General features: G+C 43.9%; 2 protein-coding genes across 19 annotated transcripts in view; one reads left to right on the plus strand and one right to left on the minus strand.

Annotated features, from left to right (window-relative positions):
• The first annotated feature begins 12,204 nt into the window (after positions 1-12,204).
• ARHGAP23 (Rho GTPase activating protein 23) lies at positions 12,205-111,563 on the plus strand. 3 transcript variants are annotated; one of them, XM_077252297.1, is made up of 24 exons: positions 12,205-12,756; positions 66,966-67,142; positions 68,155-68,173; positions 71,167-71,265; positions 73,346-73,424; positions 73,532-73,586; positions 75,798-77,061; positions 77,320-77,475; positions 80,117-80,228; positions 82,237-82,294; positions 87,301-87,438; positions 87,612-87,905; positions 88,264-88,325; positions 89,056-89,180; positions 90,229-90,347; positions 90,584-90,739; positions 91,276-91,354; positions 91,807-91,880; positions 92,241-92,330; positions 92,809-92,934; positions 99,825-99,866; positions 100,182-100,275; positions 102,958-102,989; positions 103,946-111,563. In XM_077252297.1, the coding sequence occupies exons 1-24, from the start codon at positions 12,703-12,705 to the stop codon at positions 104,900-104,902; spliced, it is 4,461 nt and encodes a 1,486-aa protein (XP_077108412.1). In that variant the 5' UTR covers positions 12,205-12,702; the 3' UTR covers positions 104,903-111,563. The 3 variants fall into 3 exon arrangements, with proteins under 3 accessions (XP_077108412.1, XP_077108413.1, XP_077108410.1); XM_077252298.1 differs by having other exon boundaries at positions 71,167-71,222; positions 90,226-90,347; XM_077252295.1 differs by having other exon boundaries at positions 12,206-12,756; positions 90,226-90,347.
• Positions 111,564-141,019: 29,456 nt separating this feature from the next.
• Positions 141,020-144,179, minus strand: part of SRCIN1 (SRC kinase signaling inhibitor 1) — a 608,732-nt gene continuing 605,572 nt past the window's right edge. For all 16 annotated transcript variants that reach the window (XM_077252278.1, XM_077252285.1, XM_077252294.1 and 13 more), the window contains one exon: positions 141,020-144,179. This exon is cut by the window's right edge. The gene's annotated coding sequence lies outside the window, so the exon portion shown is untranslated.

Genomic DNA, 144,179 nt, shown 5'->3' on the forward strand with positions numbered 1-144,179 from the left:
AGGTGCCATTGGACCGGCCGGACTTGCGCAGCCTGGTGGACCGTATTCTGGACTGAGGACCCAGAGATCTTCAGTAAAGAGGTAAAGAGACTGCAAACTGGTGTCCTCGTTATTTACTGCACCGCACCACCATTACCATCATCCGTCATCCACACCTATCATTCACTGTGCGCCCCACGGCAGGGTCACGGAACCAGGGCCTAGCCGCTGTGACAACCCCAGAGCAGAGACTTGTAGGCCCGGTACCGGGTACCCCTCGGCCCTGCGGCGGTGGGGGCGCTACACTTAGCACTTGTTGGCCCTTTTGCCTTCACTCTGCGGACCAGCTCACCCCAAACCATCTTGATTGGGTTCAGGTCCAGGTCTGGTGACTGTGGAGGCCAGGTCATCTGGCGTAGCACCCCATCACTCTCCTTCTTGGTCAAATATCCCTTACACAGCCTGGAGGTGTGTTTGGGGTCATTGTCCTGTTGAAAAATAAATGATGGTCCAACTAAACGCAAACCGGATGGAATAGCATGCAAGATGCTGTAGTAGCCATGCTGGTTCAGTATGCCTTCAATTTTGAATAAATCCCCAACAGTGTCACCAGCAAAGCACCCCCACACCATCACACCTCCTCCACCATGCTTCATGGTAGGAACCAGGCATGTAGAGTCCATCCGTTCACCTTTTCTGCATCGCACAAAGACGCGGTGGTTGGAACCAAAGATCTCAAATTTGGACTCATCAGACCAAAGCACAGATTTCCACTGGTCTCATGTCCATTCCTTGTGTTCTTTAGCCCAAACAAGTCTCTTCTGCTTGTTGCCTGTCCTTAGCAGTGGTTTCCAAGCAGCTATTTTACCATGATGGCCTGCTGCACAAAATATCCTCTTTACATTTGTTGTAGAGATGTGTCTGCTGCTAGAAATTTGTGTGGCATTGACCTGGTCTCTAATCTGAGCTACTGTTAACCTGCGATTTCTTAGGCTGGTGACTCGGATAAACTTATCCTCAGAAGCAGAGGTGACTCTTGGTCTTCCTTTCCTGGGGCGGTCCTCATGTGAGCCAGTTTATTTGCAGTGCTTGATGGTTTTTGCCACTGCACTTGGGGACACTTTTAAAGTTTTCCCAATTTTTCGGACTGACTGACCTTCATTTCTTAAAGTAATGATGGCCATTTGTTTTTCTTTACTTAGCTGCTTTTTTCTTGCCATAATACAAATTCTAACAGTCTATTCAGTAGGACTATCAGCTGTGTATCCACCAGACTTCTGCACAACACAACTGATGGTCCCAACCCCATTTATAAGGTAAGAAATCCCACTTATTAAACCTGACAGGGCACACCTGTGAAGCGAAAACCATTCCTGGTGACTACCTCTTGAAGCTCATCAAGAGAATGCCAAGAGTGTGCAAAGCAGTCATCAACGCAAAAGGTGGCTACTTTGAAGAACCTAGAATATAAGACATAATTTCAGTTGTTTCACACTTTTTTGTTAAGTATATAATTCCACATGTGTTAATTCATAGTTTGGATGCTTTCAGTGTGAATGTACAATTTTCATGGTCATGAAAATACAGAAAAATCTTTAAATGAGAAGGTGTGTCCAAACTTTTGGTCTGTACTGTATGTGCAAACACGGAATACATGATATCTGAATTATATTATTGCTAAATTAGATGTACTGTCAAAAAATGAACTTACAAAAATGATGGTTCTTAGCGCATAAATTGGCCAATTCATGTGTGCCCATCAAACACGGCAAGGTGAAATTTCATTGATGCAGGGCCGTATTTAGAGTTTCTGCTGCCCTAGGCACTTTTAGTGCTGCCTCTCCCTTTGGTGAGTATGAAACTATCGGCAGAGATTTTGGCAAGAATCGCTGATGTGAAAGTCGCCTTTTGCAGCAGATCCGGCAGTTTTTCTGCATCTGCCGCGTAACGGATCACTTACAGCAACACTGCGTTCGGCCTCATTCATTCCCTACGGGATTTGCGGCACTTGCCATGATCTGGCAAATGTGGTACCATACCTCCCAACTTTTGAAGAAGGCAAGGAGGTATAAAGTTTGCGGCACACGTGCGCCGCGGCAAATTTTAGGCCATGCCTCTGACCACACCCATTTCACAACTAGTCACACCCATATCCACGTCCCAACCACAGCCATTTAGCACTGCTGATCACACTGTTTTATATACAATAATTATAAACAAAAAAAAATATGGCCACACAGTGCTCCATACTGTTTAATGGCCACACATGATGCTCCATACTGTATAATGGCCACACACAGTTCTCCATACTGTATAATGGCCACACATGATGCTCAATACTGTATAATGGCCACACATGATGCTCCATAGTGTATAATAGCCACACATGATGCTCCATAATGTATAATGGCCACACATGATGCTCCATACTGTATAATGGCCACACAGTGCTCCATACTGTATAATGGCCACACAGTGCTCCATACTGTATAATGGCCACATATAGTGCTCCATACTGTATAACGGCCACACACAGTTCTCCATACTGTATAATGATCCCACATGATGTTCAATACTGTATAATGGCCACACATGATGCTCCATACTGTATGATGACCACACATGATGCTCCATACTGTATAATGGCCATTGGCCACACATGATGCTCCATACTGTATAACGGCCACACATGATGCTCCATACTGTATAACGGCCACACATGATGCTCAATGCTGTATAATGGCACACAGTTCTCCATACTATATAATGATCCCACATGATGCTCAATACTGTATAATGACCCCCCCCCCTCCTGTATGCATGGCTCATCTCCCTCCCATCCCATATACATGGCTCATATCCCCCCTCCTGTATGCATGGCTCATATTCCCCCTCCTGTATGCATGGCTCATATTCCCCCCTGAATGCATGGCTCATATTCCCCCCCTGAATGCATGACTCATATCCCCCCCCCTGAATGCATGGCTCATATTCCCCCCCCCCTGAATGCATGGCTCATATTCCCCCCCCTGAATGCATGGCTCATGTTCCCCCCCCCCCCCGAATGAATGGCTCATATTCCCCCCCCCCTGAATGCATGGCTCATATTACCCCCCCGAATGCATGGCTCATATTCCCCCCCCCTGAATGCATAGCTTATCTCTCCATGCCCCCCCTGCTCCCGCTCCCATCTTGCATGGCGCGCCGGCTTATGTCCTCCTTCATCCCCCTGTCCCTCATACTTACCTGTTCCTCACCGCGCGGCCGTGCCGACATCCCTCTCGCTCTGTCCCGACTCCCGGCGCAGCACCTTCTTCCTGCGTGAGCGGTCAGGTGATACCGCTCATTAAGGTCATGAATATGCGCATATTCATGACCTTAATGAGCGGTACCACGTGACCGCTCATTCAGGATGAGCTGTGTACGCCGAGACCAGGCATCGCTGGAGCAGGGCGAGTATCGTCTTCAAGGAGGGTGGGGGGAGGGCGGGGGGGTTAGTCGGTCGGGAGGTGACCCAGGAAAAAACAAAAACAACAAACCTTGCTCAGGTGCTGCCCCCTGCATTGTCCCCGCCCTACGCCCGTGCCCTCAAGTGCCTAGTGGTAAATACGGCCCTGCATTGATGGGTACCTATGCTAATACTAATCAAGCATGGGCTTACAACTCAGAAGAGGCATGTGTCATTAGAGTAGGTACCCATCAGAGAAGTGTCACCTTGCCGTGGTTGATGGGCATACATGATTTTGCCAATTTATGCGCTAAGAACCTTCATTTTTGTAAGTTCATTTTCTGTAAGTATGTCTTTTTAGAAGTAATACAATTCAGATGTCATGTATCCCATGTTTGCACATACTTTGGCCCTTATAGATTGCTGCTGTGCTCTCTTTGTGTGTTCTCCCTTTAGTCATCAGAAAGCCCCGACAAGGCTGCAGTATCCGACCACATGAAAACTGCTTTTCCGTCTGCCCACTCTATTTCACAAAGAACCATCCATGGTTACATCCAGAACCAGGCCAGGCTCTGTCCGCCCCACCCATGCTAAGTATTTTGCCTCTTTTTTTTTTTTTTTTGCTGTGATGTTTTACTAACTATCTAACCTTGACCCTTGTTTTTCACACATATTTTGTGTGACACAGGAAGCCTTCTGTCCGGAGAAGGGAGATGGAGGTTCAGGAAGAGTTAATATGGAGAGTGACGCCCTTTTCCTGTTTTACAAATGATTTTTTTGGCTCAAGGAAACCAGAAATTCCTCAGCCTGTGACGTGTTCTTATGTGTGGTACTGAGAATTCTTCTCTAAGGATAAGGGGAAATTATTTCTACGTACTATTCACATGGAGATGGATATATTTATATAGTGCGTAGAACTCGCCTGGTGCCGTAGGTAAATGTTCTACTCATGATCACTCACTTCCAAGGGGAAATTTTATGGGTAGTCAAATCGCCTATCGGTTTTTCGGGAGGGTAAAAAGTCTATAGGAAGCCCACAATGACCTGGTGAGAGCATAAAGACTCCTTGCAGATGTTGCCCAGGTAGCATTTGATCTCGGTGGTGTAAAGTGTTCACGCCAAGATTAAAAAGTGTATCCCATTTGTTTCCATTCTTGCGTAATCTGGATAAATAGCTATTAAAGGTATACCTGATGAATGTTCTGGTACAATACCCCCACACGAAACCAGAAGATTCCAGGTTATTGATGGAGATGGAGAGCACTTGATGGTTCTCTGCTGCACTTATTACTCTGAAATCAGATAAGACTCACCTATTCAAGTCTATGGGTGTGAGAAAAATTTTTTTTATGGAAACATTGCACTTCTGTATTATGGGAAACTGTATATGGTCCTGTATAGCTCCTGTAAAGAAAAACACCATATGGGTGATAAGTAATAGAAAATTGTCCCACTTTTCTGGATGAAAAGCCAACAGATTTTTTATACTGTTGTGTGACCCTAGCCTTATACATATATTGACAACGGAAAGATGTCTTATTGCCAAGGGTTGAAGGCAACTTTTGTTCCTGGAATTATACGTCTGAATCAAAGAGGTTCCACATATGGAATATATATCTAACAGCGTTATCAAATAATTAAGACAAGGCTGTGTAGACCTCATGCGATACCTATTAGGTTTTGCAGGGAGATTGATTTTTGATACATTTGATCTCTAGATGACTACATAAGAGGCCTCTCACCAGAGTGGAGTTCCCGTCAATATGGAATCTAAGCTTCGTCCTCCCATCTCGTCCAAGTCCGTTTCTGTTTTGTTCTAAATGTTTGTTTCTAGCAGAACTGTATCTCATTAAGTGGAGTCATGAAGCACATGTCTGCTCTCACACTGTCTCATTAAGTTGTAGAAGTTTGTTGGCTTTGTGCAAATTGTCCGAATGTACAGGAGATAATCATGGAAGTATAAGGTATTGACATGGCAATGTTTATTCCTGATTATTATTGCAAATAATAATGATGGCATGCATGTCAATGTATTAATATTTTCGAAAAAACAAAATACAGTAAAAATAAAAGTATATCTTATGAATAAGCGAGCCGTGTTTCCATTCCTAGTGAAAACGTATCAACATCGGAGTGATTTTTTTTTATGCAGATGAGAGCAAGCCCTTAATGGATCAGCCCCAATGTCAGGGGCTGTTTTTACCATCAGTGTTTGGTCCGTGTGTCCTTTTTTACCATCGGTGTTTGGTCCGTGTGTCCTTTTTTACCATCGGTGTTTGGTCCGTGTGTCCTTTTTTACCATCAGTGTTTGGTCCGTGTGTCCTTTTTTACCATCAGTGTTTGGTCCGTGTGTCCGTTTTTACCATCAATCAGTGTTTTTCACGGATGGATAAATAAAAATAAATGACAAAGTTTCTCCTATACTTTGCAATGTTAAACACGGACGGCACATGGATGGCACTTGTATCCGTGTACCGTACGTGTTTTTCAAGGACCCATGGACATATTGGCCCTTGTCATCCTTTGTGCTTGAAAATCAGGGTCATATGAACAGCACAATAGATTATAATGGTTTTGTGCTGTATCCGTTTTTTTTAATGGATATAAAACGAACATCTGAATGAGGCTTACGGTAAGTTTGTGAAGCAAATCCAACAGCAGGTAGCCCACTAATCACACTTATATAACATGTGTAATTGTACAAATTAAAAAAAGTATTTTTAATGAGGGTTAATGCCCATGTGTTTACATATCTGTTTATGAAAATCATGGCTAGAACACGGATGCTATCCACTGTATTTGCGGTACATTTTTCAACATTGTAATAGATGAGAAAATAATAGTACCGTACATACTTTTTTTCTGCTGCTTTTTATCCACAACTTGTCTGCAGAGTCGGCACCATGTTACGCAATAACAATTTCCTCTGATTATTGAGCTTGTGCTGCATAGTTTTTTTATGCATTTCCCCCTTTATTTGATGTGATTTTTGGTGTCGATTAGAATTTTTTTTTCTCTTAATAGGGAAAAGCTTTGATTCTGTACATAAAAATGTAACTGTGTTTATTACAAGTGTTTTTACAGCCTCCCTAAAGAGGCCTTTAGAAAATAAAACTCACCCAAAACACACACAATCAGCATTATCTTTAGATACACAATGGCCATAAGTAAGTTTTCACTGAAAAAACAAAGCAAAAAAGGATTACGCTGCGTGGGAACGTGGTCTTACAGTAAGATTGTACACACTCAAGAAAATGAGTCCTTTTGGAAAAAAAACCCTTACATCTGAATGAAGCCTTACTTCTACATCAGTCATCTGTGGAAATGGTTTATGCGCAATTTTTACCTCATTTTGTTGCTTTTATGCTGTGAGAAAACAATGACCTTTTACTACAAGGACCTAACATAGATTTGTTGCAGACATTTCTGCTCCAGTGTAAACCACGGCAAACCAGATGGGATGATGCGCAGTAGGGGCCCAGCCCTTGTATACTGTAAATCCAAAGAACTAGGTAATCATACAACGATCAGATAGTAGGAAATGTATTTGCAATTTAAAAGTAAGTTTACTTTGCAGAGAGAGGTGGATCAAGCTGTGATAACGCGCTATAGGAGAAGATGCCTGTAGTGGTGAGCGTGCACTCACTACTGTGGTATTCCCACACTTCTCCCCTGGCGCATTATCACAGCTTTTGGGTTGCAACTAGAGATGAGTGAATTCGGGTCCCTCCTTATTTGGCAAGCTATATCACTTACCCAATAAGCTGCAGAGGGAACCCGGATATATGGAGCGCGCCAGCTGATCAGCGCCGCAGCTGCATGTGTCGCGGCTGTTTCACTGTCTCAACACATGCACGGAGAGCCCGTTTGTTGGTCTCTCCGTGCATGTGTCGTGCCTGTCATACAGCCGCGACAAATGCAGCTGCGGCGCTGAACAGCCGCTGCACTCCATGTATCCGGGTTCCCTCTGCAGCTTATTGGGTAAGTTGCAGCGCCCCCCCCCTGCCGCAGGGCCGAGGGGTACCCGGTACCGGGCCTCTGAGTCTCTGCTCTGGGGTTGTCACGGTGGCTAGGCCCGGTCCGTGACCCTGCTGAGGGGCGCCCAAATAATAGGGTGTGGATGGTGGTGGTAGTGCGGTGCTGTGCCGGTCGCGGTAAATAACGAGGACACCAGGTTGCAGTCTCTTTACCTCTTTACTGAAGGCTTCAGGATCCTCAGTCCGGAATACGGTTAACCAGGCTGCGCAAGTCCGGCCGGTCCGATGGCACCTCCAGAGTTCCCTTTGCAGGTGGAAATCTGTGCCTACCTTCTAGCGCTTGTGTGTTGCGGTCCTCCCCTGCTGTGCTTACGGGATAGTCCCCACAACTGTTGTGTCTGTTTCTCGTGTTCCCTCACAACTGGATTCTGATGTTCTTCTTCGTCCCCCAGATGATATGGCTAGGACGCACCCGTATGACGGGTAGGCTCGGAGCTCTTCCTGGACCCTAGTGTCGCCCTTCTCCTAGTGTGCCCCCCATGTCTTCATAGGTGATTGGTGTGAGACAGCCCGCCTATAGCTGACTGTCCTGCCGTAGGTTTGAAGTATTGCTTGGAGCCTGATACTTCCTCGGCGTTCCGGCCACCGGCTACGCGCCTCAGTAGGATGTTGCCTCGATCTTACAGCACGACTCCAACTGGTATTCTCCTTGTTGCGTTGATCTCGTTTCTCACTCAGCACAATATACCTCGCTTCTTGTCCTTTCTTAGGGTACCGCCGCGATCAGGTGCAGGCGCGGTCCCGTAACGTTCTCTCTGTTCGCTAGGCCTCTGTCAGGATCCCACCCCTGACAGGGACCCCTCTGAATCTTCCCCTACAACACCCTCTGCCACAAGGTGTTGCCTGGTTCCAACCCAGTCAGCTTTCTGATCTAACTTCCTATCCAACCCCCAGTTTTACCAGACTGTGAGGAGTGGCCTAATGCATAGTGCCCTTAGCTCCCCCTGGAGGCCAGACTGTGAAATGTATTGGTGTCTGTGATACCTGGTCAGATGAACTCCTTCAGTGCCATCAGACGTACCATAGCCCCCCTTAGTGGCGGAGCAACAGTACTGCAACGACCAGGACTCTGGGGCGCTGAAAAGTGGTATAGCTTGCCGAATAAGGAGGGACCCGAACATATTTGCTCATCTCTAGTTGCAACTAGTGATGAGCGAACGTGCTTGGATAAGGAATTATCCAGGTATGCTCTCGTGCTAACCGAGTGTCTTCAGCGTGCTCGAATAATATGTTAGAGTCCCCGTGGCTGCATGTCTCGCGGTTGGTAGACAGCCACAACACATGCAGGGATTGCCAGTTTTTAGGGGCTGCACAAGGTGACTACATACCATTTATCTGTACTCATCCTTTCAAAAGCGGTGCGAAAAAATCCACACATGAATCCGCAATGTGTGCGCACAGCGTAAGACACAACCATTACTAACCCCATAGTCAAATTGTGAAAAAGTAACATCCATAATAAAGTCCTGTATTTGAAATAATGACAAAGACTGCTTTAATTATTCTAAATTGACCAAAAACACATATACTCACCTCATCGCGCAATCCACTGAAGCCAATATCTCCTGTAAACCATTTAAAGTAATAAACAACCGTATTCCTCACCTGCCTGACGAGAAAATAATAATCCAATTGTCCCGCAACGCGCCTATCTCTGCTACATCTAGATGGCAGGCTGAATTGTTGCACAATGTGACTATACAGCCTGCCATCCAGCAGAAGACGTTGAGCTACGCATGCTTTCTCAGTGCCTCGCGGTGACGTGCTAAAGTTGAGTGAGGTTCACACCCAATGAACTCCTTTCACCTCGCTGATGTCACCACAACCATGAAAATGTTCTCACGCTCGCTGTGACTTCAGAAAGGACATCGAAGTTCAGAGCCAATGAACTCAGGTCAACTCAATTACGTCAGCGCGAGCGCCGTAGGAAAAGTTGTAACTATCAGTTCTATCTGATGTAATTGCCACACCAGATGGGCTTATAAAGTCCCTTTTTCACATACATGTTTTTGAACACTGCCTGCTTTTCTTATATAATATCTATCTATCTAATTTATATACACTGCTCAAAAAAATAAAGGAAACACTAAAATACCACATCCTAGATATCACTGCATGAAATATTCCAGTTCGAATCTTTATTTATTACATAGTGGAATGTGTTAAGAACAACAAAACATAAAAATGATCAATGTAACTCAAAATTAATATCCCATGGATTTGAAATGATTCTCAAAATCAAAGTTGGAAATCAAATTAGAGGCTGATCCAACTTCAGTGGAAATACCTCAAGACAAGGAAATGATGCTTAGTAGTGTGTGTGGCCTCCACGTGCCTGTATCTCTCTACAACACCTGGGCATGCTCCTGATGAGATGGTGGATGTTCTCCTGAGGGATCTCCTCCCAGACCTGGATTAAAGAATCAGCCAACTCCTGGACAATCTATGGTGCAACGTGGCATTGGTGGATGGAGCGAGACATGATGTCCCAGATGGGCTTGACTGGATTCAGGTCTGAGGAATGGGCTAGCACCAATGCCTTCAGCATGCAGGAATTGCTACCATACTTCAGCCACATGAGGCATAGCATTGTCATGAAACAGAAGGAACCCAGGGCCCAGTGCACCTGCATATGTTCTCACAATGGGTCTGAAGATCTCATCCCAGTACCTAATGGCAGTAAGGGTACGTCTCGCTAGCACATGGAGGGCTGTGCATCACTCCAAAGAAATGCCACCCCACACCATTACTGACCCACCGCCAAATCGCTCATGCTGGAGGATGTTGCAGGCAGCATAACGTTCTCCACGGCATCTCCAGACTCTGTCACATGTGTTCAGTGTGAACCTGGTCTCATCCGTGAAGAGTACAGGGCACCAATGTCGAATCTGCCAATCTTGGTGTTCTCTGGCAAATGCCAATCACCCTGTATGGTGTTGGGCTGTAAGCTCAACACCCACTTGTGGACGTGGGCCCTGATACGACCTTCATGGAGTCTGTTTCTGACAGTTTGAGCAGACACAAAAAAAAATACATCATTTTTTAAATTTAATTATTTATTTGGCTTAATAGAAAGCACTACACGTTATCTATCTATTATCTTTGCACATCTTTAACACTTACAAATCAGTAATTTCTTGAGTGCATTATATTCTGGTCCGTGTCATATTGATGGCACATGGATGACACACAAGTACACACGGATGTTGAAAATCAAGCACACCAATGCTTAAAATGAAACGTGTCACACGGACGTGTTTTATGTGCACGTGTGCATGGGGCCTTACTATCAGGCCTACATCAATTTTCCTCACGTGAGGGAAAAACTAGCCGATTATTTTGATCACAATTTGATCAGAGTAGGGTCCGAGTGTCATCAGTTTTCCTCTTATGCAACAAGAAAAAAGAAGTTTGCTGGACTCACCGCATGTGTGTAGCCTATTCTCTCCCCATGTATTATGTGGGAGCCACTTCACTTCTGGCCTAAAGTATTGACAGGAAAATTCAAGAGAAAGGAATCGGCACTGCCAGGAGAGAGAAAAAACAGGATTTTCTTCATTGATATCTTCTTAAAAACTCACATGTGCAGTTCCATGTAAACCCTCTGAGGTGTTTCCGGCGACTCGCCCTGGTCATAGACAGCTAATAAGGGAGTGTGATATGCTGGAAACGTGTCAGAGGGTTAACAGGGAACTGCGCATGGGAGTTTTTAAGAACATATCAATGAAGAAAATCCTGTTTTTAGGTCTCTCCTGTGAGTGCCATTTCCTTTCCCTTGAATTTTCCCATCACTTTCTCTCCTACGTGGAGAAACAAAAGTTTCTCCACCTTCTCCATTCTGTCAGTTCGTGAAGATGTTGGTCATCCGAATGCGGTCCAGTTTTTTTTCATGGACCCATAGACTTTTGTTGCCTATTTTGATCTGACCCCCAGATAAGAATTGGACATGCAATTTTCCGAAGACCATCTGGTCCATGAAACATCATGGACATTTGACTGCCCCATAGACTATCACAGGTACGAGAGCTCTCCAGGATGAGCACTAATCATACACAAGACTCACATGTCTGAGGGAGCCCCAAGAGCCTACGGCCTCATTCACATGTCCGCTTTTCGTGTACACTGGCCGTTAGCGCTCTCGGAGAGCTCTCGTCCCTGTGATAGTCTGTGGGGCAGTCACAGGTCCCTGACAAGTTGGCAGAAGATCCAGAGACATGCCTGACTATGATCCGAGGGTTGGATCGAAATCGTCAAGTCAGTGGGTCCGTGAAAAAAATCGGAGCGCACTTGGATGATATCAGAATGGAGTCTGATTTTCAAAGGAAAAGGTGGAGAAACTTTTTTCTTCAACTTCTCCAAATACGTGAGAAAAACTGACGTCTGAATAGGGTCCAATATTTTTACACGAAAGATTGCTTTTCCTCGTGCGCACACCGCGCTCATTTTTTAATCCCATGTTATTAAAAGCTAACGATTGACCCCCTTTTCTATTGGAGCTGGAGAAGATCCTGTTCGGACCTGATGTAGTTATTCGGACCTGGGAGCCGGACCACAGGCGGTCTGCCCCGGACACTGGAGTTTTGCGCTGCTGAACCAACCAGTTGTTTTACTTTCTTATTTAGAAAATAAAAGCTGCAGTCTTTCCTACATTGGTGTACTGCATAGCAACCAATCAGATAGCAGCTTTTTTTTTTTTTAATAGAGCGTTAGAAAACAGAAGCTGGATTCTTATTGGTTGCTACAAACAACTGCTCAACTTTTTTTTCCATCACTGATGTTATGTACCACATAGCAACCAATCAGATTGCTGCTTGTTAGTTTTCCAGTGCAGGTTCGAAAACAGAAGCTGGATTCTGATTGGTTGCTACAGAGAACAGCTCGGCTCCTATACACTGAGTGTCTGTGTCGGTGTGTGCACACGTCCGTGGATCGCTCCGCGCCTCCTTGTCTCCCGGCCGGGTCTGGTTATCAGCAGCCATTCTTGTAGTGTATCTCTCCGTCTCCTTCCTCTTCCCTATGTCCTCTCTCCGTCAGTGCCCCCAGTGTGACAGCTCGTCGCCCCCTCCCAGCAGCGGCTCTGCCCTGTATCTCCCCCTCGCCTCCAGCAGCAGGAGGAGGGGGAGGGGAGCTCCTCTGTCATCCTGTGAGGAGGGAGAGACTAATACACAGTGCGAGCCGGAGAGAGACACAGGAGGAAGGCTCCGGCCATTGCCAGGGATTCCCGGCCCCTCCACCTAAATGAATGGCGTGGCTTTCTGCCTGGTGGGATCCCCGTCTTCCCCCGCCGCGCAGGTAAGAGACGCCCGGTACCGAGTGACCCTTCAGTGCGCCCGGACGGGCTGGGTGGGGTGGGAGCGGATCCCACAAGTAGATGGAGCCCGTGCTGTGTGAGGGGCCTCCTCTGCTGGGTCTGTACAATATGTCCGCTATATAGGTCCATCTGTGCTGGCCCACCCCGTATCCCCCCATTGCCCTGTATATACAGCGGGCACCCATCTATATACACAGGGCAGTATGGACTTACAGGAGGTGTATACATTGGGTACCGCTCTCCGTACTCATCTATATACAGGACTTACAGGAGGTGTATACATTGGGTACCGCTCTCCGTACTCATCTATATACAGGACTTACAGGAGGTGTATACATTGGGTACCGCTCTCCTTACTCATCTATATACAGGACTTACAGGAGGTGTATACATTGGGTACCGCTCTCCTTACTCATCTATATACAGGACTTACAGGAGGTGTATACATTGGGTACCGCTCTCCTTACTCATCTATATACAGGACTTACAGGAGGTGTATACATTGGGTACCACTCTCCATACTCATCTATATACAGGACTTACAGGAGCCGTATACATTGGGTACCACTCTCCATACTCATCTATATACAGGACTTACAGGAGCCGTATACATTGGGTACCGCTCTCCGTACTTATCTATATACAGGCCCCGTATACATTGGGTACCGCTCTCCGTACTCATCTATATACAGGACTTACAGGAGGTGTATACATTGGCTACCGCTCTCCGTACTCATCTATATACAGGACTTACAGGAGGTGTATACATTGGGTACCGCTCTCCGTACTTATCTATATACAGGCCCCGTATACATTGGGTACCGCTCTGCGCTCTCTGTACTCATCTATATACAGGACTTACAGGAGCTGTATACATTGGGTACCACTCTCCTTACTCATCTATATACAGGACTTACAGGACCCGTATACATTGGGTACCACTCTCCGTACTCATCTATATACAGGACTTACAGGAGCCGTATACATTGGGTACCACTCTCCGTACTTATCTATATACAGGCCCCGTATACATTGGGTACCGCTCTCCGTACTCATCTATATACAGGACTTACAGGAGGTGTATACATTGGGTACCGCTCTCCGTACTTATCTATATACAGGACTTACAGGAGGTGTATACATTGGGTACCGCTCTCCTTACTCATCTATATACAGGACTTACAGGAGGTGTATACATTGGGTACCGCTCTCCTTACTCATCTATATACAGGACTTACAGGAGGTGTATACATTGGGTACCGCTCTCCTTACTCATCTATATACAGGACTTACAGGAGGTGTATACATTGGGTACCACTCTCCATACTCATCTATATACAGGACTTACAGGAGCCGTATACATTGGGTACCACTCTCCATACTCATCTATATACAGGACTTACAGGAGCCGTATACATTGGGTACCGCTCTCCGTACTTATCTATATACAGGCCCCGTATACATTGGGTACCGCTCTCCGTACTCATCTATATACAGGACTTACAGGAGGTGTATACATTGGCTACCGCTCTCCGTACTCATCTATATACAGGACTTACAGGAGGTGTATACATTGGGTACCGCTCTCCGTACTTATCTATATACAGGCCCCGTATACATTGGGTACCGCTCTCTGTACTCATCTATATACAGGACTTACAGGAGCTGTATACATTGGGTACCACTCTCCTTACTCATCTATATACAGGACTTACAGGACCCGTATACATTGGGTACCACTCTCCGTACTCATCTATATACAGGACTTACAGGAGCCGTATACATTGGGTACCACTCTCCGTACTTATCTATATACAGGCCCCGTATACATTGGGTACCGCTCTCCGTACTCATCTATATACAGGACTTACAGGAGCCGTATACATTGGGTACCGCTCTCCGTACTCATCTATATACAGGACTTACAGGAGCTGTATACATTGGGTACCACTCTCCGTACTCATCTATATACAGGACTTACAGGACCCGTATACATTGGGTACCACTCTCCGTACTCATCTATATACAGGACTTACAGGACCCGTATACATTTGGTACCGCTCTCCGTACTCATCTATATACAGAGGGCAGTATGGACTTACAGGAGCCGTATACATTGGGTACCGCTCTCCGTACTTATCTATATACAGGCCCCGTATACATTGGGTACCGCTCTCCGTACTCATCTATATACAGGACTTACAGGAGGTGTATACATTGGCTACCGCTCTCCGTACTCATCTATATACAGGACTTACAGGAGGTGTATACATTGGGTACCGCTCTCCGTACTTATCTATATACAGGCCCCGTATACATTGGGTACCGCTCTCTGTACTCATCTATATACAGGACTTACAGGAGCTGTATACATTGGGTACCACTCTCCTTACTCATCTATATACAGGACTTACAGGACCCGTATACATTGGGTACCACTCTCCGTACTCATCTATATACAGGACTTACAGGAGCCGTATACATTGGGTACCACTCTCCGTACTTATCTATATACAGGCCCCGTATACATTGGGTACCGCTCTCCGTACTCATCTATATACAGGACTTACAGGAGCCGTATACATTGGGTACCGCTCTCCGTACTCATCTATATACAGGACTTACAGGAGCTGTATACATTGGGTACCACTCTCCGTACTCATCTATATACAGGACTTACAGGACCCGTATACATTGGGTACCACTCTCCGTACTCATCTATATACAGGACTTACAGGACCCGTATACATTTGGTACCGCTCTCCGTACTCATCTATATACAGAGGGCAGTATGGACTTACAGGAGGTGTATACATTGGGTACCACTCTCCGTACTCATCTATATACAGGACTTACAGGAGCCGTATACATTGGGTACCACTCTCCGTACTCATCTATATACAGGACTTACAGGACCCGTATACATTGGGTACCATTCTCCGTACTCATCTATTTACAGGACTTACAGGAGCCGTATACATTGGGTACCGCTCTCCGTACTCATCTATATACAGAGGGCAGTATGGACTTACAGGAGGTGTATACATTGGGTACCACTCTCCGTACTCATCTATATACAGGACTTACAGGAGCCGTATACATTGGGTACCGCTCTCCGTACTCATCTATATACAGGACTTACAGGAGCCGTATACATTGGGTACCGCTCTCCGTACTCATCTATATACAGGACTTACAGGAGCCGTATACATTGGGTACCGCTCTCCGTACTCATCTATATACAGGACTTACAGGAGCCGTATACATTGGGTACCGCTCTCTGTACTCATCTATATACAGGACTTACAGGAGCCGTATACATTGGGTACCGCTCTCCGTACTCATCTATATACAGGACTTACAGGAGGTCTATACATTGGGTACTGCTCTCCGTACTCATCTATATGCAGGACTTACAGGAGCCGTATACATTGGGTACCGCTCTCCGTACTCATCTATATACAGAGGGCAGTATGGACTTACAGGAGGTGTATACATTGGGTACCGTTCTCCGTACTCATCTATTTACAGGACTTACAGGACCCGTATACATTGGGTACCGCTCTCCGTACTCATCTATATACAGAGGGCAGTATGGACTTACAGGAGGTGTATACATTGGGTACCACTCTCCGTACTCATCTATATACAGGACTTACAGGAGCCGTATACACTGGGTACCGCTCTCCGTACTCATCTATATACAGGACTTACAGGAGCCGTATACATTGGGTACCGCTCTCCGTACTCCTCTATATACAGGACTTACAGGAGCCGTATACATTGGGTACCGCTCTCCGTACTCCTCTATATACAGGACTTACAGGAGCCGTATACATTGGGTACCGCTCTCCGTACTCATCTATATACAGTACTTACAGGAGGTCTATACATTGGGTACCGCTCTCCGTACTCCTCTATATACAGGACTTACAGGAGGTGTATACATTGGCTACCGCTCTCCGTACTCATCTATATACAGGACTTACAGGAGGTGTATACATTGGGTACCACTCTCCGTACTCATCTATATACAGGACTTACAGGAGGTGTATACATTGGGTACCGCTCTCCTTACTCATCTATATACAGGACTTACAGGAGGTGTATACATTGGGTACCGCTCTCCTTACTCATCTATATACAGGACTTACAGGAGGTGTATACATTGAGTACCGCTGTCCGTACTCATCTATATACAGGACTTACAGGAGCCGTATACATTGGGTAGCACTTTCCGTACTCATCTATATACAGGACTTACAGGAGGTGTATACATTGGTACCGCTCTCCGTACTCATCTATATACAGGACTTACAGGAGCCGTATACATTGGGTACCGCTCTCGTATTCATCTATATACAAGACTTAAAGGAGGTGTATACATTGGGTACCGCTCTCCGTACTCATCTATATACAGGACTTACAGGAGGTGTATATATTGGGTACAGGAGGCGTATACATTGAGAACCGCTCTCTCTACTCACTCATCTAGCTGTATACATAGTACTGCCGCTGAGTTAACCTTAGCATCCCCCATCCGTGTTTAATTGATCCGTACAGAGGGCAATGGATATCTTCCGTTACAATACACTTCTCCATTGACGTCAATGGTAACATTACCAGCGACAGTTTGGGAAATCGATAGCAGAATATAATAATGGAAATATTTTCGCCGTTGTGATCCGAGCCTTGGTGATCCCATGGATGTTGCACGTTTTTACACCAGTGGTGCTTGTCAGACCCTATTTATTGACTTATAAGCGGGTCTTTTAGTACTGATGGATGTGATAGTGATGCTGGTTTTCCCTTCTAACAAGACAGAATCCGTGTTGAAGATTTGGTTCACAGATCAGGACTCATTTATTACATATGGAGACGCCACATAACAGATGGGTGGTTGCTTTATATTTCTTTATGGATGGATATAATATATATATTAGCCTTCTATGACCTCTGATGGGGCTAGCTAGTTCTCTATATAAAGGAGCCTTGTGTGTACACATGGAAATATCCCAGTCCTAGCCCACATTCTATGTGAACGGATGTCCCATAGACATCTCAACCCATCAGAAGACGACATATATGCCCCCCCACCCAGCTGCACAGACTTATTAAAATATGAACAAGTCTGCACAGTCAGAAAGAAATGACTGATGTTTGATTGGCTAAGGGACACTAAAGAGGATATACGGAATGTAAAATCATATTTGGATAACAGCTGGAAAACTGATAAAATGCAGTAATTAGCTTTTCAGTTTCTTCAGTTCCAATGCTAATGCTCGCAGTGTCTCGTCAGTTTTGTTTTTCTTCCCTGTAGCAATGACGTCACATGTATGAATCAGTGGACTTGTAGGGTATGTGCCCACGATCAGAAACTGCTGTGGGTTTGATGCTGTGTATTTATGCAGCGGCCAGATGTTACTGCATAGTGGATGGGATTTCAAGAAACCCCATGTCCACTATGCGTGCACAGACGCCCGCGGCTCACCTGCGGAGACGGACATGTGATGCGTCTCTCCATACCGCAGCATGTCAATTTCTCTTATGGAGACGCGAGTCTCTACAGAAATGCCACCAATAGAATGTATTGAATGTGAACACATGCGGATTCACCAGCGTTCAACAGAAGGCAGCGCTTTGGACTCAGCGAACATACACTGTGTCCAAAGAGCTGCTAGTACCGAATTGTGGGAATGTAGCCTTACTGTACATTTATTTTTTACCTTCTTATATAGCGGCATTAATTCCACAATGCTTTATAGACACCATCATTGCTGTCCCCATTGGGGCTCACAATTTAATTCCCGATCTGTCTTTGGAGTGTGGGAGGAAACTGGAGAAAACCCACGCAAATACGAGGGGAACATACAAAATCTTTGCAGATGTTGTCCTTGGTGGGATTAGAATTCAGGATCCCAGCTCTGCAAAGTACTAACCACTGAGCCACCATGCTGTCATGTAGACATCACCTCTGAGACTAGTGATTGACTGCAGCGGTTACATGCATCACTGCAAGCGAGTAAACAAAGAGCTTCCGGCACCATCAGTACTGAAGATGCCTATTAGAAATCCAGGACAGCCTTGTTAAAAGTTGTTTTTCAGCCTCATATATAGCTATGAAGGCGATCCAGCATCACATCACCAGTCCTCCTTGCCAGTCTACAGTTATAATGTAGCATATACTCCACACGAACGCTGCAGACAATCACTGGCATCAGCAGAATAACCTGGAACACCCTTTTAACTTATGTGGAGGACAAGAAATGCTTTGCCCGATCAGCAAGCCCCTCTGTGGGGGGAAGGATGGGGGCAAATGTACCCACTACATTCTCGTCATTAAAATACCAGTCCTCATGCCCCTTATTTACTGTACACACAGGTGGCCACTATCTTTACAGTGGATGGTAGTGCTAGTGTAGCATTTATTGTGATCTGCTGTAGACGTGTGTCCTGTTCACACCATCATTAGAGTACGCGATTCTACAGCTGGAACAAGGAACCACTGTGTCCCGCAGTTATGCTAGCCATAAGTCTAGATTTACTGGCCATTATAAGAGTACTTTAACAATTGTTATTATTCAGAGAACAGTAACACTGGCCATCTTTCTGCTGTCATTACTTGTCCATAGACCGGGCAGTTTGGTTGAATTCTGTGTTCCCAGACTCCCACGTAAACATCTGCTTGGTATGTAATTTACATAGAGGGAGGGGGATCAGCAGCTGCCAGATACATCTGGCACCACTTATCTAAATTGGATTGGACAGGATGAAACTCAAGAGGCATAAATCCAATACACAATGAATTTTCTGCCAGTCTTACTCAACTCGGCATGTGATTTTTATATATATAAATAAATATATATATTTATCCTTTTTTTTTTGCACTGGTTCAGTATTTTCCCAGGACGTGTCTGTGAGTAAGTGGCTCCATTCATAGTGAGTGATGAGTAGGCCTGTTACACTTCCCTGTAGTGGCAGCAACGCTGACAAATAAAGATCATGTTTTGATCTGCTTGCTGTAACATGCATGTTCCCGGCCTCTATCATTCTTATGGTTTCTTGTGCATTTTTGTGGTTTGCATTAAAGATGTCATCTTTGGCTTGCACGGTCTGTGGTTGCCATGGTAACAGCTCCCTCCTTTCCAGGTATAGGCAGTTGTAGTAGGGCATAAGTGGAGTAGTAGTGTGCACCGCCCTCCCCCCAATAATGTGGCCTGATTCCTGCCAGACCATTGGGGCCCAGTGCAGACCGGCTTCCTGCACGCTGCCGTTCCCTGCCCTGTCTTACAATGGGAGCTCAGATAATCACCAGCCAGGAGCATTATGATGCCTCATGACAATGTGCAATTTGCACAAGATATATGTCAGTCCCACTGAATAGGGTATTAATGAGAACAATTATTTTTCTTCATACAATCTAGTCTTTGTGAGTCCCATGTGCTGCATCTGGCTTTTATTCAAAGGTCGCTGGTCTTGTGTTCTGAGCATTCTGAGCAATGTGTTCTGAGCATTCTTCAATATTTCATGATAATGTGGCCTGTGGGTGGCGCTGTTTGACAGTATGGGTAATTCCATTCACATATTTGCAGGGTACAGGGATGGATGCTGCTTTTTGGCCAGAAGTGTTTGAGCAGGCATGTCACGTCCATGAGAAAGAGATGAAGACTTGACAGGTGTCCTAAAGATTGAAGATATGATCTGCCCCCACATGTAGTCATTGGGACTCTCCAGAGTCTGGGGCTTCCTCCAGAGCAAGCTGAGAGTTGTGGTTCTACAGCAGCTCAAGTCACTTGTCCTGAGTGTTTCATGTTCAGTCTTAGCTGATACTTTTGGGGCAACAAGCTGCAATCTCGTACATGAATGAGATAAAAGTAAACCACGAATACCTGGCTCCAATCTCACTTATTCCAGTGCCGTGCCGGAGCAGCCTGAGGGATACCCAGTCGCCATTACTACCACGGGGATTATGCCGGTGACTCTTATTTATCCTATAGGAAAAAGTTGTATTCACCCCTAACAAGGCAACTACCTTCTACCTTTATACCTTACGAATCAATCAGATAGTTCTGTTGGAGAATCCCTCCAAAATATGGCTTCTGAACAGACAAGCAATGTTTTTTTTTCTGTACATCTCCATGAGAAGCAGTTGTCTTGGCCTATAAACGTCTTTGGTGGCTGCTTTGTACTATCTTTGTGCGCTTGTTGTGTACGTGAACTCGTTGCCATGCTACGCTGCTCATTGGTGTATTGGATGGAAAAAATAAAGAATGGGGCATGTGGGATTTCAACATTCGTTCTCAAGGGGATATACGCTGTCGCAGAGGAATTGGCTTATCCCCCTCTTCCTGGTGAGAACACAGCCAAGCCGAGCGTATATGTGTGAGGGGGTTAGGATCTAAATCTGTGATGTTCGGCCACCCTTTCATGTTATGTGACCCCCAGCCGTAAGGATATATGTATAAACATATGGGTTGGAGGTCAGCTCACAGGGGGTAGCGGGAGAATCCGGAGAATCTTACTGTATCAGTTAAAATTCCTTGTTGCCCATAGCAACCTGCAGTGCGTTGTATTAATTGAACATATGGTTTCTATTAGCAACAAGCCCAAATTTTGTCATTGAACGGCCTTATTCGGATGATACAATAGGCCAATGTGACTAGTGTTCTAATTGCTTCGGCTCATGTTATCACTCCAATTGGGGCGAATGAGATAAACAACCTCCCTGTGCGCAAATCCTAAAATGTAAGAGATGGGTGTTGCAGCGCTGTGCATGTGGCAGAGCTTCATACTGTGGCCACTGCGGAGAGTACAGCACCATTCTGCTGGTGTGGACAAACATCCATGTTCTAACATCCCCATGTCATGCACTCTGTAACTGGCAGCGCCCGTGTGGCACTGAATTCTCATGTGTCCTGTAATACTAGACAGGGCTGATAAATCAATCCTTATGGAGCTGGGAAGAATGGTGGAAGCGTGACTTCTAATAGACCCTGAAATTCGGATCTTCTATTGACCAGTGATGCTGGACGAGGTCATGTAGAGCTCATAGATGGGACCCCCTGCTTCAGCCCCTCAACGTCTCCCTGATTTAATGTGAGTCACAGTTGATCCTTGATGGGCTGCTTCCCAAATGTCATCTTCTGTGTTCTGATCATGTGGAGCTACACTGACAGCTCAGCTCTGCTGCATGTGTCTATCTTTCTATACCCTGTGCATTTTCCAGGGCATTTGTGCGGCTTGTGTGTGTGTGGTATTACATATTTATTTCATAGAAATTACTTCCGTTCTGCAACAGATTTACATATATTAATTTGATTTTGATGACGTCACAGGACATGGGTCTGCGTGCTTAGTTATGATATAGTTGGGTACATAATCTTTCCACCATCATACATCTCCTTGTGAGTGTTTCTGAGGCTTTGCATCACACCTGTACTGGCCACGTTGGCAGCATAGTTCTGATTTGATGTGTTTTTGTTTGTTTTTGTTTTTTTTCATAAAGATGGGAATAGATTTCTAGGAGGTAAAACTATAAAAATCAAATCCAATCTGTATTTTTGCTTTGTTAGGAAGACCATAATCTTTTTAGATCTTATTAGAGAACATGAATGGTGTGTAAATTGGAGTAGCCATTTCAGGACCCTAGTCGATTTGGCAGGGCTACTTATAGAGTGGCTCTTGCTCCGGTGGGCTGGCCTGGGCTCCTGTTGTATGGTGAGACGATCAATTGAAAAGATTTCTATTCTGTGTGTTAATTTTGGAAAAGTCCAATTAATCAGGACAAGTACTCATGAAATAATGTCAGGGGCCTTGGGCCACCATCTAGTTTTAGAATAATGAGCTAGTGAGAATTCACCCATATAATAATCTTATGTCTGTTCGTGTCCAGCACTGTATGGCGCTGTGCGAAGAATGTGCCCCAGCCGGCTTTCGAAGGGTTATAGTGTCAAACTTGCATTTTTGTGGAGTCCTTTTCAAAAATGACATGTGTGTCTCAGAAATGACATGCCTCCCTTGAAAACCAGTGTTTATTGGGTGCGAGGCCTCGCTGGAGGGGGAGAGTTGACATTCTTTCAGCGAGTGTGAATTTGACATCTATGTGCAGGTAGACAGCTGTACGAGGAAAACTCGCACACATCGAAATTCCAAATTGGTGCTACTGGGTGTCATCATTATCATCATTATTCCTAATATGCAGCAAGCTGTGCAGTTAACACCTGATTTATACAATAATATATTTATTTTAATTTCTAGATTTTCTTTCTGATTTTGTACCTTATGCTGATAACACTTTTTATATGTCTTGTATTATCAGTTGGTCCATTTTTTCCCCGTAATATAGACATTTTGACGTTTCTGTCACCAGCTTTTTTGCTACCCCATCTGAGAGCAGCATGGTGCGGGGACAGAGACCCTGATTCCTGTGATGTCTCACTTACTTGGTTGCTTCTTGCAGTTTTGCAAAAATTCCTGGTTTTTCTGCTGCAGATCTATCAGTACTCTGAATGCTGAGCTCTGTATAACCATGCCCACACCACTGATTGGCAGCTTTCTGTGTACACATCTCTGGCATCAGGATCTTTGTCGCATTTTGCTGCTCTCAGATTAGGTGGCAAATTTGTAGTCGTGCAGTAATTTATGCTGTTTGTGGTTTGGTCAACATGAATAAGGTGACAGGTTCCCTTTAAAATGTAACTGCACTTACACCAAACTTTTAACATGTGGTAGAGACACGTCAGTCGCTAAAACGAAGCTCTGAGCTTGTCTCTGCTTTCCTTGAAGACTGAAAGGCCGTGTACAGACTTTCTACCGAGTGCATCTTAGTCTCAGTGGAGAGCAGCACTTGCCTCTGGCTTCTGCCTGTTATTTCAGTGATTGTGAGGGTCTCGTTACCTGGAACCCCACCATCTCTATGACATGCCAGAAGTTTTGTGAAGGTGTTTTTCCACTTTATGGCTTGCTATATCTGTAGAAAGCATTAGACCAGGGGTCACAAACTCGGCTAAGTATATAGGCCGCACATAGAAAAAAAATTGAATTTTGGGGGCCACATTCTTTGCAGGACAAGGTGACATTTTTAGTGATACCATTTTTAAAAAAAACTTTTTTGCCGTCTTTATTTTATTTTTTTAAATGGCATTCATGGTATGGGTTACGGTACAGTTTTATAACTTGGGTCGTTATGGATGTAGCGATAACAAACATGCACTTTTTTGGTTTGCTTTAGTTTATATATAAACCAGCATTTTTAGTGGCAAAATATTTTTTTAATGCTTTATTTTTTTTTTAATTTTACAATTGTTTCCCCTACTTGGCTACATACAGTAATATTGTCTTACAATTAGCCCCATATACAGTAGTACCGTAATTCTGGCAAACATCTTGTAGTAATGTGCCCATCCTAGTCCTCATCTTGTACTAATGTCCCACCCTGGTCCCCATATTATAGTAAAGTTCAGGTCCCCATCTTCTCACCTGTCCTCTGTTCCCTTGGTGCCATCTTTTCTGCACACGCGGCAGCAGGCACTGTAGACTCCTTGACGATCATGGCCCAGTCCAGGGGTCCGCAGACTTCAGCGTTTTATTTCAGTTAAATGTGCGTCTTCGGGGCCTGCGGCCGCATGATGCAGCCCCCGGACCGCTTGTTTGAGACCCATGCGTTAGACAGACCTTACTACTTAATACAGTTATGATGTAACCACAGAATATGAATCCCCTGTCTGGCAAATGACGGTGTCCGCTGTGAGGCAGTGAGGGGGATCATATGCGAAGGTCGATATGTGTCCCACAAGATGCGGACGGAGTCTTATTAAACCTGCTGGAGCGCCTTGTGTTTACAACAGAACGCCTGTGAGTCACAAGGTAAAAGGAACTGTGGATTGGGTCCAAGTAGTCAGATTTTTAGGAAATCTCAGCGAGGTCTTTTATTTTTAGAGGGATTTGCAGGTTTAGTAGTGGGGCAAATCTCTCTCTCCACTTGGGGTTTTGGAAGTGGCTCTATGGCCACGATTCCATTTAAATCTCTGTTTGGCCTTAGGTGTGTCAGTTTTGGATTTTGCAAGCTGCAGAGCAGGAGGCTCTGTGCAACCCAGGACTGTGTGGTGCTAACACAAAGTCAGGGACTTCAAGACCGCTGATACACCCAAGAGACTCCACGAAAACAGGTTTTAAACACGGATTGTATTTGTGGAGACCCAGCTGCGATCCGGATGATATCACTCCTGTTATGTATTTCTGAGAGTAAAGACCCTGTTTATGTTGAACTTTCTGTGGTCCCTGCCTGTCTGTCGCACTGCACTACACCACATATAGGAGATGAAGTGGAGGTGGCCTTGAGTTGGAGTGTACGGGGGTTCACAGTGTAGGTTAGTATTGACATCAGCATTGTAGCTTTTGTGTAAGTCTTGACCCTATGTCGGATCAGTCTTAGGCTGGGGTCACACTTGGCGTAAGACAATACGCCACGTATTATACGTCCGTACTACGGCCGTAATACGGAGAAATGTTCCCAAAATATTGATCCGTAGTCAGGGTGTGTCAGCGTATTTTGCGCATGGCATCCTCCGTATGTAATCCGTATGGCATCCGTACTGCGAGATTTTCGCGCAGGCTTGCAAAACCGACATCTAATGGATTTATGTGCTCAAATGTTCATTAAAACATATATACAGTATATATATATATATATATATATATATATATATATATATGTCATTGAGACACATATATATATATTTTGTATTTAGATTTCATTCAGCGCGATATCTGTGAAAAGTCGGTAATTCAATTGCCGGCTTTTCATTTCTCCTGCACAAACCCGACAGGATATGAGACATGGTTTATATACAGTAAACCATCTCATATCCCCATTTTTTTTGCATATTCCACACTACTAATGTTAGTAGTGTGTGTATGCAAAATTTGGGCGCTGTAACTGCTAAAATAAAGGGTTAAATGGCAGAAAAAATTGGCGTGGGCTCCCGCGCAATTTTCTCCGCCAGAATGGTAAAGCCAGTGACTGACGGCAGATATTAATAGCCAGGAGAGGGTCCATGGTTATTGGCCCCCCCGTGGCTAAAAACATCTGCCCCCAGCCACCCCAGAAAAGGCACATCTGGAAGATGCGCCTATTCTGGCACTTGGCCACTCTCTTCCCACTCCCGTGTAGCGGTGGGATATGGGGTAATGAAGGGTTAATGCCACCTTGCTATTGTAAGGTGACATTAAGCCAGATTAATAATGGAGAGGCGTCAATTATGACACCTATCCATTATTAATCCAATTGTATGAAAGGGTTAAAAAACACACACACATGATTTAAAAGTATTTTAATGAAATAAACACAGCGGTTGTTTTAATAATTTATTGCTCTCTCTATCCATCAGCAATACCCTCGCTTGGCAAAATAATAAACGCACAAGATACATACCTTCTGATGTCCTATCACGTCCAACGAGGTAATCCATCTGAAGGGGTTAACTAATATTACAGGCACGAGCTGCGATAAACCACTCGCTCGTGCCTGTAATCCCCGGGTGCTGAAAGGAAAGCAGAGTGATCTATACTTACATTCAGTCGTGGTGATGCGCCCCTGCTGGATGTTCTCATGAACTGCAGCCTGGGAACTTTTTCCCACGCTCCAGGTCATATGAGGACATCCACCAGGGGGCGCATCACCGTGACTAAAGGAAATGTAGGTCAATGACCTACATTTCATTCATTCGCCGGGGATTACAGGCACGGAGCACAGCTGCATTTGCAGGGCTCCTGCCTGTAAAATATTTTAACCCCTTAAGATGGATTTCCTCGTGGGACGTGACGGTTCAGCTGAGGGTATGTATCTTGTGCGTTTATTATTTTGCCAAGCGAGGGCCTGCAAATGGATTGAGAGAGCAATAAATTATTAAAACAACCGCTGTGTTTATTTCATTAAAATAGTTTTAACCCCTTAGTGACGGAGCCAAATTTTTGAAATCTGACCAGTATCAATTTATGTGGTAATAACTCTGGAACATTTCAACAAATCCCAGTGATTTTGAGATTGTTTTTTCATGACACATTATACTTTATGATAATGGTAAATTTAGGTTGATATGTTTTGTGTTTATTTATAAAAAATATCAGAAATTTGAGAAAAATGTTAAAAAATTAGCAATTTTCAAACTTTGAATGATTATCCCTTTAATCAAGATAGTCATACCATAGCAAAACATTACTAAATAACATTTCCCACATGTCGGCTTTACATCAGCACCATTTATAAGATATTCTTTTATTTTGTTAGCATTTTAGGAGGTTTAAAAATGTAGCAGTAATTTTTCATTTTTTCAAGGAAATTTACAAAATTTATTTTTTTAGGAACCTGTCCATGTTTGAAGTGCCTTTAGGGGTCCCACATATTGGGAAACCCCCAAAAGTGATACCATTTTAGAAACAGCACCCCCTGACATATTGAAAACTGCTGTCAGGTAGTTTATTAACCCTTCAGGTGCTTTTCAGGAATTAATGCAAAGTGGCATGACAGAAATGAAAATGTGCATTTTTGCCACCTAAATGCCTCTAACTTCATGAACAGGTTACAACAGCCGGCAGACTGTAAGGCCGCTATTTGGTCATGAATTGCCATGGCAAACATCAGGACCACAAAATCATGATCTGAGGGCACCAATTGGGATAAAGAGGAATCCCCCACACTCTGTTAACCATTTATAATGAAGTAGTCACTATTGACAGCAGCATCTAAGGGGTTAAACAGATTTGGATGGTGCAAACACTGATCATGGCTTATACAGCAATTTGTCAGCTATAGTGAACAGTGGACAGCTGTTGGATTGTCACCTGTATGGGGACGCTATTTCCTAATATCTCAGGTCAGTTAAAAGACGTATTGGCGGTCATTAAGGGGTTAAATCATGTGTCTGTGTGTTTTTTAACCCTTTCATACAATTGGATTAATAATGTTAATAATGGATAGGTGTCATAATTGACGCCTCTCCATTATTAACCTGGCTTAATGTCACCTTACAATAGCAAGGTGGCATTAACCCTTCATTACCCCATATCCCACCGCTACAGGGAGTGGGAAGAGAGTGGCCAAGTGCCAGAATAGGCGCATCTTCCAGATGTGCCTTTTCTGGGGTAGCTGGGGGCAGATGTTTTTAGCCACGGGGGGGCCAATAACCATGGACCCTCTCCTGGCTATTAATATCTGCCCTCAGTCACTGGCTTTACCATTCTGGCGGAAAAAATTGCGCGGGCGCCCACGCCAATTTTTTCCGCCATTTAACCCTTTATTTTAGCAGCTACAGCGCTGAAATTTTGCACATACACACTACTAACATTAGTAGTGTGGAATATGCAAAAAAAAATGGGATACGAGATGGTTTACTGTATGTAAACCATGTCTCATATCCTGTCGGGTTTGTGCAGGAGAAATGAAAAGCCGGCAATTGAATTACCGACTTTTCACTAACACCGCTGCGTATTTCTCGCAAGTCACACTGCTGGTCCGTGTGGAATCCGTATTTTTCTCGCCCCCATAGACTTTCATTGGCGATTTTTTTGCGCAATACGCTGACAAACGCAGCATGCTGCGATTTTGTACGGCCGTAGGCTTGTCTTCCGACAAGCCTACAACCTGCAGTGACCACCAATCGACCAAACCGCTGCATGACCAGCTCTACCCTCACCTACTGTATTCTCACCCATCCCTTGTAGATTGTGAGCCTTCGCGGGCAGGGTCCTCTCTCCTACTGTACCAGTTATGACTTGTATTGTTCAAGATTATTGTACTTGTTTTTATTATGTATACCCCTCCTCACTTGTAAAGCGCCATGGAATAAATGGCGCTATAACAATAAATAATAATAATAATAATAATAGTAAATGGGTACAGTACATGGCAGTGAGTTTAGCAGTAGGGGGTTAGTGCTTGCATATCTGTATATACGGGAGGATATTTGCTTTACTTTCCATTTCACAATTAGTTACATAGAATTGGAATTGATATGAAAAGCCGCGAGTTTCTGTTGTTCTTGTGACTTGTTCCTGATAATATTTATAAACCCAAGCTAATCCCCATGTGGCAGCCAGCGCCAGGCATGTGTACATGTATATACATGCAAGTATGCCGAGGAGGAATGTCATCTGCACACCACAGCTCTCAGACATGCCCTACTGAGCGGGGGCCGTGCACTATACAGCCCTGTGCTATTGTATATTGTTCTGATGCGGCAAACTAGAAGTGTCCCCAGCAACTAGAAAATGGCCACTAGCATTTGACTTTAGGGCTTATATTTTTAATTGCATGTGGTTTTATGAATTTGACTACATGGATCATAGATTGCTGTAATATAGCGCTCCTGCCAGAAGTTTTCCAGCTTCAGCATAGTTTTGGGCTGGCAGAGTGACAACTGCTGCACTGAGCCAGCAATATGTCCATAGTGGTTGTCACTCCTCTTTCCTTACTTGGCTCTGCAAACTGACGTTCCTGATCTCTGAATTGATTACTATAACCATCTGAAAATGGAAAAAGGCCTTTCCCCCCACACATGACCCCCAGAGTTCTTGCCTCCTGGGCAGGATATGCCCTCATCACTATGCTAGTACAGCTGCGCCATTTGCCTCAGGGTTTAAGCAGCCTTGGGTATTTTGAGTATGTATGATACAGGGGGTCTTTAATGTTTTCTTCAAACAGGAAAGTGATAGAATAATTGGATCTGCCATAAATGTATAAACCCCTCAAAGGAAAGCTCCCCCCCTCAAAAGCTTCTCTAGAGTCTCTGTATACAGGCTTGATCATTGACGCTGGCACCCAGCCTATGTACAGCGTGCCCAAGGGTGTGCCAAATACCAGGCTAGGTCGTTTAGGAGATTTTGGTCCTGTGTTTTAGGGTCTTTTAATCCTTTAGGACCCAGTCTTATTTGCATGACTATGTCTTACTATGTATTTACCTCTGATGCCGTCCGTTTCAACACTCTTTTTATGTTTATCTACGATGCATGTTAATGAATGAATTGCAACATTGTGAGCTTTTCCTAAGGAAATCAAAACATTTACATGAAGTTTACCTTTTTTTTTTTTCCGTTAACAGATTTTTTTTTTTTTTACTGATTTTGTACCGTACATTTTTAAGAACCGCATAATCACAAAGCAAGAGTTGAACAGTAACAACAGTGGTAACATAGTTTTACATCGAATTATAATGAGAATGACATGTCATTGTATGCTTCTTTGACGATGTAGAATAAAATAGTCTCTAATGAGCAGTGAGAAAGATGATGCTATAGAAAAGAAATTGAAGAAGAGAACACTGGTAGAAGGGGGTGGTGTAATCTTATTTAGCGGCTTTTTTTAATTCTGCCACAGAGAAGTTCTCATTTGTACCTCTACTACATTATATGGCGATTTCTGCCTCCTGGGTAGCAGCGGACTGTTATCTCCCTTTTCTGACCTGACCCTACAACCCACATCCCCTGATTATGTAAATGTCTAGGAACAATCTAATGCACAAGTAGTGCTGAGGTCTTATCTATTTTGTGTGTTGTGTAGTGAGATGCAGTTTTTGAAATGGTTCATTAGTCTACAACTTTTTGCTTATGTCCCCTATACGCATTTGACAAAAATTGGCCCTCGAACAGTTGTTCGTCAGCAGAAAAAAAGTATATATCTCACAGACCATTTTGGCCGTGTTAGATTTTTTTCAGCTAATGATGCAGACGGTGCTTATCATCGAGAGAAAATAAGGCATGCCTGACAAATGTATTGAATGTTTGTCTATCAGTTAAAACAAACTTTTCACCAAGAAAACAGACTATTGCTCGTAATGGTTGAAATTTCGGATGTCTGTTTATAACTATTTTGTAATGTTCCCCACCAATGCTCGTGCCGTTTGCCTCGGCAGAGCTGCTAAGCTCAGTGATTGGCTAAACTCATCCGACTCTCCTGCATCAAAATCGGACCAATTTTAAAATCGCTATCCAGCCTCATAAAGGTTATCCAGGGATGTACACTATTATTTAAGAGTCTCAGACAAGTCAGTGTATGTTCAAATGGAATTTCGTGACATGGATTGATGTGGCTGAAAAATACATGCAAAAACTCAAGGAAAAAACCCAAACACATTGCATGTACACCAACTTACGGTGGCGCAGTGGTTAGCACAGCAGCCTTGCAGCGCTGGAGTCCTGGGTTCTAATCCCACCTTGGACAACATCTGCAAAGAGTTTGTATGTTCTCTCCGTGTTTGCGTGGGTTTCCTCCGGGCACTCCGGTTTCCTCCCACATTTCAAAGACATACTGATAGGTAATTTAGATTGTGAGCCCCATCGGGGACAGCGATGACAATGTGTGCAAACTGTAAAGCGCTGCGTAATATGTTAGCGCTATATAAAAATAAAGATTATTATTATTATTATTAACTTATGTTCCGGCTCATTTCTTTGGTTTTGCTGTAGTTTCTTGTACTCTGTACTACAGGGGTGTGGCTCCCTTTTTTGGGGCTAGGCATTTCATCTACATAGCTTCCCATGGGCAGGTGATTGAACAGTCGGGCCTTAGCTCTATTGGGGTCGGCTGATACAAGGTAAGGTTAATACTAGAGACAGGATAGGACCGTCCCGATTGGGTACACCTTGTCACAGCGGGATGGCTTTTACGCTGTCCTGATCAAAATAGTATTAACTAAGTATCCTGTTATTTACATGTACTATTACTATTTGCTTACTACAGGGTATATGCTCATTTTGTTTTTTCCTTGGGTTTTGTCTGTGAAATGGCCACAGTGTGAACATACTTCTACAAATTGTACGTTTATAATATAATTTTTATGCCATATTTGTGGGGCTCGAAAGATAGAGAATTTTATCAGTTAGTCTTTATTTTTAATTAGTTAAAAGCACTCACACAAATAATATAGATTACCTGGACAACCCCTTAAAAACATGCCCAATTTATATTCCTCTGACATGCAGAACGATCCTTGACACAACATTTAGGTGGTCAGCTGGTTCTACAGACATCAGTGGGTGACTTTGACTAATTTGTAAGTCCAATAAAGCCCATGGATTCCTCCTCTTCCCCACAGTTGCAGTGTTGGTATGCATATGGAATAGAGTGGTCCGGCACAATCTTCCTCCTTTCAATGTTCATGATGTGAACTGCCTCAAAACACAAATGAACATAGGGCAGCCCAGCCAGGTACACCTATCCAAGAAATAAAATATGTTGTACCCACATGGACTGGCATGTCGAGTGTCTTTTTATTGATTTTATATCGATGTCTATATTTTAAGTTGATTATCTCAGTATACAGTAATAAACCCTATTTCTTGGATAAGTGTACCCCTGGCTGTGCTGCTCTTTCCTCAGTTGTGTTTTGAGGTGGTTCACATCATGAACTTTGAGAGGACGAAAATGTTCACTACCTAAAAACGCAGGTACTGTTTTTTCCCATCTGAAAACAAAGGAGAATTTTTGGATGTGCCTTAAAGATCCTGGACCTGGTAAAGTTTATTTGTCCCTTTGGTTGTTGAAGTGATTTGGGCCGCTTTTCTGAACTTCGCCCTACATCGATCTTTATAATTTTACATATTGGGGTGTGTTTTACATTACTATATATTTTAATTTGTATACTCCCTCTTCATCACTTTTCTATGCAAAAGAAAAAAAAGTACTTATAAGGAGTTTCCCGAAGCATTTATAGTATATGCATGGGTCCTCCATTTCACCAGAGTGGACTGAACAGTGAGATGGCCGTGCATGTGCCTGGATATTTCTACTTAATATTATTATTATTTAATGGCCTTCAGCTCAATCTCGAGCCATGGTGACTTAATGGATGAACTATCTGTAAGGAAGATCGATCTTGTGCGAGTCTAGATAGGTCCACCAGGGTCTTCTCGGCCGTTATGTCAATTGTATCAAGATATTGGCTTGCTGGTCTTTCTCTTTGCCTTGTACCTTCTATTCTTCCGAGCATTAAGTCCTTCTCCAGTGAAGGCTCTCTATGTATAATGTGTCCAAAGTAGGCAAGTTGTAACTTGGTGATCCTTGCCTCTAGTGACATGTCTGGCTTGATTTGTTCCAATATTGATTTGTTTGTTCTTCTTGCCATCCATTGTATTGATAGCATCCTTCTCCAGCATCACATTTGAATGCCTTCGATTCTTCTTCTGCCTTGTTTTCTTTATTGTCCAGGTTTTGCATCCATATGCTACTACAGAAAAAAAACAGACTATGTACGAGCCGCTTGTTTGTTTCCAGTGAAATGTTCCTCATTTGAAGACTTTGTCCAGTGACTTCTTTGATAATTTGCCCATAGATTTTCTCCTATCAACACTCAAGTCATAACGAGTCAACATAAAACTAACCAACTGAAAGACATTATAAAGGGGGTTGAAAGTAAGCAACTAAGGAACGTATTCTGTTGGTCTCCTTATCAGTGTTTTCAGCAATGAAAATGTACAAGTGTTAGCTTACCAACTCTGAAGATTCATTAGAAGCAAACTGTCCTTACGGCAAAGGAATTTGGACCTGGAAAAAACCTGACACATCTGGCACAACTGTGTCCACGAATACAAATTTCACATATATTGGAGCCAGACCTAGCCAAAATGCTTTGTCCTGAAGCGGTCAATATAGATGAGGACGTGTATTCAGAAAAAAACAAATACTCACATCCAGAAATCAATAGTGCTGAGGACATAGGGTAAAGGTTTCACTGCCACCCATGAGTGGGCAATATGGACGTAATAGAGTGAGGTTCCTAGGCATGGCCACAGCCGATCCACACAAATCTGTCAAAAAGATCATCTGTTGCATTGGAAATTTTTACTGTTTGGCAAGTAGTGTCATTGAAAAGTATTTGTTTGTGCTGAAAGACAGATCTGTAACCCATCAATAGAAAACTAGACCCCAGGTGACAACTTTCACAGACCCACCATGAAAGAGAAATTAGACAGAAAACAGCCCAAAAAGATCCCTAATGTGTGGCCTAAATGCTCTAAAATCCAAAACGCTCTAAAAATACCTAAATTAACAGAGCAGGTACCTTCCCTCCCCAGGTCCAGAGCTGGCTCCATGACACTCCTCGAGTCTCAGTTCTTTGGCCACAGTGGTGACATCATGATGTGCCTTTTCTGGGGCGGCGGAGAGCTGATGTTTTTAGCCTGGGGGGGCAGTATCCATGGCCCCTTCCTAGGCTATTAATATCTGCCCGCAGCTGTCTGCGTAGCCTTTGCTGGTTATTATAAGGGGACCCCACTTCACTTTTTTGAGGGGTCCCCCATTTTAATAGCCAGTAAAGTGCTAACCACTGAGCCGCCATGCTGCCAGGGACAAATGAAAATTCTGAAGTCACCTTTTGTGACTGCAGACAGTCTAATCGTAACTGCACCGTACTGCAGACTGGAATCGGAACTGCCCCGTATGCCCTGAGAAAGAGGGTGGTCACATGGCTATATGTATGTGAATTGTCATACTTGCAGTCATGTGAACTAGTGTCTTATCCGACTTCTCTCAATTCTCTTGTATTGATAGACTAGTCGGCAATTGACCTCAAGTTTGCTAATTGCATACAAGCAGTTGCATGACCACTAACTCGCTGGGAAAATACAGGTCGTGCTGTCACAATTGTGCAGTCTGCAGTCAGGGTGATTGCAGACTTATCATTTCAGCCTTTGCTATATCGCCAGACATCGCCATTTTTGCTAGTTTATCTTGCATTGTAGAAAGTCTATTAGAGATAGTGTATAGATGAGACCTCCTCCCATGAATGGCCGGAGTTATTGATCAACACTGGAAAGAAAACTCACCATGGAAGCTGCATCTAGTGATCACTGAAGCCACGTCCCTAGAAGCACCATCTGCGATACAGCACATCATATGCAAACCATTTCCACCGCTATGTAAATCGGCAGTTTGTTCCTGTTTGTTTTACTTGTTTTCTCAGTGATTGTATATGTTCCCGCTGATTACCTTTCCCCAATGCATAATTTCTTTCCCTCTATTCTTTGATGTGTGCTCTCGCATTCTTACATGTGTTTCTTACACTCGGAGGCTGTATTGTGTTGCGTTCATGAAATCTGGGAACCACTTGACACAATTTCCGTCCCATTTATAAAGTACAAGGTAAACTTTTATAGCCACGACTTCCCTATAAATACCTGTAGTGGTTTACAAAGCACAAGCTGCATTTACCGGCAGCTGATCTCTCAGTTCATGTTAGGCAGAGTTATACATGGGGATTATTGTGCCTGTTTGCACTGATAGTCACTGCATGTAAGTGCCACCCAATTTCATTTTTTGTCTTAATATTTTGCTTATTTGATCTTGCTAACTTGTCTATGTTGCCTTTGGAGTACTGAAGCGTAGTGAGCTAAGTGGCATCAGAGGTGCCTTATAAATGCTTCTTTATTAAAACGAATATGCTGTACATTGGGAAAGCTGTGTGCATGCTCATGTTTGTAGAGAAAGGACCACAGGAAAATGAAGACTTGTTTCCAGGCAGTACTGTCCTGACAAAGTGATCATCCGCATCCTGAAACGCGTTGTCAACTCAGAAGTGAAAGAGTATAAACCTATGAAGTCTGAGATGTTGTGTTCTAAACATAACGTGTGATTGCAGCAATGGTGAGTATCATAAAACCTAACTTTTAATATTCATGGATAAAAAAACAAAACATAATATCACATACCAAATTTAAAATACCCTTATGTTCCCATATAACAGGTATCAACGCTAGAACATCGGTGGTGGACACGGAGTCACTTAAGACCAGAACTAATATTCATACATAGCCTATGACAGAAGTCATCAAAACTTAATGCGCAAAATACATATAAAATAATTTTTATGGCTATAGTATAATACCAAATATACATGTGGGCGAGCAAATCAATAGTGAGTGTTTGATAAATGGAACTTTCTCACCCATCTGCTTCACCCATGTGACAGAAATGTGGTCCTTCCTTTATGTCGTAGTTTTAAAGGAACCCCATCTGGTCAGAAGGAGGCAGAGCCTGGAGCTGGCCCTGCTATGCCCTATTTGGCCATATTGTAGCCCTATCACCCCGCAAGATTCTCACCCTTTCAAGGGGGGTCCACAGCGAGCCTTGCTTGGTCTGACCTAAAGTTGTCCTATGTGCCACCCAACTTGTTTCTCCTGTAATAGATCTTATAGGGATAGCGTATGCAGGTATCATAGTGTCCACCTGTCTAATAGTGACCCTAATTGTCAGATCTCAGTATGGGAGGGAATCTTATGGGGTCATAGGGCTACAATAAGGCCAAATAGGGAATAATATGGCCAGCTCCAGGCTCTGCCTGCTTCTGACCAGATGGGTTCCTTTAAAACTAGTATATAAAGGAAGGACCTCATTTGTCTCATGGGTGAAGTAGATGGGTGAGAGAGTTCCATTTATTAAAAAACTCACTATTGATTTTCTCACCTACTTGTACATTTGGTATTATTCTATAGCTGTTTAAATTCTTCTGTATGTATTTTGCACATGAATTTTTGATGACTTCTGTCATATAGGCTATGTATGAACATTAGTTCTGGTCTTAAGTGATTGAGACTTTATTTCATTTGACTCCCTGTCCACCACTGTGGTTCTAGAGTTGATACCCGTTATATGGGAACATAAGGGGATTTTAATTTTGGAATGTGATACTATTTTTTTTTATCCATGAATATTAAGTTAAGTTTTATGATACTTAACATTGCTGCAATTACAAAGATTGGCCAAGAGAAGCACCTAGAAGGTTGGTTACGATTTAGGGCCTGGTGCCCTTTTTATGTGTCTTTCTGAACCTAACACCATAAGGTCAGCAGACCTGTTGGAATAGTGGGTGTCTGCATCTCCTGGGGTCACGGATTTAAGCATCTATAGAGTTCCATTACTCACGGGTGTGGTAGAAAGGAATACTATCTACTATAATGCTGATAGACGCCCATATGTGCTAGAGGCTCTCACCTATGTTTAGTCCCTTTTGCAGTCACTTCACGCATCTGCTGTAAAATGGAACTGACTCTCATAAGATTAAGGGTCCCAGAGGTGGGAATCCCGACTATCTGACATTTCAGGTCAACAATGTTAGTTTTCTTCTCCCACCTTACGGGCATATGGAGGGTGCAGAGGTTGCAGTAACTCCTTGGCAGTAACTCCTTGGCACTGGTGCCTAGAGGGGCCCTAAATGTCCTTTTGGCACATCTGAGAAGACCACTATTATTAATGATGCATACATATTAGTCCTCAAATAACCTAGACAACATAGGTCACACCCCGTATAGAACTTCAAGGCACACCACTGCCCCAGCCACCCCATAGATTACTTTGTATTGTTATTACTTCTTCTGCTTATTCTAATTATTTTTTTTTTACATTATTACAACTTTGCCATCTCCTACTAATATAAAATGTAGCAGTGACTTCTGACTGGCTGATGCCGAGAAGCCGTTACACAGAATTCCATGTGAGAGGATCTTCCTCCTGTATTGTGCGTGGGATCCAAATGGGAGAAGTCAGGTCAGCAGCCCTCTGTTCTTATTTCCTGTCTCATTGGATTGCACTTTTCCTGCTTTTCCAGATGTCCGCTCTTAATCTTCACCATTTACATTCATAGGAACAAACATACACAATGCCTGAAGCTGATGGAAGCTCTGGGACTGTAGTTTACACAAAGGACAGATTTGCGTCCACCGTTTCTGCCCAAGACTTCGGCCGCAAGTTATAATAATGATCTTTGGTAGCGAAACATTGGGGACTAGGTTTTGTAGACACATTCAGCTGATGTATGTCATTGATGTGCGAGGGGACATCTCAACTGACCCTGATGCTGATGGTTTACCTGAGCCTTAGATTGTCCGTCTGACATGAGTGGTGCCAGATATGCCTCTTTTTAAAGGGGTTGTCCAGGCTTGAGACAAAATCTGCAGTTGCTCTATGTGACTGCAGACTCGTGACAGCCCACTTGCATTGGGAAATCACGACAGCTGTCACGATTCAGCAGTCACATAAGCAGTAAAGAAAAAACCGTATGTGTGTGCATGAGCTTTCTGAAATCTCATAGCTTTTGTTGTAAAATGCATCTTTTAATTTGCATAGAAAACGCAGCAAAAACGCAACATGTGAACATAGCCATAACGTTGGCAGAGCCCTGTTCTGCCGTGGTCCTGGAGCTTCATGGAAGATGTTTGGGTGTAACTTCACATACATACGTTCTTTCTTATAGGCATCACTTTTATAATCGAGCTTTATGAATCCACGTAACCTTTACATCTAGACATATGCTATTGCCTAGTTCTTCCAGGCAGGGCATGTTTGTTTTGTGCTTTTGTGTTTCATACCACAGTAGTGCGAATCTCCATTGACTTTGTTTGCAAGTGTCCGCTACTTTAGGAATAAGTGAGCTGTTTTTGTGGCATATAAAGGGCAGGGTCCTCTCTCCTCCTGTACCAGTTATGACTTGTATTGTTTTAGATTATTGTAATTGTTTTTATTATGTATACCCCTCCTCACATGTAAAGCGCCATGGAATAAATGGCGCTATAATAATAATAATAATAATATTATAAAGGCATGTTGATAGTCGCCGCGTGATACATAGTTCTCCATTACTGATATACTACATCCATTTATACATGATGCAGAAGATAATAGTGACTATGGTAATACACACAATGTGCTGGGGCCGTGACCACACAGTGTGGGATGTTTGTAGTAAGCATGTCCCCTGACATAGGCAGACGGGACAGCAGAGAGGAAGGTGCTAAACCTGCTAGTAATATCCTGTGCTGACTCCACAGGAACCTGCCGCCTGCACTGCCCCTTCCTGCTCACACAGCCCTGACACAGGAATTTCATTCACTTTAGCCAGGGATGACCGCCAGTTACCCACATGCTCCCAGCATCGCCACAAGAGGTTAATAAATATATATTTATTTATGCAATATTATGTTGACTATACATGGAGCAATCAGATCTGTACAATTCATATCTGGCTAGAACCGAGGATGCAGATATAACAAGAAAATGCAAATAAGGCAAAAATATTAGATATGTAGGCAGACCTGAAAATCTATTTAAAGTGAAGCTTTCAGGATTCAGTGCGCTTTGCACTTTATTCATTGAAGTTTTGCTCATTCTGGGCTTAGGAGTCCAGTAGGTGGTCCTAATGAGTGATTGACAGTTGTCCTTGTGATAACTATAGCTAATTGCTAGCAGCCTAAGCCCAGAATGAGCAAGGATAAATAAGCTTACAAGTCAAGTGGGCAGTCCTAATCAGTGATTGACAGACTTCCTTGTGTCTGTGTACATACAGTTTGTCAATCACAAATTAGGACCCTCCACTTGATTCTTATGCTTATTTTAATCCATCCTCAGTATGGGCTTGGGAGTCCAGTGGGCGGTCCTAGTTAGTGATTGACAGACATCTTTGTATACACACTGAAACAGGGAAGCCTGACAATTGCTGGTTAGGACCGCCCACTGGACTCCTAAGCACAGAATGAGCTGGCATTTCTATGAGTATAGTGCAAGTTATACGGAATCTTTTCCACAGTCCTTCCCAGCTTCTCCTGCTATATACCACGCTGTCTGCTGATTGGACTGCATGTTTACTGGGACAGGTTCCCTTTAAATAAAATCTGACTGCCTGGTCCTATTATATGGGGCAGTTGCACAATAAAACTTGAATTGTGCCGCACTCTTGCCCAGATATCCTACTGGAAACGTCCCCTTGGGGTATAAACCTTGGTCACACATTTTTTTGTAATATGAAATATTTGGAATTCTTTTAGAAGAAGTATCCAAAATGTTCTGGAAATATTTCCTCTTCATACACGGGGATGGGTTGATATGATTCATTGCCGGCAGTTTGTACACATGCAGCTTCCCATCGTGCTCCCGCCTCGCTGCGTCCTGTGCGATCCCATTGTGAGGCCGGTGAGAGTGAGCCGATGGGTGTAACAGGTGCACCTACCTCGTCCTACACACCACACGCCCTGCCTGGCTTCATTCCTACCTCGCCATCATTGTCTGTGCCTGCTCACCCCAAATAATGCGCTCCTGTGTGGCCCACCTAAACATGTCCGCTAATCCCAGGTCACTGTGGAGATAATGATCTATTCCTGTGTGTGTGTGCAACATGCTTTTATCCTGCTGGAAGGGAGCGAATATTCCAGAAAATACATATTATTATGCTGTCACTTAAAGGGTGTCGAAAATGCAAATCACAAACAATAAAAAGCAGTCATTGGAAAACTAATTGCTGCAATTTTTAATGTATTTTTATACATTTTTGCAGCTCTTGGGTAACAACAGAGCGGTAAATAATAGTCTTATGCTTCATAGAAGACGTAAAACGGAGCTGGAATTCTCATGTACAGCACCATGGAATCAATGGTGCTATATCTAATATATAAAGCTGAATGTGTGTATGTGTGTGTGTATGTGTGTATGTCCGGGATTGGCATCTGAACCGTCGCAGCTACAGCCACAAAATTTTGCACAGTCACACGTCTGGACCCTGAGAGCGTCAAAGCTATGTTGTGAGGTGAAATTTTAACCCCGCGCTTTCCAATTCACCAAACAATTTTGCCCCTATCTACATAATGGGGAAAAAATGAAAGGAAAAGTGTTGGAGGCAAATTAACAGCTGCCAGATGTGAACAAGGGGGACTTAAAGAATGACAGCGATGGCGCCAAAGAGTATATACTGTACAGTTGCTAAGGTGGGGCCCCAACATGGGATAATCACCACACCACCACGGGGATATGAACACACACACAAAATGCGCCACACACTACCACGTGCTCGAACACATATACCACCCTCAGCGCACATTTCACCACACATACACCAACCTCGCCACATAAAAGTAGAAACACAAAAGTCGCTGCTCAAAACTCGCCACGCGCAAAACTCTCCACATGCAAAACTCGCCACACGTGCAAAACTCACCTCATGGAAAACTCGCCACACGCAAAACTTGCACACGCAGAAAAATTGCCACACGCAGAAAAATTGCCACATGCACAAAAGTTGCAACACATGCAAAAGTTGCCTCACACAAAACGTGCACATACTCAAAAGGCACCACACATAAAACTCGCCACGCGCAAAACTCGCCATGCGCAAAACTTGCTGCACACAACTTGCTACACTGACCTGTCACATGCAACTCGACACACAAAAAGTTGCTACACGCATGTTGCCACACAAAACTCATCTCACAAAAGTCCCTACATGCATGTCGCCACACGCAACTCAACACACACAACTTGACACACGAAACTCGCCCTAAAACACACACAAGTCTGGTATTATCCTTCAAAAATAAAAATCTGATTAATAAGCAGACAAACTACAAGAGCAACAAATGTACCATATAGGAATCCGGCAGCTGTCAGTCACATGACCAGTCTATTATGTGTATGTGTGAGCTAATATATACTGCCAGGGGGTGGGCTTACTGTTGGCTGGGGATTTATCAGGCTGCCATTTTAGCTTACAAATACTGAGGTAAAAATACTGACCAAATAACGTGTGAACGAGGGCTAATACAGGAGGAGATGACATACAGCTATATACTATATACAGGAGGAGATGACACACAAAAGAAAAAAAAAAAGAAAAGAAAAAAGAGAAGCCAGCACTGCTAATGGTCAGAACGCAATACAAATGGTGCACATGCACCTACTGAATTCTAACTGTAGTTCAAATATGAGACATTTAGCAAATAATTGATCAATTTTTTGAGCTACCCCGCCACTTCACGGCAATCTCATAATGGGGCAATCCTATGCTACGTTTTTTATTAACGTTGTGCCATTACGGCCTCCTAGATGTATAAAAAGAGCTGCGCTCGCCTTCCTGGCACTAAGGGAGTGATTCTGTCAATGCTCCAGGTACAGTTTGTCATGTAATGTTATTTAATGTGGTCTGTCCTTTTTTTTTTTTTTTCTCACTCTCAATACATTTAGGAGGCCGTAATGGCACAATGTAATAAAAAACGTAGAGTTAGGACTGCCCCATTATGAGATTGCCGTGAAGTGGCGGGGTAGCGCAAAGAATTGATCAATTATTTGCTAAATATCTCATATTTGAAATACAGTCAGAATTTATTATGTGCATGTGCACTTTGGATATTGCGTTTTGACCTTCAGCAGTGCTGGCTTCTCTTCTTTTTGCTTCTGAGATGACACACAGGTATATACTATTTACAGGGGAGATGACACACAGGTATATACTATATACAGGAGGAGATGACACACAGATATATACTATATACAGGAGAGATGACACACAGGTATATACTATATAGAGGAGGAGATGACATACAGGTACATACTACATACAGGAAGAGATGACATACAGGTATATACTATATACAGGAGGAGATGACACACAGGTATATACTATATACAGGAGCAGATTACCTACAGGTATATAGTATATACAGGAGGAGATGACATACAGGTATATGCTATGTATAGGAGGAGATGACATACAGGTATATACTATATACAGGAGGAGATGACACACAGATATATACTATCTATAGGTGAGATGACACAGGTATATACTATATACAGGAGATTACATACAGGTATATCTAATATATAAAGCTGAATGTGTGTATGTATGTGTGTATGTCCGGGATTGGCATCTGCACCGTCGCAGCTACAGCCACAAAATTTTGCACAGTCACACGTCTGGACCCCGAGAGCGTCATAGGCTATGTTGTGAGGTGAAATTTTAACCCCGCGCGTTCCAATTCACCAAACAATTTTGCCCCTATCTACATAATGGGGAAAAAGTGAAGGGAAAAGTGTTGGACGAAAATTGACAGCTGCCAGATGTGAACAATGAGGACTTAAAGAATGACAGCGATGGCGCCAAAGAGTATATACCGTACAGTTGCTAAGGTGGGGCCCCGACATGGGATACTCACCACACACGGGGATATGAACACAAACACAAAATGCGCCACACACTACCACGTGCTTGAACACATATACGACCCTCAGCACACATTTCACCACACACACACCAACCTCGCCACATAAAAGTCGAAACACAAAAGTCACCACTCAAAACTCGCAACGCGCAAAACTCGCTACATGCAAAACTCGCCACACGTGCAAAACTAGGCTCACGCAAAACTCGCCACACGTGCAAAACTCACCTCATGGAAAACTCACCTCATGCAAAACTTGCACACACAGAAAAATTGCCACATGTACAAAAGTTGTACCACATGCAAAAGTTGCCTCACACAAAACTTGCACATAGTCAAAACGCACCACACATAAAACTCGCCACGCGCAAAACTCGCCATGCACAAATGTTGCTGCACACAACTTGTTACACTAACCTGTCACATGCAACTCGACACACAAAATGTTGCTACACGCATGTCACCACACAAAACTCATCTCACAAAAGTCGCTACATGCATGTCGCCACACGCAACTCAACACACACAACTTGACACATGAAACTCGCCCTAAAACACACACAAGTCTGGTATTGTCCTTCAAAAATAAAAATCTGATTAATAAGCAGACAAACTACAAGAGCAACAAATGTACCATATAGGAAATACGGCAACTGTCAGTCACATGACCTGTCTATTATGTGTATGTGTGAGCTAATATATACTGCCAGGGGGGAGGGCTTCCTGTTGGCTGGAGATTTATCAGGCTGCCAATAGCAACCAATCACAGCTCAGCTTCTATTTTGCTACAGTTAATTAACCTGAGCTCTGATTGGTTAATATAGGCAACAAAGACATTCTCAGTATAACAAAGCTAATATATGTTGTGAAATGCTTCTATTAGCTTAGTTTTTGCCTTTTAATAATTACATTTCTATCTATTTGTTTTGTGGTTTTTGTGTGCAGAATAAATTTTTGTTAACACATTCTATTTTGCTAACAGCAGTCATTAACCCGGGTGAAGCCGGGTAGTACAGCTAGTAAATAAATAATAATAATAACTAATAACTACAAGTCTCAGTCTATTTTGTCAGTACGTGGCCAGTACTTAGGAAGGTACTGATGAGTGTAGCAGTATTTGTGTTAGTAATGCCCCAGTACAGGTTACTTTCATGCCACCTCTGTTTGCATTATATTTCTATTATGAGTCATTCTGCATACAGAGAAGACTAAGTAATAAATATACAGTGAGAGTTCTGGATAGGAGCAGTAGTTCTGTGCCTACTGATGAGCTGCAGCGGTAGGTGGCGGCCCTCCAGACTGTGCTAAGCAGAACAGGGTCAGTCTGCTCAAAGGTACAGTACATTTTACTAATATTACGGATTATTTTGAATGTGTATATTATTTTTATGATAGATTGAAAATGGGATGCATTTGTTTGAGTTGTATATGTTTTATTCTCTTGCTCTAGTATACCTGGTGTTTGGTGATCACTATAGAGCAATGTAATTAATTCACCAGTCTGATGCATATGTTTTGTCTGGTGTTGTGGATTCGCACCAGTAAAGGGGTCGTGATACAGGGATTTGTCACTTATCCACAGGACCGGCGGTAAATATCTGATTGCTAGGGATCCATCCAATGGAGCCTGCACTGGTCACTAGAACAGAGGTCCTGAACCCCCAGGCCTTCTCACTGTGCAGCAATGGTGAAGAAAAGTTTGAATGGAGCAGATGTGGATCTAAGGGGTAATGTTTTGCCTTGTGGAGAGTTACAAGCCAGGCCTGGCATGTCAGAGTGAGGAGACTTACATAAGCTATACATGCTCCTTTGGGAAATTAAATATGCAAATTGTCTCTTCAGAGAGGAAGAGGACTAGAACTCTAGTGCTACCTATAGGAAGTAGCAATCCGAACACATGACTTGGGGTAAAAGCCAAACCAGAATCTCAATTTGCAGATAGTGTTTTGGGGGTATTGCCCCTGATCAGTACAAAGTATGAGATCTGATTTGACTGGGTGAGAATCTAAAAACTGGGATCTAAGGGGTAACGTTTCTCCTTGTGGAGACTGACAAGCCAAGTCTGGCGTGTCAGAGTGAGGAGACTTGTAAATGACCAAGCACTGTAGTTGGCTGATCATAGTTATTCTAAATGTGAATAGACTTGAAAAGAGAGATTACTGTGGACTTTGGGGTCTAGTTAAACCACCCCAAAAGCCATTGTATTCCATAGACTTCAATGGAAATCTAGAAAAGCAGAACATATCTAGGCAGTGACTATTTCACAGAATAAACGGTAAGTCGGACTGGTGTTTCCTGTAATAAGGAAATAATATATCAGTACAAATACACATGTATCTGATCCTGGCCCAGTCGTTTGTCCTTTTGGGAAAGTAGCTAAAAAAAAAGTTAAAAAAATATCCAAAATTCTAAAAACATACAAACTCCTCGACCCCAGTGGTACCTGCTGAGCATCCGCACTGCCCATGCACATCATCATCGATTTGTGTGCTCGGTCCTTCCTGTGGTGGCTATGGCTGGTGACCAGGAGGCTTCTTTAATTAGTATGATTGACACATGAATGCCAGATTATAATAAAAGATGTTTTCTAATCCGTACAGAAATTTTGGCTATATTCTATCCTGTCTTCTCAAACAGCAATTTAATTACCATCTAACTTTGACACCGTTCCTGCGATGCTGATGCCAGGCTTCTCTGCCCGTCTCGATCCATCAGTGCCAGCCGGTTGCTGACTGCTTAGGTGACGTTACCACATTTTCGTATGGGTCAGAAAATAACTTCATAGCTGTATAAAATAGTCTGATCTCAGGTAAAATATTCTGCTGTGCCCAATGGTCCATAATTGGCACAATAATCAATATGTGGGTCAGATCTTGTGCGATGGAAGCCCAGCATAAGAACCACAAGAATCAGATAAACTCTTGTCTTATATTCCTGATGTTCACCATGAGAAGGGTTGTGATATCGTGCATAGTTCCACTGATGGGTTAACAGTCCCGGCCCACCTCGCCCACTCCCCCTCAATGGTCTTTGTCCTGGATCTGTATGAATAATTAATTTCAGACTCCCACTTCTGTCAGTGGCTTTGTGTTGTGTTTGCAGTGCTCTCCCGGTAGACTCCATTCTGGAGGTTGAGGACTTGTGTCTTGGTCCTTGTGAACTAGTTTTACAGTGTTTCTTAAAGGAGTGCTGGACAATTGACAGCTTGTACGGAGTGCTGGTACAAGAGGGCCGGAGAATGCACTTCAAAGGGTTTGAGTGTTTAGTGCCAGCGTTATTTTACTTGTCGGGGCTGGTGGACCACTATGAAAGACTTTGTATGGAGTAGTGGTACACAGGGGCCGGAGAATGCAATTCTTCAAAGGCTATTTTACGTGTCGGGAATGGCAGGCCACTATGAAGCGCTCTACATGGACCCATTATTCACACTTGGTAGTCACAACCATTTTGATAGAAGAACCATCCCATTGATTCTCATTGACTTCATGGAAACATAGACCAGGCCTTAGTGACACCAGGACAGCTAATGTCACGATCCCTCAAAATGTATACTCGTAATATATCATATTGTAGGGGTTGGAGCCTTGCTGTGTGTGGTAGGAGCTATTCGCAATCTCCAGGTATTATTTTGCATCAGTATTAAAACCTTCCACAATCACTAGAACAAAACAACCCAAAATGTGGTTCACAACAGCATACTATAGTCTCATTGGTCACACTGGTATTCCTAAGCTCAGGGTTTTTTTATGTTAGGTGACATTTCTCTTCTGTGTCTTAAAGGGTTGTCCAGGGTTCAAACGAAAAAAATCTCAACATCTCATCCCTATTGAAGTGAATGGAGCTGCAATACTAATCTTAAGCCCCTGGACCAAATAACTGTCTTTAAGAAAAACATCTAGTTTGAAGGTGTCTTTCAGGCCTTGGATTTCTCTGACTTATTTTTGATCCATTCTGCCCTGGTACCCCTCCCCGTGTTTTTTAGGCTAGCCTCTCTTCTGCTTTTCCAATGTCCCTGAGATCTGATTTCACTGAGAACATGTTTAGGAAGGAAGGAAACGTGAAAAAGACGGAAAGCCATAGAACAGCGAGGGCTATCTCACACAGGGACAGAAGAGTGACAAGGGAAGTGACAGTGATTCTGTAAACTTTCTGCCTGCCCTTTACTGATTGTAATGATCTCCGCACCAGCTGTGCCCTTATCTGACACAGACTGGCATATTGTGACACTTCTCTGGCTGTTGCCCATCATGGCATTCCTAGCAGTCAGGCACACAGTTTGGCTGACCCATTGTAAGGTGCACTTCTGGCATACTTTCCTTAAACAAAACCTGGCATAGCTTGTCCAACTCTGAGTGAGTCAGAATGGCATCTTGGCACCAACAAATACATAGCCTGGCACCCATGGATAAACATGTTGTGTGCTCCCACAGACCGTGTCCTAGGCAGACAGTCTGGGTAGTGCTGATGGCAGGTTAAGCTTCAGTTCACCCCTCTCCCCTCACTGCCAGCCCCCACTTGTGCTGCTGTCAGCTTTGGGGCTGGAGAGGACAGGGTAGAGAGGGAGAGGCACAGGCAGGGTGGGGTAAGAGCCCGTGGCAGCTGCCTCGCAGGCGACCAGGAGTTTTCCCCTGTGTATGTGGATGGCTGGCTGTGACTGCTTCTTTGTGTGCCGAAGACCTTCCCTCCCCTGAATTGTGCTTTTCGGTTGGGCTCTCTTCTTTCTTGCTTTTCTTTCATCCATCTTTCCATTTTCTCCCCGTCTGTCTGTTTTCCTTCCATTCAGTGGCCCATGACTGCCCGTCTGTTGTGAACTTCTGGTTTGCAGCAGATCTGTCATACAGATCCTTGACACTCACGTTTCGCTTTGTGTCCAAATGTGTCAGCTCTCCCCTCCGTCACCTCTCTCCCTTTGTCAACTATTGCCTAAAGTCTACCCTCTTCCTTAAGAATGACAAGTTTGGGATAATGGGACACTCTCTCGTCCCTTTCAAGCGGATTTTACGTTTCATCAGACTATGCCAGTCATGCAGAGAAGCATGTCGGGCCCTGAGGGGCCAAACTGGTGCTGGGAGAAGGTAGTAGGAGTGGACTGCAGCACTCCTGAACCATGTTGTATTTGGCTCGCAAGCTCAAGAAATGGGCAACGAAAGTCAGCAACCCTTCCAACCAGGACAAGTGGTTCCCATTGGGGTGTACAGCAAGGGGTAAGATGCATGGCCTATTAACTCCTTAATAGCAGAAGTATGTGCGGCCGTGTGTTTACATGGTCTAATGCTGGACTGAAGTATGCAGACAATGTCTAACTATATATATATATATATATATATATATATATATATATATCCTCTCCGTGCAATGTGTAGTATGCAGAGCGGCACGGTGCTACTTATAGACCGTCCCTAGCAATGCAGGATATTTGGTCTCTGGATATGTGTGACTGCATGTGTCCAGGGCAGTGGCCATCTTTCAGCATTGGGTATTTGTGAATTTCAGGGTCTATAGTTTCCTTAGTTTTATGACGGCTAGCTATGTTTTTCCCTCTGCTGCAGCGGCTTCCGCTTGGATGAAAACGGCATAGTTCAGGGAGATTAAGTTTGGGAACTGCTGATCGTTGCACAGTGCCATTCATGGGATGTCATAGTGTGCGGCTCCTCTGCCAGTATCTGTATGTAGCTATACGCATAGGTGTAATGGCTTCCTACCTGACATGACAAGGTAATTGATGCTTAAATGAAATCTTCTTGTTTATCATGTAAATCATTGCCAGATAATGACATGTTTGGTAATGACACCCATGATAATTCACCGTGACGTACAGTGAACATGCGAGCCGAGCATTTGTAGTAGACAATAGCAGGCGACTGTGTGATATTACAATTACTCTTTTATGTTAGGGATGTTCATTAATTTTATTAAAATGGAAAAGTAACAGAATATAGTTCGGTTAGCGCAAATTATGAATATTCCCGAAAAGGAAAGAAAAGTACACACTCGAATGCCCTTGAAAGATCTCTGTAGCTCAAGCATACTTCAAGTGTGAACATGCGTGCGGCCAGCTGTCCTTGCCCTCTACTCATTGCAGCTGCCTTGTATTGTACAGTGAGGAACTTAGGGCCCTACATTCCCCTAATTGGCGACAGATCCCCACTCCACCATACACATGTACGCCCAGGTCACTTCCAATTGAGAGTGGAGAGTAAAGCACTCCATATACAGTGTATATAGAAAGTCTACACATCCCTGTTAAAATACTTGATAAAAAAATTATGCCAAGAAGAATTATTTCAGAACTTTTTCCATATTTAATGTTGCCCATAATCTGTACAATTCAATTGAAAAACAAACTGAAATCTTTTGGGGTTGAAAACAAATAAATAAACTAAAATATTGTGGTTGCAGAAATGTGCACATACTAAACTAATGCTTGTTGAAGTACACTTTGCATTTTTGATAGGATTCAATCTTTCTGGATAGGAGTCGATCAGCATGGCATATCTAGATTTGGCAATTTTTGCTCACCCTTCCTAGAAGTAGTGCTCCACATATGTCATATTGTTAGAGCATCTCCTGTATACAGAGCACTCTTCTGGTCAACAAAAGTATTTTCTATTGGATTCAGGTTAGGGCTCTGTCTAGGCCATTCCCAAACTTCTGCTGATTGTTGATTTGGAGTTTTGCTTAGAGTTGTTGCCATTCTGAAAAGGGAAATTCCTCTTCATCTTTTTAACAAAGGCCTGAATGTTTGGTGCAAAATTGACTGATATTTGGAACTGTTTGGAATTCCATTGACCTTGACTAAAGCCACAGTTCCAGCTGCTGAAAGACAGCCTTAAAACATAATGCTGCCTATATCTTGCTTCACTGTAGGTATGGTATTCTTTTGGTAATGCGCAGTGTTGGCTTTTTTCAAAACATATCTTTTGTGATTTTTGCAGAAAACTTCAATTTTGGGCTCATCAGACAAAAACACATTTTCCCACAGTTTTTGCAGACTTGATTTAGGTTTGGTAAAACATAGCCGTGCTTGAATGCTTTTCTTTGAAAGAAAAGGTTTCCATCTTGCCACACTATCCCACAAGCCAGATATATGGAGAACATGGGAGATTATTGTCACATGCAGTACACAGCCAGTACTTGCCAGAAATTTGTGCATCTCCTTTAATGTTGCTTTAGGTTTCTCGGCAGGGTATGAGGCTAATTTTGGTTTTGTGTTTGCGTCAATTATTAAGAAACGCCTAGTTCTAGGTGATGTTACTATTGTACAGAATTTAAGCCACTTCTTGATGACCTTTTTCATAATGTTCCATGGTATATCAAATGGCTTGTAAAAATTATTTGCACTTTTCTCCTGACTGATAACTTTTAACAATGAAATCCCTTTGCTGTGTTGTAAGCTGTTTATGGGCCATGGCTTTCGCTGTAAAATGCAACTAAGAAAATATCAGGAAGATCTTACTAGAACATCTAAACATTATATGGGGTTAACCACTGTAAATGATGGCAACTGTGTACTGACTATTATATAACATGACTATTATATAACATGAGTCTAAAGGGAATTGACTAATTCTGAACACAGTCTCATCCCCAATTATAAGAGGGTGTTCACACTTATGCAACCACATTATTTCTGTTTTATTAAGTTTGATTTCCCCCTCCTAATGATTCCAGTTTGTTTCAGAATGGATTTTTACAGATTGTGGATGACAATAAACATGGGAAAAGTTCTGTATAGATTCTTCGTGGCATGATTTTTTTTTTCTTTTTCACATAACAAAATCTGGCATATTTTTAAAACTATGTGTATACTTTTTATATCCACTGTACATGTAATAGTTGTCAGGTGAATGTCCAAATGGCAGATGGCTGTACCTCCCAACCCCCTCACACATATTAGTGCTTGTTTGGACGGACATACTGTACATGTGTTTTCAATGGGGAGAGAGGAGAAAGCGAAATAAAAGCTTAAAATAAAATAAACCTGTAAACAATTAATATAAGGTACCAAATTCAGCATGTCCGATCCCTTTTTTCGCACTCATCTGTTGGTTTAGAATCAGGAGGCTCCCCCATACAATATTTGGCCAACTTTTCACCAACGTTTATGGGTAACTTTTGGAATCATCAATCAAACATACATTTCTATTCAATAATTAATAGGTTTTCAGTAAAATACAAGTTAAATAAGTTAAATATCCAAAAAGGTAACAAGACAACACGCCCCCTAAATTAAAAGAAGAACATTTTTTTAAATGTTTGGTCATTGTGGAGACCTGTACAGGGTTTGTACATCCCAATATTATTAGACAATAAGCAGTCCATAAGTTAGTGTACTCATGTAGCATCCAAGAGGGAAATAGAATAAATGGACCAAGGTTCTCAGAAACTCAGCAAGAGTGAAGGAGCGCCTCATAGGTGCAAGTGGTAGCCAAGGCCGAGGTCACTACAGACAGACATGGAGGGTCTGGTGATTTCCAGTGTCTTCTGAGTACTAGTTTGGTGGTCAAGTGTTTCTACCCCATTATGGGCCTTCATTTGGGAGGGCAAGTATGAATGTCTACAAACCGCAGAGCCAGATGGACGTAGGGAAAACATAGAAATGTGTAATAGTCAATGATGGGTGCAAACATCTGAATCTCAGTGTAAGACCACAAGATATAACACACTGTCCCCATATGTGTACCCTGTCTCCAGCAATCAAGCATAATTTTATGATAAGCCCCACAAGAATTGAATGAATCATTTGGTTCTGTTCATTTCACATGATGACATTTATGTGGGTCTATTCATGGCAAATGAAGACCCCCCTTCCCTCCACTTCTCATCTGCTTTGATTTTGCATTGAAACATATGAATGCAATCCACAAAGACCCCTGCTCGGCGACCCTGCTCCATACTACCCTCTGAAACAAAGCAGGCCACTTTAAAAGCATGGGTCCTATTTTCTCTATACCCATAATGATATCTCCTCCGTTCCTACTAAGGTGACTTTGGCTGGTAGCCGCACATGCTGGTAATAAACTCCGAAAATCATTTGGGATGTTACAAAATGTGCTCAGATCCTACTAGAATGTACTCGAACTCCGCTCACAATTGAGAAACTTTTCATTTCTTCTACATTTGTGACTTGTTTTTCATTAGTTGGAGAATTTCGGCCTGGAAACTTGGTCTGGAAACCACATTAAAGTACCGACGTGGTGAATTCCTATAGCTGCGGACATGGGCAGCACATGTTCGTACACAGCGCTTGTAACAAGGAGTCTTGCAGGCATGCCAATGTGAAAATGAGCAATTCCAGAAAACTCTGTTTAGCTCCACATTATTGTATGTAGGGAGCAAACCTCTACCAATTACCTTGTGTCTAATTAATAGGATCTATTAGATTTTCACACATTGGGCCAGAAAAGTTGCAATGAACAGTTGTCACCTCCTTGGAAGGCCGTGTATTACTCAAGGAGTGTATACCGAGAATATGAAATGATGGGGGAGCGATTCGTGGAGTCTGATGGGGAACTGTAATGCATACACTTGGCACCTATTCATCTGCAGTCAGAATACAACAGCCTGTAGGAGATTATAATGTTCACTGTATTCTGTAATCCTGGGCAGATGATACCCTGCCCTTGAGCTCACGCTTCACTGTATTGTATATATTTTGGAGATTATAATTTCCACACTCTGTTGTAGGTCACGGTGCACTGTATGACGTGGAAGAGGTATGTGCTCAATATAATCCAGGAAATTAATATATTCTATGCAATCTATGGTGATGTACAGTCATTTTATTCTATGATGCTCATATATGGGCCCTTCCTTGCCTGTGAATTATCTGTTTTTTCCTTTCTTAAGTTGTTGATGCACATTAGATGAAATTTAGAAGAGAGACGTGTTGGCTTACACCACCGCACCTCTGTCAGTTGTATGGCCCCCTATTAGCTGACCCATTCATTCTCCTCATCTGTTAGCCACGGCACTGAGCCACTAGTAAGAACGTTCTTCACTGCAGAGGACGTTGTACTTTTCAGCATTCTATTGATAATCCATTATGTCGTGCGTTATTTCTCCAGTGCTACAGGCTGATTGAATATGTATACCGGCCTCCTGCTGATGGCAGCTGATCATTTCTCGTCCTCGAGGACGGTGCATTACTCACTTGATTGGCCTTGAAATTCCAGTTCACAGTCGAACAGCCATGTCCCATAGTAAGATGTGATTAGATGCTGTTTTCTGGAGACATAATATTGCCTTTATCTGTCTGGTGCAGAGACCATTCTGTAAATGTTGGGATTAGTAAATACGATGTGTTCAGCTCTGTGTCTCCATATAGATTTCTACATATACATTACACTGAGAATCTACAAAGAGGGGTGGTCATGGGTGTAAATATGGCATCCGGGGCATTAACAACCTGTTAGTTTCCTTCTACAGACTGCTTGGTTGAAATAGTTCTTCTTTACAATCAGTTTTATGTCTCCCAGCGTTGCTTGGCTTTAGGGTAAAGATGAAGAATGTTCTGAGACTCCCGGCAGACTTCACAGTTTCATGTACGGAGATCCTTGTTGGGGTCAGAGGGGTGTATGGCTGGGTTCATACCTACACTGTCTTTTTGTTTTGTCTTCTGTCATAGGGCAGAATTCTCGCTAGTGCCACCTGTTGGCGATAACTACCCTGTTAGGTATAGTCTGACCAGTTGACGAGAATTTGATAAAACAGAACAAATGTACCGTATGCGGTGTCATCCAGGAGCATCCATTTTTCCTATTTATCCCATTCTGTGATCAGCTCCCTGCCGAGGACATCTAGATGCTTGCTGTCAGAGCAGTAGTAATCTAGTGGAGATTCTTGCATTACTTCCCGTGTTTCTTCTCTGGTTGGTTGTATCGATCCACACCTGAAGCACTTTCCTTTTTCAGTTTCTACACTTGTAACATAACTAGGAATATTAGCCAAGCCGAGATAAGACATTGACTTATCGGGCAGCTACTGCCAACAGGAGGTGGCGCTAGTGAGAGAGTTTTTTTTTCTTCCCAAAATATCAATACACAACTAGTCTCACTAATGAAAGCCAGCTCCCCCTTTCCCCAAAAGCTGCACTGCTTCATAGGATGAGAAAATGGAAATGAAGGAGTGCCATATCTGTCACTTGTTGGCCACCACTGGCATCTGACACCCCCCATTGATTTATTATTAGGTCAGTCAGATTTCATCCTAGTGCCTATCATTTTGTCAGGAAGAATAACGCTTAATGTTGCTATATTCTTTGTGTGATATAATCTGCAATCTAGAATTTTCAGAACTCCCATAGAGGTGAATGGAGAGCCGCAGATGCATAGCTGCCCTCCACTCCTGTGTGGGCCCTATTCTTTGACTAAATAAAAGTTCCACCTCTGCGATCCATGTCTATCAGAAATTTATAGCATGTCCGAGATGAACACCCTTTTCAGCAGGGGATGTAGTTACGAGACAACCCCTTAAATAATGAGGCAGGGACTGACCTCTATACATTCTTGTCATCTTTCATCTCTCCGCACTCAAGCCTTGTGCCTACTAGTCTGCCCCCAAAAGTGTCAGTCAGGGCCTCTTCCTTCACATTCACCCAGAACTGGTAAAAGCGGTCACAAGTCACGCTCCTCTGCTGCCCTAATTCCTTGAAATTCCCTGAACCCTCCATTTGTTAGTTTCCTACATACCGTACATCTGTACTGCTGGGATCACAGTATCCAACCCAACCGCCAGGTCTCCTAATCTGAGTTACCTAACTGTAGCCATGCAGTGCTCACCATAAATGAGTACACCCCAACAGATTTTGTCAGAAAACTTTATTTTCTTTTTAGAATCCACATTCTCTATTGGCTACCATACTACAAAATAACCCCTTGAAGAATGAAAAAAGATAGGTGAATATGTCGCCAACTTATTCATTCCATGCCTAGAAGACTTGGTGCTGTCATTAAAATCATGGAGGTGATACACAATACTACATGTAGTCGTTTGTCATGTGGGGTGAATTCATTTTAGCATCAAATGATTTGAGTAACACTTGAGATTTTGTAATGAAAGTTATTAACCTTACTTTCATGTTATGGGTTTAAAAATGTTCTCTGAAACTCCGTCTTGTCAAAATTGTGGAAGTTGTTTTTGTGGTTAGATAGATATTGATTAAATCTTGTCAAAAGGGGTGTACTCATTTATGCTGAGCACTGTATATGAGGCAGTTAGTTGAGGTCAGGACACCTGGTGGTCTGGTGGGGTATGTGGTCCGAGCGTGGTCCGTAATTCAGCCTGGTTTCAGTTTTGAAACCAGTCTTAGGCTGGCCATGCACATTACCGGTAGATAGCAGATTGCTCTCCTAACACTCTCTCCTCACCTATATATACATATATATATATATATATATATATATATATATATATATATATACAGTGGGGCAAAAAAGTATTTAGTCATTCAGCAATAGTGCAAGTTCCACCACTTAAAAAGATGAGAGGCGTCTGTAATTTACATCATAGGTAGACCTCAACTATGGGAGACAAACTGAGAAAAAAAAATCCAGAAAATCACATTGTCTGTTTTTTTAACATTTTATTTGCATATTATGGTGGAAAATAAGTATTTGGTCAGAAACAAAATTTAATCTCAATACTTTGTAATATATCCTTTGTTGGCAATGACAGAGGTCAAACGTTTTCTGTAAGTCTTCACAAGGTTGCCACACACTGTTGTTGGTATGTTGGCCCATTCCTCCATGCAGATCTCCTCTAGAGCAGTGATGTTTTTGGCTTTTCGCTTGGCAACACGGACTTTCAACTCCCTCCAAAGGTTTTCTATAGGGTTGAGATCTGGAGACTGGCTAGGCCACTCCAGGACCTTGAAATGCTTCTTACGAAGCCACTCCTTCGTTGCCCTGGCGGTGTGCTTTGGATCATTGTCATGTTGAAAGACCCAGCCACGTTTCATCTTCAATGCCCTTGCTGATGGAAGGAGGTTTGCACTCAAAATCTCACGTTACATGGCCCCATTCATTCTTTCATGTACCCGGATCAGTCGTCCTGGCCCCTTTGCAGAGAAACAGCCCCAAAGCATGATGTTTCCACCACCATGCTTTACAGTAGGTATGCTGTTTGATGGATGCAACTCAGTATTCTTTTTCCTCCAAACACGACAAGTTGTGTTTCTACCAAACAGTTCCAGTTTGGTTTCATCAGACCATAGGACATTCTCCCAAAACTCCTCTGGATCATCCAAATGCTCTCTAGCAAACTTCAGACAGGCCCGGACATGTACTGGCTTAAGCAGTGGGACACGTCTGGCACTGCAGGATCTGAGTCCATGGTGGCGTAGTGTGTTACTTATGGTAGGCCTTGTTACATTGGTCCCAGCTCTCTGCAGTTCATTCACTAGGTCCCCCCGCGTGGTTCTGGGATTTTTGCTCACCGTTCTTGTGATCATTCTGACCCCACGGGGTGGGATTTTGCGTGGAGCCCCAGATCGAGGGAGATTATCAGTGGTCTTGAATGTCTTCCATTTTCTAATTATCGCTCCCACTGTTGATTTCTTCACTCCAAGCTGGTTGGCTATTGCTGATTCAGTCTTCCCAACCTGGTGCAGGGCTACAATTTTGTTTCTGGTGTCCTTTGACAGCTCTTTGGTCTTCACCATAGTGGAGTTTGGAGTCAGACTGTTTGAGGGTGTGCACAGGTGTCTTTTTATACTGATAACAAGTTTAAACAGGTGCCATTACTACAGGTAATGAGTGGAGGAAAGAGGAGACTCTTAAAGAAGAAGTTACAGGTCTGTGAGAGCCAGAAATCTTGATTGTTTGTTTCTGACCAAATACTTATTTTCCACCATAATATGCAAATAAAATGTTAAAAAAACAGACAATGTGATTTTCTGGATTTTTTTTTCTCAGTTTGTCTCCCATAGTTGAGGTCTAACTATGATGTAAATTACAGACGCCTCTCATCTTTTTAAGTGGTGGAACTTGCACTATTGCTGACTGACTAAATACTTTTTTGCCCCACTGTATATATATATATATATATACATATACATACATATATATATACCGTATACACTCACCGGCCACTTTATTAGGTACACCTGTCCAACTTCTTGTTAACACTTAATTTCTAATCAGCCAATCACATGGCGGCAACTCAGTGCATTTAGGCATGTAGACATGGTCAAGACAATCTCCTGCAGTTCAAACCGAGCATCAGTATGGGGAAGAAAGGTGATTTGAGTGCCTTTGAACGTGGCATGATTGTTGGTGCCAGAAGGGCTGGTCTGAGTATTTCAGAAACTGCTGATCTACTGGGATTTTCACGCACAACCATCTCTAGGGTTTACAGAGAATGGTCCGAAAAAGAAAAAAAATCCAGTGAGCGGCAGTTCTGTGGGCGGAAATGCCTTGTTGATGCCAGAGGTCAGAGGAGAATAGGCAGACTGGTTCGAGCTGATAGAAAGGCAACAGTGACTCAAATCGCCACCCGTTACAACCAAGGTAGGCCTAAGAGCATCTCTGAACGCACAGTGCGTCGAACTTTGAGGCAGATGGGCTACAGCAGCAGAAGACCACACCGGGTACCACTCCTTTCAGCTAAGAACAGGAAACTGAGGCTACAATTTGTACAAGCTCATCGAAATTGGACAGTAGAAGATTGGAAAAACGTTGCTTGGTCTGATGAGTCTCGATTTCTGCTGCGACATTCGGATGGTAGGGTCAGAATTTGGCGTAAACAACATGAAAGCATGGATCCATCCTGCCTTGTATGGAGCATCTTTGGGATGTGCAGCCGACAAATCTGCGGCAACTGTGTGATGCCATCATGTCAATATGGACCAAAATCTCTGAGGAATGCTTCCAGCACCTTGTTGAATCTATGCCACGAAGAATTGAGGCAGTTCTGAAGGCAAAAGGGGGTCCAACCCGTTACTAGCATGGTGTACCTAATAAAGTGGCCGGTGAGTGTATATATACATACATACATTATATACTGTATATATACATACGTACACACACACACACATATATATACTGTATATATAACACCTATGGTGGTGGCTTATTTCACTTGAAAACAAAGCTGTGGCCCTGATATTCAACATGGCCAATCTTTCTGTTCTCAGTTTTCATCTACAAATTAGATGGTCGGCCAGTCTCCTCCAAATCGGCAGTTTCAGACATCATTATCCTAATGAATATGTTTGGCTAAGGCTACTTTCACACTAGCGTTAACTGCATTCCGTCACAATGCGTCGTTTTGCCAAAAGTGTTTGCAGGATGCGTTTTTTCGCCATTGATTAACATGAAGCGACGCATTGTGACGGATTGCTACACGTCGCACCCGTCGTGCGACGAATGCGTCGTGCAGTGGCGGACCGTCGGGAGCAAAAAACGCTACATGTAACGTTTTTTGCTCACGACGGTCCGCTTTTTCCGACCGCGCATGCGCGGCCGGAACTCCGCCGGAACTCCGCCCCCACCTCCCCGCACTTCCCCGCACCTCACAATGGGGCAGCGGATGCGCTGGAAAAATGCATCCGCTGCCCCCGTTGTGCGGCGGGGACAACGCTAGCGTCGGGGACCTCGGCCCGACGCACGGCGACGGGCCGAGCCCGACGCTAGTGTGAAAGAAGCCTAAGGAATTCTTGATGGTGCTATTTTTTGACACCACTTTGACAGTCCAAGGGACCATTAAATTGCTGACAGGGGCCCCAGTGCAGTTTTTGGGTGCTCAGTGCTGCTCGATTTTGAAGGTCTTCTCGGTTTGGTTGTGGTGTTTTTGTGTTACGTTGTAGTGTTGGCTGTTTAGGTTTTTGTGTGGGGATTATGTATGTGTCCGTCCGCCGGTAATACCTCGGTGTGCACAGTGATTTCTGTGAATCTCTGTGTACATGGGGTAGGTTACATTGAGTGGGCTTCGTGGCAGGCCTCTGGACGCTTGTCCTATAATTTACCAGTCTCCTGTGGTGCAGATAATGTGTAACTGTTGTGTGTGTATATCTGGCTTGGGCCGTGGTGTGTGCGTGGCCTGTGTAACCTCCAGTAATCTCCTGCTGCATGCTGCTTTCTTTCCCGATATATCCCTTCAGCGGCTGACACAGTGCTGTGCAGATCCTAATCATCTAATCTTTCTATGAATTTCTGAGCCACAGAGTCCGTCCCTGGCACAGAGTGAGACACCGCAGACAGAACAGAGCCGTGTGACATACCGTCTGCCCTGGTCACAAACACGGCATTGCGCTGCAATATGGACTCCGTGCCCTATTCTGAGCCCACAGACTGAAATAAACAGTATTCCCTGGTCAAGTTATTTGCACTGAGAAGAAGCCTAGGCCTGGGCAACATATGGAAAGATGGTAAAAGACTACTAGCACCAATGTACCCAAAATGAAAAAATAGGCAACTTTGCAAATAGTCCTAATTAACAATTTCCTACCATGGTGTATTAAGCAGCAAAACTCCCCCATGTGTGTACATTGTAATAGACAGAAACATACATTTGGTATGTTAACAAGAAAGAGGATAGCTAGAAAGGAGTATGACTGCTGGATAAGACTACACAGGCCTTGTTTGTTGTCTGTTACCATGGAGATGCTTAGGTCTGCATAAGCACTGCAAACACTAATTTTGATGGAAACTTATTAGCAAAGTTCCTTTTGTTTTTAATTTTACCGTAGATGATTTTGAGCAATAAAAATAAACATTGGATTACAAAGGAGCACATAGCTGATAAAGAGGACACTTTAGCATGTTAAACTGGCCACATCATGGCATAGTGGCTGCAGAGCTGCATAAAGCACAGTTTTTATTTTGGAATTTCTCCTATCCGCTGTGGAAATATCAGCTAGTAAAATGGTATATGATAATTTTCCCTTCAATCTTGAGGGTGTTAACATAGGTTTGTCTCTGGGTGTGGTTAATTTTTCTCCTGTATGAGTTTGACCAATTGTAAGCAAGAGGTGTCATATAGAGGATGAAAAAGATCACATCTACAGAGAAGATCAGACTTGGCTTTCTCTGTGTGATATGGGGAGATTGAAGTGACTACCTAGGTCTGACAGATCTATGTGCCAGAGATTACTGTGCAGAGGATAGGCTGTGTGTTGGTACAAACAGGGCTGTGGAGTCTTGAGTCATGGAGTCTGAGTCTGTGTTCATTTTGGTGGAGTCGATATAAAATGGACTAACTCCTAAAATATATAGTAAATTTGGTACAGTAGTAAAATGCATGATGTGCTGTAAATGTTTTCATAAGAATATTGGAAAGTTATACCTGTTCTATTCATGATCTAAGGATCTGGGCTTTTAGTTGAGATGAACCTGTGCTGCACTTTATGCACATGCTCAGTAGTGACCAGTGCTGTGGAGTCTGAGGTTGGGCTTACTGACTCCACAGCCCTGGGTACAAACACCTCTCGCGGCTCCCATCTCACATTACTGTCAGCTTTGCTCTACCCCAACACTGACTGACATGAGAAGAGAGCTGCAAACGTTGTTTGTAATGATGCAATTTGTAGGCGATAGAGGGCGTCGGGGATTAGCTGTTTGGTGAGTATGTACTGTATGTGTATATTTGTGTTTTTTTTTTTACTATTCAACACAGTAGCCGGATGATGGGACTACTGTCCCATCATCGGCTATGCTGTCACTGTAGCAGACCTAGCCGGATGGTACTAGTAGTCCCATCTGACGATGCCTGCCTACACACAGACACACACACACACAGTGCACATACCCGCAGACCCCCGCACACACACAGAGATACACACCCAGGCACCCGCACACACAGTCTCCGTCCACACACACAGTCTCCGCCCACACACTTTTCCTCCCTATCTGCAGTGTTTTTTGCACACAGCTCTGCAGCAAATCCGCAAATTTTTTACACCTGTGGTTTTGCTGCGGATTTGACTGACTCATTGGAAGTCAATGGGTGCAGAAACACTGCAGATCCGCAAAAAGAATTGACATGCTGCGGAAAATAAAATGCTGCAAATCCGTGTGGATTTTTCCACAGCATGTGCACACCAATTCTGGATATCCCATTGGCTAACATTGGTTGTGCACTACACTGCAGATTTGATGCAATTCCGCGCGTCAAAAAACACTGCGGAAACGCATCAAAATCCGCATCGTGTGCACATAGCCTTAAAGTGTTGTGAGGGGAGTAGAGATGTGTGTCCTCATAATCCCCTCTGCAGCTCTGTTCTCACCTTCTCTTTTTTTAACTTATGGTAAATCATTTTAAGGTTTGAAGGTCAGTAACAACATTAACAGCAATTGGAACATCAAACATATAAAGATGTTCCAAAAAAAGGGGGTTATAAACCAATTCTCCTTTTTTCAACTTCTCTCTCAGTTAACATGTGAAGTGAGAGTAGTAGAACAGAGCTAGCTGTGAGAGGAGAGCTGTAAGAGGTGTTTGTAATGACACACAGCTCTGCTTTCCCCTCCCTGCACAGTAATCGCACGCCATTAGATGAGGGAAGAGAGCAGGATTGTGTGTCATTACATGTTTTTCCATATCACACAAATAAAGGCGGGTCTGACATTTTCAAGGAGTGTGTTTTTGTTTTGGGTTTTTTTTCTACTGCATGTCACTGCCTGCTTATGATTGGTCAACATCACGCAGGGTGAAAAAAAATTCCTCCAGAGATGATTCTCGGATAACGCTCTCCTTGGTTTTAGCTTGTAAAGTTTATATGATAAATTTTCACTAATATCTCTGCAACCAATGTATTAAAAACAAAAATAAAAACATGTGTTTCACTCAGTTCTGCAGCCACTATTCCATGATGTGAACAGTTGTAACAAAATCTGCTGAAAGGTCCTCAGGTCCTCTTTAAACCTCCCTTGTTACATTTCTCTGTTAGCATATACTTGTATTCTCCTTTAATTCAGCAGTGACTGGGCAGTGTCAGATACTCCCTCAGTCCAGTTGTCAGTTTATGTATCTCTAGGGGGAATAATAGAGGAACTGGAACATATAAAGATTTAAGAAATTGTCACTGATGTGACTGCTCTCAAGGACAGCCAGCTACACACTTCACAGGAGTTCATCAGCTGATGAGCCCCTGTCATCTTACTCATGGCACCGCCGCTGTGTGAGAATGTTTTCATACAGCAGTGGTGCCGAATGTGAGATCACCGGTGCTTATCAGCTGATGAACTCGTGTGACCTCTGTCACGGCAGCTCAGCAGTATACACTGTGGGAGCGATGACGCTCCTGTAAGTGTGTCGCTGACTGCCGAGTAGAGCGGTCACATCTCCCGATGTGACTGTTCTTCAAGTGAGATCGCTGTGGGACACTCTGGATTACATGGACTACGGCTGACAGGAGAGTATATGGTTGTTTTATTGTTTTTGAGTTTTTATAGGAGGCAAGAGAATAAGGGATTTGGTAATAGGTGAGTTTAATGTTTTGTTTTTTTTTTTAATTTGAATATGTATTTAAATATTTTACAGGTTTTATTTTTTTACTATTTGTTTTTTACGTTTGCGCACAGGCAGCGGCTGACAAGAGACTACTCCCATCAGTGACAGCAGACGTAGCCTGTTGGGGTGTAATAGTCTTATCAGCCTATGCCTGGTGACCTGCGGTAAGCTTTTTGCCACGAGTCACAGTCACAGCTGTGGGGTCATTCTGACAGTAACCCCACATTACTCTGACGGCGGTAACTGTTTCCAACGGTAACTTTACCGCCGATCAGAACCGAAACGTCGGTGTTTCCCACACTGTCACACAGATGACAGCGTGGGAAACCCTATAGTAAGTCCATAAAAGCTTTGTAGATCTGCAGCAAATCCGCAAACATTTTTATACCTGCATTTTTGCTGTGGATTTGACTGACTCCATTGAAGTCAATGGGTGAAAAACGCTGAAAATCTGCACAAAGAATTGACTTGCTGCTGAAAAAAATGCACTGCAAATACTCTAAGGAAAATAACTGATCATGTACACAGGTCTTCAGGATTCTCATTGAATTAGCTGACATTAGGATTACTTAGCGCCTTTGGCCCATTTCTGCACGGAAAAACCGCAGCAAAAGCGCACCTTGTGCACGCAGCCTTACAGAAACAATGCCGTACACAAATGTGAGGGATGAAGGAGCGAAGCCAGCGACCATGAAATCACCAGGACAATAGACAGAGCCAGGGCCGGAGTGATGAAGGAGCTTTCCTGTAGATGGTTGGGTGCTGAAGGCGACGATTGTCTGAGCACTCAGGAGCTGAGCTTGTGCATGCCGTTTTATTATCGGGGGCCCAGCAATCTGGTGTAATCGCGGCCCTCTATAGCATGAAGCTGTGTATACTAAGCAGCATGTATCTGATCACAGGAAGCTCTGTATACACCACACCCCATGTAATGTGATAAATAGGACAAGAATAGGACCGGCTGAGCTTTCCTTTCATAAATGTGCTGGATGTCAGGGTGTGATCACTGCTAGTATTGTGTCTAAGGCCTCCACATCTCGGGAGACAGGGCCGTACGGCTGAGGCTAGGTATCATTTAATGTTTGATGATTAAAATGCAGGAAAGACAGAGCATCCATGTGTAGTGACATAATTTACTAGGGGTGTGGTGAAAGCCTGGAGTCGAGCTCTACCCCCACCCTCCTCTCCCCTCAATGTCTGTGCCAGTCGGGCATTGTTTGCAGCTGTGTCCTTTGGGCCCTCTCTCTTTCATTACCCCTCCCATATAGATCAGCTGTATGTGGAATTGACTCATTTCCAGGATGTCTCTGTCTGTCACGACCCCAGCCCCCCAATCATGTCATCATCCCAGCAATATGTCCGCAGGGTGAAGGTAAATCGGTTTAGAAGGAGCAACACAATTTATGGAAAAAAAAAATAAGCTGTGAACATCAGCTGATGCTCTGCCAAACACGGCAGTGATGCGTACAAGTCTAGATTTTATGTTCTCTGTGTATATACAGATGAGATCTGGTGTCATGGGTGTACAGTTGTGTGAATAAGTGTTTGCCCCCTTCCTGGTTTCCTATTCTTTTGCATGTTTGTCACATTTAAATATTTCAGATTACCAAACAAATTTAAATATTAGACAAAGATAACACAAGTAAACACAAAAAGCAGTTTATAAATTAAGCTCTTTATTATTAACGGGAAAAGAAATCCAAACCTACAGGGCCCTGTGTGAAAAATTGATTGCCCCCTAACCCTTCATTCGTTTGTGATAACTTGCAATGAGTCTTTTACAATGCTCTGGAGGAATTTTGGTGCACTCATCTTTGCAAAATTATTGTTTGTAATTCATCCACATTAGAGAGTTTGTGAGCATGAACCTCTTTCTTTGTCATGCCACAGCATCTCAATCGGATTATGGTCAGTACTTTTACTAGGCCGCTCCAAAGTATTAATTTAATTTTTCTTAAGCCATTCAGTGGTGGACTTGCAGGTGTGTTTTGGATCATTGTCCTGCTGCACATCCAAGTGTGCTTCAGCTTGAAGTGACGAACAGATGGCCGGACAGTCTCCTTCAGGATTTTTTGGTAGACAGCAGAATTCATGGTTCCATTTACCACAGTAAGGTTTCCAGGTCCTGAACCAGCAAAGCAGCCCCGAACCATCACACTACTACCACCACCACCACCATATTTTACTGTTGGTATGATGTTCCTTTTCTGAAATGCTGTGTTACTTCAACGCCAGATATAATACATACACCTTCCAAAAAGCTCAACTTTTGACTCGTCAGTCCACAGAGTATTCTACCAAGTCTTGGGGATTATCAAGATGTTTTCTGGCAGAACTGAGACAAACCATTAGGTTCTTATTGCACAGCAGTGGATCCACACTCAAAGAGATTATGAGCTGCCAGAATACCTGGAATTATTTGTACGAGCCATCCCGCTAGCAACACACCAGAATAAACCGGTGACTCAAACACGTCATTAAAAAATGAAAAAAAAATTCCACAGGGTCATTCACTTGCACAAAATGCTGAAAGATCAGTCTGATTCAGCCGATCATGCCATACACTTATAAGACAATATGGTAACCCCAAATACATTAAGACTTGTTGCTGTGATCAAAGCAATGTTTCTATAGAAAATTGCTATGACAGTGAGATTAACAATTAAAGGGGTTGTTAAAGCCTGAGGAAGAAATGTAATATCACAAGGACACGCCATTACTTGATGATCAGCGGAAAATCAGTTTATAAGAAGTTTTTTCCTGGATCTGCCATATTCACACTTTGCATTTTTCTTCCATTTATTTTTTAGTGCAAATTAAAAGCTGCACTTTGCAGTACCAGCAAAAGCTGTGGGATTTCAGAAATCTCATGCACATACATTGGTTTTTTTTTTCCTTACTGAATTGGAAACCTGCAGCATGTCACTTCTTTCAGCATTTTTGCAGCGTTTTTTCACCCATTGAAAGCACTGAGTAAGTGCAAAAATGCTGGTATCAGGTTTTGCTGCGTTTTTGGTGTAAAAACCTAAGGAAGTTACATCATGGGTTTTTTTGGGCCACTAAACTTTATCAAGATACACAAGAGACAACAAAAACGCAGTAAAACCTGTTTTTTGTAAGCAACTTCTTTGCTGCCAAGAGAGCAGGTTTTGCCTTGCGAAAAAAGTGCTGCAAAAACGCAACATGTGAACATAGCCTAAAGGTACCTTCACACGAAACGACATCGCTAGCGATCCGTGACGTTGCAGCGTCCTCGCTAGCGATATCGTTTCGTTTGACACGCAGCAGCGATCAGGATCCTGCTGTGATGTCGCTGGTCGCTGAATAAAGTCCAGAACTTTATTTGGTCGTCCGATCGCTGTGTATCGTTGTGTTTGAAAGCAAAAGCAACGATACCAGCGATGTTTTACACTGGTAACCAGGGTAAACATCGGGTTACCAAGCGCAGGGCCGCGCTTAGTAACCCGATGTTTACCCTGGTTACCAGCGTAAAAGTAAAAAAAACAAACAGTACATACTCACCTGCGTGTCCCCCAGCATCTGCTTCCTGACACTTACTGAGCGCCGGCCCTAAAGTGAAAGTGAAAGCACAGCGGTGACGTCACCGCTGTGCTGTTAGGGCCGGAGCTCAGTCAGTGTCAGGAAGCAGACGCTGGGGGACGCGCAGGTGAGCATGTACTGTTTGTTTTTTTTACTTTTACGCTGGTAACCAGGGTAAACATCGGGTTACTAAGCGCGGCCCTGCGCTTAGCAACCCGATGTTTACCCTGGTTACCCGGGGACCTCGGCATCGTTGGTCGCTGGAGAGCGGTCTGTGTGACAGCTCTCCAGCGATCAAACAGCGACGCTGCAGCGATCGGCATCGTTGTCGCTATCGCTGCAGCGTCGCTTCGTGTGAAGGTACCTTAACCATTACCACAGTTAAGTGCCACCTTCTTGATTGAGGCTGAGATGCAATTCATTACATGGCTTCTGGGTGGAAGTGAGAAAATGGATGGTGCGTTCTTGGCAGTCAGTTAGTGACGACTTATTCTGGCAATGAGCTGTCGCTTGTCCAGACCTCTTCTAGGGAATCTGTCACCAATTTTTGCACCTAATCTGAGAGCAGCATAAGGTAGAGATAGAGATCCTGATTCCAGTGATATATCACTTACTCAGCTGCTTGCTGTAGTTTTGATAAAATTCCTGCTTTATCAGAAAGATTATCACTAGAGGACTAATAAACATGATGCAATATAGTCCCACCTATTCCCTACCACTGACTGGCAGCTTTCTGCATATGCACAGTGTATACAGAAATCTGCCATTCAATAGTATGAGTAGGGTTATACAGAGCTCAGCATTCCGAGTACTGAGAGATCTGCAGCTGAGTGATTTTATCAAACCTGCAACAAGCAGCCCACTAAGTGACAAATTGCTGGAATCAGGGTCTCTGCCCCTATATCATGCTGCTCTCAGATGGGATAGATAGCAAAAACCTTGTGACAGATTCACATTAACGCCCAATAATTGAATGGGCGGTCTGTGAAAGAATAGCAGCCATGTGTAATGTAACGAGGAGTGAAATTGTAAGTAGTGATGATTAGCCACTTGTAGAATGCCCACTTCTTCTTGGTTTCAGCTCGAGTGTGTCTTGTCAGATATGTAAATTCCAAGTATTAGATGTAAGAGTAGGAAACTGTAATGGAAATTAAAAGGCCAATACCTGAAGGTGGGAACATACTGTTGTATCTGAGTGTGCCGTCTCCTCATCTTTTCCTTCTTGTGGTGTTTGCAGGCCCCCTTAACCCCACGAGATGGGGGTCGACTCAGCAGTTCCCCACCTCCTGAAGAGCCCTTTACATGGGTTGGACCCAGGACATTGATCATCAGGAAGACCCGGCAAGGATTTGGCTTCACTCTGCGCCATTTTATTGTATATCCCCCCGAATCTGCAGTACATGCCTCACAACAGGTACAACCCAAACTACATTCACATTACATATTAGGTCCTGACAATAAGAGGTCCTAATTAAACACGTGGTTTTTCCTGCACAACCAATGGTACTGGTGATAAGAGTGGTACTGCAGCCCAGCTCTATCTCCAGTTTCCTTCACATTTGAGCGGTTGGCAAGTGTCACTGTGTAGGGGGAAACCGGTGAAGGGGCTGCAGGACCGTATCAGGGCTGCAGCCTCTTGGTTCCCAGGACCCGTGGAGGAGCAGAATGATCATAAAATGATGGCATATCCTGGCAACATGCCAAGATGGGTATACCCCTTTATTAATAGGAAAAATGAAATTGCATTCATTACTGAACTGTCCTTTCCCCATCAGAACAAAGTCATTATTTTAAGGATATTTGTACTCATGAAGACATGTCAGAAGTATTGGTATGAATCTTGGTGCCAGAAATCCTACTATTCCCCAGAATCAAGGCTTTTTCTTTTCTGTAGGTTACATTTTGAAACTGTATGAGTATATCTAAGTGACTCTGCAGAGTGACACATGACTAGATTGTTAAAGGGAACTTTACTAAGGCATGTATTCGGTCATGCAGGTCACAAGAAGCTGAATAAAATGATAGCTTGATATCTGCAATTTGTTTTATTCCAGAGAAATCCACATTTTTCTTAGTATGTAATGAGCTTTTATGATCTACAGGCAGGACAATCTCCTTCCAGAGTTTATTTTAAATAAATGGTAATGCCCCCTTTCATTTAAAATAAGCTCTGGGGGCAGAATCTCAGTGAGATCTATGTCCCGCCCATAGATCTTAACATCTCATTTACACATTAAGAAAACATGGATTTCTCTGGAATAAGACATCAGATAACAGATATCATGGTAACATTTTCTTCCGCTTTCTATGACCTGCAAGCCCATATAAATAGCTTAGGAGGGTCGATCCTACTGACAGATACTATTTAAGTATGCTTGCTTTGCATTCATTGTACTTGGTGCTTACATTCTCTCCATTTCTTACAGGAAGAAAATGGCAGTGCAGGTACGTGTCCCAGATGGTGTATATACATTATATAGTCTCTAATCTGGTAAATATTTGGTTGGCAAAGTTCCTAAGGGCTCTAAACCCATTAGACAAAAGTAGTCTGAACCTGCTGATTTTGGTGGGACCAGCAATCCTACTGATGTGTATGGGGGGGCCTCACAATTTCCACCCAACAGATGAGGTTGTGGAAAAAAGAATCAAGTAATTGGAATTTCAAACCTGATCTTTTAGTTTTCAGGGGGATACACCTCTGCCAGAGCTGTCTGGCAGTGGCTTTCTCCTCTACAAAAGTTGATAACACATGAACTCTCAGCTGAGTCAATTGTCCATGTACATGCGGGAGTTGTCCCAAGTGTATGGCCAGCTTTACACTTCAGATGTGTCCAAACTAACCATGAAGTATAAGGCCGGCCTCACACTAGCGAGTTTTACGGACGTATGAGCGCATAAACTACGTCCGTAAAATACGCATAACACACGGCCCAATAATTCCCTATGTCCCAGCTCCTATCAGCCGTATTTTACTGATCCGTATTATACGGTCTTGTATGGCCGTACAAAATCGCAGCATGCTGCGTTTGTCACCGTATTGCGCAAAAAAATCGCCAATGAAAGTCTATGGGGGCTAGAAAAATACGAATTACTCACAGACCAGCAGTGTGACCTGCGAGAAATACGCACTGGTGTTAGAGAGAAAAGCCGGTAATTCAATTGCCGGCTTTTCATTTCTCCTTCCCAAACCCGACAGGATATGAGACATGGTTTACATACAGTAAACCATCTCATATCCCTTTTTTTTTTGCATATTCCACACTACTAATGTTAGTAGTGTGTATGTGCAAAATTTTGGCACTGTAGCTGCTAAAATAAAGGGTTAAATGGCAGAAAAAATTGGTGTGGGCTCCCGCGCAATTTTCTCCGCCAGAGTGGTAAAGCCAGTGACTGAGGGCAGATATTAATAGCCTAGAGAGGGTCCATGGTTATTGCCCCCCCCCCTGGCTACAAACATCTGCCCCTAGCCACCCCAGAAAAGGCACATCTGGAAGATGCGCCTATTCTGGCACTTGGCCACTCTCTTCCCACTCCCGTGTAGCGGTGGGATATGGGGTAATGAAGGGTTAATGTCACCTTGCTATTGTAAGGTGACATAAAGCCAGATTAATAATGGAGAGGCATCAATCATGACACCTATCCATTATTAATCAAATAGTACGAAATAGTTAATAAAACACACACACATAATTACAAAGTCCTTTAATGAAATAAAGACACAGGTTGTTGTAATACTTTATTATTCTCTTAATCCAGCTGAAGACCCTCGTTCTGTAACAAAGTAAAAATAACAAATCAACAATATCTCATACCTTCAGATGATCAGTCACGTCCCACGAAGTAAATCCATCTGAAGGGGTTAAATCATTTTACAGCCAGGAGCTGTGCTAAGGCACTCGCGCCTGCCTGTAAAACCCCGGGTACTGAATGGAAAGCAGGGTGATCTGTAGTTACCTTGAGTTGCGGTGATGCGCCCTCTGCTGGATGTCCTCATGAACTGGAGCCTTGGAAAAGTTCCCACGCTCGAGTTCATATGAGGACATCCAGCAGAGGGCGCATCACCGCGACTCAAGGTAACTACAGATCAAACTGCTTTTCATTCAGTACCCGGGGTTTTACAGGCAGGAGCGAGTGCTTTAGCACAGCTCCTGGCTGTAAAATGATTTAACCCCTTCAGATGGATTTACATCGTGGGACATAACGACGGAAGGTATGGAATATTGTTGTTTGTTTTTTTAACTTTGTTTCAGGACGATGATCTTCAGGTGGATTAAGAGTCTAATAAAATATTACATGTGTCTTTATTTCATTAAAGTACTTTGTAATAATGTGTGTGTGTTTTATTAACTATTTCGTACTTTTGGATTAATAATGGATAGGTGTCATAATTGACGCCTCTCCATTATTAATCTGGCTTAATGTCACCTTACAATAGCAAGGTGGCATTAACCCTTCATTACCCCATATCCCACCGCTACACGGGAGTGGGAAGAGAGAGGCCAAGTGCCAGAATAGGCGCATCTTCCAGATGTGCCTTTTCTGCGGTGGCTGGGGGCAGATGTTTGTAGCCAGGGGGGGCCAATAACCATGGACCCTCTCTAGGCTATTAATATCTGCCCTCAGTCACTGGCTTTACCACTCTGGCGGAGAAAATTGCGCGGGTGCCCACGCCAATTGTTTCCGCCATTTAACCCTTTATTTTACAAGCTACAGTGCCCAAATTTTGCACATACACACTACTAACATTAGTAGTGTGGAATATGCCAAAAAAAGGGATATGAGATGGTTTACTGTATGTAAACCATGTCTCATATCATGTCGGGTTTGGGAAGGAGAAATGAAAAGCCGGCAATTGAATTACCGGCTTCTCACATATATCGCGCTGAATTAAATATAAATACAGAATATATATATATGTGTCTCAATGACATATATATATATATATATATATATATATATATATATATATATATATATATATATATATACTGTATATATGTTTTAACGAACATTTGAGCACATAAATCCATTAGCTGTCGGTTTTGCAAGCCTGCGAGAAAATATCGCAGTACGGATGCCATACGGATTACATACGGAGGATGCCATGCGCAAAATACGCTGACACACCCTGCCTACGGATGACATACGGATCACTATTTTGGGGACTTTTCTGCGTATTATGGCCGTAAAAAACGGACCGTATTTACATACGCTGAGTGTGACGCCGGCCTAAGGCCGAGGAGAGTTCAACTTCAGTTTTATTGGCTGGATAGACTGTCTATGACGCCTGTATGTAACTTTGTATTGGCTGCACTCCTGCTTCTGTGCATTAGATTGGATTAGTTATAGGATTTTGCTATCTTCAAAATGTTTTCTTTCTCCTTGAGCAGTTTAACCCTTCTCCATCTACAAATCTATGTTCTTGTGCTGCATTTTAGAGTATCCCTCTGCATCTGGCCGTCTGGAACCAATGGACACCATCTTTGTCAAGCAGGTGAAGGAAGGTGGACCTGCCCAGCAGGCTGGATTGTGCACTGGTGGGTGATGGGATAAGAGTTGAAAGTGATTCTAGTCTTAGAGAGTTGTCTTTAAATGTTGTATGCAGCAAGGGATAGATGTTCTCCATGTTATATAGACACAATGTTGTACACTCATATAGACACTGCCTCAGGGTTGACTAGTGTTTTGTCGCTTTTCAATTTTTCCGCAATTACTTTGTTTTTTTTATCAGATCTTTTTTCATTGAGATTCAGTAAACTTCCATTTGTCCTAAGTTATCTATTCCTTTACACATCACAATCATATATGAAAAACAATAATCAGCACACTTTTACCCCTATAACTCCCCAATTTGTCTTCTTCTTATCTACCTATTTTCTTAAATTTTTTTTTTTTTAAACCTCTAGAGCAAGGGAGGGCAATACATTTTCCAGAGGAGCCTCATGAGAGACCGTGACTGTTGTGGAGGGCCGAACCAGTAATCTGAAATTTATTCTGCTCAATATTAATATATTAATTAGGATTATTTTATATTATCATTTAATAATGAGCACAATTAATGTAGGCTGATGCCTCACTATATACAGCATGAGCCCCCACACACCCCCAATATATACAGCACGAGCCCCCACATAGCCTCCCTTGTATAGCATGAGCCTCCACACAGCCCCAATATATACAGCAGGAGCCTCCACACAGCTTCCCTATATACATGACATCATGATCCCCCACATAACCTCCCTATATACAGCATGAGCCGTCACATAACCTCCCTATATACGGCATGGGCCCCACACAGCCTCCTTATATATGGTATGAGCCCCCACATAGCCTCTCAATATACGACATGTGCCCCCACATAGCCTCTCTATGTATAGCATGAGCCCCTACACACAGCCTTCCTGTATACAGCATGAGCCCACACATAGCCTCCTATATACATGTAAACATCCCATACACATATGAAAGACAGAAAAAACACCACATACTTGCCTCGTTCCCGTTCCTCCGGCGCTCTGCTCCTGTCTCCTGTGCACTGACGCAGCAGCAGCGTGATGAAGTGACACCATCCCGTCCGCTGTATCGCACGCTGATTGGTGGAAGAAAGAGCCAGTGATGCAGTCCTCCACCAATGTATTCACCGCTGTCTGTGTCCCAAGGATGCGGATAGCGGTGACAGGGCGTAGTGCGGCCCGTGAGCCACTGTTTTCAGCCCTTCATCCGGCAGCACTTTGCCTAGCTCTGCTCTAGAGCATTTTTTCCCTTGTCCTCACACCTGTAGTACCTCAGTCGTGTATTGCTCCATCTATCGTAATTGCCCATTTCAGCCTTCTTAGTCTTGTCAGATTCTCTGAAATGATGATGCCAGGTGTTTCTATTTATTCCACTGTTTTTCGAACTCACTAAGGGCTTTTTCCTTCATATATATCTTCCTTCCCCCCGTTACCAACATTCCCAAATCATTTCCTTGATGGGATAAGGTATTTTAGTAATAGCCAATGGTTTTGCATCTGTACCTGTTAATTCCCCAATATATCCAACAACCTAACTTGGGATCTCTTGGCACGCCATATATTCTATGAATCTATTCTATTACCTCTCTATAAAGGTCTTGCAGTGCCCCCCACACACAAAACATGTTTTCGGCCTCATTCAGACATCCATGTTTGTTCACAACAAACAAAATGGTACAGGTGTCATCAGAGCATTGGATCTGAGTGTCATCACTGTTGGGTCCGTGTGACAGTTTTTGTCATCAGTGGTTACTGCATATAGATAAAGAAACTACCAATCTTCTCTTACCCACTACAAGGTTACTTACTGAGAGCCCACTGCTGCCATCCATGTGCTGTCTGTGATTTTCACACTTGTATGGGTAATTTTCATCCGTGATACCGGTAGAAAGCGAGATCTGTCTCCGTGATTTTTGCATGGATGCACAGTATGCACAGGAACACAGACCTGTTAAGAGCCCCATAGGCTTATGGGTACCTGCTCTATCTGTGAAAATCAAGGGTAGAACACAGAAGTAAGAAACAGACATCTGAATGAGGCCTTAGATTTTTAGGCCTAAGCCTGTATCTGTGCTTCCTGGTTGACAAGCTGTTTGTTTTTCAGGTGACCGACTTGTAAAGGTTAATGGAGAGAGCATAATCGGGAAAACGTATTCACAAGTCATTGCCCTGATACAAAACAGGTGTGAAGTGTGGCATATTGAAGGGTGTGGGCGGAAAGGGCATGACTGTGGCAAATTCTGACTGCAGTTTTATATATTAAATTTTTATGTAATTTTTTTTCACCCAGTGATGATGTGCTGGAGCTTTCTATTATGCCACGGGATGAAGACATACTACAGCTGGTAAGTGCTACATATGGCCACCTTATGTCACTGTTATGCATCCATCATAACCTCTAACATATATGTTGCTTACAGCTTATATATGTATTTGATAAATAGAGGGCATATAATGTGCTGTGGACCAGGCCGTAGCAATATTCAGAAATAGAGGAATATGATATATATATGTATACTATCTATTCAATGTCTTGATAAATACAGTGCCATGCGAAAGTATTCGGCCCCCTGGAACTTTTCAACCTTTTCCCACATATCATGCTTCAAACATAAAGATACCAAATGTACATTTTTGGTGAAGAATCAACAACAAGTGGAACACAATTGTGAAGTTGAACAAAATTCATTGGTTATTTTAAATTTTTGTGGAAATTCAAAAACTTAAAAGTTGGGCGTGCAATATTATTCGGCCCCTTTAACTTAATACTTTGTTGCGCCACCTTTTGCTGCGATTACAGCTGCAAGTCGCTTGGGGTATGTCTCTATCAGTTTTGTCCATCGAGAGACTGCAATTCTTGCCCATTCTTCCTTGGCAAACAGCTCAAGTTCAGTGAGGTTTGATGGAGATCGTTTGTGAACAGCAGTTTTCAGCTCTTTCCACAGTTTCTCGATTGGATTGAGGTCTGGACTTTGACTTGGCCATTCTAACACCTGGATACGTTTATTTGTGAACCATTCCATTGCAGATTTTGCTTTGTTTGGTATCATTTTCTTGTTGGAAGACAAATTTCCGTCCCATTCTCAGGTCTTTTGCAGACTCCAAACGGTTTTCTTCAAGAATGGTCCTGTATTTGGCTCCATTCATCTTACCATCAATTTTAACCATCTTCCCTGTCCCTGCTGAAGAAAAGCTGTCCCAAACCATGATGCTGCCACCACCATGTTTGACAGTAGGGATGGTATGTTCAGGGTGATGAGCTGTGTTGCCTCTTACGCCAAACATATCGTTTGGCATTCTTGCCAGAAAGTTCGATTTTGGTTTCATCTGACCAGAGCACCTTCTTCCACATGTTTGGTGTCTCCCAGGTGGCTTGTTGCAAACTTTAAACAACACTTTTTATGGATATCTTTGAGAAATGGCTTTCTTCTTGCCACTCTTCCATAAAGGCCAGATTTGTGCAGTGTACGACTGATTGTTGTCCTATGGACAGACTGTCCCACCTCAGCTGTAGATCTCTGCAGTTCATCCAGAGTGATCATGGTCCTCTTGGCTGCATCTCTGATCAGTCTTCTCCTTGTTTGAGATAAAAGGCTAGAGGGACTGCCGGGTCTTGGTAGATTTGCAGTGGTATGATACTCCTTCCATTTCAATATGATCGCTTGCACTGTGCTCCTTGGGATGTTTAAAGTTTTGGAAATCATTTTGTATCCAAATCCGGCTTTAAACATCTCCACAACAGTATCACGGACCTGCCTGTTGTGTTCCTTGGACTTCATGATGCTCTCTGTGCTTCAAACAGAACCCTGAGACTGTCACAGAGCAGGTGCATTTATACGGAGACTTGATTACACACAGGTGGATTATATTTATCATCATTAGGCATTTAAGACCGCATTGGATCATTCAGAGATCCACAATGAAATTCTGGAGTGAGTTTTTCTGTTTTTGAATTTGCACAAAAATTTAAAATAACCAATAAATTTCGTTCAACTTCACAATTGTGTTCCACTCGTTGATTCTTCTCCAAAAATGTACATTTGGTATCTTTGTTTGAAGCATGATATGTGGGAAAAGGTTGAAAAGTTTCAGGGGGGGCCGAATACTTTCGCAAGGCACTGTATATAACCACTATCCATAGGACACTATTCGCTATAATAGCATTCCTATGTGCATTGCGGTTGGGGTGTGCACTGGCTATTATTTTGAGTCCTAAATCCAATTTATTGCCTTGTTTCCTGCTCCACCACCAGTTCTAGGAGTGAGTTTAAATGTGTGGCTATTAATGGGCCCAAGGAAATGGCAACATAAAAAAAATAATTCCCCTCAAGGACTGGCCTCTCTTCTGCATAGTCAGCACTGACTACAGAGGAGTGGCACTAGTCCAGAAGGTGAGCACCAATTTTTGTTCTTTTTCTTGCCTCCTTGGTTACATTAATAGGGGCTGTCTAATAGTGGACAACCCTGTTAAAATGTATTTTTTAATACACCATTACCGCTTTACGTGGAGTCATACCAAGTTTCTAATATATTTTTACTTCCATTTTCATCTTCAGGCGTACTCGCAAGATGCATATCTGAAAGGGAATGAGCCATACCGTGGAGGAGCACATAGTATCCCCGAGCCACCACCTGTGTTTTATCCATGGCGGAGTCAGCCACCTGAATGTTCTCCTGGGTATCCTGTAAGCTCCAGAGTACAGCGCTCAAACTATGAGGACTTCCCTTCCATTAGAAGCCCCATACATGGGGATGTACCGAGGAGCAGCCCTACTCATCATGACAGTTATTCCAGACCGCTTCCTAATCCTCTCCCTCCCCACAGACCCTACATGGGGTCACCATCCTCATCTGACAGATTCAGAGGACCAGGCCCTCCGTGTAATTCTGCATATGGTTGGACTTCTCGCTATCAGCCAGAGCCTCCAATTAAAGCTCCTGTAGACTCTTGGGAGCAGACAGCTAACCCCCGCTGGGTGAGTCATTGGGAGAGACAGCAAGCACTGTGCAACTGGATGTCCCAGCAGACCCCTCGTAGGAGGGGTTCAGCTTTACCCCCAAGAAGACGTAGTGCCTCACAAGATCGCCTAGGAGAACTCTCCCATCCTAATAACTGGCCTCATAGTGTGTCACAAGATACTCTCCACCATCCTCCTGATAATGATTCTTGGGGTCATCGGGCGCAGTCAGATAATTTTCTGGCTCAGTATGGAAGATCTATGGAGAAACTAGAGTTGGATGCTTTAATATCTCCTCCCTATGAACGCCATGTTTGGACTTCAGACAGACCCCCACGGACAACACAAGCAGTGTCACGTGTACCTGTAAGTCAGACTGTGCCATCTGTCCCTAGAGATGTAGCCAAGCCTCCAACCCAGCACTCTAATTCTGGGGATTCAGGGTACATTGGGTATCGGAGTTATAGTCCATCTTTTCAGCGTCGGACTGAACTGCTCCATGCTTTTTCCTTTAGGGAGACTGCATTTAGTGGCTTCCCTACATTTCGGACAGCTCAATATCCAAGTTCTCCCCCATCCCCAACAGAAAGGAGAGAGCCATCTGTAAGTGTCAGCTCCACAGATGACAGTAGTGCCACAGAGGAGAGAAGAGAGGAGGTAGTATTGAGGCAAAAGCCTCCATCAGGTCGCAAGCCACCGGCAGCTGCTCGCCAAGTCAATGTTCTCTTTCCTGAGGAAGGCAAAGACTTGGAGTACTCAACTTCTCCTGCTGGCAGTGAGGAGACACACAGTGAACAACCATTGCAAAGGATACCCCCCTTACCATTTTCGGAGGAGCCTCTGGCATCGATCCCTTTTATTGGTAAGACTGCATTAATTGATTTGTTTGTTACTAATGCGTTTATCTGACAGTGAATCTTCAAGGAGTTTTCCAATAATAGACCTTTCTTCAATGAGCAGGTCCATCTGATTATAGCAGGAGGATGAGCACTCCTGCATGGACACCTCTCTGTTAACATTTGACTTATGTCGGCTTACATATGAGATTTTTTGTTATAGGATTTCTCACACATCCAGTATGGTAGTAAATCTACATCATTCTAATTTTAATTCTTTACAGATGAGCCAACAAGTCCAAGCATTGACCTACGAGCCAAACATGTCCCTGCCTCTTGCGTGGTATCCAGCGCCATCAACTCTGCCCCTGTGATCTCCGACAGTCCTTCCTCCCCAACATTTAGCTTTTCCATCGGTCGCCATTACTCACAAGATTGCAGTAAGTGCCCTGATTGTTTATTTGAATGCTGGTTCACTGGCTATTTTATTGAAGTTTTTACAATATGGGAAAATTAATCATAAGAACAAAAATGGTTAAACAAGTATTAAAAGTACAGTATATTTAAATTGTGCATGAAGTCAGGGCTGTATTTTAGTATTGGTGTTGTGCATTGCCTGAGGTGCCCAGTGTTGTGGACACGTATGGGATGTGGAGTCTGGATCAAAGGAATAAATATTGCTCCTTTTACTGTAGCACAATTAACCTGCAGCAGGATCCTCTCCCCTCTGCGCATGTCAGTAGGTCCTAAAGATTGGTAAACCACGCCTCTTGTCTAAGACACACCCTCATCTAAGACCTAGCTCTTAAGACTCCTGTACACATTGGACTAAAGTCTCCTGAAGCAGTCGATATCCGACTGTTACATGTGCTTAGGGGCATGTTAGATTTCCAACAGCCAATTCTTGGGGGAATCTGACAGCGTCTCTGTCATAGAGAACACAGGAGCGCTCAACTGAGCTGAGCTTTACTATTTATGGGGGACTCGAAAGAACATAGTTCTGCTGATAACTAAAGGCCCCATACACATTAAATAGCTATATCCCAGCATAAATTGGAACTATTGAAATTTGTGCTCTGCAGGATTTACGCAAGAAGGCTTCAAGAACATGCAGAAAATCCTGCAGACTGACCAGAAACTAGATTATGTCCTGTTTAGTTTTATCATTCATTTCCAGGTTTACTGTTCCTTTAAGGGTGCATTGACTTGAGACAATTTTGTCATGATATTGCTTAGCTTTATCACAGAAATTATCTAAATGATAGCAAAGCAGTAGAGTCTTTCTTTTATTTGTTAAAGAGTTGTTGAAAAAGCACACACAAGTGTAATTCCTGAGAATGTCATCGAACCAACATATTTCCCCAGCAATTTCTGGCTACTAAGAAGCTGAAATCTGAGCTGGTTAGAGAGAACAGTGGGCAGATCTCTAGGGAGTCCATTCCGCCGATAATCTTCAAATTAGTGCATCCCCAGAATACCACCGACGCTCTGGCTGCTAGTGCTATCATTTTATCAGCATGTCCAGATACATCATTAGAAATAATAGGCTTGTGCTCCTTGGATTGACACCACATCATTTAAGGATGCAAGCGGCTCAGATTAGACTTGGCTATTTGATGCCCTTACCTGGCACAATCAGACATTCCAACATAAATAAATTATATAAATCCTTGTGTAAAATTGTGTCAAATATGAGAAATAAAGGACATAAAAACCACCTTTCATACACTGAAGGAAGCCACCTTTCGTACACTGAAGGAAGCCACCTTTCATACACTGAAGGAAGCCACCTTTCGTACACTGAAGGAAGCCACCTTTCATACACTGAAGGAAGCCACCTTTCATACATTGAAGGAAGCCACCTTTCGTACACTGAAGGAAGCCACCTTTCATACACTGAAGGAAGCCACCTTTCGTACACTGAAGGAAGCCACCTTTCATACACTGAAGGAAGCCACCTTTCATACATTGAAGGAAGCCACCTTTCGTACACTGAAGGAAGCCACCTTTCATACACTGAAGGAAGCCACCTTTCATACACTGAAGGAAGCCACCTTTCGTACACTGAAGGAAGCCACCTTTCGTACACTGAAGGAAGCCACCTTTCGTACACTGAAGGAAGCCACCTTTCGTATACTGAAGGAAGCCACCTTTCATACATTGAAGGAAGCCACCTTTCATATATTGAAGGAAGCCACCTTTCATACACTGAAGGAAGCCACCTTTCATACACTGAAGGAAGCCACCTTTCATACACTGAAGGAAGCCACCTTTCATACACTGAAGGAAGCCACCTTTCATACACTGAAGGAAGCCACCTTTCATACATTGAAGGAAGCCACCTTTCATATATTGAAGGTAGCCACCTTTCATACATGGAAACTACCTTACGTACATTGAAGGTAGCAACTTTTCATACATCGAAGCCACCGTTCATACATTGAAGGTAGCCACCGTTCATACACTGAAGCCACCATTCATACATTGAAGCCACTGTTCATACATTGAAGGTAGCCACCGTTCATACACTGAAGCCACCATTCATACATTGAAGCCACCGTTCAAACATTGAAGGTAGCCACCGTTCATACACTGAAGCCACCATTCATTCATTGAAGCCATCGTTCATACATTGAAGGAAGCCACCGTTCATACACTGAAGCCACCATTCATACATTGAAGCCACCTTTCATACATTGAAGGAAGCCACCTTTCATACATTGAAGGAAGCCACCTTTCATACATTGAAGGAAGCCACCTTTCATACATTGAAGGAAGCCATCTTTCATACACTGAAGGAAGCCACCTTTCGTACATTGAAGGAAGCCACCTTTGGTACATAGAAGACATCAACCTATCCTTTCATACATAGGAGGCACCTTTCGTACATAAAGGATTCCTTCATGCTAATAATAATAATAATCTTTATTTATATAACGCCAACATATTCCGCAGCGCTTTACAGTTTAACAGTTTAATACTTGAACATACATAGAAGTACTGTGAATGTGAAATCTAATTGTTCATTCTGCAGTGGTGCATGTATAGTCCCATATGTCTTCTCTCTGCTGTTTTATTTAGGTAGCATTAAGTCCAGTCGGCGTTCGTCTTATCTTCTGGCCATCACCACTGAGCGCTCAAAATCTTGTGATGATGGACTCAACACATTCCGTGATGAAGGGAGATTACCAAGGTAAGCGTGGGCTACTCTCACCACAGATGAGCGTATTTGATTGATTCGGCGCCCCGTGCCAATTTTGTTTGCAGCACACCATTTATCTTACTCTATGGTGGATAAGCAAGCAGCCAAGTTAGATGTTGACATCATATTCACATATGCAATAAATATGTCTATAGGGATACATAAGCCCAACAGAGGTCATAGGACACGTTTGGCCAGTGTAGGTTAGGATACCGCAACAATTCAGTACAACAGTATCCAGTAAAAAATGTAAACCTTTGGACAATGAATGCCATATAAATCTAAACCAATAGCATGTAGTGCCAATCCCTCCTACCCCCTTCCACCATAGATCTGCCATTCATGAAAATGGTGCAGTCTTCTGTTCACTAAGAAGAATGTACTTTTAGGCTTGGAGCAACCGGTTATTTTTTATTAAAGTCTTGTTTGTCAAACATGGTGTCTATTTGGGGATAACCCATTTAGAAACCTCATTGTTCCTGGTCCTGCTCTTCTACCCATGAGAATCAGCTTATTTTGTCAGTTAAGCTGCAGGTAGCCAGACGCTTTTTCTGCTGCTAGAGGCGAAATGTCGTTTTTATGGCAAATATTTTCCAATGAGTGGCTGTCCTTCAACCATAAGTAAGGGTCTTCATGAGTAAAACCCTTTAGCAGTCTGATTGAATGGACTCAGAAAAGTCATATTGATAACTGGATTTCTCTGAGGTCCAATAAAAAAAAAAATTAGCTCACTCATGGAACAAGGATCCCTGATGCGCAGATAAAGTCATGTAGTACCACAAGAATTCACATGTAGAAATGCAGCAAAGGAAAGCATACATACAAAGGAAAGCATACAATGTCCTTAATCATTGCAATAATTAAGAACGTTATGTCAGAAATGTCTATGCTATTCCACATTGAATTTTTAATGGATTTTCAATAAAAATATTCTCTTAAAGGGGTATTCCCATCTCCAAGATCCTATCCCAAAATGTAGTAGGTGTGATAATAATATTATCAACTACCTCCAATTAGAAATGTAGTACAGTTTTTCTGATTTGCTATGTCTCTTTCTTCATGTGCAGCTATTGCAGGACCTTGGGTATGCATGGTTACGACCAATACCAAATAGCTGTCACTATATCAGTGGTCATAACCATAGATACCTAAGGTCCTGCAATGCCTGCACATGAGGAAAGAGACATAGCGAATTAGAAAAACTATACTACGTTTCTAATTGGAGGTATTTTCTAATATTATTATTATTATTACACCTACTACATATTGGGATAGGATCTTGGAGATGGGAATACCCCTTTGCTGTAGTTCTACATTTTTCCTACATATTACCTGCTCCTATTTAAGAGCTGATCTGCAGTACCCGGCAGCGGCTGCTACATGTTGAATGGAGCATATGCATTGCAGCTCTGTCCAGTGATTACATGTGGCCTCAGGTAGAACTAATAACTGCTGATTAGAGGGGTTGCCTGGCATTGGACCACCAATGGACCTCTCCAAAGGGTAGGACATGGACATCATGTACCCAGAGAAACCCTTTGAATAGAACTTTTCCACCAACAAGGTGTTAACCATTGACTTTATGTTATTATCGCGTCATGCAATAAACTATTCTGTGTAATAGAGTAAAGTGTATTTTGTATGGCATTCATCTCTCTTCCTATATATATTTCTGGCTGTGCCAAAAACAAGACAATTGCAAACAAAAGAAAATAATTTTGTTGAGGTCTGAATCCGGTAGTTCTGTGAGGATTCAGTAGTTCTGTGAGGAGCTCCTAGATGGGCAGTATCTTGTAGACTGATTTTAGATGGCGGATGTAGAATTGTCAGCGGTGGCACTGCTTCTTGTCTGAGGACCTGCGGCACATGGTATGAGGGTGCATCAGTTGTGAGGAAGGTGAGCAGCAGTGCAGATGCACTCAAGACACAGAGGAGATGGAAGCTGGTAATGTCTCTGCTAGACATGTAATCTGATAATTGTCTCCTTCTCCAACCGTAGGAGAGTTGTGGGCCGGGTGCCGAGTCTGCGGATGCTGCGGAGCTTCTTCACTGATGGGGTGAGCGTGCATTTTGTAGCTGTAATTACTGTTAATATCTGCGTGTGGACGCTGTTATGTGCTGCATTCACACTACATATTTATTAATATGAGGCCCTGATGTTGAGTGTCACTTAATATTCACAAATACATAATTTATAGCTAGTCATGGATCATATATATTTATAAGTAGTCATACCTCAAACTCATTCCTTTAGATTTTCCAGTAGAAAGAACATCTTCCATTATAGACATTGCCAGAGGACGCTCTTTCAGGACAGTGAGCTATCAAGCGATGCTGGGAGATTTAAAGGCAGTCTATCAGATGATTTATTAAAGGGACTACAGCACTGGGTAGAGGACATGCTCACACACCTGTCTGCAGACTAGTTTAATAATTATGTAAGCGAGCTGACAAGAGCCCTGAGGGTGGTCCCACTCCCTGCAAGCCCGCCAGCTCTCCTTACTGAACCCTGCCTCATAGGACCCTTTGACCTTGATGGTTGGGTGAGCTGTAGTAACACGTCAAGGAGAGGGAGTAGAATGGTTTAGTAAGAGGAGCAGGAGCGCTTACAGGGGCTGGGACTACCCATAGCACATTTACATAATGGATCAAGCCTAATTCCTCTACATTGTAAAAATTGAGTTGTAGCCACATGTTTTATAAAGGTCTTAAAGGGTTATTGCCAAAAAATCGAGTTATCCTCTTTCCATGGGACCCCAAGCTGTCCCTAGATTGGTGCCTCACAGCCTTGTCCTGAATGGAGCTGAGGTGCACATGTGAGGCCTCCACTAAATACATTGTCTATGGGACTAGCTGAGCACTGCACTTAACAATCCCATAGACAAAAAATGGAGCAGAAGCCACGCATGCTCACCTCTGCTCCATTTTTTGTCTATGAGAATTAAAAAGGGCAAGATTTAGCTAGTCCCATAGACATGAATTTAGAGGTGGCCTCACATATGCACCTGTGCTCCATTGAGGATGGGGCTGCAGGGGGTTCTTGGGATTATAAAACCTCTAATTCAGAACTGCCGGGCGTGTCCTGGCAGATGAAACTCTGGATCTCTTGCAATCAGCAAGTTACGGTATCCCCTATTCCATAGGGGATAACGTGTTTTCTTGGGAATAATACTTTAAAGTCCTCTACCTTGCAATGTAGTTTGGTAGCCACACATCATCTGACGGAGTTTCTTAGCTTTCTCTTTATCCATATCCCACTGCTAGTGTCAAGGATATCATTTACTGAATTTACTCTTGCTGCATTTCTTTATATTCCCTACATTTCTATTACACTGTCAAGACTCCTTTAGTAAATGTCCAGCGTTAACGATCAGTTTATTGAAAGGGAGTCTGCCAGCAGTGTTACCCTCTAAAAGTTATTAATAAATGTGTGTAAAATCTGCAGAACTTACTTTCTATCCCCAACTGAAATTCTGCTTGTGCTCTACACAGACTAGGCTTTGCCCATTTCAGTATTTGGGCCAGCCACCATTTCTCACGGGTTAAGCAAAGATAAAGAAGAGATCTGACATAACTATTGAAATGAAAAGTTAGCCAGCCTCCTTCTCTGAAATTAGTGGTCTTGTGCTGACACAAAAAATGTTCTGCCGTGTCCAGCACAAGCTGAACACAGGGAATAGAAATGGACCGGGTCACCCGTAATAATACAGGGTGATTCACTTGCTGCTTTACCTGGAAAAATTGCTGTAACTTCTAAAAGAGACGATCTATCGGACTGAAATTAGGATTGTACAGACCTTTGGTTCTTGACAAACTGATGTTTTAAAGCAGGTGTTTAAAATGTCCATCATTCTATCCAAGCACACATGCAAGCGGCGTTTCATATTGTTGAATGTATTCTGCAGGACGTCTTGGGGTCATAGCCTGAATTTATCGCTGTATATTCTCCGGGAGTGCCTGTATTCTTGGCTTGTTACTGTATACTCGACCTTTCAAATGGCCCCAAAGAGAAAAATTTGGCGGTGTTAAAAATCTGTCCGTAGTTTCAACCCTTCTAAGCCTTTTAAATGGGCATGTAGGTAATAGGGAGCTGAATAACATGATACCTTGATATCTGCAATCTGATGTCTTATTCCAGAGAAATCCATGCCTTTCTTTTATTTAAATGACCACGTCCAGGCTCTGGGGAGGATGCTGCCTGGAGATAACTCTACCACCACCTTTCAGGCCTGATATACAGTATTCTATAATGCTATATATAAGCCCCCAACCCGACCTGCAAGAGAAGAAAAGGAGCTTTTATTATACTCACCTGCGGGGCGGTCTGGTTCAGTGGGCATCGCTGGTCTAGGTCAAGCGCCTCCCTTCTTCTTGCGATGCCATCCGCCTTCTTTCTTTGTGTGGATGATGCATCCCTACGTCATCCACACAGTCTCACCGGCATCGCAAAGGCGTATTTCTCTGCTCTGTTGAAGGCAAAGTAAAGTACTGCAGTGCCCAGGCAATGGGAAAGGTCAAAGAGCCACGGCGCAAGCGCACTGCAGTACTTTACCTTAGTCAGGGCAGAGAAGTACGCCTGCGCAGGAGAGCGATGCCGCGGAGACTTGTGTGGATGACACAGGGACGCATCATCCACACGAAGCAAGAAGGAAGACGGTATTGCAAGAAGATGGGAGGCGCCAGACCAAGACTAGTGACATCCCTTGGACCGGAACGCCCCGTAGGTGAGTATAATAAAAGATCTTTTTCTTGTCTTGCCTGTTGGGTTGGGGGCAGATATACAGCATTGTAGAATTTATATCAGGCCTGAAAGGTGGTGGCCTTACCTCATATCGGCCAAACCTGGTGACGGGTTCTCTTTAAATCGGCTGATTTTGGTGGCCTCAGTCCCTTGGAGACTACACTGCCTTCAAAGAAGGCTTCAGTGCACAGTTTGGACAGTTGATTTCGACCTCCTCTTTAGAAACTCACTTTGACACGTCTTTATGGACTCAGTTTTCCAATAAGATTTCACAATGAAAACACTTTCCTCCAAACTATATCTGTACATTGGCAACAAATGAAGAAGGAATTCTGCAGGAATGAAAGGCAAGCACCACAGATACTACTGACATGCAGAAAGGCGTGGAGACGACCAGCATCGTGAGGATGTCTCTCGTCGCTGAGGTTCATTACATACCGTATATACTCGAGTATAAGCCGAGATTTTCAGCCCAAATTTTTGGGCTGAAAGTGCCCCCTCGGCTTATACTCGAGTCACGGTCGGCGGGTGAGGGGAAGAGGGCGCTGAGGCATACTTACCTAGTCCCGGCGATCCTGACGCTCCCCCTGCCCGTCCCACGGTCTCCGGGTGCCGCAGCTCTTCCCCTGTTCAGCGGTCACGTGGGACCGCTCATTAGAGAAATGAATAGGCTGCTCCACCTCCCATAGGGGCGGAGCCGCATAATTCATTTCTCTAATCAGCGGTGCCGGTGACCGCTGACAGAGGAAGAGGCTGCGGTACCGAAGACCAGCTGTCCGGGGGAAGGAGCGGGACGCCGGGAGCAGGTAAGTATCGCATAGTCACCTGTCCTCGTTCCACACGCCGGGCGCTGTCTCCATCTTCCCGGCGTCTCTCCTCACTGACTGTGCAGGTCAGAGGGTGCGATGACGCATATAGTGTGCGCCCCGCCCTCTGCCTGATCAGTCAGTGCGGAGAGACGCCGGGAAGATGGCGCCGAGTAGCTGCAAGCAAGACAGGTGAGTATGTGGTTTATTATTTTTATTGCAGCAGCAGCAGCACAGCTATGGGGCAATAATGGACGGTGCAGAGCACTATATGGCACAGCTATGGGGCAATGGTGCAGAGCACTGTATGGCACAGCTATGGGGCAATAATGGTGCAGAGCACTGTATGGCACAGCTATGGGGCAATAATGAACGGTGCAGAGCACTATATGGCACAGCTATGGGGCAATAATGGTGCAGAGCACTGTATGGCACAGCTATGGGGCAATAATGGACGGTGCGGAGCACTATATGGCACAGCTATGGGGCAATAATGGTGCAGAGCACTGTATGGCACAGCTATGGGGCAATAATGGTGCGGAGCACTATATGGCACAGCTATGGGGCAATAATGAACGGTGCAGAGCACTATATGGCACAGCTATGGGGCAATAATGGACGGTGCAGAGCACTATATGGCACAGCTATGGGGCAATAATGGTGCAGAGCACTGTATGGCACAGCTATGGGGCAATAATGGTGCGGAGCACTATATGGCACAGCTATGGGGCAATAATGAACGGTGCAGAGCACTATATGGCACAGATATGGGGCAATAATGGACGGTGCAGAGCACTATATGGCACAGCTATGGGGCAATAATGGTGCAGAGCACTGTATGGCACAGCTATGGGGCAATAATGGACGGTGCGGAGCACTATATGGCACAGCTATGGGGCAATAATGGTGCAGAGCACTGTATGGCACAGCTATGGGGCAATAATGGTGCAGAGCACTATATGGCACAGCTATGGGGCCATAATGAACGGTATGGAGCATCTATTTGTATTTTTGAAATTCACCGGTAGCTGCTGCATTTTCCACCCTAGGCTTATACTCGAGTCAATAAGTTTTCCCAGTTTTTTGTGGCAAAATTAGGGGGGTCGGCTTATACTCGGGTCGGCTTATACTCGAGTATATACGGTACTTTGGTTCCTGAGAAGTGAGAGTGCAAAGTTCAAATTTCAGCACGGTTCACCGTCTCTTAGAAGTTTCAGCAATCGCTCCGCAGTAAGCAGTATAATTTCCTATTTGACACTTGCTAACCTATAAAAGAACATGTCCTGCATTATCTTTGTAGATGGCCAGAGAACTGTCCTGTTGTCCTGACATCACATGGCCAGGAAGAGCAGATTGCCACCTAGTGGCCACAAGCAGTTGTAAAACTATTTGTCCAATGTCCCTGTTGCAGGAATTTCCGCTTTGTTATAACTTTATTACTATTCTTCTAGTGTCACTTATTTGGAGCTGGAGCCGAAAATGTGCCATAAACTTGTATCTCTCTCATTCTTTGCAGTCTTTGGATAGCTTGGTTGCGTCTGAGGATGGACGGTCAAAACGGCACTCAGCTTCTGAAATTTCAGATACAGAGCTCAGTGATGTGCACAGGGAAGGCTGGCTGCTCTATAAGCAGATTCTCACCAATAAGGGCAAGGTATGGCTGCGGGTCTGTTGTGGAGTGTACATGGAGACTTATTGTGACTGCTTGCTCTGTTTTATATGGAGGCTTTTTTTCCTTCTCCACATTTTCCGTGTCTTGTGGCCACTCAGTGACTGTCCTCGTGTGTTCTTCTGTATCATGGTGATTCTTCTCTTGTCTCCCTGTAGAAGGTTGGCGGCGGGCTCCGTCAGTGGAAACGCGTGTACTCCATCCTGCGCCCTCACCTCCTCTTCTTGCACAAGGAGCGCCCAGATACAAGGGGTCCGGGGCCAGGTGAGGAGGAGCAGCCAATCAGCATCCTTGGAAGCCTGGTGGACATCTCTTACAGCGAGACCAAGAGGAAGCACGTCTTCCGGCTGACGACACCTGACTTCTGTGAATATCTCTTTCAGGCAGAGGATCGGGATGATATGTTGGGCTGGGTAAAAGCCATCAGAGAAAACAGTCGGGATGAGGGTGAGGTAAGGAGGCTTTTATCTGCTTTTTGACGGATTTTTAGGATATAAAACGGTAAAAAGCTAGGGATTAAAGTAAGAAGTTTGTGGACCACTAATCTGTGCATTAGTCACTAAGAGAAGAGGGTTTTATATCATAAGATGACCACCGCCGCAGGAGATTCTTCTGTTGCAACAATGCCATTCTCTACTTCACATTTATATTTGAAGTAATTTTGATCATTTTTATAAATAAGTTATATACAAAGGGCTAAGAAGCATCTGAATTTTGGAAAATGAATACAATGTATAGCAATTTGTAAAGCATCTTACCGACATGTTGGTGATCATACTAAAAGTCCCAATTTCTCTCCCTCCATTCCAGGACCCAGGCTTTGCCAGTCATGCTTTGATTAACAAGAAGCTTAATGACTATCGCAAAGTAAGGTAAGATAACAGTAGGGTTGCAAATACACTTTCTCTGGCGCATGCGTTATCGCTCACCATCCCGGGTTGTGCAAACATGAAAACATAAATTCCATTATTGCCGCCGGCCTAAAAAATGTGAGGAACTTTATTAACGTGTTTCAATGAAGGTCAGTTGGCCTCCTAACTCAGATTGTTGCACCACTTAAAGGGAGCCTGTCAGCAGGATTGTGCACAGTAACCTACACACAGTGTTATGTAAACTAGGGGGCAGGTCAGTGAGGGATCAGTGACTGGTCAGCAATCTGCATTATGAATACCTAATCAGAGCCCCACATGAGGAACCCCCCACAGGCCGCCCCAGAGCACGAGCATATCATTAACTCAAAACTGAAAATAAAGATTACACAACAACCACAAGACGGATTTCATCAACCAAGGTATCATTGTAATCAGTATAACGGCGCCCACCTGACACTGTGTGTAGGATATTGTGCACAATCCTGCTGACAGGTTCCCTTTAAATGTCACAGTCAGAGATTGATGTGGTGGTGCTGAAGTGGTAAAAAGCAGCAGAACTGCTGCAGGATGAAAGTGCCAATATCAGCTGTGCATGGAGCAGACACAGGTCCTGGGCATGCTTCTGTGAAAGGGTATACTAGAGTGTCACTTAATTTTTTTTTAAATAAATAACTAATGAGTGGAAATTCACTTTAAGGTTAATATTTCTATTCTCCTATTTTTATTTTAGTATTACTGGGGCCAAGCCTGACATGTCCCCTAAGGGGACACGAAGTTTAGGCATTCGCTCAGAGCTGTTATGGGCAACAGGGCTGGCCGCCCCTCGCTCACCCAAGCAGGACACTGCTGTAAAAGGTAAGGCCAGGTATAGATGGGCATTTTCAAAATCATCAGTTCTTCAACAGCTGATTCTTCACCCATATATGAACAGTATGTCATACTTGTGTCTGATTTTCAGTACTGTATGGAATCCATATTGTATGCATTTTAAACATCAACAACTTAAAATATAATAATTGAAATACAGTTTTCTGTGTTAATAGTTGCAATGGATCCATGAAAATCGGATGATGTATGGATGGTAACTAGTGATGAGCAAATATACTCGTTGCACGGGTTTTCCTGAGCAAGCTCGGGTGGTCTCTAAGTATTTGTGAGTGCTGGGGGATTTAGTTTATGTCAACGCAGCTGCATGATTTGTTAGCCAGCCTGAGTACATGTAGGGGTTGCCTGCTTGTTAGGGAATCCCCACATGTATTCAAGATGTCTAGCAGCCGCAAATCATGCAGTTGCGTTGACATAAACTAAATCCCCCAGCACGCCGAAATACTCGGGAGATCACCCAAGCATGCTCAGGAAAACAAACCCGAGCAACGAGTATACTCACTCATCACTAATGGTAACCCATAAGTGATTTTTTTTTTACGCACACATTAATAATTGCCCAGTTGGATCTGAAAAACGGATTAAAGTAGCGCATGCTGCAATTTTCTGTTCTTGCGTAAAAATGTTCATGTGAACTGCCACATTGGCTTGCATTAGTCCGTGCGCTGTCACCGGTTTTGCATTTGGACAGCACACTGACATTTAATATGCTCGTCTGAACGAGACCTAAGATAAGCAGGGGCTCTTCTGGAGATCATAATGGAATATAGTCTTTGGGTAGCATTGTGTAATGTCTGTGTGTCTGTCTGCTCCTCTGCATGTCTGACAACTTCTGTTTCACCTGATGTAACTTGTACAGAAAATCCTATACATTTGGCTCTTCCCTTTTATTAGTGATTAAAAGGCAATCTTGTATACTAGTCCCAGCACGATGTTTTATATAGATCCACAATAATACAGTATTGATTGTAAAACACATGAGAAATCATATGTCTCTTGGGTATGTTTTCCCTAGCAGAGGAAGGACCTTCTTCCAAAGTTCCTTGGGGAATCAACCTTATGAAGAAAAACAAAAAGTGTGCACCAAGGGCTTTTGGAGTGAGACTAGAGGATTGCCAGCCTGCAGTGGAGAACAAGGTGAGGATGTGTGATGATGTAGATGTAATGTATCTGTATGCTCCATATTGCTCTATAGTTCTGCACATACAGAGAAATCTTGCATGTGACGTATACATCTGAATGTGAATGTAAAGGGATTACATTTACAGGTCACATAAAGGGAATTATTGGTGTAATGAAGAATAGACTGCCATTATAAGACCTGTATAAATGGAATATTCACATTCTCTTTTTATCTCTCATGTCACCCGCAGGGGGTTCCTCTGATTGTGGAGTTGTGCTGTACGTTGGTTGAACAGAAGGGTCTGGAGTATTTAGGAATATACCGTGTTCCTGGAAATAATGCTGTGGTGAGCAGTCTGCAAGAACAGCTGAACAAGGGGCTGATTGATACCAACATACAGGACCAGGTAAGAGAAACTGGGATGGATGAATGTAGCTATGTCTTGCATGTACCGTGTAACTTTAATTCCAGTTTATGGGGAGACGACATTATCAATATTCACGCTCAAAAATGTTGGTATTTTTTATGTTCTAAAATAAGCAGCCATGTTGCTTTTATATCACATTTTGTATAAGAATACGTTGTGTGGTTTGGATAGCTTCTTTTTACTCATTTAATAAGTCAGAGCCAGACATGCTTTTCACTGCTCCCTTTATTCTCTATGGGGCTGCCAAGAAAGCCAAGCGCTGTATTGGTTATCATTGCCAATCCCACATAGAATGATTGATCCAGGGGAGTTCATGTCTGGCCACCACTTCATTTGAGATGGGCTCTCCTTCAGAACCCAATTCTCAGGATTGTGAAGGTCCCAGTGGCTGGACCCCCAATGATCAGCAAGTTAGCAGCTATCCCAGAAAAGTTAGCACCTATGTGTGAGAACTTCTAAAGGCGGAAATTCTCTTTCACTGTTCAGTTCCTGACCTCATTATATTGTGGTTTCAGCGCTGGCAGGACCTGAACGTGGTCAGCAGTTTGCTCAAATCGTTCTTCAGAAAGCTGCCTGAGCCCCTCTTCACTGATGGTGAGTATGACCAGTGTTTGCACTTCTGCAGCTGGTGCTGTTCATTACTGTGGGCATCAGTAGAGCCAGTTACTGTACATCCATTGCTCGTGGACTGTTCATGCCCCAACGAAATACCTGAATAAAATAATAAGTGTTTTTCTGCACTTTCAGTTTAGACAATGCCATGTCCCTTCCCCTCAAACCCCCCCCCCCCCCCTGAATTTGCCAATAATATCTTCAGGTCTGTTATTCTCTTGACAAAAACCACATGACAAAATTGCATCGTCGGAAATTGTCAAATATATTTTTATATTTTTAAAATAGCCCATTCAAGACCATCAGTATCCTCAGATATAATATATGAATATAATGCATGAAATTCTCAAATTCCATGTAGTTGGTAATTATTCATCTGCTGTGTCCACGAACAATGGTTATGACCACTACGTCTTTCATTGATTTCTTTTAAGACAAATACAATGAGTTTATTGAAGCAAACCGTTTAGAAGATTCCAAGGAGAGAATGAAAAGACTCCGTAAACTGGTAACAATTTCTGCTGATTTTTTTTTACACTTAATCCAATGTAAAATCACAATGCGCTTTCAATTCTGGGAGAGTCGAGCCCTGAAAACTTTGAAGACAAATTCAGTTCAATGTAGATTATATCCACAGGTAAACTATATAAGAGTGTTGAGCGATGGCATACCCTTTTATTTTCAATAGCTAGATTTTAGTGGCAAATCCAATCTCCCAGTGGTTCTGCAAGACCGGCCTTAGTCACAATACAATTGGGTGTCCATATTGTTTCCCACCAGTTTGGTACTGGCTTATCCTGCAAATGGATTATGGGTAAGGTACTTTTGATCTTCCTTCTTAATTATATTGAAATATCTGATCTGACAGATTAAAGAACTCCCCTCATACTATTATGAAACTCTGCGATTCCTGGTTCGTCACCTGAAGACTGTGGCTGATCACTCCGAGAAAAACAAGGTGATGATTCCTTTTTTCTTTTCTTTTCTTTTTAACAGTGAGGTTGTTGGTTGTGCATATGCTTAATGATCTAGAAGAGATCAGGATAACTATAGTATAAAAAAAAGGTTGAAAATAATAAACCCGAGCAGGTTGTCAGGATAGATTGGCTGATGGAACCAGCAATTGTAGAACCTTCTGGGTAAAGCCGGTCACGGCTGACATCTGTCTGCTCAATAGTTTTCTGTCTCCAGCTATTGCCCCTCTTTTCCCCCGTTGTATAGTATTGGGCACTTATATACATGTTATATAATACATCAGGGGTGATAAGCATCTTCCTGATGCCTCTATTAAAGTGATCTGATGATGGTTTAATATATTAGCTGTTAGATACAGCTTGTGTTTCACTATGGTATCTAGCAACTATGATTATGGCAGTTTACTACTTCGCCACATCTTGCTAAAACTGTAATTTGTAACCTTAAATGGTCTTCTGCAGATGGAGCCCAGAAATCTGGCCTTAGTTTTTGGTCCCACACTTGTTCGCACCTCTGAGGACAACATGACCGATATGGTGACACACATGCCAGACCGCTATAAGATTGTAGAAACGCTTATCCAGCATGTAAGTATAGACATTTACATTCCCCATATTGTTCCCATTTATAGCAAATACTTGAGTAGAGTATTGGACCTCCCAACAAAGTAAGGGTAATGTAAGCTAGCCCTACCACCATACCAGATTCATTATAGTATACCCATGTGTAGTTGTAAGGACTTGCATCTGAAATGTATAACGTGTTTACCTTTATGTATTTCTCCGTTTCTATTTTGAATGCTCTATTTTTGCCTTTTAATGGATTCTAATAAACTTGCCTTTGAAATATATATATATATATATATATATATATATATATATATATATATATATATATATATATATATATATATATACACATATATATATATATACTCTTATTTTAATTTTTTTGGCTATGGTAAGTATTTCATTGCAGCCATTTGGTAAATTCTAAAAAGTTCATATTTTTCTCATAAATGTACACTCTGCACCCCATCATGACTGAAAAAAAAATATAAAAGTAGAACGTTTTGCATATTTATTAAAAAGAGAAACTGAAATATCACATGGTCATAAGTATTCAGACCCTTTGCTCAGTATTGAGTAGAAACACCCTTTTGAGCTAGTACAGCCATGAGTCTTCTTGGGAATGATGCAACAAGTTTTTCACACCTGGATTTGGGGATCCTCTGCCATTCTTCCTTGCAGGTCCTCTCTAGTTCCGTCAGGTTGGATGGTGAACGTTGGTGGACAGCCATTTTCAGGTCTCTCCAGAGATGCTCAATTGGGTTTAGGTCAGGGCTCTGGCTGGGCCAGTCAAGAATGGTCACCAAAAAGGTCTATCTTCGTCTCATCAGACCAGAGAATCTTATTTCTCATAGTCTGGGAGTCCTTCATGTGTTTTTTTTTAGCAAACTCTATGCGGGCTTTCATATGTCTTGCACTGAGAAGAGGCTTCCGTCAGGCCACTCTGCCATTTTTTGAATTTACCAAATGGCTGCAATGAAACAAAGAGTGAAAAATTTAAAGGGGTATGAATACGTTCCGTTCCCACTGTATTATTAGAATGCATTTTTTTAAAAAAATTACGTCAGATTTAAAAAAGAGTAAAGGGCCAAATGGCAAGCTATAATTCCATCAGTATTTTCTTAAACAGGACCTTTCACCAAACTGGACACACAATGCACTAGTGACTGCTGTGTTTTTTTTTCCAATTTCACTCTCTGTTGTGGAGAGGTTAGAAATCCAAATATTTGACCCCTTAATAAGTAAAAATTAAGTCCAAGTGGGTGTTATCAGTTTTCACTCGGAGCATGATGCTGACCAATCATAAGCAGACAGCAACACTCAAAGGTAAGAAGAACACACCCCGACCATAGCTTAGTGCTGGTTTCTCAGTGTGAGATGTATAATGTCATATAGCCTGATCTCCTGGTCTGTCCACCTGCATGAGTCCGTGTGGGAGGAAGAGCAGTGCAGCTGAATTTAGTGGTGTAACATTACAAAGCCTTCAGCTCCTCTTTCACAGCGCTGTCACCTCTGCTGTACTATCTTTTCCCTCACAATACATATCCTGAGATGTGTGAATAACCACAATCATGTTTGCTGTGTTCAGGCAACTTGTACTCGCTCGACATGTAGCTTAAGGCACTACATGTCACACAGGAGTAATCTGCCTGTTTTAGGCTACTCTTGTGTGAGATAGAATGACACCGTGCTCTCGTCTCACTGTAGAGCGATTACAAGTTGAGCACAATAGATATAGCAGTGAGCTCTCTGCTCTGGAGATGACTACAGCAGAAGTGACAGTGGTAGGGGAGGAGGAGCGCTGATATAAGGCTTTGTAATGTGACACAGCTAAACCAAGCTGCACTACCCCTCCCCACACTGACTGCAGGAGGTTAGACTAGGAGATGAGGGCTATATAATTAGATATCACACACTGAGAGACATACGCTATAGTGGGGACAGGTTCTTCTTTCTGCTGTGTAGTACCGCCTGCTAATGATTGGTTAGCACTATAGAGAGAGAAGACGTTCACACCCCCAGTGAAAACTATCTGATAAAACCCACTTGGACTTAATGAAAATTAATTCATTACCGGTAGGTGCCAAATCCTTTGCTAGCCAATATCTCTGCAACAGAGAGGCGAGATAAAAAAAAAAAGTTTTATTCTGCCGTGCAGGTAACATTACAACCTGTGTCCAATTCCACATGAAAAATTTTATGAAAAGTGCTCTTTAAATACAATACATGTACTTGGGGGGATAAATAGTTCCATACTTTACTAGAGAAAGGGTCTCGGAGAGTGCTAACAGTCCACTGGTTGGGAGGCGCAGAACACCTGCTTTGCCCGTATTGCTGGCAACACATAACACGCTCTATTGCTGAATATTAGGATCAAATTAGGGCCTATGGAAATCTAAGTATCTAGGGCATCAAAACTAAGTATCATAGAATTATACAATGCTCAAAAAAATAAAGGGAACACTAAAATCCCACATCCTAGATATCACTGAATGAAAATTTCCAGTTGTAAATTTTTATTCATTGCATAGTGGAATGTGTTGAGAATAATAAAACCTAAAAATGATCAACGTAAATCACAACTAATATCCCACGGAAGTCTGGAGTCTGAATGATGCTCAAAATCAAAGTGGAAAATAAAGTTACAGGCTGATCCAACTTCAGTGGAAATGCCTCAAGACAAGGAAATGATTCTCAGTAGTGTGTGAGGCCTCCATGTGCCTGTATGACCTCCCTACAACGCCTGGGCATGCTCCTGATGAGGCAGCGGATGGTCTCCTGAGGGATCTCCTCCCAGACCTCGACTAAAGTGTCCGCCAACTCCTGGACAGTCTGTGGTGCAACGTGACGTTGGTGGATGGTAAGAGACATGATGTCCCAGATGTGTTCAATCGGATTCAGGTCTGGGGAACGGGCGGGCCAGTCCATAGCTTCAATGCCTTCATCTTGCAGGAACTGCTGACACACTCCAGTCACATGACTCCAGTCACATGAGGTCTGGCATTGTCCTGCATTAGGAGGAACTCAGGGCCAACCGCACCAGCATATGGTCTCACAAGAGGTCTGAGGATCTCATCTTGGTACCTAATGGCAGTCAGGCTACCTATGGAGAGGACATGGAGGGCTGTGTGACCCTCCACAGAAATGCCACCCCACACCATTACTGACCTACTGCCAAACCGGTCATGCTGAAGGATGTCGCAGGCAGCAGATCACTCTCCACGGCATCTCCAAACTCTGTCACGTCTGTCACATGTGCTCAGTGTGAACCTGCTTTCATCTGTGAAGAGCACAGGGCACCAGTGGCGAATTTGCCAATCCTGGTGTTCTGTGGCAAATGCCAAGCATCCTGCAGGATGTTGGGCTGTGAGCACAACCTCCATTTGTGGAGGTCAGGATCTCAGACCATCCTCATGGAGTCGGTTTCTAACCGTTCGTGCAGACACATGCACATTTGTGGCCTGCTGGAGGTCATTTTCAGGGCTCTGGCAGTGCTCCTTCTGTTCCTCCGTGCACAAAGGCTGAGGTAGCGGTCCTGCTGCTGGGTTGTTGCCCTCCTACGACCCCCTCCACGTCTCCTGGTGTACTGGCCTGTCTCCTGGTAGTGCCTCCAGCCTCTGGACACTACGCTGACAGACACAGAAAACCTTCTTGCCACAGCTCGCATTGATGTGCCATCCTGGATGAGCTGCACTACCTGAGCCACTTGTGTGGGTTGTAGAGTCCGTCTCATGCTACCACGAGTGTGAAAGCACACCAACATTCAAAAGTGACGAAAACATCAGCCAGAAAGCATTGGTACGGAGATGTGGTCTGAGGTCCCCACCTGCAGAACCACTCCTTTATTGAGTGTGTCTTGATAATTGCCAATAATTTCCATCTGTTGTCTATTCCATTTGCACAACAGCATGTGAAATTGATTGTCAAACAGTGTTGCTTCCTAAGTGGACAGTTTGATTTCACAGAAGTTTGATTTACATGGAGTTATATTCTGTTGTTTAAGTGTTCCCTTTATTTTTTTGAGCAGTGTATACACTGTGTGCAGAATTATTAGGCAAGTTGTATTTTAGAGGATTTTTTTTATTATTGATCAACAACTATGTTCTCAATCAACCCAAAAGACTCATAAATATCAAAGCTTAATATTTTTGTGCAGCAGCCACCACAGCCCTCCCAGACACTGTTCCGAGAGGTGTACTGTTTTCCCTCCCTGTAGATCTCACATTTTATGAGTGACCACAGGTTCTCTATGGGGTTCAGATCAGGTGAACAAGGGGGCCATGTCATTATTTTTTCTTCTTTGAGACCTTTACTGGCCACCCACTCTGTGGAGTAGTTGGAGGCATGTGATGGAGCATTGTCCTGCATGAATATCATGTTTTTCTTGAACGATACCGACTTCTTCCTGTACCACTGCTTGAAGAAGTTGTCTTCCAGAAACTGGCAGTAGGTCTGGGAGTTGAGCTTCACCCCATCCTCAACCTGAAAAGGTCCCACAAGTTCATCTTTGATGATACCAGCCCATACCAGTACCCCACCTCCACCTTGCTGGCATCTGAGTCGGAGTGGAGCTCTCTGCCCTTTACTGATCCAGCCTCTGGCCCATCCATCTGGCCCATCAAGAGTCACTCTCATTTCATCAGTCCATAAAACCTTTGAAAAGTCAGTCTTAAGATATTTCTTGACCCAGTCTTGACGTTTTATCTTATGTTTCTTGTTCAAAGGTGGTCATTTTTCAGCCTTCCTTACCTTGGCCATGTCCCTGAGTATCACACACCTTGTGCTTTTTGTTACTCCGGTAACGTTGCTGCTCTGAAATATGGCAAAACTGGTGGCAAATGGCATCTTGGCAGCTTCACGCTTGATTTTCCTCAATTCATGAGCAGTTGTTTTGCGCCTTTTTTGCCCAACACGCTTCTTGCTATCCTGTTGGCTATTTGCCAGGAAACGCTTGATTGTTCAGTGATCACGCTTCAAAAGTTTGGCAATTTGAAGACTGCTGCATCCCTCTGCAATACATCTCACAATTTTGGACTTTTCAGAGCCCGTCAAATCTCTCTTCTGACCCATTTTGCCAAAGGAAAGGAAGTTGCCTAATAATTAAGCACACCTTATATAGGGTTTTGATGTCATTAGACAACACCCTGTTAGGGCTAGCGGAACACACCGAGTAAATATAGATGTTTATTATTATTGGTGCGTTCGCAGCCCGGGGTCCACCGTGCAGGAGGAACCTGCTGCTAGTGAATGGTGGCACTATTTGGCGGTAAAGGCTAGCTCTGTTACTTCACAGAGTAGCCGTGAAAGGAAAGCACTGCGCCCTGTTAGACTCACAGGAGCACAGGCTTACTGCCGAACTGATAGCAGTCAGTGGTCATGCAAACATACAATCTCTTCACCGAAGGTGCCGGTATTCTAGGGGCTTATTTCAGCCAGGTCCCTGAATACAATCACACAATCTCCTCACCGGAGGTGCCGGTATTCTAGGGGCTTATTTCAGCTGGGTCCCTGAATACAATCACACATAACCACACTGGCGCAAAGCACATAACTTGGATTGATACTAACGCATGGCCGTGCGGTCATGTGAACCTTTTATAGCTGCAGCAAGTACAGGACCTTCCCAGAAGGACCAATGGAAGGCTACCACAGAAGTTGAGCACCTTCAGGACCTTCCTAGAGGACCAATGGGATTAACTGCAGTATCTAAGCATGTGACCCTTGATTTCCAACGAGAGATCTTACCCTGGGCATGCTCAGAAGGGGAAAAGCAGGACTTAGTCCCAAAAACGTCTGCTCGCCGCTGCCCAGTACTGGCTACAATGGCAGAAGCTGGAAAGGCAGCAGTAACCCTTTGCAGACTGAGCGAGACGCTGGGACCGACATCTCCGCTGAGCAGACTCCACTGCAGCAGGAGAAGAATGGGAGACCGCAGCGGAGATGGCCCGAGATTCCCCCTGTGCAGAGGCGGGAACTTTACCCCTAACACACCCCTCCTCATTACAGAGATGCACATCACCTGATTTACTTAATTGGTAGTTGGCTCTCAAGCCTGAACAGCTTGGAGTAGGACAACATGTATAAAAAGTATCATGTGATCAAAATACAACTTGCCTAATAATTCTGCACACAGTGTATATCTGCCACACAAGACGAGACCCTAGGTTCAGACTATGCAAAGAAACCTCAGAAACCGTCCAACATATAGTGGCAGGATGCAAAATGCAAGCAGGAACAGCATATACCGAACACCACAACAAAGTAGTGGGAATTGTATACAGGAGCATCTGCACAACATATGGGCTAAGTCCCCCCTAAGTCCAGGTGGGAGACCCCAGAAAAAGTGGTGGAGAATAAAAGGGCTAAAATCCTGTGGGACTTCAAGATCCAGACAGATAAGCAGGTGTTGGCCGACCAGCCAGACATTGTGATAGTAGACAAGGATCAGAAGACAGCAACCATAATAGATGTGGCAGTGCCAAGTGACTGCAACATCAGAAAGAAGGAATATGAGAAGCTGGAGAAATACCAGGGCCTCAAAGGAGAACCAGAGAAGATGTGGAAGGTGAAGGCAACAGTGATTCCAGTGGTAATAGGAGCACTTGGAGCAGTGACCCCTAAGTTGGAAGAATGGCTACAACAGATCCCAGGAGCAATATCTGGGAACAACTAAGATCCTGCGCAGAACCCTCAAACTTCCAGGCCTCTGGTAGAGGACCCGAGAATGAGAAAGGACAAAAAATATATATATATATATATATATATATATATATATATATATATATATGTGTATATATATATATATATATATATATATATATATATATATATATATATATTATATTATGTTTATCCATCTCTCCTGCTTACATTTTGCAGTTAACACTTTCTTTCTTTTTCTTTTCTAGTCTGACTGGTTCTTTAGTGATGAGCATGAAAAAGCTGAAAAGGTAAGTGCACTCAGTAATGTTGAGCCTTGCTGAGATTGTTAATGGCATGCTGTGTCTTCTGTCTCATAGGTTTACAGTACATGCCCATTTTCTGGACATTTTTCATTCTGTATAAATCATGCAATTTCTATGTGTAAATTGGCTCCCACCCGAGAACAAACACATAGAATGTAGACTGGATCTGAACTTTTTTTCTCCCTTCCAGGCCATAGATATATGAATAAATGCTAGTGGGCAGATACCCTTGGGTGTCCTGGGTTTAGGTCTGTACATGTATTTTGCACCTCCATGTTTGATCCGTGGTTTGTATTTTAGACTCCTGTGGATGAGTTTGATGCACAATCTGTACCAAATATCGAACACCTTCTGCCAAACATAGGACGGACAATAGCACCAGGAGACACCTCAGGTAACTTCTGCAGCCATCATTGCGAGTAATCATCTTCTGGGGAAACACGGTAGTCTTAGAATATTTTCTTTATGTAGAAATGTTCAGATGTTCCTCCCACTGTCGGTTACACACACGTGACAATTTTAGGCTGTGTTCTAGACACATCACACATCATCTTAAGGTGGAGACAGAGGCCTGATCCACCCTGGCATGTTGTGACTTGTAATAATTCCCAGCCTTTTTTCCTTTCCTCCTTCTCCCAATATCTGTCCCTTCTCCTCCTCCTTTCTCTTCTCTCAGCGGATCTTCAGCAGCCGTGAACGGGTATGGTTGGTTTCTGCCGCTTTCCCTCCTAATCACTTGGTTGGTTGCAAGAGAGATGCCTCCTATATTACATATACAATGTAGATCCATAAAGATGATAGCAAAGGATGACACTGATTCATTGGCAAAAGTTTACCTGTCTCAGTCAGGGACAACCCAACTGAATCCCTGGAAAAGATCAAGCGCTGTCACTTTGCTATTTACTGCAGTGACAGTGGAGGAAAAGACCAGCTGTTCATCTCTCTTGTCTCCACCCATCGCCCGCCCGGGGATTAACACATTTGATGGCTGTTACTGTGTGGCGGTGTGTCACGCTAATGTCCTGTGTTAGGCTAAGTTCACACTAGCGTTGTGCGCCGCTGCGTCGGCGACGCAACGCACAACGCACGCAAAAACGCGGCAAAACGCACGCAAAAACGCTGCGTTTTGCGACGCATGCGTCGGTTTTTGCCGAAAATCGGACGCAAGAAAAATGCAACTTGCTGCGTTTTCTTGGTCCGACGCTTGCGGCAAAAAAGACGCAAGTGTCGCACAACGCAACACAAAAAAACGCATGCGTCCCCCATGTTAAGTATAGGGGCGCATGACGCATGCGTCGCCGCTGCGTCGCCGACGCAAACCCGACGCAAATTAGCTTAACGCTAATGTGAACGTAGCCTTAATGCTGCTCTCACATACTTACAGAGCGGCCCCAGCAAGGAGTCTGCAGGCTCCCCCACCTCCCAGATATACAGTGTCTCCTAAATATGCACTAAAATAACCTCCATTGCAACCATCATTGTTTTTCACCTGTAATAGTTTTTCTTCTACGACATCATACTTTTTTCTTCTTAAGGGGCACCTTTTATGAAGGCAGGCACTGTTTAGCTTAGGGAACTCCTAAAACACTGAAGCTTGGCTATCAATTAGCTTGTAACCAGTTATTTCAGCCTTTTCTGTCTGAAAGTGATATATTCTCATGTTAGACCTTTATGGTCTAGCCAAAGGTTATGCCATATATTTCTAAATGTGGTGGTGCCCGTACCTGTGTTGAGAATTGGAGTTCATTTACCTCCATCTCTCAATACAGTGGCAGAAAAAATGGAGAGGTCGCGTGTACAGGTCTCTCTCAATTTATTTCTACAGACGTTACGGAGGACCCTCATTTGGATATAGATGTGGGTCCCAGAGATGGCACTCATTTCTGGCACATCCTGTGGACTTGGAGTAGAAAAACTACTATACACGCTCATTAGAATAGTTGACAAGCATTTGGGATCATCATCAGCACTTTATTGGCTGTTTAGTGGGTGCAGTTCAACTTTATGAGTGAGACTTGGACCTTTAAAATCTCACAGCTTTCCTCCCCCACATTGCCCCATTTGTTAATGTACCTTGCCCCAATTTTCCGCACTCTCATTCTTTCCCACGTTATCCATTTCTCCTATTTTGAACACTTCTGTACTGTAATACATTTCATTCCTCTTTGGGTTTTATCCTTCTGTAAATATCATGTGTCAGCTTAAGAATTGGAAATCTTTTCTACAGCCAGTACATGTTTGTGTTGCACTACAGGGCATGTGGACATCGTAGAAGGGGTCTCTGCTGGGGATTGCCCTAAGAGCAAGCTTTCGCTGACTACCTCTTCAGATCTGTTAAAAGCAAGAAATCCTCCGTGACATTCTCTCAACACATTTTTAGCATTTCTCGTATCATACTTTTTTATCTGTTGACATTTCCTTCATCCCATTGTGTGTTCTGCCATTATTCTCTGCTGTGCTGGAGGGGTCTGCAATGTTCCCTTGTGTGTAGTCTTATGTGTTGTGTGCAGGGATGAAGAAAGCATTTATTTCTTATTAGTGACGGCTTTCTCTCATCTTTTTGCCAGTTCACACACACTTCTTTTTTTTTTGCCCTTACAATTACCATGTCCTTTAGAATCTGATTGAAATGTGCAATGCCAATGGCTCCCTTAATACCAGCTAGTGATGGATGAGGCTTAGGGCAAACGACGGGATCAGTCCACGTCTAGTGTAGTAATGGTTCTAGCCTGGAGGCAAAATAGCTTTTACTTCAAAGGTAACGTTTGATTCTTTCAAATACAGAAATTGCGAAATAAAAGAGAATAAGGAGACTATAAGAACAATCTTGTAACTGATGACAAAGGCTGCACTCTTGGTGTTGTGTCCATCATGTACTGTGTGTTAACCATATGTCTGTGGGTTATTGGTGGCCCATTTGTGCTCTATATGTGTCAAAGTGAATGGAGTAGAGAAGGTGGAGGCAAAAGACTGGACTAATCCCGAGCTCCGTGATATATTTGGTGTGAGGCCCGAGCTTCTATAATTCTTCATTAATACTTCATTCTCAGCTCACTTTTGTCTGCTTTCACTTTAGATTCAACGAATAGTGATTCAGCCAAAGCGAAGGTAAGAAACACTGAAGTTCTCAGCTCCTAGGCCTGGAAATGTGGACTGAGCCCCTGACAGGAAGCAGTAACCTGTCTTACATATAGTAGACAAAATAATAATTATACAAGGAAGCAGGTTAATCGGTGCCGCTCAATTACACATTTAGACGTGCTGATGACATTATGACCCCGCACACCTGCCAAGACACATCCACGATTGGTAGGTATCATGCCCGTATCCCAGTGTAATAAACGGGATGCGTGCAAGATATCTGCTGATTATGGACACGACTTGGCAGACATGTGGGGTCGTAACATCATAGATGTTACTCACCTCCAATGTGGGAGCGAGTGGCTCTGAACAACCACTTTAAAGAAAAAGTTCTGTCAAAAAGGTATGAATTTGTTTCCTAATTTTACACTGTGAAGAAGGCTGTACTCTCACAAGTCTTTTGCCGAAAGTATGGCCTACAATAAATAAATCATAGCACACTGGTAACTCGACTGCTAGGAGGAAAGGATGCCGGGAAAAAAGAATCGCCTTTATAGATATGATGGACATGGCATTTCCATGGCGGAAACAGGAATAACTCCGACCATTGGAGGTGTAGCTACAGAAACGGCTGTGCCATGCTGTTTTCATAACTCCCATTAGTTTCTATGAATGTTACTGCTCCTTGCATCTTCTGTAGCTCCATCTCAAGTAATCAGAACCTGGGCAGAGTTATTCCTGAGTTATTCTTATGTGCTTATAGTTGGATCACACCGATATTGATGATTTATCTTAAGAGGACGCCATCAATTTTGTAGTCTTGGTAAACCCCTTAGAGTTTTAACATTGTAGTTCCCTGTATGCTCTGACCTGTCAGAAATTTGCATCAATTTTATTCCCATCTGATCTGTCTTAGATTCTTCCTTTTTAAGTTACTAATAAAGCATTATGGATAAATATTTTGCATTTTCTTTTTCTTGAAGGCATCTCGAAAGGAGTTGTATGCCCGTGATATCCTGTCCATTCCCTTCATTTCAGCAGTGAACCGCAAGCGCAGGAAGCGAAGAGATGAGAAGCGCTTCGGGAGCAGCACAGAGGAAGACGACTCTGAGCATGAGGTAGCACGTTTAGGGCAGCCTGAGCAGGAGGTGGAGGTCATAGAAAAGCAAGAAAAAGCTGAAGAACCCCAAGAATCGTTGACTTCAAAGTCCCAAGAACGAAAGTTATTGGATGAAGGAGACATTGACGCACAAACTAAAACCTCTGAAAGCAGGTGGCAAGCCCCTGTAGAAGAAAGGATCCCTGCCGATGCCCGTTCCATTGTGTCGGGGTACTCCACTCTCTCTACACTGTGCTCAGAGCCAGCCTCCAGTGTTCGTGGTGGTGATGACGCTGATGATGAACGCAGTGAGTTCAGCCACATGGAAACAGACACTGAGGTTGGTGGAGGAAGAGAGACGGAGCGACCACGCTCACAAGACTCTTTCACTTCTCAAAGGCTAATTCCTGGAGATACACTAGCTCGGAAGAAATTTGGTAAGGGTAAACTTGAAGGCTCTGAGGATCCAGTGTCCTCAAACCCTCGCACACCTCAGCGCATTAGGCCAGCAGCAGATGATCTTTGTATGGCAGCAATGCGGAAACCTGGATCCCCAGAAACCCGACGTAGGAAAAGTGCTTGGCGACGACACACTGTGGTGCTCCCCGGGCAGCTTACTGACCTTAATTTCAATGACTGGAAAGAGCCAGTTCTTGGAGCAACATCAGCTTCTGAACCCAGTCCCCGCTTAAGTGGAGGTGCCTGGGCAGAGGCAAGGGACTCAGGACTGAGTAGCCTGGAATCTCAGAAGGCCAAAACCCCAGCAGTTCAAGAACCTGTAGCCAACAAAGGGTCCAAATCCCAGAATCCTTCTCTTCCTGGACTCCGCCATTATCTGTAAACACTCCGCCGTTACCATGTGATGGTCTCACTTCACATTTTAAGCATACAAACTTTTTCCCCATGGTTTCAGCTATTTGCGGTGGGAGAAAAAGGATTTTTTTTTCCCATTTTTTCATTGTCCTTTTTTTGTTCTTCTCTGGTGCCATCTTCTCACAATTGCAGCCACAGACCAGATACAGGGAGGATACTTTGCAGGACTTAATGATGAAGTTTGGAAAGTGTCTTTAAGTTCCCCTTACAGAAATGGGAGCCACCACCAGGCGTTCATGACTGGTGTCTGTACATCGGAGGGTGCACACATGGAGTCACCACACTTCTACAATGCATCTCCTAGCAGACTGCTGCGGATGTGAGCGGGTCACTCCCAACTCTGCAACACGTTTCCCAAATATAGATTCAAACTATGGTGCCTTAATCCATTTTTTTACATTGTTAACCCCTTTTCCTGCTGAAGGTGAACCGGGGCATGTGTACAATACATGAGTGCATGTGTATTGGTCTGTATAGATGTAAAGTACACTGTGAGTAGTATATATAGTGTACAGATGTACAGTAAAATTTCATTATTTCAGCATCTGATGGACCAGCGTGCTTGTGACTTGGCTGTAGGCTTTTATGGCTTTAGCCTGGCTCATTGTGCAATTTTGGCTTATCTTGGAGTTATAGATGTAAGGAATTTTACTGTACAGTTTCTTAATTTGTGGTCATCTGTATGTATGTAAAATAATACATACTATATGCACTTACATGATACAAGTATGTATACATTACTATGCACACCGTATACTACTTTTTGCAGTCCAGCTAGCTGAAGGTTAATTTTGCAACAGATACAGTATTCGAGGTACCTTAAAGGGAACCTGTCATCAGCTTCATGCTGACCGATCCATGGCAGGAGACCACCTCCGACTAGTCAGGGAACATACATAGTCACCCCCGTCAGCTTTTCAAACTATGGTGTATAAAACACCGCGGCATTCCTTAGTTGCACAGAAGAAAATGTTATTGATCGGTCCACGTGTCCTGTTAAACGTGCCACACTTTACAAGACGGACAAGTTTTGGTCCTCCTGGACCTTGACCATGGCCTGTTAGGAGTGGAGGATTCTCATTGGAGAGGATGACGGCACATAATTTTTCAAAGTATGTGTACACAGCATTTCAGAGTAAAACATACCTGTCTGCAATTGTGCGGCCATTATCTGATTCATGCTGCCAGTGGATCAGGCAGCATAAATCTGATGACAGGTTCCCCTTTACGGTATATTCACACACATCAGATTAATTGCCAAAATATCGGCTACTGAAACAACCAGGTTCAGATAAACAGGAGTGAATTTTCAGATGTTTCTGCAACAAATCCAATTTTTCTGGTCATATGGTTGTAAAATATAAAAGAAGGAAACTGCCTCCATCCTGTAACAAGCATGCATCTATTGACCTGAGCTAGCTTTGATGTATTGGTGCCAGGAGGGGCTGCTGAGGAGCCGGCGGCGTGGGCAGAGGCTGAGGGGCCCAAGTTCTAAGTGTCTACCCATATTTGCTTTCTCTTTAGACTTCTCCTCTGGTTAAGCCTGCACTCATTTCAGAATGTCCTGTTCCCCGCTATTAGTCTGCTCTTACGCTGTGCGCCAATGCACCACTTTAGTCAGTACTATAGTAAGTGTGTTATTACATGAGCTTAGGGATAGCTACAGATGACTGAAATAACTGCCCACCTACTGAATCACGGGTCATTTTTCACATATCCAAAATTTATGGTCTGAGTACAAGCCACCGTGTATGGGATGCCATGTGTCTCCTGAATCGAACTCCACATGCTTCGTATATGCTTAGGCGGCTGTTGAGTTCGGGTCAAAAAACCCACAGCCGGTCCAGACTCAGGCCATGAATGTAGGAGGTGTGAAACAAGCCTTAATCTGGAGAAGCCAGCATGTCTGTGTATTGCCAGGTTAGCACACTTGTATCAACAGGGTCTCTGTTCAGTGCTTTGGACACTTGCTGACCAGTCCCAACACAGATTAACCATTTAATCGTCTGATCAGGTGACCCTTCTACCAAACTGAGATTGTCCAAGCCAGACAACCCATTTCCACACTCGGCCTCTGGTTGGAGAGGTATCGGACTGACTGGCCCTACGGCCCATGGTTGGAGGTACACTTGCTATGGCAGATGGGTGACACCATGTGTTAGGGTATGTGTCCACGTTCAGGATTTGGTCAGGATTTGGTCAGGATTTTATGCAGGTAAAATCCTGACCAAATCTGCACCTGAGGTCACTGGCAGGTCACATGCGTTGTCCTTGCGTTGTTTCAGCAATGCAAGGACATGCTGCGTTCTTAAATGACGCACCGCATGTCCGTTTCCGCGGGTCTGCCGCATGCGTCTTTTACTGCATAGTGGAGACGGGATTTCATGAAATCCCCTCCACTATGCTGTAACATCTGGAAGCTGCATTTTTGACGACGCGGCGCAACGCAGCGTCAAAAACGCAGCGTTTCCTGAACGTGGAAACATACCCTTACCAGTCTGAACTACTCGGTGGCTACAAAGAAGTGCACACATCACTCGGTGGTTGCAGTCCACGCTGAGCTGTGGCGCAGTCTAAGAATCTGGCCTCTAGGTTTCGTTGCTTTTCTTTCTGCTTCCAGAATCTTGTCTATGAAATATAAATGATTTTATAGAACGCTTTTAAACTGCAGCAAATAATATTCCTCTCCATATGGGGGAAATATATGCCCCAGAGGCCCCTGCTGGGTGCCCACCTAGTGGCAGATGTCGTGCTGCAGATAGCCCTCTGTCCGTCCCAGTATGAGACCCAGTAAATCATCTAAGTGCCATTATCCACACAGATTTACCTCATACCGACAAGAAGCTTTTGTTAACTCTGCTGGTACCATGCTGATCTATCTGCAGCATGCTATACATTACTAGATGTGTACATTATGGAGCAAAGGTCTGTGGCTGTTCGTTGGTGTGAATCAACATGCTGGGAGTTGTAGTACCACAGGTTGCAGACCTGGCGCTGCTGCCAGCCCTCAGGAGCGGAGAGTGCGGCCGCATAGGAATACATGGAGCCGCACGCTCCGCTCCTGAGTGCCGGGTATTGATGTGCAAGACTCATCTGAGTTTCTCGCCAGTGAGTATGAGCCCTACCACATAACACGGTCGAGTGCTGTGCGATATAACATCTATGGGGAAGCTCACATCAGCGATTATTTTCTCATGCCGAATCGGCATGTGAGAACAATTGTAGCATGCTGCGAGTGGCACCAACATTCGGCCGAGTCTCGGCTCCCTCGCACCCATATAAGTCTATGGATGCGAGTGACACAACGCACATAACTCGGGTGTCATCCGAGTGCTGTGTGATATACGCCGGCAGCAGAGGAGATGGAGAAATTACTTTTCTCCATCTCCTCCGCAGCTGTGCTCCGATCCTGTCATGCGAGAGGCTCAGAGCACAGACACATGACACTCGGCTCCCACTCGCAGCAGAGCAGGAGCTGAGGATCATTAGCATATCGCATCCGATGCTCTCGCATCTGATGCCATGCCCTAGTGTGGCTCCAGCCTTTCAAGATGTCTACACTTCTTTGTAATGTAGGAGGACATATTGACCCTGGCTGACGTAGGTACACAACCTATTTGATGTAGCCCAGGTCCACTGAATAAGAGTGGCCCAATTTGGCAGACAAAGAAACCAAGGGGAAAAGTGAGTGATGCAACAATTTTAGCTGTTTTGAGATGTCCTGGGGACCCATTAAGGAGGGTCCTGCTTCATAGGACTGCAGAAGCGTTTTGAGGACTGGACTGGTGCTGGGGGCATCTGGAGCTGAGCTACAGATTGTTTTGTCATGTGACAGCTGCACTTCATGGCGTATACTGAGGAAAGAACGTTGTGAGAAGAACGGCACATTAAGGCTATGTTGACATGTTGCGGTTTTCTGCAACTTTTTTCTGCAACTTTTAAGCTGCGTTTTACAGTACCAGCAAAAGCTATGAGATTTCAGACATCTCATTCACAAACTGTTTTTTTTCCTGCCTGAATTGAAAAATTTCTGGTTTTGCAAACTGCAGCATGTCACTTCTTTCAGTGTTTTTGCAACATTTTTTTCAACCATAGAAAGCAATAAATAAGTTGCATCTTTTTTTTTTTTTTTTAGCACTAAACTTTATCACATGAGACAACAAAGACGCAACAAAACCTGCTTGTAGTAGTAGTAGTAGTAGTAGTAGTAGTAGTAGTAAAAAACGCAGCGTGTGAACATAGCTTTAGATGACTGCGTCCACTATTTGCAGATGCCTCCTGTGTCCTTTCTGGTTGTAAGCAAGCATCCTACAGTGGCAGATTCAGAAACAGATGAGAATAGGACTTTCATTGAGTTACTAAAGTTTAGGCAATATTTTTTTTATATATTTTTCAGGTCTAATCGCTTACATATTGGTTCAGGTCCAAGTTCTGAGACCACAACTGATAACCAAAAAAAGGGATTCCATTCGTCCAATTTAGTTGCCTAGAGAGGAGCTGTGCGCTTCTATCTCCTGAGCTGAATTAAAGGGCTTTAAAAAATAAATATTAAAAAATTCAAAAGTTTGGTCTCTCCTATGCGAACAGACACACTAATCCATTAAAATAAGGCGTGCTATAGTTTCATATAGTTCTAAGGGTCAGCACATGGATGTCAGCACTGCGGTATGACTATGCGCTAAAGCTGTAAACCCCATTCCTGCCCTTGTCACATGACAGCCGGTCTGTAGCTGTAACTTCTGATAATATGTGTAACACACAGGTAGACGGCAATGAAATGGTTATTGGCTTAAGGCTCAGAGCAGGGTGATGTCCGCTATGGACTGGGTAGTAGTGATGTGTACGAATTAAAGGATTAAACCCGGTTTATCCATCTGACCTGGGATTAATAAGGCACATGATCCCCCAGAGGCCTGGACACATGAAGTTGTATAAATGGGAAGGAAGTCCTTGCGGTGGATGCAGACCAGGCCCTGAGCTTTATCTGTCTTGTTCATACACTGTTAGAAATCTGTATGTGAGGTTGACTAGAAAGCTGTTCTATATGTAGGCAATGTATATGAGGGATAATATGTGAAGTACAGTGCTGGATGTGTGGTGGGCGCCAAGGCATGCTGGGAGATGTCGTCTCAACCAGACGTTGCAGACCACTGAAGTGTAGTCAGAAAGCTGAGGAGTAAGGTGGTGTATGATTGGGTTGTGTTGGTGAAAAGTGGCCATGTCTTGCTCCTGCAAATGCGAATGACAAGACACCAGACAGGTAACAATACTGTGGTCCATAGGTGCACGGCATAAATAGCAAACTGTCTACACTTCTCATCGCTTTGTTTCCACTATCGATCCAGCACTGACTCGCCAGTGGCCCTCCCGGTTTTGGCTAACCAGCGATCACGTGCCATGCTACAGCCAGCACCTCCTAGTTATGGGAGCCACAATGCCAGTAGTACTACACGAGACCATTAACGCCACTGGTTACTTAAAGGGGTGTGACTACTGTAGCCGAAGACCTGGAGGACCACCAGAGCATCAGTCCTGGGTCAGAGACGAGACATGAGTATAGCTTGTTTGGTTGTTTTACACCTGTTTTTTAATTTTATTTTTTTAATGAACCCTTATAATCTAAAGTGACTTCTGGCATGTTACCCACAAAGCATTGCTTCCCTGCTCCCTTACCGCTAGTTTACAAATGGACCTTTCACTGCCCTGAAATGAAGGATCTTTTCTCCTGGCGTTTTGGCAATTATATTGACTGTTACTTGTGATGTGTACTAAACATAAGTGCTGCCTCTGTACCCGTCCTGGTGCCCTTTCTCCTACCGCCTGTACCCTGCACCGCCTATGCCTTTCTATTATATCCCTCTAAATGCCTGATCAGTGCCTCCAAACCTCTTCCCTTACCCATCGGTATAAAGTGTTCCTCCAGCTTTACATATAGCCTCTGGTGTATGACGGAGGCAGCAGACTATGGCTCTGCATGTGCAGTCAGCCGCTAATATATAGCTCTGTACATAACCAGCCCCTTCCCAATAATAAGGTCTCCCGTTCCCTATGCTTTTAAACCTTTTTTTATTATCTCGACTGACCTCAGATTCCAAGCCCACACCTTCCATTACATTGTAAATATATATATTTATATATATGGACTTGGTGCTGCTAACAAACTGTTCATAACTCGTTGCTGCAATGTATGTTGCTCTTACCGATGGAATCCTGCAATGCTAGATCATTCATCATGATTGTGCTGCGGGATGTTATTGGCAGCGAAAAGGTTTAAATATGCTCCCCAAAAAAAAAAGTGTCTGGGGCGGCTCTAATGAGGTCTATACGGTAACATTGTGCATTACAAGCCTTCTCGGCAACAAAGATGATAATATGACCCAGGATCCTTCGTAAAAGTGTTTTGTATAAAAACTGCCGCCATTCCAGAGGAGTATTGTGACTAATGTATAATCCTGTACTGCATATAATGTAAAGTATTATTACTCTGTTCTGTAAATATGGTCTCTACATGTGTAACATAATATAAAATGTATACAAATTTTTAATGTTTGTTTTATTCTCCAGCTTTTTTTTTTCTTTTCTTTTTAATGGAGATTCTGCTGAATAAAGCTTCTTGCATGTTTTATTGACCCCGATATCCTCCTGGATTACACAGATTAGATTACCCATCCATTGTGGACAATATGGGACAGAATCTGTACATTACTCCCAATAGATAACCTATATCTGGAGCGGTTTATATGGACTGGTCATAAATGGACAAACTCTAGTGGTCTTATTAAGGACTGACTTTAAAAGAGAAAGACCCAAAGTTAAGTTGCGTTCCCACAATGAGTTGTATATTTTTATCTACCTCCCAAAACACAGCCTTTTACAGTTCAAGCAAAGTGGATGGGATTTATAGAAATCTGCCTACTGTGCTTTTTTTTAACCCCTTCCTGATGTCGGACGGGATAGTACGTCCGACGTCAGCTCCCCTGCTTTGATGCAGGGCTCCGCAGTGAGCCCGCATCAAAGCCGGGACATGTCAGCTGTTTTGAACAGCTGACATGTGCCCGCAATAGCGGCGGGTGAAATCGCGATTCACCCGCCGCTATTAACTAGTTAAATGCCGCTGTCAAACGCAGACAGCGGCATTTAACTACCGCATCCGGCCGGGCGGCCGGAAATGACGTCATCGCCGACCCCCGTCACAAGATTGGGGGTCGGCGATGCTTCAGTATTGTAACCATAGAGGTCCTTGAGACCTCTATGGTTACTGATCGCCGGTAGCTGTGAGCGCCACCCTGTGGTCGGCGCTCACAGCACACCTGATTTTCTGCTGCATAGCAGCGATCTGATGATCGCTGTTATGTAGCAGAGGCGATCGAGTTGTGCCTACCTCTAGCCTCCCATGGAGGCTATTGAAGCATGGCAAAAGTAAAAAAAAAAAAATGTGAAAAAAATAAAAAAAACATAAAAGTTTAAATCACCCCCCTTTCGCCCCAATCAAAATAAATCAGTAAAAAAAAAATCAAACCTACACATATTTGGTATCTCCGCGTTCAGAATCGCCCGATCTATCAATAAAAAAAAGCATTAACCTGATCCCTAAACGGCGTAATGAGAAAAAAATTGGAAACGCTAGAATTACGTTTTTTTGGTCACCGTGACATTGCATTAAAATGCAATAACGGGCGATCAAAAGAACGTATCTGCACCAAAATGGTATCATTAAAAATGCCAGCTCGGCACGCAAAAAATAAGCCCTCAACCGACCCCAGATCATGAAAAATGTAGATGCTACGAGTATCGGAAAATGGCGCAATTTTTTTTTTTTTTTTTTTTTAAGCAAAGTTTGGTTTTTATTTTCACCACTTAGGTAAAAAATAACCTAGTTATGTTAGGTGTCTATGAACTCATAATGACCTGGAGAATCATAATGGCAGGTCAGTTTTAGCATTTAGTGAACCTAGCAAAAAAGCCAAGCAAAAAACAAGTGTGGGGTTGCACTTTTTTTGCAATTTCACCGCACTTGGAATTTTTTTCCCGTTTTCTAGTACACGACATGGTAAAACCAATGATGTCGTTCAAAAGTACAACTCGTCCCGCAAAAAATTAGCCCTCACATGGCCAAATTGACCGAAAAATAAAAAAGTTATGGCTCTGGGAAGGAGGGGAGTGAAAAACGAATACGGAAAAACAGAAAATCCCACGGTCATGAAGGGGTTAACACAGCATAAACTGACATGCAGTGCGTGTCTGAAATCAGCAACATATCAATTTCCAGTTTTATGTGCAGATTTTTCCCCATAGAATTGTATTACCGTACATGTGGAAAATCAGCAGGTAGAAAATGTACGTGCGGTTTTAGTGCTTTTTCTGCTGCAGAAACACAATAAAAACTATTTTAATCCACATATGACTGTATCGATAAAGTTTTGCCAAAGCCCAATACCAGGAAGCATCAAAAACAGCAGCCTGGTATAAAAATAGAATTAGACTTACCGGTAATTCAGTTTCTAGGAACCTTCCACGACAGCAGTATCGGAGGATGTCTCCCCGCCATAATAGGGGACAGGAAATAAAGAGGTTAAATATCCCTCCCCTTCCTGCAACCACCAGTGTTTTTTCTGGACACAGTAGCATGTTGCCACTTAAGTGCAGGAATTATCTAATAGATAAATCAGGGAGGGAAATTAGTGCTGTCGTGGAAGGTTCCTAGAAACCGAATTACCGATAAGTCTAATTCTATTTTCTCCAGTCACCTTCCACGACAGCAGTATCGGAGTGATACCAACCGCTAATTTCTTTAGGGAGGGACAACCGCTTGGAGAATGCGTCTGCCAAACGATAGGTCCCTATTGAAGTTGAGCCTGTAGTGTCTAGTGAATGTATGGACTGACGACCAGGTGGCGGCTCTGCATATCTGCTCCGATGATGCGTTTCCCCTCTCTGCCCAGGAAGTCGAGACTGAATTGGTGGAGTGGGCTTTTAGTGAAGCTGGAGGTGCAAGCTTCTGGGATGAGTATGCAAGACTAATGGCTTGTTTAATCCAATTAGCGATCGTGCTTTTGGCTGCTTTCTTGCCCTTATTTCGTCCTGACCACTGGACGAACAGGTTTTGGTCCAACCTCCAACTTTCTGTCTGTTGGAGGTAGAACAGGACCACTCTGCGGACGTCCAGGGTGTGAAAGGCCTCTTCTTTTGGATTAGAGGGATTTGGACAGAATGAGGGTAAAATGATGTCTTGATTTCTGTGGAAGTCTGAAACTACCTTAGGCATAAAGGAAGGGTCTAATTTGAGGATTATACTATCCATGGTTATGGTCAGGAATGGCTCCTGGACTGACAAGGCCTGTAGTTCTCCTATACGCCTGGTGGTAGTGATAGCTACCAGGAAGACGGTTTTAAGGGTCAGTATTTTTAAGCTGGAGGCTGAAAGGGGTTCAAAGGGGTCACCGGTCAGACCTTTTAAAACAAGGTTCAAGTCCCAAGGAGGGGTGTGGACGTGAAGTCTCGGACGGATTCTAGTTGCCGATGTTATGAATCGTTTGATCCACCGGTGGTTTGCTAGATCTTGGTCGAAGAAAGACCCAAGAGCTGACACCTGAACCTTTAGGGTACTAGGTGAAAGCCCCAGTTCCAAGCCCTTCTGGAGGAATTGAAGGATCTGTGCAATATTTGGGTTGAATGGATCCGGTTTGTTCGGGGAACACCATGATGAGAATTTTTTCCATATTTTGCCATAAATGGCGTTAGTTATTGGCTTCCTACTCTTTTGTAGGGTTTCAATCACTTCTTGTGAGAGTCCTCTGGCTTTCAGGATCTCGGTTTCAGTAACCAGGCTGCCAGCTTCAGCTTGTGTAGGTCTGGATGAAGCAGGGGACCTTGTTGAAGAAGGTCGCGTCTTTGGGGAAGCAGAATCGGGCCTTCTAGACACATGCCTGTTAATGCACTGAACCAGCTTCTCCCTGGCCACAATGGGGCTACCAGAATCGTTGTAACTTGATCTATCCGGATCTTCTGTAGTGTTCTGGGTAGCAATGGGATTGGCGGGAAGGCATGTGCCAGGGCAAATTCCCAGGGGTGGGAGAAAGCGTCCAGTCCCTGCGCCTCGTTTGAGGAGGTCAGGGAGAAGAAGGTGTTTGATTTTGTATTCCGATTGTTGGCGAACAGGTCTACATTGGGAGTTCCCCACATCCGGACCAAGGATAGGAATACATCCTGGTTTAGAGACCACTCTCCTGGATGGAAGTCCCTCCTGCTGAGGTAATCAGCCTGGGAATTGTCCAATCCCTTTATATGTACTGCGGAGATGGACAGAAGGTGATTCTCCGCCCAGGAAAAAATCCTTCCAGCAGTTAGCTTTAGGCTCGAGTGTCTTGTGCCCCCTTGGTGCCGGAGATAGGCCACAGTGGTCATGTTGTCAGACATCACCCGTACATGGTGACCTTGAATGAGGACAGATGCGGCTCTTAGCGCCTCCTCCACTGCTTTCAATTCCCCCAGATTTGAGGAGCTGTGTCTTACATCTGGGGGCCACAACCCCTGAAAGTGGGAGCCTTCGATCACGGCGCCCCAACCTCTCTGGCTTGCGTCTGTTGTGAGTACTCTGAGAGGAGTCTGATCCCAGCTAACTCCCCGATGTAGGTTTTGGGAGTTCAGCCACCATGAGAGGGAGGATCTCACACGAGTGGGAAGGGGAATCTTCCTGGATAAAGCAATCTGGCGTCCTCTTGAATACGTCAGGATGTGAGATTGAAGGATTTTTGTATGGGCTTGGGCCCAGGAGACTGCCTGGATGCATGATGTTAATGAACACAGGATTGACATAGAGTCTTAGAGTCGGGGTTTTTTGGCTTCTGAACCTGGAGTTCCTGTGGACAAGATCAACCCGACCGTCCTTGGGTAGAAAGGACATCCTCTTCTCCGAGTCCAGAAGAACCCCTAGGAATTTCTTCCGTGGAGATGGCCGGAGATCTGATTTTGCCAAATTCGGGATCCACCCGAGTGACCTTAGGATATGGAGGACCTTCGTCACGTCCTGATTGAGGCACGAAGCGGATGGGGCGATGAAGAGAAAGTCATCCAAGTATGCAATGACACAGACCCCCTGTTGTCAGATGAAGATTACCGCTTCTGACATGATCTTGGTGAAGACTCGTGGAGCAAACGAGACTCCGAAAGGAAGGACATTGAATTGGTAATGGCTGACCTGCTTGTTTTGGGAAATTGCGAACCTGAGGAATCTCCTGTGGTCTGGATGTATTGGCACATGGTAGTATGCGTCCCTCAGATCCAACGTCGCTATTACCCAGTCCTGACCAATCAGCGGGATTGCTGATCTGATCGATTCCATTTTGAATCTTCGGTATTTTATTACCTGATTTAGAGGTTTCAGGTTTATGATGATACGGTGTTTTCCAGAGGGTTTTTTCACCAGAAAAAGGTGGGAATAGTGACCTCCTATTTCCCGATGTGGTACATTGGAAATCACCTCTGCTTGAAGCAGGCTTAGAATATCCGGCATCAGAGATTCTCGAAGTCCTGGAGACTGTAAAGAAGTGATGGTTAGACTGTGAGGAGGAGGACTCTCGAATTCTAATCTTAGTCCCTCCCGTATGGTACGCAGGACCCACTGATCCATGGTGATCGTCTGCCATTGGGAGAGGAAACCCGAGAGTCGACCTCCGACCGGAGAGCAGTCCTTGCTTCTCAGAGGTCTGCTGAGGTTGGGGGACCAGAATATTTCTGGTTTTCCCTCTCTTGGGATAACTCCACCGTCCCGATTTGCCCTTACCACTGTTTTGTTGGCGAGCTTGGTCACGAGGGGAACGAAAAAACCGCTTCCTAGGGCTCTTTTGTTCCGGAAGGACTTTCTTTTTATCTGAGGCTTTGCCAAGATTTCATCCAGGACTGGCCCAAATACATAATCACCTTGGAAGGGAATACCACAAATCTTGGACTTTGATGTAATATCGCCTCCCCAGGATTTAAGCCACAATGCCCTTCTATCCGAATTAGTGAGGACAGCGGATCTAGCAGCTACTCGTACTGATTCTGCGGAGGCGTCCGCGAGGAATCCAGTCGCCTTCTGAAGCAGTGGGAGAGAATTAAGAATCTCTTCCCTAGACGTACCTTGTACAAGGTGATTCTCTAAGGTACGCAGCCAGAGAAACAAGGATCTGGCTACACATGTTGAGGCCACATTAGATCTCAGTAAATTAGTTGAAGTGTCCCAAGATTTCCTCAATAAGCTCTCAGTTTTCTGATCCATGGGATCTTTCAGCTGAGAGGAATCTTCAAAGGGTAGGGCCGTTTTTTTTTTGTTATCCTTGACACTTGTACATCTACTTTGGGCATTTCCAATAGAGAACAGTCTCCCTCAAGGGGGAAACGATTCTTAAACTCCGATGGGACATTTAACCCCTTTTCCGGTAGGCCCCACTCATGGAGGATAAAGTTTTCGATATTTTTGTGTATGGGGAATCCCTTCACAGTCTTAGGTTTCAAACCCCCAAACATGTCATCCTGTACAGAATGGCCCTCTACCTCCTCTTCTACCCCCATGGTGCCCCTCACCATGGAAACTAACTCTTCCATATCCTCGTCGGAGAAGAGATATTTTTTATTGTCAGATTTGGGAGCAGAAGTAGAACCTTCATTCTCCCAAATGTCCTCTGAACCCGAGGTATGTATCTCGCCTGAGTTAGAGTCAGAAACTACCGGGCCATCTTCCTTTTCTTAGGAGGGGGAGGCTGTGGTGTTGGGGTCTGAGAAAAGGCCGCCATGGAGGACTGAACCTCTTGTCTGATGAGGGTTCTGATGCTGTCCATGAGTGAGGGTTGTTCACTATGCAGAACTTCGTCTGTGCATGGTTGGCAGAGCTTCTTTTTATATGCGGAGGGAAGCTTGGACTCACATGCAGCAGACTTGCGGCTGGGCATCTTATCTTTCCTAGTGGCATGGACTGTTGTGAATTCTGCTCTTGGGCTCCCTCCGGTGGTTGGTGGTGGTAGTGCAGTTGTCTTGGGGTTGTAATCCAGGGCAGGTGTTTCTGCTGATTGCAGCTCTATTAGGTATTTAGCTGTGCAGGATCCATGAGTCCTTGCCAGTTGTCCATTGTTTTTGGAGGGATTGCATCTCTCTCTGGTTCCTCATGCCCTGCTGCCAATTCAGCTAAGATAAGTGTCTGTTTTTTTGTCTCTGTGCACACATGCTGTGTGCTTTGCAATTCAGTGCAATTCATTGTGTTTTTGTCCAGCTTAGACTTTGTTTGGATTTTTCAGTCATGCTGGATTCTCAGGAGATGCAGATATACTTTCTATGTCTTTAGTTAGATGTAGTATATTTGTATTATCTGCTGTGGATATTTTTAGGATTTTAATACTGACCGCTTAGAATTCTGTCCTATCCTTTTCTATTTAGCTAGAAGTGCCTCTTTTGCTAAATCCTGTTTTTCTGCCTGCGTGTGTCTTTCCTCTTATACTCACAGTCAATATTTGTGGGGGGCTGCCCATCCTTTGGGGTTCTGCTCTGAGGCAAGATAGAATTCCCATTTCCATCTATAGGGGTATTTAGTCCTCCGGCTGTGTCGAGGTGTCTAGGACCTGTTAGGTACATCCCACGGCTACTTCTAGTTGCGGTGTTAGTTTAGGGTTTGCGGTCAGTACAGGTACCACCTACTCCTGAGAAAGTCTCTCATGCGGCTCCAAGGTTACTGGATCATAACAGTAACAGTACAACTGGCCAACAATGAGTTAAATGCATCTCAGAAGAAGGGAAGAAAGAGACATTTTTTTTTCTGTAGCCTGCTTTGTCTTTTCTTCCCTCTTTTCCTCTGGGTGACTGAGGAGTCTTGTGCTAGCATGGATGTTCAGGGATTAGTTTCTCGTGTAGACCAGCTTGCTGCTAGGGTACAGAGTATTTCTGATTATATTGTTCAGACTCCGCTTTTAGAGCCTAGGATTCCTACTCCTGATTTGTTTTTTGGGGACAGGTCCAAATTTTTGAGTTTTAAAAACAATTGTAAACTGTTTTTTGCTCTGAAGCCTCGTTCCTCTGGTGATCCCATTCAGCAGGTTAAAATTGTCATCTCCCTGCTGCGTGGCGACCCTCAGGATTGGGCATTTTCCCTGGAATCTGGGAATCCAGCCTTGCTTAATGTAGATGCCTTTTTTCAGGCTCTAGGATTATTATATGATGAACCAAATTCTGTGGATCAAGCGGAGAAGACCTTGTTGGCCCTGTCTCAGGGTCAAGAAGCGGCAGAATTGTATTGTCAGAAATTTAGAAAATGGTCTGTGCTGACTAAATGGAATGAGGATGCTTTGGCGGCAATTTTCAGAAAGGGTCTTTCTGAATCTGTTAAAGATGTTATGGTGGGGTTTCCCACGACTGTTGGTCTGAGTGATTCTATGTCTCTGGCCATTCAGATTGATCGGCGCTTGCGGGAGCGCAGAACTGTGCGCGCTGTGGCGTTCTCAGAGCAGATGCCTGAGCCTATGCAGTGTGATAGGATTCTGTCTAGAACGGAACAACAAGGATTCAGACGTCAGAATAGGTTGTGTTTTTATTGTGGCGATGCTTCTCATGTCATTTCAGTCTGCCCAAAGCGTACAAAGAGAATCGCTAGTTCAGTTACCATCGGAACTGTACAACCTAAATTTCTGTTATCTGTGACCTTGATCTGCTCATTGTCGTCATTTTCTGTCATGGCGTTTGTGGATTCAGGCGCCGCTTTGAACTTAATGGACTTTGAATTTGCCAGGCATTGTGGTTTCCCCTTGCAGTCTTTGCAGAACCCTATTCCTTTGAGGGGCATTGATGCTACACCTTTGGCTAAAAATAAACCCCAGTTTTGGACACAGGTGACCATGTGCATGGCGCCAGCCCATCAGGAAGATTGTCGTTTTCTGGTGTTGCATAATTTGCATGATGCTATTGTGCTGGGTTTTCCATGGTTGCAGATACATAATCCTGTGTTGGATTGGAAGTCTATGTCTGTGACTAGTTGGGGTTGTCAGGGGGTTCATAATGACGTTCCTGTGATGCCAATCTCCTTTTCCTCCTCTTCTGAAGTTCCAGAGTTTTTGTCTGATTTTCAGGATGTATTCGATGAGCCCAAGTCCAGTTCCCTTCCACCGCATAGGGACTGTGATTGTGCTATTGACTTGATTCCAGGCTGTAAGTTTCCTAAGGGCCGACTTTTCAACCTGTCTGTACCGGAACATACTGCCATGCGGAGTTATGTTAAGGAGTCTTTGGAGAAAGGGCATATTCGGCCATCTTCTTCACCGTTGGGAGCGGGATTTTTTTTTGTTGCTAAGAAGGATGGCTCCTTGAGACCCTGTATTGATTATCGCCTCTTGAATAAGATCACGGTCAAGTTTCAATACCCTTTACCTTTGCTTTCCGATTTGTTTGCCAGGATTAAGGGGGCTAGTTGGTTTACTAAAATTGACCTTCGGGGGGCATATAATCTTGTTCGTATTAAGCAGGGTGACGAATGGAAAACTGCGTTTAATACGCCCGAAGGCCATTTTGAATACCTTGTGATGCCATTCGGGCTCTCTAATGCTCCATCTGTCTTTCAGTCCTTCATGCATGATATCTTCCGGAATTATCTTGATAAATTCATGATTGTATATTTGGGTGACATCTTAATTTTTTTTGATGATTGGGAGTCTCATGTGAAACAGGTCAGGATGGTATTTCAGATCCTTCGTGATAATGCTTTATTTGTGAAGGGGTCTAAGTGTTTCTTTGGAGTGCAGAAGGTTTCTTTTTTGGGCTTCATTTTTTCTCCCTCATCTATAGAGATGGATCCGGTTAAGGTTCAGGCCATTCATGTTTGGATTCAGCCCACATCCGTGAAGAGCCTTCAGAAATTTTTGGGCTTTGCTAATTTCTATCGCCGTTTCATTGCTAACTTCTCCAGTGTGGTTAAACCCCTGACCGATTTGATGAAGAAAGGCGCTGATGTAACGAATTGGTCCCCTGTGGCTGTCTCTGCCTTTCAGGAGCTTAAACGCCGATTTACTTCTGCCCCGGTATTGCGTCAGCCAGATGTTTCTCTTCCGTTTCAGGTTGAGGTTGACGCTTCTGAGATTGGGGCAGGGGCCGTTTTGTCTCAGAGGAATTCTGATGGTTCCTTGATGAAACCGTGTGCCTTCTTTTCCCGTAAGTTTTCGCCTGCTGAACGCAATTATGATGTCGGCAATCGGGAGTTGTTGGCTATGAAGTGGGCGTTTGAGGAATGGCGACATTGGCTTGAGGGAGCCAAGCACCGTATTGTGGTCTTGACCGATCATAAAAATCTGATTTACCTCGAATCTGCCAAACGGCTGAATCCTAGACAGGCTCGATGGTCCCTGTTTTTCTCCCGTTTTGATTTCGTGGTCTCGTATCTTCCGGGTTCTAAGAATGTTAAGGCTGATGCCCTCTCTAGGAGTTTTTTGCCTGATTCTCCTGAGGTATTTGAGCCGGTCGGCATTCTGAAGGAAGGAGTGGTCCTTTCTGCCATTTCCCCTGATTTGCGACGGGTTCTGCAGGAATTTCAGGCTGATAAACCTGACCGCTGTGGGGAAACTGTTTGTTCCTGATAGATGGACTAGTAGAGTGATTTCTGAGGTTCATTGTTCTGTGTTGGCTGGCCATCCTGGTATTTTTGGTACCAGAGATTTGGTTGGTAGGTCCTTTTGGTGGCCTTCTTTGTCGCGTGATCTGCGTTCTTTTGTGCAGTCCTGTGGGACTTGTGCGCGGGCCAAGCCTTGTTGTTCCCGTGCTAGTGGGTTACTTTTGCCTTTGCCGGTCCCTGAGAGGCCCTGGACGCATATTTCTATGGATTTTATTTCAGATCTTCCGGTTTCCCAGAGGATGTCGGTTATCTGGGTGGTTTGTGACCAGTTTTCTAAGATGGTTCATTTGGTGCCTTTGCCTAAATTGCCTTCCTCTTCTGATTTGGTTCCGTTGTTTTTTCAGCATGTGGTTCGTTTGCATGGTATTCCGGAGAATATTGTGTCCGACAGAGGTTCCCAGTTTGTTTCTAGGTTTTGGCGGGCCTTTTGTGCTAGGCTGGGCATTGATTTGTCTTTTTCTTCCGCATTTCATCCTCAGACAAATGGCCAGACCGAGCGAACTAATCAGACTTTGGAAACTTATTTGAGATGCTTTGTGTCTGCTGATCAGGATGATTGGGTGGCTTTCTTGCCATTGGCCGAGTTTGCCCTTAATAATCGGGCTAGTTCGGCTACCTTGGTTTCGCCCTTCTTTTGTAATTTTGGTTTTCATCCTCGTTTTTCTTCGGGGCAAGTTGAACCTTCTGATTGTCCCGGTGTGGATTCTGTGGTTGACTGGTTGCAGCAGATTTGAGCTCATGTGGTGGACAATTTGGTGTTGTCTCAGGAGGAGGCTCAGCGTTTTGCTAACCGTCGTCGGTGTGTTGGTTCCCGGCTTCGGGTTGGGGATTTGGTCTGGTTGTCTTCCCGTCATGTTCCTATGAAGGTTTCTTCCCCTAAGTTTAAGCCTCGGTTTATTGGTCCTTATAGGATTTCTGAGATTATCAATCCGGTGTCTTTTCGTTTGGCCCTTCCGGCCTCTTTTGCCATCCATAATGTTTTCCATAGATCTTTATTGTGGAAATATGTGGTGCCCGTTGTTCCCTCTGTTGATCCTCCTGCTCCTGTGTTGGTTGATGGGGAGTTGGAGTATGTGGTTGAGAAGATTTTGGATTCTCGCTTTTCGAGGCGGAGGCTTCAGTACCTTGTCAAATGGAAGGGTTATGGCCAGGAGGATAATTCTTGGGTTTTTGCCTCTGATGTCCATGCTGCTGATTTGGTCCGTGCCTTTCATCTGGCTCGTCCTGATCGGCCTGGGGGCTCTGGTGAGGGTTCGGTGACCCCCTTCAAGGGGGGGGTACTGTTGTGAATTCTGCTCTTGGGCTCCCTCCGGTGGTTGGTGGTGGTAGTGCAGTTGTCTTGGGGTTGTAATCCAGGGCAGGTGTTTCTGCTGATTGCAGCTCTATTAGGTATTTAGCTGTGCAGGATCCATGAGTCCTTGCCAGTTGTCCTTTGTTTTTGGAGGGATTGCATCACTCTCTGGTTCCTCATGCCCTGCTGCCAATTCAGCTAAGATAAGTGTCTGTTTTTTTGTCTCTGTGCACACATGCTGTGTGCTTTGCAATTCAGTGCAATTCATTGTGTTTTTGTCCAGCTTAGACTTTGTTTGGATTTTTCAGTCATGCTGGATTCTCAGGAGATGCAGATATACTTTCTATGTCTTTAGTTAGATGTAGTATATTTGTATTATCTGCTGTGGATATTTTTAGGATTTTAATACTGACCGCTTAGAATTCTGTCCTATCCTTTTCTATTTAGCTAGAAGTGCCTCTTTTGCTAAATCCTGTTTTTCTGCCTGCGTGTGTCTTTCCTCTTATACTCACAGTCAATATTTGTGGGGGGCTGCCTATCCTTTGGGGTTCTGCTCTGAGGCAAGATAGAATTCCCATTTCCATCTATAGGGATATTTAGTCCTCCGACTGTGTCGAGGTGTCTAGGACCTGTTAGGTACATCCCACGACTACTTCTAGTTGCGGTGTTAGTTTAGGGTTTGCGGTCAGTACAGGTACCACCTACTCCTGAGAAAGTCTCTCATGCGGCTCCAAGGTTACCGGATCATAACAAGGGACCTTGTCTCCCTAAAACGAGAGAGAAAGGCGGACTAAGTCACTTAAATTTAAATGGACAGCAAGGGACATCATCCCAGTACTTACAGTAGGGGGGTGCACGCTGGGCTCCGCAGGAGCAGAATGTAGGGGTTTGTCACCGTCCATATGGTCAGTGGTCCAGATAGAGAGGGTCACAGACAGAAGGTCTTACCTGGAGGCTTCCCCAGCCAGGAATAAATACTTTACCGAGGCTCCCAGCGAATTTGGTGCTCCTCTTCCTCGTTAGGGTCCGTGGGGGGTCAGAGACGCCCGTCATGGCTGCCGCTGGATGTCCTAGGGGCAGGGACACCGGCCAGCGCGCGCGGGAGCTGCAGCGTATGGGGCCGAGGAAACCGGAAGTTCGGGTGCGCGTCACTTCCGGTGCGTGCGCGCCACCACCAGCAGCTGCGTGGAGGAAGGAGAAAGCCGGGGAGCTGCAGGAGGACCCCGGAGCACTACACCGCCCTGCTTTGCCTCCCGAAAAAGTCGCAGGTAGGGTGGGTGAAGGTCCCAAGTCGCGCGGTGGACGCGGAGATGGGAGCTTCAAGGTAACAGCGCTCCCGATCGCCGGCCACGGCAGCACTATCAGAGAACCTCTTCATGCCCCATAGGGGACAGGAAAAACACTGGTGGTTGCAGGAAGGGGAGGGATATTTAAAGGGAACCTGTCACCTGAATTTGGTGGGACCAGTTTTGGGTCATATGGGCGGGGTTTTCGGGTGTTCGATTCACCCTTTCCTTACCCGCTGGCTGCATGCTGGCCGCAATATTGGATTGAAGTTCATTCTCTGTCCTCTGGAGTACACGCCTGCGCAAGGCAATATTGCCTTGCGCTGGCATGTAGTCCGGAGGACAGAGAATGAACTTCAATATTGCGGCCAGCATGCAGCCAGCGGGTAAGGAAAGGGTGAATCAAACACCCGAAAACCCCGCCCATATGACCCAAAACTGGTCCCGCCAAATTCAGGTGACAGGTTCCCTTTAACCTCTTTGTTTCCTGTCCCCTATTAGGGCGGGGAGACATCCTCCGATACTGCTGTCATGGAAGGTGACTGTAGAAATACGCCATATCAACAAGAGACAAAAACCGCAACATCAAAAACTACATAATAGGTTCAGAACATCTGCAACATTAAAAAAATCAGCAAATACTCATTGTGGGAATGTAGCATTAAAGGAACATTCTATAAAATTAACCTGAGGGCTGTCCCACACGTCCAGATAATTCCGGTACCGGAAAAAATCGGTACCGGAGTTATCCGTGTCCGTGTGCCCGTGAGCTCACGTAGGCCATACGTGCGGCACACGTGTGCCGCCCGTGTGCCGAGTGGGTACCACACGGAGCGTGTGGTACCCACGCGTGTGGTACACTGCATCGTGCTGAAGCCGCGATTCATATCTTCTGTGTTTGGTGCATAGAAGATATGAATAATAGTGTTTAAAATAAAGATCTATCTGTCCGCCGCCCTCCCGCCCCCTGTGCGCCCCCCCCCCCCCCCCCCCGCTGTTCTGAAAATACCCGCTCCCTCGTTGGTTGCGGTCACGTGGGGCCGCCGATTAGAGTCATGAATATGTGGCTTCACCTCCCATAGGGGCGGAGCCGCCTATTCATGACTGTAAATGAGCAGCCCCACGTGACCGCATACAGGAGAAGATGGGGCCAGACCAGGAAGCAGCGACAGCCAACGAGGGAGCGGGTGAGTATTTTCAGAACAGCGGGGGGGGGCGCACAGGGGGTGGGAGGGCGGCGGACAGATAGATTTTTATTTTAAACACTATTATTCATATCTTCTATGCAGCAAACGCTGCTGCACAGAAGATATGAATCGCGGCTTCAGCACCATGTGGGGGGACAGCGCTTACTGTAGCGCTGTCTCCTGCACGCCACACGGACTGCACACGGAGAAGGTCCGTGTGGTTCGTGTTTTACAAGGACCCATTGACTTTAATGGGTCCGTGTAATACGTGCGCTCCCACGAACACTGACATGTCTCCGTGTTTGGCACACGGAGACACGGTCTGCAAAAAATCAATGACATCTGCACAGATGCATTGATTTTTATGGGTCTACGTGTGTCAGTGGCTCCGGTACGTGAGGAAACTGTCACCTCACGTACCGGAGCCACTGACGTGTGAAACCGGCCTGATACTGTGTCTGCTTTTACACAGGCAGTTAATTGGGGAACAAGCGTTCATAGACATACAGTACTTGTTTCCAAATATTCCACCTGGAGAATGAGCATAGTATCATTATCTTCAGCACACTGTCCTGTGTAAAACAGGACTGGTGCTACTTACAACAGTAATATTCCATGTACGCTGATCCTATGAACAATCCTTCTATATGCATGGAACTGCTGTGAGACGGTCTAAACAAATCATTGAAGAGGTTTTCCAGCCTTACACTATAAGCCACTGCGTGCGGATAGGATTCTCCGGTGCCAGGAACTAGCGGTCATGTGACAACAATTATGTGATTTATATGCTTTAGGCCACATTCCGACTAGACATGTCTGGACTCAATACACTTGCATTGCATACACTTGCATGTCTAGTCGGCACGTGACCACGTATCCAAATTGGATACCTGCAGTCATGTGGCCGCTCTCCGGAGAATCCTCACCATATGCAGTGCACACGATGTGAGGATGCACAAGTCTGCAGTGTAAGGCTACTTCCACACACGTCGTTTTGAATACGTCGCCAAGCGTAGTTTAGGAGAAAAAACGCATCCTGCAAAGTTGTCTGCAGGATGCGTTTTTTCCCCATAGACTTACATTAGCGACGCATTGCGACGTATGGCCACACGTCGCAACCGTCGTGTGACGGTTGCGTCATGTTTTGGCAGACCGTCGGCACAAAAAAAGTTACATGTAACTTTTTTGCGCGTCGTGTCCGCCATTTTTGACCGCGCATGCACGGCAGAAACTACGCCCCCTCCTCCCCGGGAAGGTGGCAGAGAATTCAAACAGTGAGCTATCAAGCTAAAGAGACCAATGTTAGCTCAGAAAACAACCTGAAAAACCAGAGACTAGTTAGGTGCTTTGTCACTTCCAGAGCACTTACCGCCTAATTTGCATATTAACACTAATTTCTCAGGGAATGCAGCAGATCAAAGATATTAAGGTGTCAACGTATTTATATTTCAGCGGTTTTGTTATTGACAGATTCCTTTTAAGTTATATTTAAATGTCATCCACTGTCAGGAGACTACATTCTAGATCGAATCCATTTAGGGAATGTTCACACAGCCTTTTTTATGTGTCTTTCTGTGTGAAAAATACAGGTGATGAACAGAAAAATGCAGCATAAATTACACACTTTTTGTCAAATGTTGGAAATGGGGAAAAACTGCAGTAAAAACCGCTAAAACTATGTTCCCACTTCGTGTAAATGCGTTTTTTTTTGTGTGTGCAGAAAATCTGCATTCAACAGTTCACGCAAAATGGATATGAATTTATGAAAACTGATGCCCAATTTGCCTTTATAGATGTTGAATTTGGGGGAGCCGGAAAAAAAATTAAAAATGTAGTTGAGATTTTGAGTGAAAAATACCAGTGTTTCTATACTGAAAACATAAGCAAAAATGGAATAATGAGAACAGATCTATTGGGAATATTGGAGAAGACACCTGCTCAAAAACGTCAGTGGGAAAAAAAAGCGATATACACTATGTGGGAGCATGGTTTGAAAAAATTTTGTGCTCCACTTAAAAAAAAAAAAAAAAAAATGCAAGGAAAAAAAGTCAGGGGCCGTTTCATCAAAGCTTGCATGTCAGAAGATTGGCGTAAAACGCTTTGAAAAGTTGTGCAGCGGGCAAAATGGTTTGAACTGGGGAAGAGTCAGTACTGGGTATTGCTGCGTCTGCTCGTCACATTCAGCAAGAGTGATGGCGTTTCTAAGGGTACGTGTCCACGGTCAGGAAACGCTGCGTGTTTGACGCTGCGTGGGGCCGCAGCGTCAAACACGCATTGTCCAGATGTTCCAGCATAGTGGAGGGGATTTTTTGAAATCCCGTGTCTACTATGCATGGAAACACGCACGCGGCGGCCCTGCGACTCCGGACATGCTGCGCGTCTTTTCAGATCGCAGCATGTCCGTGTTCCTTGCGGCAACGCTGCGTCGCCGCAAGGAATAACACAGGGCGCTATGCGAGGGGTGCGATGATCCCGGATGTGTACAATGAACACATCCGGCATCATCGCATCCTAGAAGGGGGCGGGGCTTAGCGCCGAGCGGCTTTGCCGCTCCGACGATACCGCCGGCCATCCTGATCGTGGACACGTACCCTAATGGTCCCTGACGAGTAGTTTTTCTGGCAAGGTATATGGAAGATCTTAATGCACCACTACTATACAGTTCCCTTCACCTATTAAAATACCAACCGCCGTCTTCTGCTCTTCCGAGCACTGCTCTGGTCCCTTTCTGCCATGTTTTGACTACTGATCCCAACTGACTGGAAATCCGAGGTAATGGTCACGAGCTCTCAGTGTAAGTCTATGAGAGACTCGTTCTGCCCTCGTTCTGGCTCTCATAGACTTAAATTGAATTGTGACTACCGGTCCACCCAGCAAACACTGGAGCGATCCGCCAGGTCACAAACTGAAGACCAACCAGGGCAGCATCAAAAACAGAAGAACACTGCGACTGGTGAATATATTACTACACGTAATCAGTGATATCACACCGGCGGTGAAATAAAAAACGAAAAATAACGCTAGAGTGATGCTTTATATATTTGGCACATAATACTCAAGCGAATATGTGAAAATATACTGTGTTCCAAATTATTATGTAAATAATATTTCCTCATATTTTCTCTAAATTACCTATCTGAATTGCAGTCATTGTTATTTTCCAGTCATCTACTATTCTAGTATAATTGCAATGTTTTGGAACCAACTACCTATGAAAACAGTATCTTTTTAAAAAAAAATAAACACTCAAAATGCATGTTCCAAATTATTATGCACAGCAGAGTTTTCAACCTTTTTTTTTTATTTTGAACAAAAAAAAGGTCAATTTTGAAGTTATAAGCATTATCAGCTTATTACAAAATGAAATCAGTTTTCAAGTGAAAACTTTATTCTAGGTGATGTTACATTTGCACATAGGACCCCTTGTTCGAAAGAAGCTTCTGAACTCTCTCGTCCATTGAATTTGTCAGTTTTTAGATGGTTTCTGCTTCAATTGTTTTGCATGTGGACAGAATACCCTCCCAGAGCTGTTGCTTAAGGTACCTTCACACATAACGATTTCGTTAACGATATCGTTGCAACGTTACGCTTTTTTGTGACGTAGCAACGATCCCGCTAACGATCTCGTTATGTGTGACAGCGACCAAGGATCAGGCCCCTGCTCGGAGATCGTTGGTCGTAGGGAATGATCAGGACCTTTATTTGGTCGCTGATCACCCGCTGTCATTGCTGGATTGGCGTGTGTGACGCCGATCCAGCGATGTGTTCACTTGTAACCAGGGTAAATATCGGGTTACTAAGCGCAGGGCCACGCATAGTAACCCGATATTTACCCTGGTTACCATTGTAAAAGTTAAAAAAACAAAACACTACATACTCACATTCCGATGTCTGTCACGTCCCCCGCCGTCAGCTTCCCGCACTGACTGTCAGTGCCGGCCGTAAAGAAGAGCACAGCGGTGACGTCACCGCTGTGCTTTGCTTTACAGCCGGCGCTGACACAGTCAGTGCGGGAAGCTGACGGCGGGGGACGTGACAGACATCGGAATGTGAGTATGTAGTGGTTTTTTTTTTAACTTTTACAATGGTAACCAGGGTAAATATCAGGTTACTAAGCGCAGCCCTGCCCTTAGTAACCCGATGTTTACCCTGGTTACCCGGGTGCTGCAGGGGGACTTCGGCATCGTTGAAGACAGTTTCAACGATGCCGAAGTCGTTCCCCTGATCGTTGGTCGCTGGAGAGAGCTGTCTGTGTGACAGCTCCCCAGCGACCACACAACGACTTACCAACGATCACGGCCAGGTCGTATCGCTGGTCGTGATCGTTGGTAAGTCGTTTAGTGTAACGGTACCTTAAGATGTGAACTGCCTCCCGCCATCATAGACACTCCTTTTGATGATGCTCCAGAGGTTCTCAATGGGGTTGAGGTCAGGGGAAGATGGTGGCTACACCATAAGTTTGTCCTCTTTTATGCCCATAGCAGCCAGAGATGCAGATGTGTTTTTTGCAGCATGAGACGGTGCATTATCATGCATGAAAATGATCTTGCTGCGGAAAGCATGGTTCTTCCTCTTGAACCATGGCAGGAAGTGTTGTTTTAGAAACTCCACATACACTGTGTTCCAAATTATTATGCACAAAGAGTTTAGGAGTGATAAGGTTAGAATTTTTTTGTTTGTCATTTGAACTCATTGATGGTGATGTGTGTCAGGGCTCTTTATATCACTGAAAGCAATTGCAGATACCTGTGCAAATTAGTTTGGCAGGTGTGTCCAAATAAAGGCAAGACTACTTAAAGGGACTCTGTCACCTGAATTTGGCGGGACCAGTTTTGGGTCATATGGGCGGGGTTTTTGAGTGTTTGATTCACCCTTTCCTTACCCGCTGGCTGCATGCTGGCCACAATATTGAATTGAAGTTCATTCTCTGTCCTCCGGAGTACACGCCAGCGCAAGGCAATATTGCCTTGCGCTGGCGTGTACTCTGGAGGACAGAGAATGAATTTCAATCCAATATTGTGGCCAGCATGCAGCCAGCGGGTAAGGAAAGGGTGAATCAAACACCCAAAAACCCCGCCCATATGACCCAAAACTGGTCCCGCCAAATTCAGGTGACAGGTTCCCTTTAAGAAGGCTGTTCCACATTATTAAGCAGCCTACATTTTTGGCCAAAATGGGAAAGAAAAAGGATGTGTCGGCTGCTGAGAAGCAACAAATTGTGGAGTATTTAGGTCAAGGCATGACTACAATCAACATTGCCAAGACACTTCATCGTGATCATCGCACAATCAAGAAGTATGTAGCTGATTCCCAGCACACACGTGTGCGTGCTGATAAGGAAAAATTGAGGACTCTTTCCAACAGGCAATTGCGTAAGGTTAAAAGAGCAAGCTGCTGGTGCCTCCAATGTCCCCAGAACAAGATGCAGGGTCCTTCAGAGGTTTGCAGCTGTGCATAAGCCATCCTGTCGACCACCTCTATCCACTGCACACAAGCAGAAATGGCTCCAGTGGGCCAAACGATACATGAAGACTGACTTCCAAACTGTTTTGTTCACCGATGAGTGACGTGCAACGCTCGATGGTCCAGATAGATGGAGTGGAGGATGGCTGGGTGATGGACACCCCATGAAAACACGGCTAAGGCATCAACAAGGAGGAGGTGGAGTAATGTTTTGGGCTGGAATCATGGGGAGAGAGATTGTCGGCCCCTTTATGATCCCTGAAGGGGTAAAGATGAACTCCATAATCTATGTGGAGTTTCTAAAACAACACTTCCTGCAATGGTTCAAGAGGAAGAACCGTACTTTCCGCAGCAAGATCATTTTCATGCATGATAATGCACCGTCTCATGCTGCAAAAAACACATCTGCATCTCTGGCTGCTATGAGCATAAAAGAGGACAAACTTATGGTGTGGCCATCATCTTCCCCTGACCTCAACCCCATTGAGAACCTCTGGAGCATCATCAAAAGGAGTGTCTATGATGGCGGGAGGCAGTTCAAATCTAAGCAACAGCTCTGGGAGGGTATTCTGTCCACATGCAAAACAATTGAAGCAGAAACCATCCAAAAACTGACATTCAATGGGCGAGAGAGTTCAGAAGCTTCTTTCGAACAAGGGGTCCTAAATGCAAATGTAACATCACCTAGAATAAAGTTTTCACTTGAAAACTGTTTGATTTCATTTTGTAATAAGCTGATAATGCTTATAACTTCACAATTGACCATTTTTTTGTTCAAAATAAAAAAAAGGTTGAAAACTCTGCTGTGCATAATAATTTGGAACATGCATTTTGAGTGTTTATTTTTTTAAAAAAAAGATACTGTTTTCATAGGCAGTTTGTTCCAAAACATTGCAATTATACTACAATAGTAGATGACTGGAAAATAACAATGACTGCAATTCAGATAGGTAATTTAGAGAAAATATGAGGAAATATTATTTGCATAATAATTTGGAACACAGTGTAACTCCATAGATTATGGAGTTCATCTTTACCCCTTCAGGGATCATAAAGGGGCCGACAATCTCTCTCCCCATGATTCCAGCCCAAAACATTACTCCACCTCCTCCTTGTTGGCGCCTTAGCCGTGTTTTCATGGGGTGTCCATCAACCAGCCATCCTCCACTCCATCCATCTGGACCATCGAGCGTTGCACGGCACTCATCGGTGAACAAAACAGTTTGGAAGTCAGTCTTCATGTATTGTTTGGCCCACTGGAGCCGTTTCTGCTTGTGTGCAGTGGATAGAGGTGGTCGAAAGGATGGCTTATGCACAGCTGCAAACCTCTGAAGGACCCTGCATCTTGTTCTGGGGACGTTGGAGGCACCAGCAGCTTGCTCTTTTAACCTTACGCAATTGCCTGTTGGAAAGAGTCCTCAATTTTTCCTTATCAGCACGCACACGTGTGTGCTGGGAATCAGCTACATACTTCTTGATTGTGCGATGATCACGATGAAGTGTCTTGGCAATGTTGATTGTAGTCATGCCTTGACCTAAATACTCCACAATTTGTTGCTTCTCAGCAGCCGACACATCCTTTTTCTTTTCCATTTTGGCAAAAAATGTAAGCTGCTTAATAATGTGGAACAGCCTTCTTAAGTAGTCTTGCCTTTATTTGGGCACACATGCCAAACGAATTTGTACAGGTATCTGCAATTGCTTTCAGTGATATAAAGAGCCCTGACACACATCACCATCAATGAGTTTAAATGACAAACAAAAAAATTCTAACCTTATCACTCCTAAACTCTTTGTGCATAATAATTTGGAACACAGTGTATATATGTGTGGGCAGTGGACTATGTATAGATTTATTGTGTCACTGGCAATAATGTAACATCTGTCTTGAAAAGCTGCATGTCGTACCCAGGTGTTAAGGCCCCGTCTCACATAGCGAGATCGCTAGCGAGATCGCTGCTGAGTCACTAGTTTTGTGACGCAACAGCGACCTCAGTAGCGATCTCGCTATGTGTGACACGTACCAGCGATCAGGCCCCTGCTGCGAGATCGCTGGTCGTGTCAGAATGGCCTGGACCTTTTTTTGGTCATTGAGGCCCCGCTGACATCGCTGAATCGGTGTGTGTGACACCGATCCAGCGATGTCTTCACTGGTAACCAGGGTAAACATCGGGTTACTAAGCGCAGGGCCGCGCTTAGTAACCCGATGTTTACCCTGGTTACCAGCGTAAATGTAAAAAAAAACAAACACTACATACTCACCATCTGATGTCCGTCAGGTCCCTTGCTGTCTGCTTCCTGCTCTGACTGAGCGCCGCAAAGTGAAAGTGAAAGCAGATCACAGCGGTGACGTCACCACTGCGCTCTGCTCTCAGTGTACGGCGGCTCAGAGCAGGAAGCAGACGGCAAGGGACACCGAAAGGCGAGTATGTACTGTTTGTTATTTGTGGTAACCAGGGTGAATATCGGGTTACTAAGCGCGGCCCTGCGCTTAGTAACCCGATGTTTACCCTGGTTACCCGGGTGCTGCAGGGGGACTTCGGCATCGTTGAAGACAGTTTCAACGATGCCGAAGTCGTTCCCCTGATAGTTGGTCGCTGGAGAGAGCGGTCTGTGTGACAGCTCCCCAGCGACCACACAACGACTTACCAACGATCACGGCCAGGTCGTATCGCTGGTCGTGATCGCTGGTAAATCGCTATGTGAGACGGGGCCTTTAATATGAATTTCCTGAGACAGGTAGACTTCTGTCTCCAATCTCACCAGGGGGTCCTGCTGGAAGCCAAGAAGAAAGGTAACATTTGACACCTCCTAGCTCTTGGAAGAGAGATGTTAATTACGGCCTGATAGTATCTCTGTGAGAACGTTTACACAAAGGATCTCAAGAGAAAATAGTATATATTCATTGGGGGGCGTGGCCGTGGTCCAATCAAAAAACAAGCAATTATGATATTAACCTGAGGGTCTAGTCTAGAAACCTAACCTGTTAAGGTACCTTCACACGAAACGACATTATAACGATATCGCTAGCAATCCGTGACGTTGCAGCGTCCTCGCTAGCGATATCGTTTCGTTTGACACGCAGCAGCGATCAGGATCCTGCTGTGATGTCGCTGGTCGCTGAATAAAGTCCAGAACTTTATTTGGTCGTCCGATCGCTGTGTATCGTTGTGTTTGAAAGCAAAAGCAACGATACCAGCGATATTTTACACTGGTAACCAGGGTAAACATCGGGTTACTAAGCGCAGGGCCGCGCTTAGTTACCCGATGTTTACCCTGTTACTAGCGTAAAATGTAAAAAAAACAAACAGCACATACTCACATTGCGTCCCCTGCAGTCTGCTTCCTCCTCTGACTCAGCGCCGCAAAGTGAAAGTGAAAGCAGCACAGCGGTGACGTCACCGCTCTGCTCTCACTGTACGGCGCTCAGTCAGTCAGGAAGTGGACGCAGGGGGACGTGAATGTAAGTATGTGCTGTTTGTTTTTTTTAGATTTTACGCTGGTAACCAGGGTAAACATCGGGTTACTAAGCGCGGCCCTGCGCTTAGTTACCCGATGTTTACCCTGGTTACCAGGGGACCTCGGCATAGTTGATCGCTGGAGAGCGGTCTGTGTGACAGCTCTCCAGCGACCAAACAGCGACGCTGCAGCGATCGACATCGTTGTCGCTATCGCTGCAGCGTCGCTTCGTGTGAAGGTACCTTTAGACCTGTATACCTAAAAACTTGTTTACATGTGAGACGCTAATGTGTTCCACCAACTCCATTCACCCCCCCCCAAGAGCAGAAAGTAAACTACCAGTTAGATGATTTCTGTAAGTTTTCTCCTGTTTATTTTTATACTGTTTTGCATAAGTTGTATGTCTTTTTATTATCATATTTTTATACCTTTTCTTACTGTAAGCACTGAACCTTTTTATATTAGAGTATACAAATTTAACAAGTTGAACCTTGAATGTTCTAAAAGAATCCATAGCCTAAGGTGTGTGAGCTGTTATGATCCGGTGACCTTGGAGCCGCATGAGCGACTTTCTCAGGAGTAGGTGGTACCTGTACTGACCGCAAACCCTAAACTAACACCGCAACTAGAAGTAGCCGTGGGATGTACCTAACATGTCCTAGACACCTCGACACAGCCGGAGGACTAAATACCCCTATGGATAGAAATGGGAATTCTATCTTGCCTCAGAGCAGAACCCCAAAGGATAGGCAGCCCCCCACAAATATTGACTGTGAGTATAAGAGGAAAGACACACGCAGGCAGAAAAACAGGATTTAGCAAAAGAGGCACTTCTAGCTAAATAGAAAAGGATAGGACAGAATTCTAAGCGGTCAGTATTAAAATCCTAAAAATATCCACAGCAGATAATACAAATATTCTACATCCAACTAAAGACATAGAAAGTAAATCTGCATCTCCTGAGAATCCAGCATGACTGAAAAATCCAAACAAAGTCTAAGCTGGACAAAAACACAATGAATTGCACTGAATTGCAAAGCACACTGCATGTGTGCACAGAGACAAAAAACCAGACACTTATCTTAGCTGAATTGGCAGCAGGGCATGAGGAGCCAGAGAGAGATGCAATCCCTCCAAGAACAATGGACAACTGGCAAGGACTCATGGATCCTGCACACCTAAATACCTAGTAGAGCTGCAATCAGCAGAAACACCTGCCCTGGATTACAACCCCAAGACAACTGCACTACCACCAACAACCACCGGAGGGAGCCCAAGAGCAGAATTCACAACAGTGAGCCTTATGAGTGGTAGACATTATTAGTATAACTCATACAAAAACAACTAATACCTAAAATAATTAAATTTTAATAGATTATACATTAAAAAATCTTGTTTTAGACAAAACCCGCTAGACTACAAACATGTATCACCAATAAACGCGGCTATAAATTCCCTATATACCCGTACCACCAATTTCAACAATACCCCAAACAGTAGTTCATATGATAAATCTGGTTTATAACGTTTATCCAAGTCGGTCACAGTTCCCCCAAGGGCTGCTCCATATACCAATATCCCTAGCAGGCGTGCCGTCTAATGGATAAGAACAACTGGGGATGGTGGTTATAAACCTGGTACCTATTTTGATAATAACGGGAATTTACTAGCCTGTATTAACCTAATGTTGTCAGGACACCACCAGTAGTCACTCAGGGTATAATATACAAATCAAGGTGCCAATATTTAAACCTAATGATCCCTATACGGGCTGTCCCTACCTAGCATGCGGAGGTTGGCACCCCTGAATAAACACGCAATTGGCGCCCCCGGTCTCGTCGACTAGCCCTCGATAACCCTATCTCCTTCACCTGTCTCATATATAACCACGGGCACCCAGACGGTAAAACCCAACGGGAAGGGGCAAGGAGAGGGATACTATCACCGGGTGGGCCAATAAAATCAGTCTGCACAGGTCGGTGTGGGAGGTAGTTAGATACTTATACAGTTCAAATGACATGTTAGCATATATATCATCTTATCGTGTCACATGTGTGCTGCTTATACATATGACAAACCCTAGGTATTCACTCAATTACTTATATATATTTAGATACCTTCAAAGGGATAAGTAGCTGGATAATGACCCATTCAGCAGATTATTGCACATATGCCCTAGCAAAATATCTCTATATAATTATTATCCACAGTCCTACAGAAATAATAACTCATATAATAGAGGACATTGTAGCATGACGGCCGTATGCTGTATCCCTGCACAACGGTCCTACCAGTAGCCTCCTGACGAACTGGCATCTTGGCAGGGAAACGCGTTGAGGCACTAAAAGATCGTCTGAACAATGGCACTAGATGATCGTCTGGACACCAGATAAGTTATGCAGTTTTTTCAGGGCAGCACGCTATAAGGACTGCTGGGTGGTTTGCAATAAGGGGAGATATGTTTTGATGGCTAAACACAACTCTTGGAGTATGGGTATCTGAAGTATCTTATACAGAAAAATATGTCCTCTATTATATGAGTTATTATTTCTGTAGGACTGTGGATAATAATTATATAGAGATATTTTGCTAGGGCATATGTGCAATAATCTGCTGAATGGGTCATTATCCAGCTACTTATCCCTTTGAAGGTATCTAAATATATATAAGTAATTGAGTGAATACCTAGGGTTTGTCATATGTATAAGCAGCACACATGTGACACGATAAGATGATATATATGCTAACATGTCATTTGAACTGTATAAGTATCTAACTACCTCCCACACCGACCTGTGCAGACTGATTTTATTGGCCCACCCGGTGATAGTATCCCTCTCCTTGCCCCTTCCCGTTGGGTTTTACCGTCTGGGTGCCCGTGGTTATATATGAGACAGGTGAAGGAGATAGGGTTATCGAGGGCTAGTCGACGAGACCGGGGGCGCCAATTGCGTGTTTATTCAGGGGTGCCAACCTCCGCATGCTAGGTAGGGACAGCCCGTATAGGGATCATTAGGTTTAAATATTGGCACCTTGATTTGTATATTATACCCTGAGTGACTACTGGTGGTGTCCTGACAACATTAGGTTAATACAGGCTAGTAAATTCCCGTTATTATCAAAATAGGTACCAGGTTTATAACCACCATCCCCAGTTGTTCTTATCCATTAGACGGCACGCCTGCTAGGGATATTGGTATATGGAGCAGCCCTTGGGGGAACTGTGACCGACTTGGATAAACGTTATAAACCAGATTTATCATATGAACTACTGTTTGGGGTATTGTTGAAATTGGTGGTACGGGTATATAGGGAATTTATAGCCGCGTTTATTGGTGATACATGTTTGTAGTCTAGCGGGTTTTGTCTAAAACAAGATTTTTTAATGTATAATCTATTAAAATTTAATTATTTTAGGTATTAGTTGTTTTTGTATGAGTTATATTGATCACTATACCAACCTATTGATATTTGACTGAATAGACATTATTAGTATTAATATTTCCGGGACTCATCGCCCGTGTGTTCGATGAGTGGTGGCAGCGTATATGAGCGGGTGTGTGGCCTGGGTCGGTGTGGGATTTATGCTCCCATCACAGCATAAGACAGAGGTTGAATGCTGGACTGAGAGTGGGGAGATAGATTAACCCTTGCAGGCACAACCCCAAGTCACGTGCTGAGAGCGGTCACGTGACGAATTAGTGACACCACGGAGAAAGGATCCGTGATAGAGCCCTTCATTAAGACTGGCGTGCACAATGCTAGTCTTAATGAATCAGTGTGAATGAGACTTTAGAAATCACAGTTTGTGCTACTGGAAAACACTTGTTATTTTCCCCACGACAAAATGCACAGAAAGGAAATGCATAAAAATTCTGTGTGTGAACGAGTCCTTATAGTTTAAATTAAATAAAAAAGTGACACATCCTAAAACAGAATTAAGACGTCTATGAACCACACTCTGTATAGACCACAAACTCCAAAATGGACGGGGGCGGGCTTCTGAGAAAGGTACCGTATATACTCGAGTATAAGCCGACCCGAGTATAAGCCGACCCCCCTAATTTTGCCACAAAAAACTGGGAAAACTTATTGACTCGAGTATAAGCCTAGGGTGGAAAATGCAGCAGCTACCGGTGAATTTCAAAATTAAAAATAGATGCTCCATACCGTTCATTATGGCCCCATAGATGCTCGACATAAAGCTGTGCCACATATAATGCTCTGCACCGTTCATTATGGCCCCATAGATGCTCCACATAAAGCTGTGCCACATATAATGCTCTGCACCGTTCATTATGGCCCCATAGATGCTCGACATAAAGCTGTGCCATATATAATGCTCTGCACAGTTCATTATGGCCCCATAGATGCTCCACATAAAGCTGTGCCATATATAATGCTCTGCACAGTTCATTATGGCCCCATAGATAGCTGTGCTATATACAATGCTCTGCACCTTTGATTATGGCCCCATAGATAGCTGTGCTATATATTACCTCTGCACCTTTGATTATGGCCCCATAGATAGCTGTGCTATATATAATGCTCTGCACCTTTGACCTTTGATTATGGCCCCATAGATGCTCCACATAAAGCTGTGCCTTATATATAGTGCTCTGCACCGTTGCCCCATAGATGCTCCACATAAAGCTGTGCCTTGTATATAGTGCTCTGCACCGTTGCCCCATAGATGCTCCACATAAAGCTGTGCCTTGTATATAGTGCTCTGCACCGTTGCCCCATAGATGCTCCACATAAAGCTGTGCCATTGCTGCTGCTGCAATAAAAAAAACAAAACACATACTCCCCTCTCTTGCTTGCAGCTCCTCAGCGTCCCGTCCCGGCGTCTCTCCGCACTGACTGATCAGGCAGAGGGCGACGCGCACACTATATGCGTCATCGCGCCCTCTGACCTGAACAGTCAGAACAAGAGGACGCGAAGACTGAGCGGCGCCCGGCGGGTGGAACGAGGGAAGGTAAATATGCGATACTTACCTGCTCCCGGCGTCCCGCTCCTTCCCCCGGACAGCTGGTCTTCGGGGCCGCAGCCTCTTCCTCTGTCAGCGGTCACCGGCACCGCTGATTAGAGAAATGAATTATGCGGCTCCGCCCCTATGGGAGGTGGAGCAGCCTATTCATTTCTCTAATGAGCGGTCCCATGTGACCGCTGAACAAGGGAAGAGCTGCGGCACCGAAGACCGTGGGACGGGCAGGGGGAGCGCCAGGAGCCCCGGGAGCAGGTAAGTATGCCTCAGCGCCCTCTCCCCCTCACCCGCCGACCGTGACTCGAGTATAAGCCGAGGGGGCACTTTCAGCCCAAAAATTTGGGCTGAAAATCTCGGCTTATACTCGAGTATATACGGTAAATATGAGGCTGTTCAGTTCTGGTCAGTATTTCGGCTGGCCTGGATATCACAGTCCTTCAGAAACGGTCCGTACTCTGATTCTGTTTCATGGACCTCACACTAGTATAAAATTGCATATTTTACTATTACAATAGATCTCTCTAACAGCAGCTTTTGATTAAAATGAATGGAAGTTTGTGATCCCGAGTTCCTGGTAGCTTGCTGCCTATCATGTGGATGTTCCTGCATTCCTCGTGTATTAATACCTCAGAAAATCACAAGACTTTGGATGCAGATTCTGTGACCTGCTAATTAAAGACAGCTCTTCATAGCCCCCAAATCCTTCCCTATGGCTGAACCTTTGCTATGGTAATTTCCATATTACTGTACCAGAGGATCCATGGCAGAAACCCAAGGCCGACATTTAGATTCTGCCGTGGATACACACAAAAGTTATAGATTATGAATAAAATTGTGATTAACACATTTGCTTGTATCGAAGGTGGATTTGATGTTGGAGCAGATTCTATGTGAAATCCACAATGTGATCCAAATCCACACCATCCTCTTCTTACTGTAAATTGATGTGGACTGGCTGTTGATTCTGCAGCACAAATTATCTATGTCAGGACTTAGGTCTTACTGTGATTCACTTATTAATGCAGAGTTGATCTTCTATGGGCTCGTGCACACCACCGATTTTCTCGTACGAATGTTATCCGTGTTTATCACAGATGGCACTCATACCTATGATATTCTGTGGGGCTCTGCACATATCCAATTTTTTTTCTTTGACCAAGCGGTCCACGTACAAAATCGGAGACATGTCTGATTTTGATCCGGGTGTTAGAATAAAATCGGCAATGACATCAGAGTGCAGTCCAATTTTCACAGACTGAAAGAATGGAGAAAGTGGCCAGCCCTTTTTTTTCCCCCTCCACCTCTGAGAAAAACTGAAGCCACTCTAAGGCCGGGGTCACACTTGCGTGTTCAATGCGAGAAACTCGTGCGAGTCTCTCGCATGAATACCTGGCATTGCCGCTGGCACTCGGGAGCGGAGCGTGCGGCTACATAGAAATACATGCAGCTGCATGCTCTGGTCCTGAGTGCCGGCGGCAGTGCCGGGTATTGATGTGCGAGTTTCTCACATTGCACTCGCAAGTGTGACCCCGGCCTAATCAGAATATTCGGAGCGTTTTTCTCAGATATGGAGATATTGCTCGTGTGAACTTTTATGAGCTCAGGTAAAATTTAGTTTTTGTTACAGGGCTTTCCTGGCTGAACATACATTTCTGTAATAATCTTTAAAATCAATATGTAAAGTGTCAGAATTCAGCAAAGAAATTAACATTCAGCCTTTTACACTGTTAAAAGAAAACCAAACACAACAATTAATTTCCACACGAAAGAAAAACACATGATTTTTTTTTTTCACTGAATATTTATGGCATCCATATATTTATACATAGAGCTATATTCTACAATTGTAGCATCGACTGTACAAAATGACATCATTACCCAGAATCACTGCGAAGAGAGACGCGTTGAGAGGCCTTGAACATTTCACAAATATTAACCATGCTCAGATAGACAGATTTTCAATTTTTTTAAGGAATAAAACAAAAAAACAAATGTATATTTCCCCCCTCAAGTCAATTCTATGTCCCAAACATTTCCTTTTTTATTTTTTAATTTTTACAACATAGAGACAATATTGCTAAATTTATCATGCAAAATCCCAGTGTCCGCATGCTTCCTCGCTCATGATCACCCTCGTCTGATATGGGTCCTTCATTCATTGATGGCTTATCCCCACTTTGTGGCTTACCCATAGTTCTCGATATGCCATGACAGTGTATGGTTAGCGCCCACACCTCCATGAATGGAAGTCACAGCACTTCGGATACGGATGTATCCATTCTACCAAATTGTACTATTTCTGCGACTAGAACCATCGGCCATTGTCGTGGGTTTCTCAGCACAACACAAAACACTTCACTATGGATAAGGTCAAAATGGGAATAAGCCATGCAAAAATAATAATGCACTTGTTCATTTTCCATGGGTGGCCTGTGCTTCACGTTTGCAAGGTAAGTTATGCAGGGTCCGTCATCCAAGCGTTTGTGTCATTGGTTCGCACATCTGATGATAGACTTGATATGTATAGCAGCTGAAAACTTGTGTAATATTTTTGGACTTAACAATAAAGCGCTTTCTATACCCACAGTTCATATGTCATTCACAAAAATATCAATACAAACAAGAGCAGCTCAGTTATTGTTAGGCAGGAGAGGATTAGTGATTAAGTGCACCATGGACAATACTGCCATCTCCTTTTGGAATACAACAAAAAGGTCTGATTTTTATTTCCCCCTCCAAAAACAAAACACAGCACCCCTCTCATTGGCCATGACTGGTATTGGTGCTCAGCCTCAGTGTATATATTTATTTCCAAAATAAGCTAAGAGGGACATTTTCTCATTTTCTCTAAGCATCATACTTTACCTTTAATTAACAGCATAGTTATTATCATATTCAAGTGTGGACATAAACTCTCTTATCATGTTAGTAATCCCTTTTAGTGAAGAATCTTCTTAAAATGTCTTGTGTACGGATACCATCATCTGCACAAGGCTAAGGCGAAATTAGGGAATGGCTAAAAAATGTACCTGTGACTTGGCTACTTTCCAGCAAACTGACTCATTTTGTGCTTATTTTAATCCTTTGCTGGGTTTGTCCAATCCCAAGAATTTTTTTTACAAACAGCTTATGATGGCTTAAAATACCAGAGGGCTAGAGAGCAGTCATTTTAATTTTTATTTCATAAATCAGTAGTGATGAAAATAAGAAACTTTGCATCTTATCAGAGAAATTTGCTTCTTTCTCCTCCACGGTTGATCATATTCAATTCATGGGTAGAGTCTGTGTTCAGTGAAGACACTTTCCCATTAGTGAAAGAGCAAAAGGCCATTAATGGCAAAAATAGAAAATGGCATGTTTGGGAGGGCTGCGCTGTGGGAATGAAGATCCACAGGATTCACCTTGGTTTTAACAAAAATAGGAACCGGTCCGGTGCAGAAACTTAATAATATTAATAAAAACTACAGTGCCTTGCAAAAGTATTTAGCCCCCTGGAACTTTTCAACCTTTTCCCTCATATCATGCTTCAAACATAAAGATACCAAATGTAAATTTTGAGTGAAGAATCATCAACAAGTGGAACACAATTGTGAAGTTGAACGAAATTTATTGGTTATTTTAAATTTTTGTGGAAATTCAAAAACTGAAAAGTGGGGCGTGCAATATTATTCGGCCCTTTTACTTTCAGTGCAGCAAACTCACTCCAGAAGTTCATTGTGGATCTCTGAAAGATCCAATGTTGTCCTAAATGCCTAATGATGTTAAATATAATCCATCTGTGTGTAATCAAGTCTCCGTATAAATGCACCTGGGCTGTGATAGTCTCAGGGTTCTGTTTGAAGCACAGAGAGCATCATGAAGACCAAGGAACACAACAGGCAGGTCTGTGATACTGTTGTGGAGACGTTTAAAGCTGGATTTGGATACAAAAATTATGGTATTTCCAAAACTTTAAACATCCCAAGGAGCACTGTGCAAGCGATCATATTGAAATGGAAGGAGTATCATACCACTGCAAATCTACCAAGACCCGGCCGTCCCGCTAAACTTTCATCTCAAACAAGGAGAAGACTGATCAGAGATGCAGCCAAGAGGCCCATGATCACTCTGGATGAACTGTAGAGATCTACAGCTGAGGTGGGACAGTCTGTCCATATGACAACAATCAGTCATACATTGCACAAATCTGGCATTTATGGAAGAGTGGCAAGAAGAAAGCTATTTCTCAAAGATATCCATAAAAAGTGTTTAACGTTTGCAACAAGCCACCTGGGAGATACACCAAACATGTGGAAGAAGGTGCTCTGGTCAGATGAAACCAAAATCAAACTTTTTGGCAACAATGCCAAATGATATGTTTGGCGTAAAGGCAACACAGCTCATCACCCTGAACACACCATCCCCACTGTCAAGCGTGGTGGCAGCATCATGGTTTGGGCCTGCTTTTCTTCAGCAGGGACAGAGAAGATGGTTAAAATTGATGGGAAGATGGATGGAGCCAAATACAGGACAATTCTTGAAGAAAACCTGTTGGAGTCTGCAAAAGACCTGAGACTGGGACAGAGATTTGTTATCCAACAAGACAATGATCCCAAACATAAAGCAAAATCTACAATGGAATGGTTCACAAATAAACGTATCCAGGTGTTAGAATGGCCAAGTCACAGTCCAGACCTCAATCCAATCGAGAATCTGTGGAAAGAGCTGAAGACTGCTGTTCACAAACGATCTCCATCAAACCTCACTGAGCTCTAGCTGTTTGCCAAGGAAGAATGGGCAAGAATTTCAGTCTCTCGATGTACAAAACTGATATAGACATACCCCAAGCGACTTGCAGCTGTAATTGCGGCAAAAGGTGGTGCAACAAAGTATTAAGTTAAAGGGACGAAAAATATTGCACGCCCCACTTTTCAGTTTTTGAATTTCCACAAAAATTTAAAATAACCAATA

This window comes from Ranitomeya variabilis, chromosome 4 (assembly GCF_051348905.1).
Source record: "Ranitomeya variabilis isolate aRanVar5 chromosome 4, aRanVar5.hap1, whole genome shotgun sequence".
NCBI lineage: Eukaryota > Metazoa > Chordata > Amphibia > Anura > Dendrobatidae > Ranitomeya > Ranitomeya variabilis.

Excerpts from the sequence above, each read along its gene's own strand:
- ARHGAP23 (XM_077252295.1), top strand. The coding sequence starts at position 12,703 with ATGAATGGCGTGGCTTTCTGCCTGGTGGGATCCCCGTCTTCCCCCGCC. Across the intron at positions 77,476-80,116 it reads CCATTACTCACAAGATTGCA|GTAGCATTAAGTCCAGTCGG; the intron begins GTAAGTGCCCTG and ends TGTTTTATTTAG. Across the intron at positions 100,276-102,957 it reads AGCACCAGGAGACACCTCAG|ATTCAACGAATAGTGATTCA; the intron begins GTAACTTCTGCA and ends CTTTCACTTTAG.